The following is a 144,179-nucleotide window of genomic DNA, read 5'->3' on the forward strand; positions in this document are numbered from 1 at the left end:
GGAACCTGGCTCAAGGGGAAGGCTTTTTCTCCTCTGAGCAGGCTTTTTTCACAAGACACGTGTCGAGTGATCATTCCTACAAGTGGCAGCCAGCGTGGGGCCTCTCCGCTCCAACTCATCAACACCTGGCATAGCCCCCTGAGTGCATGCCATCATTCTCAATGACCCCTTCATTGGTGAGTATGGGAGGACAATTATCTCAAGCTGAGCAGAAACATTTAGAGGAATTGAAGTATTTGATTCAGAAGTCCGGCGGGTCCGTGTCTTCGTCTCAACTACGCAATCTCTTTAAGGTCATTAGGCAGCAATGTCCCTGGTATCCTGAACATGGCTCCCTTAAACTTCGGGATTGGGAGAAAATGGGGAAATTTCTCCATACTGAGCCACAGCTATGCGTGAGGATCCTTCACACATGGCATCAGTGTCATCACGCTATAGAACACCACAACCCTGATTATTTGGTCTGGACCCTCTTACCAGAGAATCTACCACCTAAATACAATGAGACACAATTAGTCCCGCCAAGTCCTTCATCTTCTGCACTGCCGGTGCCTTCCCTATCTCCCTCTTTTGACCCCCTCAAGTGACCACCAGACCTGGTCTGAATTGTTTTAGAGAAAGCCCTCATTGATGCTAAAGAAGATGAAATTGGAGAAATAACAGATATGTTGGCAGTCTGTCCGGTTCATGTGACAGATCAGAGAAATAACCAGGGCCAACAAATTGTGGAGTATAAACCCCTGCCGTATTCTGTCCTCAGTGAATTATGAAAGGCTATACGTGATAAACTCGTTGGCAGTAGTTATGTCCAGGGGATGTTAGAGGCTCTTGTGCGTAATTATAGGATTGGAAAACTACCATCCGCATGCTTTTAAGTCCTAACCAATATGTGGTTTGGGACAGTGAATTTAAGCACCAATGCATTCTCCAAGGAAACAGTTCGGGGGGGCTTATACCACAGAACAACTTTATGGAGTAGGCTATTTCTCTGGTACCGATCATCAGATCATTCTGCCCCCAGCCACCCTGCAAGTTTCCTCTGAGTGTGCATTTCGTGCTTTCCAACGGGTACTGTCATCTGGCAAACCCACATTAACGTTATCTAACATCCGACAAAAAGCCAATGAGCCATATGCAGACTTCATAAATAGCTTACAGGAAGCACTTAAACAACAAATTGACAATCCTGATGCTCAAGCGGAATTACTCATGAAGCTGGCTAAAGAGAATGCTACTGCTGAGTGCCGGTGAGCCATTGTCAGGCTGGGAAAAGATCCAGACCCAGCAGATATGTTGAAAGTGTGTCAGGATGTGGGTGGTCAGCTGCACCAAGCTTCTTTGCTTGCCGCTGCCTTAAAGCAGGGGGTCCAACCAAAGGGCAATAGCTTTAATTGTGGCAAATCTGGACATTTTATGGCTGAATGCCAAGTCCTGGGGGGCGGGGGACATAAGGGTTCATCTAAGTCTCAAGGAGGAGGAAATCGCAGAAAACCGCATACTAAGTGCCCTAAGTGCAACAAGGGCTTCTATTGGGCTAATGAATGCTGCTTGGGAAACTCCCGAATGGGCCCGTCTCTGGCCCCGGTCCAAACAGAGACCTTCCAAGCATAAGTTCCCCCTCAGTGGTAAATACCCCTAGTGCCACTAAAGGCAGTGCCGGAATGGATTTGATAATTCAGCAGGAGGTTGAGTTTAAGTTTCAAAATGAGGTACAGGTTGTTCCCTCTCAGATGAACGGCCCTCTCCCCACTGGCTATGAAGGGTTAATTTTGCCACGTTCTTCCAGTGGGAAGCGCAGCATCTTTGTCATTCCTGGGGTCATAGATTCTCATTATATGGGGACTCTCCAAATTCAATTATGGACCAATCTTCCTCAAACCCTCCCTAAAGGCATGGCCCCTGAGCAGCTCATTCTCGTTCCCTATCTGTTGCCCGCAGGGGAGCAGATCAGGAACGTGGAGTTGACGGCTTTGGGTCTACATCCTCCTCAGCCCCGGTGGTAAGCATTACATCACCCATCACCAGGGAATGGCCTATGCAGAGTATTGTAATTCAGGGTAAGACATTCGATGGCATTGTTGAATCTGGGGCTGATGTTACGGTGATCAGTCACTTTCAGAGGCCCTCTGACTGGAAGCATGCCCCGGCATATGGAGTGTAGGGGGTAAACAGGGAGCACACCGCAGTGTTCAGTATTTGTATGCTTCCCTTCCTGATTCCAAATATCGTATTCAATTTTGCCCTTATGTTTTAAACATTCATGTAAACCTGTGGGGGCGTGATCACCTTGCTCAGTTTGACACCACCCTGAGTATCAAGAAGCCATGTCCTTAACGACATTGCCTTTAACCTCGGTCACAGATGATCCTATATGGATCGATCAATGGCCCTTACCAACTGAAAAAATTCAGGCTTTGCAGGCATTGGTTCAGGAGCAACTTCACGCTGGTCATATTGAGCCCACTACAAGTCCTTCAAACACCCCAGTATTTGTCATCAAAAAGAAAAGTGGAAAGTAGAGAATGTTGCATGACCTTAGAGCAGTGAATGCTTGCATTCAACCTATGGGTACTTTGCCATGCGGTACTCCAAATCCAAATTTAATACTCCATGATTTTCAATTGTTCTTTGTGGATCTCAAGGATTGCTTTTTCACGATCCCCCTCAGTGAATTTGATCGTCAAAGATTTGCTTTCACTGTGCCAGTGATTAATCATCAGGTTACCACACATTGTTATCATTGGAAGGTTCTACCCCAGGGTATGCTCAATAGCCCAACCCTATGTCAGCACTTTGTGAATCGGGCATTGCGCCCTTTTCACGAAAAGCATCCAGGGGCTACAGTCTATCATTTTATGGACGATATTTTGGTGGCCGCCCCTCGAATCCCTCCTGCGTGGCTGGGAGATTTAATTCAATCCCTCCAATGTTTTGGTCTCAGGATAGCTCCCGAGAAAGTACAGCTAGTGCAACCTTATCTTTATTTGGGCCATAGGATGTTGCACTCTTTTGCTGATTCGGTAGCTCCCTGGCTAAAATTTCCTTCTCCTTTAACCTTAGTTGCTTTACAACAGCTCCTGGGGACCTTGAATTGGGTCCGTCCTTATTTTTCATTACCCACTAGTCTCTTGAGCCCATTATTTTCATTGTTAACTACTGCCCAACACCCCAGTGAGGTAATTGCAGTGCCCCCATCGGGACATCGTTTTACAGGAAATTAACTATATTTTAGGACAACAGTGTGTGAATCGACTACCCTCTAGTGTTAGAGAATCGTCTCTTTTGGTCCTTCCTATGCCTCAGACTCCTACTGGGGTCCTAGCCACTTCTGAGGGGTCTCGGGTGTTTTTATTTGAATGGTTGTACCTCTCTCATGGTTCTCATAGGAACATCCTTCCCTATCCTCAGGCTGTGGCTGAGCTATGTGCTCAAGCCCGGGAAAGATCCTTAGAACGTATTGGTGGTGATTTAAAATCCATCACTATGCCTTTTCCTAAAGCCAAATTTGACCAGCTAATGCTCATGTCCCTGCCCTTCCAAATTGCTTTGGCAGATTTTGTAGGGGAGATTTTATATCACCTTCCCAAAGACCATTGATTAACTTTGGTACAATCTGCCCCTATACTTCTGAAGCCAATGCATTCATTGACTCCTTTGCACTCCGCTATCACGGTGTTCTCTGATGGCGGCAACATTCGGGGCACCATTGTATATCAAAAAGACTCGCAATGAAGGACCGAATATACAGCTTGTCAGGCTTCTCCTCAGCATTCTGAATTAGCTGCTGCGATTTTAGCTTTCCACTCCTTCCCCAGCCAACCACTTAATATAATTTCTGATTCCCACTACGTCTGCCGGTTGGTTAGCAATTTACCTGGTGCCTACCTTGCCCCATGCATTGATCCTAATTTAATGGCCTTGTTTCTTACGCTGCGAATGCTCTTGGAGCAACACACCCATGAGTTTTTTATTGCTCACATCCACAGTCATAGCTCCCTGCCTGGAGCTTTGGCTGAGGGCAATCAGCATGCTGATGCAGCTATGCATTCTCTTTTTTCTGATCCTGTTTCTAGTCATCAATTTTTCCATCAAAATGCCAGAGGGCTTGCTAAAGCCTTCTACATTCCCCTTTCGCAAGCCCAAGCCATTGTTTCTGCTTGCCCACATTGTGCAGGGTTTTCCCACATCGCTGAGGGTGGGGTGAACCCCAGGGGTTTAGACCCTAATGAGCTATGGCAAATGGATATCACCCATGTTCCCTCCTTGGCCCCTTGGAAGTTTGTTCATGTGTCTGTGGACACCTATTCCGGTGTCCTGTGGGCTACTCCTCAGCGAGGTGAGGCTGTTGCTCATGTTATTGCACATTTGATGGCTGCCATCAAGGTCTTGGGTAAACCTCAAAAACTCAAGACTGATAATGCCCCCACCTACTGCTCTGCTGCTCTTGCAGACTTTTGTGCACAATGGGACATCACTCTCCGTTATGGCATCCCAGGCAATTGTGGACAACTATCAAGAGGACAATCCAGAGTGGAGTGACACTCACCGCTTTAACCAGTGTGTGTGTGTGTGTGTATGTGGGAGGACCAAGCGATTAGCATACCAACTTGATTCTCTATAAGTCTGATGACACAAAAGAACACAGGCTTCTCACACCAGTGTGTAACCACATCCTTATTCCCCAGATGCATATATCCCAGACGAATACTAGCTTGCATTAATTCTTGTAGACTATGCTGCCTTGTGTTGGGCAGATGTTTCCTGTTATGCTTTAAGTGTGGGTGACTTCATTATAATGAAAGCATGTATAAAATAAAGGAACCTGGTTCAGGGGGAAGGCTTTTTCTCCTCTGAGCAGGCTTTTCTCCTGAGACATGTGTTGAGTGATCATTTCTACATATATACACTCTCTCTCTCTCTCTCTCGGCTTGGCTTCGCGAACGAAGATTTAAGAAGGGTGAACATATATACATATATACACACACACGTATATATTGGCCACTGTATGACACAGAGTGTTGGACTGGATGGGCTATTGGCCTGATCCAACATGCCTTCTCTTATGTTCTAAGATTTGTTGAGACAAGTTATATTTCATTGAAACTGCATCAAAGGTTAACATGTCTTGCCTAGATTAGGAATGCTTCATCTAACCCCTGCTTGGATTGTTTCATCATTATTGTGGTCTGTTATGGAGGTTATTGTTTAATGGGCAGCTCAGATCACTTTTGAACAGCTTATCAGGTTATTTATATTACAAAAAATTATGTTCCATCTTTCTGCCACATCAGTGCCACCAAGGTGGCTAACAAAATTTAAACATACATAATAAAAACACATTAAAGCCATACAAAAACATCTAATTAAAACAATTAAAATCAAGAGAAAATACATGTATGAAAAATACCAGACAAACAAACAAAAAGTCTTTACTAGGGATGGGCACTGTCTGGGGAAAAAATGGGCCATAGAGGTTCAAGGTCCCTGGGGTTTACAGACCCCCAGACCATGTACCTCCACATTTAATGGACTGGATCAGGCCTTGGATTCAGCAGGAACTCACAGGAGCCCAGCTCCTGAATCTTTCTGAGGGTTCCCCCTCTTCCTCTCCACCTACCTACCTTCTCCACTGAATAGTAGGTGCAGCTGCATAACAATCTCTGGATGAACTCCACCACCTATTTTCCTACAAAATGACCCCTGGACTGGATAATGCTATGATGTAAGGAACTGTCTGTAGACACTGCAGATCTTAGTGTTAGAGTATGAATTGTTCCTCGTGTGCTGACTCCCTTTGTGTTGGACAGCACAGCATAGAGTTGTGTGTGTTTTGCACTTTCTTTCCCCTTCTGCCTCTTTAAAGTGACTACAAGTCCAGATTTGTGCCTCAAGTCTTATAAATAGAAAGATTATCATGGCATAAATTAACATGATACAGACACCATTCTAGGTGTGTTGCTGAATTATCAAGCTCACTGTTTCAATCTTGAAAACAATCTGGAATTTTTTATTTCATTTCTTGCTTTTCTCTTTAGCAAATAAAACCTCTAAACCTTTTTGTTGTTTCATTGTGATTAATTTTTCTGTATAAATATGATAGCTATTTTTGTATCAGTTCTGTATTATGATATGACAGTAGTGGAAAAGTGCTGTCAAGTCACAGCCGACTTGTGGCAACCCTGTAGAGTTTTCATGGCAAGAAACATTTGGAGCTGGTTTGCCATTGTCTGCCTCTACATAATGACCCTGGAATTCCTTTGTAATTTCTCATCCAAATACCAACCAGGGCCAATCCTGCTTTGCTTCCCAGATCTGATGGCATTGGGTTACTCTAGGCCATTTAGGCTAGAACATCTATATTTGATATTTAAAAAGGTAAAGAGAGTCCCCTTTGCAAGCACCAGTTGTTATATCACGGCAGACTTTTTATGGGATGGTTTGCCATTGCCTTCCCTAGTCATCTACACTTTCCCCCCAGCAAGCTTGGTACTCATTTTACCAACCTCAGAAGGATGGAAGGCTGAGTCAGCCTTAAGCCTGCTACCTGAATCCAGCTTCCACCAGGAATGAGCTCAGGTCATGAGCAGAGAGCCTGGACTGAAGTACTGCAGCTATACCACTCTGCTCCATGGGGCTCTTTACATATATGGTATATAAATGGTGTACCTTTCTTTTTGAATGCTGGGAATACATTTGAACACTCTTTCACAGGTATACCTTCACACCCTGAGGACAAAGGATCTTCAGTTGTGCTGGTATAGGTGCAGACTTGAGCAATACCTCAAGCAGAGATTTGGAAGAGCAAAGAGTGAGATAGTGCTTGAGTTTTAGTCTTTATTGAACATATAAAATTAACAGAAGGAAAAGCAGGAAAATGCATATAGAGTGAATATAAATACTAGATCTGGGGAATTACTTAGGTTTAAGTAAATAAATGACCTAAAGAATCACATGAACATTCAAGGAATAAGCAATAATAAGCAAGCCCCAGATGATTCCTACAGAAGCTGTCCCTGTTATGTTAGAAGTTTCTCTCTTGGGCTAGTCTGAAGTCAGAACCCACTGTCTGTGTTTGTTCTAAGTGCGCACTGTCTCCAGGCTTCATATTTTCCACAATGTATCCAAGAAACTTTAGATCCTTGCTTAGTGATATACATTTGTTAAAAATCATTACTTGAGTAGACTGAAAAGATTTGATTGTGAGTATGTATGCTTCAGATTTAATTGGGTTTCTGTTTATTTAAGAGCAGCAAAAAAAGAAAAAAGAAAAGAAAACAGATTAACATAACTCATTTACCTAAAAAAAAGAACTTGGCTGAATATGTCAATGCATTTGCATTCAGGCACTATTTGTTCTATGCATCATTCTGATTAACTGTTTTGTTTGTTTTTCTGAGGGCAAGGATTACATCCTACAAGCCTGTACAAATATGCAAAGAAAACAAGAAGAATTAGTTTTATTTTCAATTAGTGTAAAATAAATGTGATGTGTTTAATTATGCCATATTTGCACAACTTGAAAATATTCTTCCATGTAAATGAAAGGGTAAAGAGCAGGTCTCAAAAATTTGTGTATTCAAAGTGATATTTCTAGGCAAAATCAAATGTCCCATCTCTAATCATACTTAGAGAAATAATCCCTTGACTGAGGTAAAGTTTTACAGCATTTTTGGTAAGTTTTCAACACTTCATAAAGAAAATAAATTCAAACAGTTGGAAATGTTTGGTTTTAAAGGAGAACCAGGTTTGATTTCCCACTCCTCCACATGAAGCCAATTGAGTGACCTTGGGTCAGTTACAGTTCTCTCAGAACTCTCACAGCCCCTACCTCAGAGGGTATCTGATGTGAGGAGAAAGCAATTGTAAGCTGCTTTAAGTCTCCTTCAGTTAGAGAAAAGCAAGGTAAAAAAAAAAATCTACTCTTCTTCTTCAACCTGGCCCCATCTGTGAATATTTAAATCCAGGCTGGGACCATGACCAAATCAGACAGCTCTTTCTACAAAATCTGAGAAAAGGCCCATGTGTTCCAAAACACACACACACAATGGAAAGTACCATCAAGTCACAGCCAACCCTCTAGGGTTTTCAAGGCAAAAGATATTCAGAGGTGGTGTAGCATTGGTGCTTTTGATCCAATTTTGATCCAATTGAGTCCCTTGGTGCTTTTGATTCAAATACCAACCAGGGGTGACCTTCCTTAGCATCTGGGATCTGATTAGGAAGAAGAAGAAGCAGGGGGAGGAGGAGATGATATTGGATTTATATCCCACCCTATACTCTGAATCTCAAGGTTTCAGAGCAGTCACAATCTCCTTTACCTCCCCCCTCTCAGAAACAAACACCCTGTGAGGTAGGTGGGGCTGAGAGAAGCTCTTACAGCAGCTGCCCTTTCAAGGCTGACCCAAGGCCATACCAGCAGTTGCAAGTGGAGGAGTGGGGAATCAAACCCGGTTCTCCCAGATAAGAGTCTGTGCACTTAACCACTACACCAAACTGGCTCTAGCTTGAGCCATTCAGATCAGGGTCTGTGCATGAATGACTTCCAATTGACAAAAGTGTCAAACAACGATGTATTTTATCTTCCTATCTCTTCAATCTATATGCAAAATTATAAAGAAAACTGGATTAAATTTAAATGAAGGTGGAGTGAAAATTGATGGAAAGAATATTAATTTGTGATATGCAGATGATACACCATCACTAGCAGAAAACAGAGAAGATTTGAAACCACTCCTGATGAAAGTTAAAGCAGAATATGCCAAAGCACAATTATAGTCAAACATCAAGAAGAAAAAAGTAATGCCTAGTGAGGAATTACATAGCTATAAGGTTGACAATTAAGAAATTGAAATTTTAAAAATTTTCTATTCATTAGCTCCAATCAAAAAGGAGATAGCAACCAAGACAGCAACCAGATGGAGATTGAGACCACAGCAGTGGCCCAATCTCTTCATTCTATCCTGTGGGCGTATCCATGGAGTCCATTCTATCCTATGAGCCTATAGGATAGAATGGAGTGCATTCTTACCTATAGGCCCAAATAACAGAATGGAAGGATTGGACCACTGCTGTGGTACAATGCTAGAGAAGGGGTTTTACACTTTAAACTCCTCTGGGGTCACACAGCAGAGGTAGCCCAATCCATCCATTCTATCCTATGGGCTCATAGGATAGAATGGGGGTGGAGTCGTTAGTTCCACCTAAAGCACCAAAGGTTCTAGGGCCAGCCCTGTATGATGAGGCCCCTCCCCTCCCCAACCCCCCCTCCCAGATTCACATACAAAGTATCCAGGTCTTCTCCAACACAGACCTGACAATCCTAGTTGTATACCATATCAATCTGGGTAATTTTCTTGATCTAGTCCAGCAAGATAGAAAACACTTTGGAATGAACCACTGTGGTATGGTTTGTATGATACTTGAGACCTTAAACTCCTGGGCCTGTGATAGCTTTTGAAAGTGTTGGTCCTCAGTATCTATTATTTTCTGAAGTTTCCAATGCATATAGCCAAACTTAAGTCACATAGTATTTAAAGACTGTCAAGAGGAATTCAAATGCATCTGCATTTATTTTACAGAACAGCCAGGAAACTCAGCAATGGATTCTAATTTTATACCTTAAGGGGGGACTACACTATTTTGTCAGATCAACTCTGTGTGAGCTTGCCCTACAACTGCTTTGTAGCATTATTCCTTTTCTCTACCTTCATGTATCCTAGGCCAACTACCCAGTTGAGTTATGTTCGAGGGATAGATCTTAAATCTATAATTATCTTGAAAGAAGCTCAAGGAATACCGGAAAGATGAATATAAATATCAACTTCCTGTAGAACTGCAATTTGTATTTGCAGTGGTACCCTCCCTCTTCTGGCAAGGCACATGACAAGGTTCTGCCCAATTTGATTAAAAATAAATTTAGGAAGAAAGTATATTTTTAATCTTAAAGTGTCTGTTGAACCATTGCTGAGTTCAAAAGTTTTAAATTTAACTTTGATGGTGTTTTTTTAACCAATACAAAAGGACAACATAAAATTTACCTCAAATGTTCAAAGTTTTCCTGAACAGATAAATGAAGCATATAAGTAACTTTTCCAAAGAAAAATAAATTATGCAGTGTGAGGAAAGATTAATTGTTTTGGCAGGCTTGTGTCCAACATTTTTGCTCACTGAATATAACAGGTTAAATGTGACAAAGCAAAGAATTCTGTGGATGAGAAGTTATAAAAAGTATGTTTCTGATGATACAGTCTGATGCTATGTATTTTAATATGGTGCTTTTGTCTAGAAATGCAAAACTGTTAACAGGAGAGGGCAGTGTTTCTGCACCATTGCTTGGAAATTTTTCATTATCATTTATAATTAATCAGTAATGAATGAATAAAACTGTAGACAATAGATGTTCTCTATATGTTGCAATCTAATATATCATTCTTTTAAATTGTTAAAAATTATTGTCAGTTATCAATTATATCTCAATCTCAGTGGAATAGCATATAGCCTATTGCATAGAAAAGTAGTATATGAGCTGGGTAAAGATTATAATATACTCGCAGTAAAGCCTGTTGTAGGAAGAAATACAATGGGCCCTAGAAAAAATATTCAGGTAGGTGGCAGGAAGGAAGGAAGATAGACAAACAAAATGAAAGAGAGAGAGAGAGAGAGAGAATGCTATGGAAAAGATTGGGAGAAAAGAGTGAAAGGCCCTTTCTCCATTCAGCTTTGCTCAAGATCTACTGAGCACTGAATCCACCTACTACAAACTCGCATCATTTAATATGCTTCTACATTTAACAGCTATGCTCCTCATCTTTTGTGGAGTTTTAGTTCTATATTTGAAAAGAAGGAAGCCCCAGGCAAGAAATCCTGCACCCCACATGGCAGTGCACACATTGCTGGGACCCAGGCAGCTGAAGAAGAAGACGACTGCAGCTTTATACCCTGCCCTTCTTTCTGAATCAGAGACTCAGCATGGCTTACTATCTCCTATATCTTCTCCCCCCACAACAGACACCCTGTGAGGTGAATGGGGCTGAGAGGGCTCTTACAGCAGCTTGCCTTTAAGAACATAAGAGAAGCCATGTTGGATCAGGCCAATGGCCCATCCAGTCCAACACTCTGTGTCACACAGTGGCCAAATATATATACACACACACACACACACATATATATATACACACTGTGGTTAATAACCACTGATGGACCTGTGCTCCATATTTTTATCTAACTCCCTCTTGAAGCTGACTATGCTCGTAGCCGCCACCACCTCCTGTGGCAGTGAATTCCACATGTTAATCACCCTTTGGGTGAAGAAGTACTTCCTTTTATCCGTTTTAACCTGTCTGCTCAGCAATTTCATCGAATGCCCACGAGTTCTTGTATTGTGAGAAAGGGAGAAAAGTACTTCTTTCTCTACTTTCTCCATCCCATGCATTATCTTGTAAACCTCTATCATGTCACCCCGCAGTCGACATTTCTCCAAGCTAAAGAGTCCCAAGCGTTTCAACCTTTCTTCATAGGGAAAGTGTTCCAGCCCTTTAATCATTCTAGTTGCCCTTTTCTGGACTTTCTCCAATGCTATAATATCCTTTTTGAGATGCGGCGACCAGAACTGCACACAGTACTCCAAATGAGACCGCACCATCGATGTATACAGGGGCATTATGATACTGGCTGATTTGTTTTCAATTCCCTTCCTAATAATTCCCAGCATGGTGTTGGCCTTTTTTATCGTAAACGCACACTATCTTGACATTTTCAGTGAGTTATCTACCATGACCCCAAGATCACTCTCTTGGTCGTTCTCTGCCAGTTCACACCCCATTAACTTGTATTTGTAGCTCGGATTCTTGGCCCCAATGTGCATTACTTTGCACTTGGCCACATTGAAATGCATCTGCCACGTTGACGCCCACTCACCCAGCCTCAAGAGATCCCTTTGGAGTTCCTCACAATCCTCTCTGGTTCTCACCAGCTTGAACAATTTAGTGTCATCCACAAACTTGGCCACTTCACTGCTCACTCCCAACTCTAAATCATTAATGAACAAGTTAAAGAGCATGGGACCCAGTACTGAGCCCTGTGGCACCCCACTGCTTACCGTCCTCCACTGCGAAGACTGTCCATTTATACTCACTCTCTGCTTTCTATTACTCAGCCAGTTTTTGATCCACAAGAGGACCTGTCCTTTTACTCCATGTCTCTTGAGCTTTCTAAGGAGCCTTTGATGAGTAACTTTATCAAAAGCTTTCTGGAAGTCAAGGTAAACAACATCTATCGGGTCTCCTTTGTCCACATGTTTGTTTACCCCCTCAAAGAAATGTAACAGGTTAGTGAGGCAAGATCTTCCTCTACAGAACCCATGCTGAGTCTTCCTTAATAACCCGTGTTCATCAGTGTTCCTACTCATTCTGTCCTTGATAATGGTTTCCATCAACTTTCCCGGTATAGAAGTCAGACTGACTGGCCTGTAATTTCCCAGATCTCCTCTAGAACTTTTTTTAAAGATGGGGGTGACATTTGCTACCTTCCAGTCTTCAGTAATGGAAGCAGATTTCAATGAAAGATTACAGATTTTTGTCAGGAGATCCACAAGTTCAACTTTAAGTTCTTTCAGAACTCTTGGATGTATGCCATCCGGACTTGGTGACTTATTAGTTTTTAATTCGTCTATCAGTTGTACGACCTTCTCTTTTGTCACCTCAATCTGACTCAGGTCTTTCAACACCCCTTCCAAAATTAGTGGTTAAGGGGTGGGCAAAAAGTTCTCATCCTCCACAGTGAAGACGGAGGCAAAAAATGCATTCAGCATCTCAGCCATTTCACTATCCTCCTTCAGTAATCCTTTTACCCCATGGTTATCCAAGGGCACCACTGTCTCCCTGGCTGGTTTCCTGCTTCTAATATATTTGAAGAAATTTTTATTGTTGGTCTTTATGTTTTTTGCAATATGCTCCGCATAGTCCCTTTTTGCCTGCCTGATCACAGTCTTACATTCGATTTGCCACAGGCATTTAAAAGGTGTGTGGTCCCTTTAAATTTGATGGCTAGAACTCCCTTTGCAGTTCAATTATGTTTGTTGTCACATCTTAGCTCTTGGCCCCACTTTGATGCTTCCTGGCTCCACCTGCAAAGTCTCCTGACCCCATGCCCAAAGTCCCCAGATATTTCTTGAATTGGACCTGGAAACCCTAATTGAAAGTGCATTATTTAGTGTGTATGATCACAGCCAGAATGAAATAAAAAGACAGAAATACAAAGATACATAGAAAGGAATGAGAGAAAGAACAGAAGGGAGTAGAAAAATGAGGGGGGGGGGAGGAGTGAGAGCTGGGGCCATTTTGTAGAAGAAGTGCCAGAGCTCATTAGCACAACTCATTTCCATAACTCTTTCCATATGCCACCCACCCCTGACATCTCCGGAAGGTGTACTAAATTGTATCAGCTCAGCATCTACTTTAATGTGCTTCTTGGATTATAATTGTCATCTTACTCCCATCATACTTTAAAAATTATCTTCTCCTATGTGGACATAGTGGCAGATGATTTTCATCTGTCTACTTTATATGTTTTAGTTATTTCCCCATTTTTGTGGGGGGAAATATTAGAAAGTTTGTCAAATTTTAGAGTTCAGCAAATTTTCACGGGGTGGTTTGAACAATGGAGCCCAGAATCAAGGTTTTTTCTTGGGGGGGGGGGGCTAAAAAAAGAAAGAGCACAATAAAATTTAGAGGTTCTGCAACTCCACTCCTTCTCGTGAGCTCCTGTCCAAAATGAGGCCTATGAGAGAAGTAAAAAGGAGAAGGACGATAGACAGAATGAAAGACAAAGACACAGAAAGAATGAGATGAATGAATGAAGCAAGAATTATGTTAAAGTTTGGAAGAAAGGAATAAAATAAATGGGAAGGAAGGAAGGGAAGGAAGGAAGGAAAGGAAGGAAGGAAGGAAGGAAGGAAGGGAGGGAGGGAGACAGAGAAGTGACAGGAAGACAGGCAAGCAGGCAGGCAGCCTGCTTTTCACCCCCTCCCACTTGCAAGGGTGGGGGAGTGAAAGGGAATATTCAAATGGCTTCCTCCCTCTTAAAGCAAGCAGCCCACTGTAGCCTCATTTGAATAGAAAGAGTGAATACTATTTTCAGGTGGAAAGGAGGGCTTTATAGAGAATATAAAGAGCCTTTTTATCTGCTCTGCTAAACTGCCCTCTACCCCCGTTGTGATGGAACATTCCTTTTCTGTTGAAGAGATTTGTTTTCTGTCAGAGTTTGCTTCATGTATATAGTTATTAAATGATGTTCAATGTTACTTAAGCAAGTATGTGTGCCACATGATATCACTGGATTCAACCACAGACTGTGCTGTAAATAAAGAGGTGGAATACTGCCCCATAAGGGGGATTTTCTGGCATATTTATAAATATAAATACCTCACCTCCCAAACTGTAGGGGCAGGTGAAGCGTACTGGGCGACTGCAGCATTGGCGGGCAGCATTGTTTTGGGGCAGGGAGGTGGACTTAGGAAAGGCAATAGTAATAAGCAAGGCTCCAGGAGAACCTCTCAGCAGACAACTGTCTTCGTCAGAGGTCAGAGGCTGACTGATGGGGGCTCTGGCCTGACAGGGCCGGCAGTAGGCGGGTCACAGAGAAGCTACCCAGTGACAGGGGGAGTGGTGACAGAGAGATGTTATTTAGTTAGTATTGTCCTTATACATTTACAGTTCAATCCCAAGCAGAATTACAAGCAGAGGATTGCCTCCCGTGAAGGCTCTGTGACTATTTCTCCATGGCAGCCATTGAGAGTATCTAGAAACCCATTCTCCTGACCTGAATACACGTTGACTCAATCAATGTGTGGTTAGTTAAAGTCACCAATTATGTCAGTTATTTCATCTAGCTGCTTTCCTTGATTCTTTTATTGTTTTTAAATCTAACTATTGATTTAGTGAGTGATAAATTCCCAGAGTTAAGCTTCACTTTGGGACCACTATATCTGCCCATAGCATTTATTTATTTCAGATTTCTATCAAAATCTCTCTCTCCCTTTTTCTCTCTGCAAGCATGGTTCCTGTAAAAAAATCTGTTTCTCTTAGATTCTCAATTTTCTTGGATTGTATACTCTCTGACACAGAGCTGCTCCACCTCCAACCTTTCCCTCCCTCGCCTTCCCAATTAATTAATATCCAAGAATCACTGTATCCTATTGACTATCCTCATCCCACCAAGTTACTGAAATGCCCACAATGTCTATGTTCTCCTCTGACATTAAGCATTTCAGCTCCCCCATTTTAATTTGGAAAGTTCTAGGAATTGCACATAAACACCTATAATTTCCCAGACACATTAGGATTGCAACTTTCCTCCTGTGGCCTCTAGACCTTATCAGGTAGTCAATATTGTTTGTCACCCCCTCAGTGCCCAGAAGTGGTGTGCAAGAAAAAATCGGCAAAATTCGTATTTCTTTACTTGGGACCTGAAAATGTTTGCTATCTCTGAATATGCCCAATGTCAGTATTGGTGTTGTACTGATATTGGAGGGGGGCATTCAGGAAACCAAATATATTTGACTCCATTATACCCCATAGAGCAGGGGTGACCAATGGTAGCTCTCCAGATGTTTTTTGCCTACAACTCCCATTCGCCCCAGTTATTGGTCATGCTGGCTGGGGATGATGGGAGTTGCAGGCAAAAAACATCTGGAGAGCTACCATTGGCCACCCTTGCCATAGAGTATAATGGAGAGTTTAACTCCCCACCAATCAACTGTTCGGTTTCGGCCATTTAAACTTAACAGCTGAGCCATGGATGGGAGTGAAACTAACCAGTGGAAGTTCATGCCTCCCCTTCTCTTCCCCAGGCACACCACTGCAGTTGGGCACTTGGAAAAGGCAAGGCAGATCAAGGAGGTGTGTTGACAGCCTCCCTTTCCCTTCCTCAGGTGCTCTACCATGGCTAGGCACCCAGGGAAGGAAAGACAGAGGTTGGGGATGCATGTTAACATCTCTCCTTTTTCCTTCCCCCAGAGCTCCCTATGGCGGGGCTCCCAGGAAAGAGAAGACAGGTCAGGGAGGAAATGCTTTGCTTTCCTACCTGCCCTGTCACACCACTGCTGCCTTCTCTTCCCCAACCTTCCCATCTATTAAACCGTGGAGAGAGTGGGAGGTAGCCGTATAGAAGTCAAATAGATTTGTCTTCTATAGGGTGATATGTTTTCAAAAAAGTCATTACATGGGATTTTTTTCAACTCAGCCAATCTGAATGCACATTCCTAGTCCCCAGTCCATATCCACTTTCCTTCAGAACAGTACCAGCTACCTCTCCATCTCTTAGAGATGAGCCACCCCACAACCAGAGACATTTAATCTCCTGTTGGCTTTCCCCCATGATTTAGTTTAAAAACTACTGTGCCACCTTTTTTTAAAATGCCAGTATGACAGTCCCATGTAGCCTCCCTCAGAGGCAAGATTTTTCTCTCATTGCTTCTTTCTCTTTACTAAGTGAGTCACCCTAATACTGTATTATCTTCTTTACTGAACTCTGGCTGTTCCACCCTGTCACAGTACAATATTTCACAATGTAAACGAGACCACAGAGGAGAGACTAAGCTACAACAAAAAGAAAAAACTCTCTGTGTAAAATGCAATTTTAACTTGTTGTGAATAATAAGTATCAAAATACAAAACAAATATTATCAGTACATATCACCAAGTTAAAACCTCATAAGTTACTCCATGATCCTCTTTGAGTAACAATCTCCTGGCAGTTTGATCTTTCATATAGTCAGGACCTTTGTATATGACCACAAACTTAAAAACCTCAGGGCTATGCTTGGCTTGGGCAAAGTGATTAACCAAAAGTGCATCTGGCATGGACAAGCGAATTCTACTTTTATGTTCCAAGATGTGGGCCCTTAATGGCCTAATGGTGCTCCCCAAGTGTATCTTTTGGCACCCACAAATTAATAATATATGACCCCCCGTGTCTGACAGGTCGAAAAATGCTTCAGTTTGATCCTCACCCCATTAGTAAAAGGGAACACAGGCTGTGGCAAATCAAATGCAAGACTGTGATCAGGCAGGCAAAAAGGGACTATGAGGAGCATATTGCAAAAAACATAAAGACCAACAATAAAAATTTCTTCAAATATATTAGAAGTAGGAAACCAGCCAGGGAGGCAGTGGGGCCTTGGATGATCATGGGGTAAAAGGATTACTGAAGGAGAATAGGGAAATGGCTGAGAAGCTAAATGAATTTTTTGCCTCCGTCTTCACTTTGCCCACCCCAGAACCACTAATTTTGGAAGGGGTGTTGAAAGACCTGAGTCAGATTGAGGTGACAAAAGAGGAGGTCCTACAACTGATAGACAAATTAAAAACTAATAAGACACCGGGTCTGGATGGCATACATCCGAGAGTTCTGAAAGAACTCAAAGTTGAACTTGTGGATCTTCTAACAAAAATCTGTAATCTTTCATTAAAATCTGCCTCCGTTCCTGAGGACTGGAAGGTAGCAAATGTCACCCCCATCTTTAAAAGGCTCGGCCCTTCCCAGCCAAGCCGGCTCGCCGGCGTTCAGGCTGGGGGCCGTCTTTGCCCCCGTGGAAGAAGGGAGCAGCGACTGACAGCCCAGCACATCCGGGGCTGGGGCTGGGCGTGGCATTGGGGCTATATAAGCCCTGACCCCGCCCGGACCTCATGTCGCTGTTTTCTTGGCTCTCTGTCGGAGAGCCTTGTGCGGGAGAGGCATTGTTCCGGCCGGCAGAGCGTCGGGGGTTGGTTGTGTCGGCGTTGGTTGGTGCATCGGTGGAGCGGCGCAGGCGTGGCAGCGCGAGCGGCCGGTGATCATTCTCCAGCGGAGCGTGGTTTGGAGTCTGGTGCAAGCGGGCTTGTCACGCAAGCGGCGGCTGCTGTCAGGGAGTCTTTTCTGGGGGCTGGGACCCTGCGTCTGGTCAGCAGCGGCCGGGCTCGGCTCGCAGCGCGTGCGGCGGTCGTTTGGTGGGGCGGTTGTCCCATAAGCAGAGGGAAGCCTCGGGCTTGGCATAAGGCGCATGCGGCGGCCACTTTTACGAGGCGTAGGAAGCACCGGGCTCTTCAAAGCGCGTGCGGCGGCCATTTCGTTAGGCGGCAGTCCTTGGGCGGCAAGGGGAAGCTCTGTGCTCTTCTCCGATGCGCGCGGTGGCCATTTTATTTGAAGCCGTTTGGGAGGGAAGGAAGGCGCACGTGGCGGCCAATTTTGGGACCATTATAGCAGCAATTTTAGGCATTGCTAATAGCCTAGCAGTGGGCCTGTGACGCAGCATTTGCCTAGTGGGCTGAGGCGCCTTAGTGAACCCCCTGGCATAGCCAGCTACCTGGGCATTGCCAGCCACCTTATTCTATCGGTTTTAACAAGGGTACATCTCTGCCTGCGAGCTTGCAGGGAAGTGCTGGGGAGTAGTCCTCTTTATCTGCTCCCCTCACTAAACAATATGGCACCTAAGAAGGGTCAGGATAAAGGCAAGGGCAAACTGCCCGCACGTCCACCCCGCGTGCGTCCAGCTGAGGATCATGGTCAGAGGGAGAAGGTCCGTTTGGCCATTATTAGCCAAGTTGAGGCATTAGAGCAGCAACGGCTCGCCGCTGGGGCTCCCATTTGGCAGGGGCGTCGCCGCGCTTCGGGGCGGTCGCCGCGCCTTACGTTTGAGGCAGAGATGCTTGCGCGACTGTCTGCCTTACAGGGCGGAGTGTCGGCGCCTGATCCGCAGCCGGAGCCGGAAGACGAGGAGGACCCTGGCGAGGGACCATCAGGTGGACAGCAGAGCGACGGCGTCTATGGAGGCGGTCTTCCTCAAACTCCGGAAGGTGGTGGAACTCCTGCTGATGCTGGGGGTAAGTCGTCGGGACAGCAGAATCCAGGGTGGCCCTGGGGACCTATTCAGACTCCGGCTCTTCCTCCAAGTTTGGGGGGTGGGCATTGGGGCATAGGGCAGCCTGGCGCACCCGCTATCCAGTGGGGGGCCAGGCTGCCCTGGCCTTGGGGCCTACAGCGTTCAGTTACTCAGGGGCCTGGGTTAGGTAGTGCTGGTTTACAGGCAACGGGTCTACAGGCAGCCATGGCGACTCCTGCAGCTCCCACAGTGCCGCCTCCCCAAGGGGTTCTGCCTTGGGGTGGGCAGCAATTTGCCCAGGTGCATGGAATGTGCCCTACTGGGCTTGGAGCCGGTGGGCTTGGAGGCAGGTGGTTTTATCCACCTAACCCTTATGCGAGCATCCCATTCTACGCGTTCCCATATGGTGACACTTCGTTGCCGCTGGGAGATCCTTTAACAGGAATTACCCGTGAAAAGATCTTGCGTAGAGAGTACGTGAATGTGTTCGGCCTTCTCTATAGAGAGCTCGAGAAGAAGAGCAAAGACGAGCTCGATGAGAAGGATAAGGAGAAGCTAAAACGCCGAAAGGTAGACAGGACCTGGGCAAACTGGCTGCCTGGCTTCTTAATCTACATGGGGGTTATTGCCAGGGCGCAGCCGGCCCGTGCGGCCGCCCTTTTTCAATACATCGACATTATTTACAGGGCATATATGGACTTCGTCAGTGCAGCATGGCTGCAATACGACGAATCCTTCCGTATGAGGGCGGCTGTTAACCCGGGGTTGCCTTGGGACCAGGTCAGCCAGCAGCTTTGGCTGCAGCTGATGTCCCGGCGAAGCCTAATGCTGGCGACAGGTCCGACAGCGGACATTTAGTCCAAAAGCAACAGCAGCAGCTCACTGCAGGTGCCCGCCCGTTGGCGGGCCAGCCGGTTCAATCCCGGCTGCTATGTTGGGAGTTCGCTTCCAAGGGAGTATGCCCTAGGAAGCTCTGCAAGTTCAAACACGAGTGCCCGCTGTGCAGCGGGCCTCATGCCCTTTCCGCCTGCAGTAGATCTAAGCCAAAAGCCTGGGTCAAGCGCCCTGGGGGTGGCGGCAACAGTCAGCAGCCTCCTGGAAAAGGGGCCCAGCCCCATTCGTCTGAGGGTTCTCAATAATTTATTGAGAAGGTACCCACGCAAGGCAGATGGGCAATATTTGTGGGAAGGGTTTTCCTTGGGGTTCAGGATCCCCTACCAGGGGCCTAGGGCCCCTTTTTTGGCTCCCAACCTGAAGTCAGTGGCTGGTCTCGAGCACATAGTTCGAGCAAAGATCGCCAAGGAGTGCCAGGAAGGCAGGGTCCTTGGCCCCTTTGATTCGCCGCCGGTCCCGACATTGCGGGTATCTCCCTTGGGGGTGGTGCCTAAAAAGGCACCCGGGGAGTATCGTCTTATCCATCACCTGTCCTACCCTAAAGGGACGTCGGTCAATGACGCCATCCCTGATGAACTGTGCTCTGTGCGGTACACTTCATTTGACCAAGCGGTCAAAGTAGTGCGGGGTTGTGGCATTGGGGCTGAAATGGCTAAATGTGACATTAAGTCAGCATTTCGTCTTTTACCAGTGCACCCCCAGGATTTTGAGCTCCTTGGTTTTTGCTTCGAGGGCAAGTTCTATATGGACCGCGCCCTCCCCATGGGTTGCTCAGTATCCTGCGCCGCATTTGAGCGTTTTAGTTCCTTTATCGAGTGGGTGTTGCAGGATAGGACTGGGTGCAGCGACACGGCGCATTACCTGGATGACTACTTTCTGGTTGGTCCTCCGGGCACTGGGCAGTGTGCCAGGTTGTTGCGTTCCTTTCAGGAGTTAGCCAGCGAGCTTGGGGTTCTGTTGGCGCAGGAGAAGACTGAGGGACCCAGTTCGGTACTTACCTTTCTCGGTATCGAGCTGGACACCCACAAACAGTCTTCTCGGATGCCAGAGGCTAAGGTAGTGGACCTTAAGGCCCGGTTGGCCGCACTGAAATGTCGGCGCAAGGTTTCGTTGCTGGAGTTGCAACAGGTAGTGGGTCACCTTAACTTTGCTTGCAAAGTGGTGGCACTGGGTAGGGCTTTCTTGCAGCGTCTTTGTGACGCTATGTGGCAGTTGCGTTCCCCCTATCATCGTGTCCGGGTGACCGCAGGAATGCGGGCAGACCTGGAGGTTTGGGAGAGGTTTTTGGAGGCATTCAATGGTGTTTCTTTTTGGAGGGAGGAGCTGAAGATCGAAGCAGAACTTCAGATCTCCTCGGACGCCTCCGGAGCTTCTGGGTTTGGTGTATACTTTAGGGGGCATTGGTGTGCAGAGCAATGGCCCACAGAATGGTTGGACAGTGGGCTCAATAGGGACCTGACCTTTTTGGAATTTTTCCCTATCCTAGTTGCGGTTTGGCTCTGGGGTGAGCAACTGGCTAACCATTCAGTGCTCTTTTGGTGTGATAACATGGCAGTGGTACATGTTATCAACTCCTTGACTTCAAAGTCTCTGCTGGTCATGAACCTGGTTAGATCTTTTACGCTTCGTTGCCTCCAGTTGAACATTTTGTTCACGGCTAAGCATGTACCCGGGGTCTGCAATGGGGTGGCGGACGCTCTATCTCGCCAACAGATGGAGCGTTTTCGGCAGCTCGCCCCAGAAGCAGACTTGCGGTCGGAGCGGATGCCCTTGGATCTATGGCGGCTTGGGAAGCTGAAGCCGGTAGGGCCATTCAGTTGGCTTTAGCGCCTAGTACTAGAAGGGCTTATGATAGGGCGGCCTCTCAATTTCGGGAATTTAGGAGGGCTTCTGCACTGAAGGATTGCTGGCCGATTCCCACGGCTCATATTATGCAATTCAGCGTATATCAGAAACAGAGAGGCCTGGGGTTAAAGACTATTAGAGGCCAACTGGCGGCGTTGGCTTTTATTAGTAAAGCACACAGATTTGCTGATAGTACGGCGGATTTTAGGATCAGGAAAATGCTGGAGGGTTGGGCCAGGGAGTGTGGCCCGCGCGTGGATGACCGGCAGCCCATCTCTCCTTCTGTTTTGAAGGGGCTGTTTGGCAGCTGGCCGGCCATTTGTTCTTCCCCTTTCGAGGCCGCTTTGTTTCACGCGGCTTCGTTGGTGGCATTTTTCGGTGCCCTACGGATCAGTGAATTGGTGATGCAGTCCAAGACGGATGTGTCAATGCGGGCGCTCCAGGCCGGAGACGTCAAAATTGATCAGGGACAGGTAGTTCTGACGCTACGGCGGTCCAAGACCGACCAATGGGGGAAGGGGTCCGCCATCACTCTTGGACAGTGTGCGGTCCACGGGTTGTGCCCAGTGCGGGCTGTTAGGCAGTATATTCAGTCTAGGGGCACTTGGGATGGCCCCTTTTTCCGGCATGAGGATGGCTCCCCCCTCACCAAATACCAGTTCTGGGCGGTGATGAGTCGGGCCCTGGCCGCAATAGGCTTGAAGGGCGTCAAATTTGGAACCCATTCATTTCGCATTGGAGCTGCTTCCACTGCTGCTTCAATGGGTTACATGCCAGCTTCTATACAGCGCATTGGGCGCTGGCGGTCGGCGGCCTTTAAGACGTATGTTCGCCCGCTAGTGCCATAAAAGGTGGAGGGTCAGGTGTGGGTGGTATTGCTTTCTAAGTTCACCGGCCTGACACTTTTTTGTCTTACAGGTGCTGTGGCTCGTGGTGAGAGGCGGCGTATTCTCATCTGCGGGCACAGCATGGTGTTCTGGGCCGCCCATCAGGCTCGGCGGTCGTCAGTTGGCACCCAGCTGGGCCTCAGTGCATGGGCAGTCGTGGAATTGCTGGGTCGGCGAGGCCTGCGGTGGCCTGGTATTATGCCCTTATTGTTCAGGAAAAGGGCTGCTCCGCCTCCTCCACACATATTGGTTGTTCACCTAGGTGGGAATGACCTGGGGATGCTGCGAGGTAAGGCCCTCTCGCAGCAGGCGTTGGCCGATCTCCGTGAAACTAAACGGAGATGGCCTGGGGTGATCCTGGTGTGGTCAGTGATTCTGCCACGCAGGGTGTGGAGGTACGCCCTTTTGCCTGGAGGGATTCAGCGCGCAAGGCGCAAAGCTAATAGGGCTTTACAAAAAGCCATGGAAGATGGTTTGGGAATTTTCCTTCCTCATCCGGCCATACGGGTCGAAGATGCGGACCTGTATAGGTCGGATGGGGTTCATCTTTCAGAATTGGGCAACCGGGCTTTTTTGGATGAAATTCGGCAGGGCTTGTGGTCAGCTCTGGGCCGCCTGTTTGGGCGCTAATGCCTAAGCAGAGGCTTGGCATTGGCGGTGGCCGGGGATGTGTTGGCCACAGTGTTTGCAGGGGAGCACCCATGGCCTAGCACCATTGGTGCGTGTGGTCTGTATGAACCGCAGATGGGCTCAGTGCGGGGAATGCAGATCACGGTGAGCCTCACCTGGGCGGATCTTTTCATGGGGATCGATGCTAGCCCAGGTGGAGAAGGGCTGGGGGCCTGGCCGCTCAGTTACAACCCGAATACGGCGGGTTTGTGCTGGGGGCAGGGTTGCTCGCCCTTTGGACAAGGCGGGGTCCGTGGATGACCCCAGGGGCTTGTCTGGTTAGGTATTATCCCTGCCGAGTTTACAGGTTAACTGATTTTAATAAAGCGGCCCGGTTTAAACCCAATACCTTGTGTCTGACTCTTCTTTCGACTGGGGGGGGCAAAGTGTTCTGGAGGAGATCTGGGAAATTACAGGCCAGTCAGTCCTGGAAAGTTGATGGAAACCATTATCAAGGACAGAATGAGTAGGAACACTGATGAACATGGGTTATTAAGGAAGACTCAGCATGGGTTCTGTAAGGGAAGATCTTGCCTCACTAACCTGTTACATTTCTTTGAGGGGGTGAACAAACATGTGGACAAAGGAAACCCGATAGATGTTGTTTACCTTGACTTCCAGAAAGCTTTTGATAAAGTTCCTCATCAAAGGCTCCTTAGAAAGCTTGAGAGTCATGGAGTAAAAGGACAGGTCCTCTTGTGGATCAAAAACTGGCTGAGTAATAGGAAGCAGAGAGTGAGTATAAATGGGCAGTCTTCACAGTGGAGGATGGTAAGCAGTGGGGTGCCGCAGGGCTCGGTACTGGGTCCCATGCTCTTTAACTTGTTCATAAATGATTTAGAGTTGGGAGTGAGCAGTGAAGTGGCCACGTTTGCGGATGACACTAAATTGTTCGGGGTGGTGAGAACCAGAGAGGATTGTGAGGAACTCCAGAGGAATCTGTTGAGGCTGGGTGAGTGGGCGTCAACGTGGCAGATGCAGTTCAATGTGGCCAAGTGCAAAGTAATGCACATTGGGACCAAGAATCCCAGCTACAAATACAAGTTGATGGGGTGTGAACTGGCAGAAACTGACCAAGAGAGAGATCTTGGGGTCGTGGTAGATAACTCACTGAAAATGTCAAGACAGTGTGCGTTTGCAATAAAAAAGGCCAATGCCATGCTGGGAATTATTAGGAAGGGAATTGAAAACAAATCAGCCAGTATCATAATGCCCCTGTATAAATCGATGGTGAGGTCTCATTTGGAGTACTGTGTGCAGTTCTGGTCGCCACACCTCAAAAAGAATATTATAGCATTGGAGAAAGTCCAGATAAGGGCAACTAGAATGATTAAAGGGCTGGAGCACTTTCCCTATGAAGAAAGGTTGAAACGCTTGTGACTCTTTAGCTTGGAGAAACGTCGACTGCGGGGTGACATGATAGAGGTTTACAAGATAATTGCGGAGTGCCTCAAGGGGCGGTAATTTCTGCGATTTTATTTAACATCTATATGCCCTCTACATGGGGCTACCCTTGTGTTGGACCTGGAAACTGCAGTTAGTGCAGAATGCTGCTGCCCGGCTGCTATTAGGGCTCCCAAGATGGGAGCACATTCAGTCGGGGCTTTGGGATCTGCACTGGCTGCCAATAACATTCCGAGTCCGGTACAAGGTGTTGGTCATTACCTTTAAAGCCCTATATGGCCTAGGACCTGCCTACCTTAGGGACCGTCTCTCCCCACACGTTCCCCAGAGAGTACTACGATCGGGTTCACAAAACCTGTTAGTAATCCCCGGGCCAAAGGAGGCCCGTCTGAAATCCACCATGGATCGGGCCTTCTCAGTAACGGCGCCTTACTGGTGGAACCAGCTGCCGGAAAAGGTGAGGGCCCTGCGGGACCTAGGGCAGTTCCGCAGGGCCTGTAAGACAGCCCTCTTCCGGCAGGCCTACAACAACTAACTGACACTGAGAAATTTTAGATGGAACTAAAATGCATTTAATAGACCGCTGGTTTTTATGTTTTTTATGTCTTATTAATTTATTGTTTTAATCTTCTTATGTAGATGTTTTTAAGCTAAAATTATGTAAATTTATTATGTTGTAAGCCGCCCTGAGCCACTTCGGTGGGAAGGGCGGGATATAAGTCAAAATATAAATATATAAATAAATAAATAAATAAATAAATAAATAAATAAATACATAAATAAATAAATAAATAAATAAATAATGCATGGGATGGAGAAAGTAGAGAAAGAAGTACTTTTCTCCCTTTCTCACAATACAAGAACTCGTGGGCATTCGATGAAATTGCTGAGCAGACAGGTTAAAACAGATAAAAGGAAGTACTTCTTCACCCAAAGGGTGATTAACATGTGGAATTCACTGCCACAGGAGGTGGTGGCGGCCACAAGTATAGCCACCTTCAAGAGGGGTTTAGATAAAAATATGGAGCAGAGGTCCATCAGTGGCTATTAGCCACAGTGTGTGTGTATATATAAATTTTTTTGCCACTGTGTGACACAGAGTGTTGGACTGGATGGGCCGTTGGCCTGATCCAACATGGCTTCTCTTATGTTCTTATGTTCTTAGGACTAACAAATTCTTTAAGCTGATTGTTACTCAGAGAGGAGTCTTTTTGAACATTTCAATTGGGGCTTTGGCTCTGGCTGGACTTAATTCATCTTTGGAGTTGACCTGTTTTCTGTAGTTGGTGGAAGGGGAGAGCTACATCATGAGGTCTAAATTGATGGGTTTTATTTTTGAAGTAATAGCAATTTTGGAGACACCATGAATTAATAGCAACATTAGATCCAATGGAAATTATGTATGTATTAGCGATAAGGTTTATAAGAAATCAACAGGCAGGTGGTGAATTTCAAACATGATTTTATTAGATCATGTTTGAAATGTTAATGAATTTTCCACTTAAAATACAATGTACCAATCAATGCTTTTGTAATATTTTGAAATTCTGTTGTCATGATCTAATAAAATCATGACAACAGAATTTCAAAATATTACAAAAGCATTGATTGGTACATTGTATTTTAAGTGGAAAATTCATTAACATTTTAAGATCCTTAAAATAGATTTTTAAATAATCAGCACAATATTAAAATATAAATACTGACTTGTTTTTTAAAAAATGTTTTTGTATGCATATGATTCGCAGTTGTAAAAAGCGCAAAAATAAATGCTTTGTGATATATTTTGAACGTTGAATGATATATTTTGAACATTGGCAGGATGCAGCTGATATCAATTAAGGTGCTTAAGGTATTTAGATTGTGTGTGTTCCAAGCACTCAGTCTGAGCATCAAGGAACGCCAGCCATTGATGACTGACTCTTTGTAAACTATACGATTGTGATATCTGGGTGAATGTTTATCAAGGCGTGCTGTTCTTAAAGGAGTGATTGATATATGTAAATTGCTGTATACATTATGTTTTGTTGTGATTTGCAGTTCAACAGTCCTTGTAGTACGCATGCGCCTGATGAAGCATTTGAGAAACAGATACCTACTGGTGTACTGTTGCGCTGGTACGTCCAAAGCTGGACTCAGGTCCTCTTGTGGACTTTTTGGAAACAACGTACACTCCACTTGGACAAGTTGATGGACTTTTTTATGTCTTCATTGAGCTTTTGAAACATTGGAAGCTGAGGCTCCATATACGGTGCTCAATTGAAGGTGGTCAGTGAGTCGATACATGCGAATAAATTTCAAGTTCTGTAATAATGACATCAAGTGTCAATAAGTGTAATATTGTGGAGCTCTTTTTGTGGGTTGTTTGCCTTAGGGTTTTTTTGGGGGGATACCATTCGTGTACAACTCCCCTTTAGTGTACCCCTTGAATACACAGCATCAGTGCTCACTTCGTGATAAGTGAAAGCCTTATTTATGCTGTAAACTTAACCTCCCTCACAATTCACCCGAAACCAGTCAATTTTTTTTTAAATTCAAAATTTATTACTTTTTTGCAGAGGTTACATGCACAGGTAAATTGTTTAACAAACAACCATAATAACTATAAAATATACAGCAGTTCTAATACATAGCATCCCTAGGTAAAATATTATGTTCAATCAAATAAGTAACAACTGGGTACCATAGGTCTGATTTTCTTTTAAAACCAGTCAATTTGACATTTTTTCACTGCTTACCTTATATTAAATACCAGTTAGATTATGGTGTTACCAAAAGGTGATTCACCAAGTTAAGGTATTTTTAATTTATTTGGCATATTATGGGTTACAAATGTATCATTTATGTTTCTGTATATGTATATTGGAATTGTAATGTATTTGCTTGAATTTTTAATGGTTTTGTTAAAAGAGCCAGACACTTCAATATGTATGCACTTGCTAATGGACACAAGTCTTTATTTTTTCTTTTCTGTAAATTCTTAATCAATACACAATAAAGTTGTGAAAAAGTTAAAAAAAATATGTTCCTGCAGTAGCTGTCAGAATTAAGGTTGGTTGCCTTTTACTGACCGAATCAGCTTTGCTGGCTAGCAACAACCATTTAAGTGGGAGAGAGGAGTGGACTCAACCAATGGCACACAAATACTCTTGATTGATAGTTTGATGGGCCAAAGGCTGATACCTCACAGTCGCACTGAGCCCCAACCAATCAGGCTGGTCAGATTTGCCACCATAACAGGAAAATTATTATGAAAGGTTCTTGACTTGTTGCCAGCAATGCTTAGTTTTAGTCTCAAGTTTTGAGTGGCTTCTCTGTGTGTGTTTTTGAGGCCCAGTAGACTGAAGTTAGCCTGCTATTTCTGCATGTTTGATTTTTTATTAAAATCTCCTTGTAAGCAAACCTGCATCTTGCATATAATTTTCTTGGGATTTCTGTAAACCTTGGAGCTTCTGTCCAGAGTCCCAAACAAACGCACATTAGCAAAAATATTTACAGAAAACTATTACATAACAAGGATACCAATACCAGATGTATTTTGATAAATAAGTACTCAACCACAGTAGATACTAGTGGCTGCAGAGAATCTAACAACTCTATCTGTAGGATATGTCTGTGGTTATCAAGTTATTATTTCACTCCTAACAAATGTAGTGTGACATGGGATGCTACTGTACACAGTCAGGTGATGTAAAATCACCATTGCTGCCATGTTTTACCATCTGGAATAGGAATTTCAAAAATTTCCTGCCATTACATCAGGCTATGGTGAATTTTGAAGTAAAAATGGAGTCTTTTAAAATGCTCATTTTATTTTTTTTCCTGACTAGTTATTAAAATATTGTTTAATACTTCTGAATTCTCAGTCTTAGATAGACAAAGACATATCATATGCATACAGTGTAATGTATATAAATCAAGTTTGGTGTGTCAGTAGCTGATCCAGCATATCCATAGAATTAAGTTCATTTCTAGTTCACAGAAGTTTCCTGGCTGTCCAGAGAAGCAATATTGAAGTTCCTTACTGAACTTCAAGCACAAGTTCCATTTTTTTTAGAGAGAGAGAAAGCAAAAGCCCATTTGCAGAATAATATGACAAGAAGGAATTAATTCATGGCTTCGCTTACTTAGCTGATATTTTTGGCTATACGGATGAGGTAAATCTTTCAATTCAAGGCCTACAGTCATCATTATAGATGCTGCTGAAAGATGAATTCTTTTGACCAAACTGCCACTCTGGACAAGTAGATTGGAAAACTATGTGAACCTGCCATTGTTGGAGGAAGCACATCTGTAGATTGGAGTCAAGAGTGACAAAACCTTATTAATTTCTCTGTGGGCAGAAATCTGCAGACACCTGGAAACACTGAAGAAATCTTTTGAAGGTTATTTCTGCTTAGATGACCTTAAAACTGAAACATGGATTCATAATATTTTCCTTGCTGACACAGACAGCATCAGTGATGTAGACCTTGCCAAAGATGACCTCATTGACTTCAGGGTAAAAGAAATGATGCCACATGAATTCAGCTCAAAGGGCCTTGGAGATTTCTGATGTTTCTTTACACAAGCCTCCTCTCATCTGGCAAAGCCATGGGAGTTCTGATCCCATTTGGTACTGCATATGTTTTTGTGTTAGGGTTTTCAGCACTTGTTACCATCAAAACATAGTCTCTGACTAGTAAAATGAGTTCATGGAGGGGCTGCTTGTTATTGTTATTTTAACAATAACCAAGGCTTTTTTGTAGCAGGAACTACTTTGCATATTAGGCCACACACCTCCATGTAGCCAATCCTTCTGGAGTTTACAGTAGGCCCTGTACTAAGAGGCCTATAATCTCTTGGAGAATTGGCTACATCAGGGCTGTGTGGCCTAATATGCAAAGGAGTTCCTGCTACAAAAAAAGCCCTGGCAATAACATTAAACATATCATTGCCACAAAATCAGTGTGGGCTACACTAAAATGATACAGCATTATGGAAGAAATCCTTCTATTCATTTCCTGAAAAGGGTAATATGCTAACCAAGCATGCTATCAAAAAAGTGGGGAAAGATGAAGAAGTCATATTATAGACTTCAAAACAAACAAGGAATCATCTCAGATTTTCATACTCCATGAAACTGGAACAACAGAGAGTAGCAGTTGCAATGATAGACTGCAAACATGGCATCACTTCAGTCAGTCTTTTTAGTTAATGTGACAGATCAAACCTTGCAGGCAAAACAACCAAGGTACATATATTGTCTAATGTATCAATATCTCTTTAAAAAAAAAAAGAAGTGTATCAAGGTTTAATTAGACATGTACCAGAGTCATTTTTGTTTCTTAGGAACACTGCTGCAACTTCTACCTAATTAAATTTGCTTTCATTCAGGCTTGGTTTTGAACAGACTAATTTTGCCTCCTGGGTAATAATGACTAGCATAACAAATGTGTGACACTGCTTAATATTGTGTGCTCTTATATTAAAAATTGAATTTCTATAACATTGATAGTTTGTGGTAAATGGCTATCAGAAAAGACAGAGTCAAGAGATCAGTTAAGTTGTGGGAAACAACACAAAAAGGTAATAAATGATGTTTGTATAAATTATGCTTCTGTTATAAATGTAATTCACTGAAATCCACTGAATGTAATTCAGTGAAATCCACTGAAATTCACTGAAATCCACCATTTCTGCAAATAGGAATTATTCTTTCAGGAATTAATACGTCTGACACAACAAACCATTTAGATCAGCTAAGTAATAGAAGACAAAGAAAAAACAAAGGAAATTAAAAGATAATGTTTTCAAACTCTACAGACTTGCATTCTGAAGTTTCACTTTAGTACCTAGCCCAGAACACCTGTTGCTCTACAGCTATAGTAAAATGGCAGACATTAAGATCCGAGAGAAATGCTCAGAGGCAAAAGGAGCTGTGAAGATCTGTAGAAAGAGGGAAATCCTAGGGCAGAGTGATATTTAATGCAGGCAGCAGAGAAGAAGGAGGTGGTTTCAGTTTTCATTGGAAGTTATATCGCACACTGGTGTGATGCCACCATACATCCCATTTTTTCCTATTTTACTTCCACCAGCCTTGCAAGTGCCAGTGAGGAACTGGAGTAAGAAGCAGAGGCCTCCAGCTATAGCAAGAGACCTGGCCTGCCACGAATGGGCTCCACTCACTGCAGTTTGGATTTGGTTGAGTGTTGCAGATATAAAATATGCAAACAGCTGGCATGCACCCTTCTTCTTTGCCATTTGGCAGCAATAAAGTAAACACTTTATTTTAAGCTCAGTTTGGCCTTACCTAACTGAACAGAATGGATGAATGAGAGGAGGGAAGCAGGAGCATTGATTCTGTGCCTTCACCTAAATTTCCCAAAATAGTAAAATTAAGCCACATTTTCCGAAAAAGCTAGCTAGGATGAGCAAAAAGATGTCGGATAGATGTTGGAAATGTAAAAAACATGAAGGCTCTTTCTTCCATATGTGGTGGACTTGTGAAAAAGCGAAGGAGTATTGGAATATGATACAACAAGAAATCTCCAAAATTTTGGGCTATGACTTCAAGAAAATTGCAGAGACTTTTTTGCTTGGATTACAATTAGAAACATTTCCAAAGGAAGATAGGACTTTAATTTGGTACTTGCTCTCAGCTGCTAGGACATTGTATGCGCAGCTTTGGAAACAAGGAACAATACCAGAGAAATGGGACTGGATTGTGAAAGTTTTATCGTGGAGTGAGATGGACAAATTAACTAAAACTTTAAGAGACTATGATTTAGAGTTATTCAAAAAGGAGTGGAAGAAATTCATAAGAACATAAGAACATAAGAGAAGCCATGCTGGATCAGGCCAACGGCCCATCAAGTCCAACACTCTGTGTCACACAGTGGCAAAAAATGTTATATACACACATACACTGTGGCTAATAGCCACTGATGGACCTGTGCTCCATATTTTTATCTAAACCCCTCTTGAAGGTGGCTATACTTGTGGCCGCCACCACCTCCTGTGGCAGTGAATTCCACATGTTAATCACCCTTTGGGTGAAGAAGTACTTCCTTTTATCTGTTTTAACCTGTCTGCTCAGCAATTTCATCGAATGCCCACGAGTTCTTGTATTGTGAGAAAGGGAGAAAAGTACTTCTTTCTCTACTTTCTCCATTCCATGCATTATCTTGTAAACCTCTATCATGTCACCCCGCAGTCGACGTTTCTCCAGGCTAAAGAGTCCCAAGCGTTTCAACCTTTCTTCATAGGGAAAGTGCTCCAGCCCTTTAATCATTCTAGTTGCCCTTCTCTGCACCTTCTCTAAAGCTATAATATCCTTTTTGAGGTGCGGCGACCAGAACTGCACACAGTACTCCAAATGAGACCGCACCATCGATTTATACAGGGGCATTATGATACTGGCTGATTTGTTTTCAATTCCCTTCCTAATAATTCCCAGCATGGCATTGGCCTTTTTTATTGCAAACGCACACTGTCTTGACACTTTCAGTGAGTTATCTATCATGACCCCAAGATCTCTCTCTTGATCAGTCTCTGCCAGTTCACACCCCATCAACTTGTATTTGTAGCTGGGATTCTTAGCCCCAATGTGCATTACTTTGCACTTGGCCACATTGAACCGCATCTGCCACGTTGACGCCCACTCACCCAGCCTCAACAGATCCCTTTGGAGTTCCTCACAATCCTCTCTGGTTCTCACCACCCTGAACAATTTAGTGTCATCCGCAAACTTGGCCACTTCACTGCTCACTCCCAACTCACTCCCAATTCAAAGGATATATGGAGACAGAGTGGAACGTTAAAAGACATTGGACAATTTTTTAGCATTAATCAAAAGTATTATATTTGGATAGATTAGTGGTACCTTTAGAATTAACTGGAAATTTATAACTTCGGGGAAGTCAACATCAGAGGGAGGGGGGGTGAAATATCATATGGTTTAGTATAAGAAAGAGTTAATTAAATATTGTAACCATGTGTTATTAATAAATTGTTAAAACACAAATGTGAAGTCGCAAACTGAAAATGTAATCTGTCATGTTGGATTGTGATGGCAAAGCTGGATGGGAATGTGGCAGATCCAGGTCTTTGAAGTTTAGGTACAAGGTGTGCACTTTAGAGTGCAAAAGAAGTGAGAAGGGGGCTAAAGTGTCCTCTGTCTTGCCAGTTCTTTCAGCAGCCCCTCCCCATGGTAGCATTCTCCTAGCCAGATTTACTTCATTTCTTTAAGCCTACCTGTGGGAGTAATTACTTCAGGCAATGTACAATAAAAGAGCAGTAATTGGGATGGCCAAAGGAAATATATGCTAGAGAGCAGGGGTGGCCAACGGTAGCTCTCCAGATGTTTTTTGCCTACAATTCCCATCAGCCCCAGCCATTGGCCATGCTGGCTAGGGCTGATGGGAGTTGTAGGCAAAAAAAATCTGGAGAGCTACTGTTGGCCACCCCTGCTAGGGAGGGTTCCTAGTCACATATATTCTAAACACTCAAAAACATTACATCTGCACTGAGATTTCTGCAGTACATCATGCGGTTTGTGAAGGGTTCCATCACTTGACATCTAATGCCATTCTTGTATTTTGTTTATGAGTCTGGCAGAGAACTGAAACATGAGAAAATATTCATGGAAGAAGACTGTAATACATATTATTGAAGTGATTCGAACTATAAAGTGTAGAAAGTTAACTGCCGAAAATGTATTTAAGGTTAAGGGAGTTACCAGCCTCTCAGTTTATTGTAAGTTTCCACTTTATTGGTTTTAGTACAGAGAGCACTTTGATATATTGTGTTCGGTGAGTACTTACTCATAACAAGAAACATATGATACAAATTAAATATTGATGTTCTCTGTAGTAGAGCTGCAATATTTCACAGACTTTTTGAAAATAATGTTCCCAGTCTCTATACATCTATTCCTGATTAAGTGGTTTCATGCCCTCTCACTCAGAAAAGTTTTTAAAAAAAAAAAAAAAATCTAGACAATAGCCATCCATTCTCCCCTCAGGAGTATACAGCGAGGATCAACTGGAAGTGATTAACTGCTTTTTACAACTAGCCTCTTCTTTGCTTCTCCCCACTTTCTACTATTGAGCAATGCTTCTTTGAACTTTTTGTAAAATGCCAAGTGTTTACTGAAATTGACAGCTAGTAAGAAACATACTTTTAAAATTAATCCTATGCATTAAATTTGCATTAGTAATTACTACTATTCACAAATGATCCAACCAATGTTAAATACTCCAACTCCAAATGATGTCAATGGGACACATATAGGGACATAAGAACATAAGAGAAGCCATGTTGGATCAGGCCAACAGCCCATCAAGTCCAACACTCTGTGTCACATAGTGGCAAAAAATTTTATATACACACATACACTGTGGCTAATAGCCACTGATGGACCTGTGCTCCATATTTTTATCTAAACCCCTCTTGAAGGTGGCTATACTTGTGGCCGCCACCACCTCCTGTGGCAGTGAATTCCACATGTTAATCACCCTTTGGGTGAAGAAGTACTTCCTTTTATCCGTTTTAACCTGTCTGCTCAGCAATTTCATCGAATGCCCACGAGTTCTTGTATTGTGAGAAAGGGAGAAAAGTACTTCTTTCTCTACTTTCTCCATCCCATGCATTATCTTGTTAACCTCTATCATGTCACCCCGCAGTCGACGTTTCTCCAAGCTAAAGAGTCCCAAGCGTTTCAACCTTTCTTCATAGGGAAAGTGCTCCAGCCCTTTAATCATTCTAGTTGCCCTTCTCTGGACTTTCTCCAATGCTATAATATCCTTTTTGAGGTGCGGCAACCAGAACTGCACACAGTACTCCAAATGAGACCGCACCATCGATTTATACAGGGGCATTATGATACTGGTTGATTTGTTTTCAATTCCCTTCCTAATAATTCCCAGCATGCCGTTGGCCTTTTTTATTGCAAACGCACACTGTCTTGACATTTTCAGTGAGTTATCTACCACGACCCCAAGATCTCTCTCTTGGTCAGTCTCTGCCAGTTCACACCCCCATCAACTTGTATTTGTAGCTGGGATTCTTGGCCCCAATGTGCATTACTTTGCACTTGGCCACATTGAACCGCATCTGCCACGTTGACGCCCACTCACCCAGCCTCAACAGATCCCTTTGGAGTTCCTCACAATCCTCTCTGGTTCTCACCACCCTGAACAATTTAGTGTCATCCACAAACTTGGCCACTTCACTGCTCACTCCCAACTCTAAATCATTTATGAACAAGTTAAAGAGCATGGGACCCAGTACCGAGCCCTGCGGCACCCCACTGCTTACCGTCCTCCACTGTGAAGACTGCCCATTTATACTCACTCTCTGCTTCCTATTACTCAGCCAGTTTTTGATCCACAAGAGGACCTGTCCTTTTACTCCATGACTCTCCAGCTTTCTAAGGAGCCTTTGATGAGGAACTTTATCAAAAGCTTTCTGGAAGTCAAGGTAAACAACATCTATTGGGTCTCCTTTGTCCACATGTTTGTTCACCCCCTCAAAGAAATGTAACAGGTTAGTGAGGCAAGATCTTCCCTTGCAGAACCCATGCTGAGTCTTCCTCAATAACCCGTGTTCATCAATGTGCCTACTCCTTCTGTCCTTGATAATGGTTTCTACCAACTTTCCCGGTATTGAAGTCAGACTGACTGGCCTGTAATTTCCCGGGTCTCCTCTGGAACTTTTTAAAGATGGGGGTGACATTTGCTACCTTCCAGTCCTCAGGAACAGAGGCAGATTTCAATGAAAGATTACAGATTTTTGTTAGAAGATCCACAAGTTCAACTTTGAGTTCTTTCAGAACTCTCGGATGTATGCCATCCGGACCCGGTGACTTATTAGTTTTTAATTTGTATATCAGTTGTAGGACCTCCTCTTTTGTCATCTCAATCTGACTCAGGTCTTTCAATACCCCTTCCAAAATTAGTGGTTCTGGGGCGGGCAAAAAGTTCTCATCTTCCACAGTGAAGGCGGAGGCAAAAAATTCATTTAGCTTCTCAGCCATTTCCCTATCCTCCTTCAGGAGGATAGACAGGCGGATAAGACAGGCTTAGCTGTCTTGTTGAAACCAGTGGGACTTTAGAAGAGTTTATTTGGTGGGTTGTGGAAGTCTTGAACAGGTGCTTGGTGGGGTAGATGAGGGCCAATAAACTGAAGCTCTGTGCAGACAAGACAGTGGGGCTGCTAGTAAATTTCAAAGCTACTCAAGGACTTAGGGTTGAGCCTGTCATGGTGGAGGTTGCACTCCCCCTGAGGAGGGTTTGCAACTTGGGGGTACTGCTGGATCCTGGCTTACAGTTGGAAGTCCAGATCTCCTCTGAGGCACATAGTGCCTTTATCAGTTTTTTGCTGATGTGCCCACTTGTTGTGGAATTAGGGCATATCATTTCTGCAATGCCACTACAACCATACCTTGAAAAGCATGATCTGACCACTGTAATCCATCCCCATCCAAATTACTGTAACAGCTACTTTGAGATCCTACATTGAATGCCTGGGAAGATTGAACAGTTCTTTTATATGTTTCTCAGTCTTGTGATTCCTGATGTCCACTTATCCCTTGGTGTAAGATTTGACCTATGTAGAGAGCTGAAGGGCATTGTTGGCACTTCATGGCCTACCTAGTGTTAGAAGATGAGCAAGAGAATGAGCCTGAGATGGTGTAGTTGATGCTATTAGAGCCAGTGATTGTCTGTGTATATGTGGGAACAAGTAGAAAATGGAGATCATTGAGGCCGGAGTTGTTTATAAATAATAAATATTCTCTGTGTGTATGTTGCAGTAAAAGCTATCACTGCCTTCTAACTGAATGAGATCTGGACTCCTGCATTCTCCCTGTAGCAGACTTGAACTATCTCCTGCTGTGGTTCCCTTCAACATTATAGGATTGACCTACTACATTAAGGCTATGCCATCTGTTTTATTCCAGCTGAGAGATGTATGGGAGGAGTGGATGCAAATTGATATCACAATCTGCAGAATTTGATTTGTTTTTAAGATTATTATATTGTTTTATTGTATGAATTAATTTTAACTCTGTATATTGTTGTTCCCCCGTCCTGAGCCCATTGAGGGGCAGGTTAGAAATCGAAAATAATAAATAAATATAATAATAAATAAACACAGCCCCCTTCTGAAGTGTGAATGAATATTGGAAATTAGAATGATTTGTAAGTGCAGGTTGTGTATAAATAAATTAAATTAAACAACACATTTGCACATTAAATACAAAAACCTTTAAATCCTTAATTCTTTTTTTCTCTGATCAATAATGGTCTAAGTGCTGAGTAACACATCTTTCTGGATTTTGACAAATTATATATGTAACTATTTTGGAGAGCTGTATTGTATACACAATTATTTTAAAATCCTAAATAAGAGTTTTGGAGGAAACACATTTCTAGCATCTGGAAAGGAGACACACAGAACTTCTAAACACACACACACATGTGTGTGTGTTTATTCCACAAACACAAACACAAAATTCTTCCATGAATATTATTAGAATATTAAATTATTTTCCTCTCCTCTTTTATATCTGCACCACAACCATATGAGGTAGATTAGACTTAAAGTTTTGATTCATCCAGAATTAACCTTTGAGCTTCCATAGCAAGATGGGGATTCAAACCTGAGGGTGGTTTCACACAGGAGATTTGCCCTGACCTAGCACCGCCTCCCATTCAGATTGAAAGTGCATAATCACACAAGCACTTCTGCCCTCTGAGCTGCACCTTCTCTCACCCTGTCTCCAGATGCCTCCTATCTGCATCAAAAAACGATGTGGATTTTCCCAGTATCATCCCCCTCAATCGGATGTAGGTCGCATAATCGGCCACTGCCTGAATGCCCCAGAGCAACTCATAAGCGAAAGAGCTGTGTGATTATGCTGAGCCATTTCTGGCAAGCTTGGGGTTTTTTTCCTCTCACCCCTCTCTTAGGTGCGCTTGTCTGCTTTTCTGATGTTGCGCACACACAGGGGCCTTTCAAAAGAGACAACTCTTTCTTTAGTGGGTCCATGCTTGAGCCAGGATAGCAGTGTGAATGGGCTGCTGGGATCCTGCCGCTTCAGCAGGGACTGTCTGATAGCCCAGAAACGGTTCAAACTGCAGCAGATTTTTTTGCAATGGGATTAAATCGTGTCAGTTTCGCAGTGTGAAACCAGCCTGAGTCTCCCAGACGCTATTCTGACACTCCAATGAACTATAGCATACTGGCTTTCATGGGGTGACTGCTGTTGAAGCGTAGCAAGCAGCCAGGCCTAATTGAGTCATGCAAATTGGGTGGTATAAAGTCGCCCAGAGGTTTTTGTCCAGCCCTAGGGGTTTTTTAAAAAGATTTCAGGTTTGTTTTTGTTTTGTTTTTTTTTAAAAAAATTGTTTTCTTTCTCTTTTTCTAGATTTCAGATTTTTCTGTAAACTTTAAGTATTGTTCAAGTTTGTCAAGATATCTGTTTTGCCTGTTCACAACCCCAGTTTCCTGATTTATATATCCTCAGATTTGCTATAAACAATCAGGAACCCACAACAAATTTGGGAAGGGGACATCACCCCCATCTTTGTCTCCTTCTTTCTCCCCCTTCTCTATTAGTGTTCTGCCTTTTTCTTTCTATGCACACCCCTTATTTATCCTCACACCCTCTTTCTACCTTTAACCCCTTTAATGTCACTCATCCACCTTTCTCTCTCACCATCCCGTATTTGGCTATCATCTGTTGTCCACCCATTTCTACCCCCACATCCATTCTCAGGCAACCTTCCTTCTCTGGTCCCACCGCCCATTCTCAATTTTCCCTCTTTTCCCCACACTACACTTTCTCAGGCAATTCCCCCCTCTTCTCTTCTTTCCTCCTGCCTCAACCATGGGAACTGCAACAGTTGTCCTTTTAAACCATTCCCCTAGCTTCTAATTGGTCAGATTTCAAGGAGAAGTAATGCTGGAGGTGGGGAGAGGGTGAAGAGGAGTCTTTACTCCTCTCCCCCAGCTCCAGCTTTGCTTCTTCCTGCAGCCTGACTGATTAGAAGCCAGTGGAAAGTTTTTAAAGGACAGCTGAGCTGGAGGCTACAGTGACAGTGGTAAGAAGGAGCTCCTTTATCCACTAACATGTTTGGCTCAGCAGTTCTTTTAAAATTATCCCATTGGTTTATAATTGGCCAGACTGCAGGGAGAAGCAATACTTGGGATGTGTAAAATAACAATAATTATTTTGTTAAATGACAATAAACATTGGGTAGAAAGGTGGTATTAATTAAGTAAACAAATACATATGTGTGTGTGTGGGGGGGGAATCACAAAGAGTTATACTTATCCTTAGAGCATCCTCTTGCTGTTCTTAGATAAATCTATTCTATTTATTCCATTAAAAGGGAACTTTAATGAAATCATCTAACAAAAGTATTGTTTCAGCATTATATTTGTGTTGAGAAAACTAAAATAGCAGAAAAACAACAAGGTAGTGGGGAAACCACATGGAAAATTATTGAAAAGCAGGGGAGCAATGAAAATAATTTTAAAGATGAAAACTATGCTAAGCGAAGAATTTACAGGAGAATAAATTAGTGTTAAAACAATAGGAAACATTCCAAATTAAAATGCAAATGTTATGAACAGAGACATAAACCTAAATATATTCCAATATGAAAGCATATTATTGCTATATGTAAAGAATAACAAAATTCTCAAAGAACATGAGTGAATTATTAAATTTGTACTTTACTTTGAAATGGAATGGAAAACAGAGATTTTGGAGTTTATAAATGCCTTGCTGGCCAATTGACTGCTTTATGGAGAAAAATAATAAGATATAATATAAAAATATAATAATAAGATATATATAATAATATAATAGAACAGATCAGTGGTCTGGGACAAATGAGAAAGGCAGTAGTGCTTGTCTCCCCTGCAGCATGAAAGCTTTTAAGTGCTACTTATCTGACAGTTACAAATATGAGTTTCATTTGTACTGTGAATTAGCAAGCACTTGGATCCGATAGCCTATCAAATAGCATAATCAGATCATGAGAAATATAGATATAAAATCATAGATAGATAGATGATAGACAGACAGACAGATGATAGATGTCAGACAGACAGACAATGATAGATAGATAGATAGATAGATAGATAGATAGATAGATAGATAGATAGATAGATAGATAGATAGATAGATAGATAGATAGATAGATAGATAGATGACAGACACAGGGCTTTTTTGAGCAGGAATGCACAGAAACACAGTTCTGGCTTGGCATCCGAGGGTGTGGCCTAATATGCAAACGAGATGGATAAACAGACAGTCAGACAGATAGACGGATGGATGACTTAAACTGGAATATGCACCAAAGTACAAATCAGTATTGTTCGTATGTGTTAATTGCCATCAATTATGACATCCATGACACATCCTTATACTTAAGTTTCTTTTCTAGCTTCTTCATGGCTGCCCTTCCCACTCTCCTACTATTTTCTTAATTGCAGTTTCCCTTTTGGTTAGTGATGGAGCCAAGGAATAGAAAATGTTGAATAGTTTCAATTTCTGCATCATAAACCATATATGTGTGAACTGTGAAGTGTCACCAAGTCAATTCTGATTACTGGCAACCCTGTGAACGAATGTCCTCCAAACTCTCCCAGCCCAATAGCCAGGGTTTAAAGAATTTGGAGACCTTTAATTTTTTCAGGGCCACCGTGTGGAGATTCCAGTGTTGGTAATGAGACAGGAAATCTTGGTCTCAGATTCAGTCCAGGAGCATTAAGTCCAGAACAATGCAAAAAATAAATGGACATACGTCTGACATTAGAAACTACAACATTCAGATGCTTTGCTTACCTAAGATTAGCGAAACTATTACAAAAGAATTTCAAAGGGAGATTAGGAAAAGAGACTGCTGAATTGTAATTGATATGAGGCATAAGACAATGCATTCTCTTGGAGTTAGTTTTCCTCTGTCATTACCAATATGTACTATTACCAATTGGCATCTAAAATCATTCCACTCTCCAAGATATAAGGAGATGTTCAAATTCCTAATCAGGGTCTTTTTACAAGAAAATAAATCCATATAGGAACAGATAAATAATTATTTTTAAAGCAACAATTTTTCAGAAGAAGTCAAAATAATGTCAATATACATTGTGCTTGTCAGAAGAATCCATCCACCTTCCCTCCCTCTTTGCCTCCCTGTCTTCTTTTAACAGAAAGAACAGAGCTTCTCCAACTTCTGTTATGGATTAATAGTATTCAGTTTTACATGTTCAGTCTACTGGGATGATTCCATATCAGGAATGGAGTTCCAGACCAAAAGCAGGAGAATGGGCAGGATTAAACAGAGAACAAAAAAATTGGGGATGAAAAATTGAAGGAATGACATTCACTGGAAGAGTTATAATAGACAATATGGGTTGAAGGATAGTAAATGAATTAAATATTATCAGCTGTAGTGGAATTTTTTGAAAAAATTTAGTTATCCATTTGTTGTCTAAAGAACCTTGTGAGATCATAATGGTGTTCTATTTTGCATTTTCATACAATTTAATGCAATATTTTCCAGTGATAAATACTAACAGGTGTGCAGGAATATTCTGAATGACCAATTTCACACTCACCTTACTTCACCCTCACGTCCATCTTCTCCATGTGGCGTCCTCCCAATTTTCCACTATTTGCATCAGGGCTGCAGCAAACATCATGGGTTTTGCACAGCAAATGAAAACTGGTTTTTAGCAGTTTCTGTTTGCTGCGTGAAAACTGCGATGTTTGCTGCAGCCCTGGCACAAATATTGGGAAATCAGGAGGATAATGCGCAGAGAAGACGGACGTGAGAGTGGCGTAAGGGTAAGTGCAAAATCAGTGAATGTTTTCACATGTTTCTCATATAACAATTCAGAAACATTGAAAAAGATCTACATTAGTTATATATTGACAGCAGATAGATTAATAGATAGTAGATAATGAGTTACAATTCAGTTTATACTTTCCATCTTGGTATGCAAAACAGCATGAATCCTTCTTGGCAATCTTTATTTTCTTTAACTGGGTTATAAATATTATGCTTATTTGAAGTCTATTATGTAGAATTGAGGAAGAAATCCAACCAATTGATTTATTCCTTATTTGAACTAGAGCAGAACTCAAGTGTTGTAAAAAACAGCATAAGATCAATAATACTCCATTGTTGTTTTCTTTGTAATTTAACACTGCCACAGTATTATCTCTGTTTATAGCATGACATCTTTTCTTGAAACAAAACCTTCTATAGCATATATAAGCAGATGGTAATATAACAGATGGATTAGCAGGCCTTATGTTTGGGTGCGTGTGGATGCAAATAATTGGCTTTCATCAGTCTAATGTAAATCATTTTATGTTTGAACTTATGCACCTTTGAATTTTGCTTATGAAATGAGACTGATGAAGACTTTAAAAAAATAAACCAGGACATTTACAAGCATGATTGTTGTTTTTTATATCCTTTGAAAAGCAACGATAAACACTTCGCATTCTACATTTGATTTGGACACATTGTTTTTAGTGCCTCAAGACAGATCTCCATGCATGTGTGCTGATTTTGTCATTCACCAGTCCCTTTGTGGATAGGACACCTTTTTTTTTAAAGATCAAGTTAGTAAGGCTGATGAACCTGTAGTTAATGCGGAAATGGCTGAAGGCAAATGCACAAACTCTTGTTATTTGCAGACATCAGCTGCTGCATCCTGTTGATTATATTAAGCAGAAGTATGGCTGCTGTGATTTTGGCAAGCTTTCTTTAAGAGCATTTCACTCAGATATGAAATCACATTGTGAGCCTAAAAGGTCCACTTCAGGATACCTAAAAAGGAAGGCAAGACTGCTTCAATTCCAGAGATACATGAATCTCAGATCTCAGGCTGAGTTATCCTCCTTGCCTTAGGTGAGCTGACAGGAAGTTGGATGACAGGTTTCATGGAAGTACTTAGCAGTTCAGAACAATTTATTAGTATCCTTCCCCAAATTGCATATTTGTGGTGTCAAACCTTCCCTTTCTGGGTAAGGTCATAGAGCGGGCGGTGGCGACTCAGCTGCAGGGATTTCTGGAGGACACTTCCGCACTGGATCCATTCCAGTCCGGCTTCCGGCCAGGTCACGGGACGGAGACAGTTCTGGTCGCTCTCATGGACGATCTTATGCGACATCTGGATCAGGGCGGCTCTGCAGTGCTGTTGTTATTAGACCTGTCAGCCGCTTTTGATACGGTTGACCATCAGCTACTGACTAGCCGCCTTGCCGATGTGGGGATTCAGGGATCTGCCTTACAGTGGCTGACCTCTTTTCTCCAAGATCGGGGACAAAGGGTGGTGATAGGGGAGGAAGCATCCCAGAGGCACTCTCTTAGTTGTGGGGTGCCGCAGGGAGTGGTCCTATCCCCGATGCTATTTAATATCTATATGTGCCCCCTTGCCCAGATTGTCAGGAGGTATGGACTGGGTTGCCATCAATATGCGGATGACACCCAGCTCTACCTATTGATGGGTGGCCAGTCTGACTGTACCCTGGAAAATCTAGACCTGGCATTACAAGCCGTGGCCTCTTGGCTCAGACTGAGTAGGCTGAAGTTGAATCCGACGAAGACGGAGGTTCTCTACCTGGGTCGGGGCGGTCCGGGGAGAGAGATCCAGCTGCCGGCCCTTGACGGGGTGCCACTGATACCGGTCCCCAAGGTCAAGAGCTTAGGCGTGCTCCTTGAGTCCTCCCTTACAATGGAGGTTCAGGTGGCAGCCACTGTTAGAGCTGCCTTTTTCCATCTTCGGCAAGCGCGGCAGCTGGCCCCTTACCTGGAGCGCAATGACTTAGCGACGGTAATCCATGCTACGGTCACCTCAAGAATAGATCACTGTAATGCTCTCTACATGGGGCTACCCCTGACGCTGACCCGGAGACTACAACTAGTGCAGAACGCTGTGGCACGGCTGTTAATGGGGCTACCACAACGGGAGCACATTCAGCCAGAGCTGAGAGAGCTGCACTGGTTGCCTGTTGTGTTCCGAGTTCGCTTCAAGGTGTTGGTATTAACCTTTAAAGCCCTCTATGGTCAGGGACCTGCCTATCTACGGGACCGCCTTTCCCCATATATTCCCCAGAGAGCACTGCGATCAGGGACAAAAAATCTGCTGTCTACCCCTGGCTCAAAAGAAGCCAAGCTATGCATAACAAGATCTAGGGCTTTCTCGGTGGCAGCACCAGAACTCTGGAACACCCTCCCAGAAGCTATAAGGGCCCTGCGGGATTTGTTGGCGTTCCGCAGGGCCTGTAAGACCGAACTGTTTAAACAGGCTTTTGTGGTTGATTGAAAATGGGCTGCCACCGGACATCCCACAGAATGCTGGCGAGCATAGGCAGAAGTCAATACCGCCTAGATTAGACTGAGACAGCGCTAATAGTTTTAAATTGATAAATAAATTATGGTTTTATATGTTTTATTGAATTGATTGTTTTTATGATGTTGTGAGCCGCCCTGAGTCCGCTTGCGGAGAGGGCGGGATATAAATGTAAAGTAATAAATAAATAAATAAATATTTATGGCTGGTCTAAGAAAAGCCAGTTGGCTTCAGAATATAATCTTTATGTTGTTTAGGATTAGGCTGTTGGAGAGGTTCACACAATTTCTTATATTTACTTACAGTACACTAGTTGCTGTGATATAGTATTCAGACCTACCAGAAAAAAATACAACAGATGCTACGATCAGCAAAAGACGGAAGAGGCCTCCTCACTTCTGCAGGACTATACTGCATATCCTGCCGTTGTGGACAGGTTTACATCGGGACCACACAACATAGCATCCAGACAAGAATAAAAGAATAAGTAATGCTATGATATAGCTTAAGAACTCTTTTAAGATAGAAAGACAACATTTTATGGATAAGCAAATGTTCCCCACATAGTTTTTTTAAAGTTTTTCTGAATAGATTTAGTTCTGCACTTTTCTCTGTTCCTAAATTTGATATTATTGTATATCTATGTTGCATAGTTCAATATGCAATTTATATTTATGTATTTACACAAAGAACCTTATTTTACAACTAATATATATTACTGTATAATGCTGATTTATTGTGTCTAAATAACATTTTTAAATGCTTAGACAATCAGTGTGAATAGTGAAAATGAAGAATTTTTGCTAATCGCTAAAACAGCAAGTATGAGTAATTCAGAACCATCCCTAGATCTAATGTTTGCTGGAATGTGTCTAACTGAGCTGTTTTGTATTTCTTGACCCTCTCCCAATGGGTCTGCTGAAAAATGTTCATTTATGGCATTTGGAGCTAGAGCGGCTGTTGTCTCAGACTTGTATAGATCCTTATATATTTAAATAAAATAGTACCTGATTGGTAGAGTAGTAAATTGCCCAGCCTGTAGACAATAGCTGTGTTGAAGCCCTAAAAGGTACTTCTTACCTTACCCATGCAGGCATTTGAAACCTCAGGAAGGGGAGGGGCTACATTCACATATGCATCCCCAATCCTGGACATACTGAGACCCAAGTCTCTGTATACACAGATTTCAAACTGGTCCTCTAAAAATAAGATATGTCTTATTTTTGTGTGTGTGTGTGCATCCACTTTTGGGCTGTTATTTTTTTTAAAAAAAAAATGATGAAATGTTCTCTTTTGGGGTTGCGAGGCTGAGCCTGTTTTGCCCTAAGATCCTCCAGTAGAGGCAAGCTTCAGTTTTTCCACCTGCATGTTTTCCTAATATACATTTTGAATATGGCTTCCTGTTTCATTGTTGAATGTCATAATTTTCTTAAGTCTGTGGACTGCTTTGTTCCATGTTGGTTACTATTTCCACTCATGATCCACTGCTATTTCACAGCTAACAAGAGCAACACCAGAAATATCCAAGACCCCTGCACTTCCGGGAGGGCGAGGGGACTCTTGTGAATGGAGGGACTCAACATGTTTTTAAAGGCCTAGCAGAAAATTAGTCTGGGCAAGGTTGCCTGGCAACCAAGTTTGGGTACTATAGTGTTTTTGTGTTACAATGTTTGGGTACTAGAAGCTTCTACCCTGCATGAGATAGATTACTGAAGGACTTGCTTTCTGTTCTGTGCTGTGTGGGACAAAATGTCCCAAAGGAAGTGCACATTCACAGTAGAACTGCATAAAAAGTATTTCTGTATTAGTTAGAAGTGGTAGAAGCCAAATGCAGAATATGTAAACCCGGTAAGTTTGCCTCTATGGTGAATAAAGGAGGGCTAGACTTGCAAGCACAAGTGGATTCGGGGGGTGGGGGGGACAAGAGCAGTACAAGGAGAAGCTTCCTAAGAAAGATTAAGACTTTTTCATAAAACTGAGTGGCAAATTAGAAGTTGAAATAACTGCAGCTGAAGGTTTTTTTCAGTTTCCATACTGTTAAGCACCACAACAGTTACAAAGTACTGAGCTGCATGTCAGTCTTCTAAAGAGGATTTGCCCCCCCCCCAAGGTCGGAATGAAGAGTCAGACACAATGCATTGGAATAAAATTTGGGCCACTTTATTAATTAACAGCATAAACAGCAAGGGAACCCAACCAGCGGCCTGGCCAGGGCTAGGGGTCACCGCGACCGCTCCCCTGCCATTAACGGGCGAGAGACCCAGCCCCCAGCCGGAGCTGAGCAACTCCAGGCAGGCCCAGCAGGGAGGCCCGCACCAGAGGGCCCAAACCCAGATGCACGTCTCGGCGGAAAGGCACCCTCTAGCCAAGCCTCCTGGACAGTCTGCAATCTCCAAACCCGGGTCTCCAAACCCCAAGGTTGCTCATGCCAGACCCCAAATTCCCCAAAAGGGGGATGCTTCGCAGTCCTCCTCTAGCCGCATAGTGTCCTAAACCCCCAAAACCTGCCAACTAAAGTGACCACCTATTTAAAGGCACCTTCCCTAGGCCAATTCCACAATCCACTGCACTGCTATGCAGTGTAGGCGAAAAACACACCCCAGCAACAGCCAATCAGCCGAGGTGTAAAAAATTCCTACCCGGCTCCTCAAATGAGGCAACCAGCAAAGCCTACATAACAGACAGGGTGGGCGGGAGGGCCGATCGACGAAGGACTGCTGGGGGGAAGCAGGAGCTAGCCGTTAAAGTGGCTAGCCCCACCCCCCACATCGCGCGCCCAAATGGGCGAGCTCTGACTCCTCCCTCCCAGGGAGGCAAACAGAGCCGACGCAGCCTAGCAGCTATGCTGCAGGCTGCTGGCTCACGATTGCCCCCCAAGGTCGGAATGAAGAGTCAGACACAATGCATTGGAATAAAATTTGGGCCACTTTATTAATTAACAGCATAAACAGCAAGGGAACCCCACCAGCGGCCTGGCCAGGGCTAGGGGTCACCGCGACCTCTCCCCTGCCATTAACGGGTGAGAGACCCAGCCGGAGCTGAGCAACTCAGCTCCCTCCAGGCAGGCCCAGCGGGGAGGACCGCACCAGAGGGCCCAAACCCAGACACACGTCTCGGCGGAAAGGCACCCTCTAGCCAAGCCTCCTGGACAGTCTGCAATCTCCAAACCCGGGTCTCCAAACCCCAAGGTTGTTCATGCCAGACCCCAAATTCCCCAAAAGGGGGATGCTTTGCAGTCCTCCCCTAGCCGCATAGTGTCCTAAACCCCCAAAACCTGCCACCACTAAGGCCAAGTATCTACTTAGGGCTTAGCGCCCACCGGGGGGCCCAAAGCCACCCGCAACCCTTGCTGCAAATTTTTCAGGAAAAGCATATTACCCTTTTCCGAAAGATGGACCCCATCCCCCCTGTAGAGGTCAGGACATTTCACTGAAATGTCCGGACGGGGCAAAAAGTGGCTCAACCCCCTTTCCAGCGCCTTTTTAATCTCCTTGTTTGCCTTATACCTGGCCCTCTCTATAGCTGCAGGGTCCAAAGCACAACGCCACACCAGGCTGGGCAGCATGGCTGACCACACAATGATGGTCCCCGGCCATCGCTCCTGAATGTGCTGGAAATCATCTCGGGCTTGCCAAACTAAGGCCTTGCCCTTCAGTAACCCCAGATCATTACCACCCAGATGAACAAGTAAGATCTGAGGAGGAGGACCCGTTCTATCATTAAACAATAAAGGCAGCAGGCCCGGCCACTTAAGGCCCCGACGCCCCTGCCATTCGATAACAGCATGCTGACTGAGTCCCAGCTGAGAGCCAGCCGCAATTCTCCATGCTTGAAGAGCAGCCCAAAACACTTGGCTATGGCCACAGACAAGAACTCGGCTCCGGCTCCTCTGGCCAGGAACAGCAGCATCTAAAGAGAAAGAAACAGTTAAACACAACCAGAACAATAAACATCCACCCACAAGCCACTCACGGCCTGAAAAAAGGTCGCACATAAGTCACGGCCCAACCTCTGAATAGATGTGGAAGGATACCCCATGGCGGCCGCCGTAGAACAGCCCCAATCCTAAAGGAGTGGGTTCCAAACCGCACTCCTGACAACCCCAGCTCACCCAAAGCCCGGGATGTCACGGCCCAAAACTGATGTCTCGTTAATGGCTTACCATCCACATGCAGAAACAAAAACCCATCCTTGGGGCCCCTGACTGCTAAATAAGCAGCCAACGCAGTAACCGGGCAAAGCTCAAGCTCGGAACAACTACCAAGCTCGAGCGCAGTACCACGCTGCCACTGATCCATCTTAGAACGACGGACAGTAATGACTGCCTTACCCCCAGACAGCTGCAAGTCCCCCAACCGCAGAGCCCTGCCAGAGACATCATTCCTAGACTGAGCCACCAGCTCACTCATCCTAAGAGCCCCGAAAAAGGCCACTAAGGATGCGGCATGAAACAAGCAAGCTTCAAAAGACGAAGCACACACCACGTCCTATACCCTCCTTAAACCACGCAGAATCAAAGGAGACACAGGATTCCGCGTATCAACCCTGGGACCGGCCTCTCTAGACCACCCCTCCAACATTTTTTGCAGACGAAAGTCTGCTGTATCCTCCCTATAACCCAGCGCTTTACTGGCAAAAGCCAGAGCAGACAAGCGCCCCCTGATGGATCACACTGCCAACCCCTTACCTCTCAGCGAAACATAGTAATGGAGCAATTCCTCCACCGGAAGGGGCCAAATCCTGCGATACCCTATCTCAGCCCTAAAGTCTTCAAACTGCCGCACAGCCCGTTCATAAGACTTCCAAGTGCTAGGCGTAATGGCTAGACCTATCGCTCTGCAGGCTTCGGCTCTCCAATCAGCCATAGCTCCTGGGGCATTGGCACCGGCTCTCCGTCTGCTTCCGGTGCCAGCTGACGAAATCTCCCCATCTGTTTACGAGATAGAGCGTCAGCTACCCCGTTACTTACCCCAGGAACATGTTTGGCTAAAAACAAAATATTCAGCCGCAAACAACGCAGAGTGAAGGCTCTCACCAATCTCATAACCCTCCTTGATTTGGATGAGAGGGAATTAATGACATGGACCACCGCCATATTATCACACCAAAAATGAACTGTGTGATTGGCCATATCCTTCCCCCACAGCCAAACGGCGACTAAAATGGGAGGCTGCTGGCTCACGAATTCCCAGATTCTGACACTGCAAGGAAATTTTCAAGTGCAAGAACTAAGAGGCAGTTGATAGCCAGTAGTGGGGCTTCTCACTGGCTGGGTTCTTTGAGGCAGAGGTGCTGGGCTGTGATCCCTTTGTGTAATTTTATCCTGTTTTGAGGCTACTATTGGACCTATGTCTGTTTTTATCTAATTTGTAATAATCTATTTTGCTATATCTGATAATATTTATATTGTTTTTTTAAATTGATATTATTTGGTCCTTATATTTCTGGTAATTAACTTTTTGGTTTCTTGATTAATTTTTTAAAAATAGTATCAGTGAATGTTAACAAACTGAGCTCCTAAACATACAATAATTTTAACCAGTTTTTTTTAAATCAAATGTCCTATGTCTGCAAGAAACTCACATAAAGAAGAAACATGAACATATTCTGAATAACAAAAAATTAGTTAAAATGAATGTAGCTTCAACTGAAAACAAAATGTGTGGAATGGCAATTACAAACCACAATTAAATGTATTAGAAGAATTGAAAATTAGAGTTATCTAATTTTAAAAATGAGAATCTTGGAAGGCAAATTGTACATGATAGAAGAAGAAGAGATTGGATTTATACCCTGCCCTTCACTTGGAGTCTCAGAGTGGCTTACAATCTCCTTTCCCTTCCCTTTCCCACAACAGGCACTCTGTGAGGTAGATGGGGCTGAGAGAGCTTTTAAAGAACTGCCTTTGAGCAGAACATCTCTGAGAGAGTTAAGACTGAACCAAGGTCACTCTAGCAGCTGCATGTGGAGGAGTAGGGAATCAAACCTGGTTCTCCCAGATAAGAGTGGCACATTTGACCACTATACCAAACTAGATCTAGCAAAGATATACAAATCAAATGAGATCAAAACCATTTTTAATCCCCCCCAAATTATGCTAGAGTTCCAAGAGGAGGATATAATCCAGCCAAAGATATTTGCAGATCACAGTCCCACAAAAGTAATCTGGCAAAGGAATAGAAAAATAAGAGAAATATAGAAATTGACTGATGCTTTTTTATTGCAAGAAGATATAGTAAGGAAGTGCAAAAGGACCTAGAAGAGTTCTTCAAAATAAATAATACAGAAGGAATGTCCCCAGTCACAATTTGGAAAGCAAGTAAGCCCTTCATTAGACGAATCTTTTTAGCTGTTGCTGCTAAAAAGAAACAAGAATAAATAGAGCAAACTAAGATAATAATAGAAAAAAATCCGAGAGCTGGGGGAAAAGCACAAAAATAATGTAAATAAAGATACACTAACAGAGATTTGATAACTAAAATAATCAATTACATGTTAGAAGTGGTACAGAAGAATTAAGGTTCTTAAAAAGCAAAGTATTTTGAATTTGCAAATAAACCTGGCAGGTATTTAGTGCAGTGTCTAAGCAAGGAAAGGGAAAAAAACCCAAAATGGAGTCATAATAGGTATAAAGAATGGAGAGGAAATCATATATGCAGAAAGAGAAATACAGGAGCAATTTATCAATGCTTTTTCAGGATTATATAAGAAAAAGCTGATTACAGAACAATGATTAAGAGAGTATCTAAAAGACATTCCAATTATAAATTTCACATTATAATGTAGACAAATTTTGAATAAAACAATAACAATTCAAGAAATCTAGGCAACAAAGAATACAAAAAATATAAGTCGCCCTGAGCCTGCCTTGGCGGGGAGGGTGGGGTATAAATTTAATAATCATATAAACCTATAAGGCACCAGGCCCAGATGAGCTGACAGCAATGTATTATAAATATTTTGAAGATGTTTTAATAATATTGTTACAGAAATTTATGAATGAGATAAAAAGGAAGGACTTGGTAAGAGATGTATATAATAATACTTGAAGAAGGCAGTGATGCAACACTACCACATTCACAGAAACCTATCTCTCTGATGAATGTAGATGATAGAATTGTTGCTACAATAACAGCAGAGAGATTAAGAAAATGCAATACACGAGAATCAAATGGACTTTATCCCAAAAAAGTATATGAAAGATAACCTATGATTAATAATAGATGCAATTGAATTTGTGATTGATAAGAAAAAGAAAGCAGCTTTTCTGTTTTTGGATGCAGAGAAAGCATTCAACAATTTAACATGGCCTTTCCTACTGAATATACCTAAAAATATGAACTGTGGTTGTGAGTTTTTGAACTGGATGTAGAATATATGTACAAATTGGCAAGCAAATATTTTAGTAAATGGGAAATTAACAGAAACAATTGTAATTGAAAAAGGCCCATGCAAGGAAGGTCCTTTGTCACTCATTATTATTATTTACTAGGAATTAGGGGTATGCATTCGGTTCGGCCGAACCAAATCAACCGCTGAATCACCCCTGATTCGGCTGTATACGGAATCGCATACAGCCGAATCCAATTGGGGCCCATTATGCGGGAGCCAAGTATGGCTCCCCGTATACTTCCGTATAGTTATTCGGAAGTATATAGAAATCCATGGAAAAGGGGAAAGGGGCTTCTGCAGGGTCAGGGGAGCTGCTTGCCTCCTTTCCCACCTTTGGTAGCCTTTTCCCGCCTCTCCCATAGCCTCCCTGGGATCAGGGAGGGGGGAAGGGGGAAGAGGAGCCTCAGCAGCCAATCCAAAGCATGCATTTGCAAAATGCATGCTTTGCAGGGCTGTTGTGTAGCTGATCCCCCAGCCATCAGCAACATTGTTGTTCTTTTGATCTTTTGCTTGGGTATCCAAGTAAGCACTGTTGTCTGGCCAATCACAGAGCAGTGCTATTTTCTGAAACTGCTCTCTGTAGGGCCAGAGAACCTTTTTAAGGAGTCTGCCTGGCTGGACTCCTCCATTGCTGCTGTGTTGGTGTGTGTTGGTGTGTGAGAGAGATTGTGCTGCGCTGGCCCTTGGCCTCAGCTGCTGCTGCTCTCTCTCAGCCTTACCAGACTTGCCTGGAGTAGAGAAGACATCTAAGGTAAGACAGTCTTGGGGTTCTTGTTTTTATTTTAGTTGGTAAAAGGACTTTTTAAGCCTCAGAGTCCCTTTACTTATCCAGATTTGTGTGGGGTGGTTAGCTTATTTGGGGTTAGGGTTAGGGGGTTCTGCTGGGGGAGCTGCAAATGACTTTACTTTTTTTTCCACAAGGGGTTGCAGTGTGATAGATTTTTGTGTGGGCTCACCCAACCTTCTGTCATCTATCGATAACTTTTACATCGATCCGCGCACAGAAAGTGACCACCTGCCCCTAACTCTATCCCTACGATTGGATCTGGAGGTTAATATGGTATCACCTTCCCAATCCATGAAGGCCCCTGAGAATGTTCTAAAAAAAATCAAGTGGTCCCCGGCCCTAGAAAGGGAGTTTTCTTCCCTCTTTGGCTCTGAAGCGCTATGCAGATTAAGGGATTCAATCATAAATTCCAATTCAGATGATTCAATCCTTTCAGGATTTTCATTATTAATTGATTATTGTAGTGCCAAAGCTAAACCGGTGATCTTGTCTAGGTCTAGTTTCTCCAGCTGGTTCGATACAGATTGTTTAGCTTGGAAACAAGAACTGAGAGCTCATTTTAAAGAGGCTTGTCACTCCAAAGACCAATCAAAAATTAAGGCCTACATTGCTTACAAGACAGCCTACCTGGAGCTTACTACATCCAAAAAGAAAGCTTTCTTTCAGAATAAATGGGACCAACTTTACCACTCGATAAAATCTAACGATAATAAGGCCTTCTGGAGAATCATTTCAGGTAATCTAAAAAACAATTCTGTTACTGACCCAAATATCTCTGAGCAAACATGGGTTGATTACTTCTCTAACATTTTTGCTGCCCCATGTGTATCCCCTCCTATCTTAGCAAACCCCTCAGTTACTGATATGCCGGTCTGGCCTCCAGTAACTCTAGAGGAAATCAGTGAGTTATTGAAGGATTTAAAAGCGGGTAAAGCACCTGGCCCTGATGGCCTTCCCGCTGAGGTATTCACAAAGTTTGCCGATTGGTGGCTCTTGCCCCTTGCAAAATTGTTCTCTTTTATCGATCTGCATGGCTCCATCCCTGACTCTTGGCTTGACTCTATAATTATCCCAATATACAAAAAGGGGGGGTTGGAGTTACCAGAAAACTTCCGCCCCATTAGTTTATTATCTATAGTGGGCAAATTGTATGCAAAACATTTAGAACTCCGATTAACTGACTGGATGCGCCTAGGCAACATCATAGGTCCTGAACAGATTGGCTTCTCCAAAGGCAAATCTGCTATGGATCACTGCTGCACTCTGGCCTTCCTTGCTGAAAAATATATGCATACCGGGTCAAAAAAATTATATGCTGCCTTCATCGATTTGAAGGGTGCTTTTGATTCAATAGATAGAGCCCAACTATGGATCAAGCTAGGTTACCTGGGAATGGACCCTCGTTTGCTGTTTCTCTTGAGGAAACTTCATTCTAATACCTTTTGCCAAGTGAAATTTTCTTCTAGCGGTGACTTGACTAGTAAAATCCCAGTGTTAAAGGGGGTAAAACAAGGTTGTGTGCTGGCCCCACATCTTTTTAATTTATTTTTAACTGACCTGGCACAATTTTTGACCCCTATCAATGGTCATCCGCCTAAACTTGCAGGCCGAGCGGTCCCCTTATTACTTTATGCCGATGACACTACCATCCTCTCTTGTACAAGAGTGGGCCTGCAAAGGTATTTGAACGCCTTTTATGACTACTGTAATTGTAATTCACTTACTATCAATTATACCAAATCTAAAGTAGTTGTCTTTTCAAATTGCTGGGGCCCACAGAGATGGTTTATTGGCAATTCAACAATCGAGCAAACAAAAAATTTTAAATACTTGGGGATCACTTTTAACCACAAGTTAAGCTGGGTTTCACATCGTAACAACACCATCAACTTGGCTAAGTGTTCAGCTGCTCAAATTAAACAGTTTTTCTTTGCAAGGGGCAACCAATTAGTTCCAGCAGCTATTAAAGTATTCAAAGCCAAAACGCTTGCCCAAATCCTCTATGGTATCCCTATATGGATCTCAGCTTTTACCAGGAAAGTGGAGGGCATTCAAGCCTCATTCTTTAGACAAATTCTTGGTTTGCCAAAATGTGTGTCCTACTTTGCTCTCTGCTCTGAAGTGGGTCAGTCTTTGGTGGAGACAAAAGCCTGGATTGCAGTGTTTAAATTCTGGCTCAAAATTCATTTTAGAACAGATCCCAACAGCCTTCTTGATTGTATGAAAAGAGACCCATATATTTCGTCCTGGACAGCAGTGCTTCTGTCTAAACTCAATCAATTGGGGTTAGAGGTAGATGATTTTTCTACCTCTGAAGAGTCATATATCTTCAGATGTATTAAACTGAGACTGTGGGAATTGGAGGAAACGAAATTACGGCCAACTCTCCCTTATACTTGCTCTCCAGCTTCCTTAGGTCTTTATGCTTTTTGTGGCAAAATGCCCAATTATCTATCAGACCTAACCACTCCAAGTCATCGCAGGGCATTTATGTTGGCCAGACTAAACGCGTTTCCCTCCAAAGTTTTACAAGGGAGATATCAGCGAGTCCCTTTAGCCGACAGACTTTGCTCCTGTGGAGCGAATACCCCTGACTCAATCCAGCATATATTGCTTGATTGTTCTTTTTACCATAACCTCCGTAAAGATTTATTTGGCAAGCTTTCTTTTTCTCCAGATTTGTCTATTCTGCCACCCTGTTATTATTTATTGAGTGATACTGAGGGGGTGATTAGTGAGGCTGTGGCAAAATTTCTGGCTGACATCCTTAAATTTAATTCTGACCATGTTTGAATGTATCTGTAAGCTCGGTTTTATTTTGATTTTATCTCCAATGTTTAAATTTTTATATTCTGTGTATTTTTATCTGAATCTATTATGCCATTAAAGGTTTGGTATGAGGTATGTTAAAAGTTAAGTTTTTTACTGTTTTAAAAGGATTCTGTGTTTGATTTGTTGCTGCTGTGTTGTGCTGCTGTTGTTCCTTTTCTCTTCTGGTTTTGGTTCTTGGGGGGGGGCATGCTGTTTGGCCTAATTTTCATTGTTTAAAAGGCCACTTTTTAACAGTTAAGTTTCTTGGCCTTCTGCTGTTGTCCCTTTTCCTGGTTCTGTTTTTTTTTTTGGGGGGGGGAGAGGTTTGTTGTGCTTGGCCAGGTCTTTCCATGTTGTTTGGGGCAAGGCTGGAGAGCTGGCATCTGTAGATTGTGTGTTCTGTGGCAAGGAAGCTGGCACCTGGGTGAGAGACCCAGAGCCAGCATGCTAATTGTGCTTGGCATGCTAGTTGTGCTTATTAAATCTTGCCAGAGGGAGCTTAGATATCCTGTACGGGATATCATAAATAGATCCCTGATGGAAGGGCATTTTCCAACGCCGCTCAAAGAGGCAGTGGTCCGCCCCCTCTTGAAAAAAACAACCTTAGACCCGGCCCAATTGGCGCATTACTGGCCGGTCTCAAACTTGCCCTTGCAATTAATGTAAACAAAGAAATAAAGATGGAATCTTGGGAATATCTGTGGAAGAATTCTATGAAACTCGCAACATGTCATAGTATTAAAAAAACTGTTTTAAGATGATGTATAGATGGTATATGACTCCAAAAAAATTAGCAAAGATGAACAACAAGATGCCAGATAGGTGTTGGAAATGTAAAAAGCATGAAGGCTCTTTCTACCATATGTGGTGGACTTGTGAAAGGGCTAAAATGTTTTGGCAGATGATTCAGCAAGAGATTTCTAAGATTTTGGGATATGAATTCAACAAAGTGGCAAAGACTTTTCTGCTGGGATTACAAATGGAAAAATTTCCAAAAGAAGATAGAACTTTAATATGGTACTTGCTCTCAGCTGCTAGGACATTGTATGCGCAGCTGTGGAAGCAAGAAAAAATACCAGAGAAATGGGATTGGATTACAAAAGTTATGACATGGAGTGAAATGGACAAATTAACAAGAAAACTAAGAGACTATGATTTGGAACTTTTTAAGTTGGAGTGGAAGAAATTCAGAAGATATGTAGAAAAAGAGTGGAAAATAAAAGGACATTGGACAATCTTTGATGATGATTAAGATTTTTAAAATAAGAATATAACTTTTGGGTTTTTTTGTTTTTTCTTAATAGTTAAGGTTACCTTTAATATTTGCTTTTTTAAAGAAAATAACACTGGCGGGGGTCAAGTAACGGAGGGAGGGGTGGGGGAAAAGTAAGATATGGGGTAGAAAGATCTTTCTTTTATCTTAAGCTTTTATAAGTTGTAGATATAGATCTGTTACCATATGTTACTAATAAAATTGTTTATAACAAAAAAAAGGGTAAACAACATCTATTGGGTCTCCTTTGCCCACATGTTTGTTCACCCCCTCAAAGAAATGCAACAGGTTAGTGAGTCAAGATCTTCCCTTACAGAACCCATGCTGAGTCTTCCTCAATAACCCGTGTTCATCAATGTGCCTACTCATTTTGTCCTTGATAATCGTTTCTACCAGCTTTCCCGGTATTGAAGTCAGACTGACTGGCGTGTAATTTCCTGGATCTCCTCTGGAACCCTTTTTAAAGATGGGGGTGACATTTGCTACCTTCCAGTCCTCAGGAACGGAGGCAGATTTCAATGAAAGATTACAGATTTTTGTCAGGAGATCCACAAGTTCAACTTTAAGTTCTTTCAGAACTCTTGGATGTATGCCATCCAGACCTGGTGACTTATTAGTTTTTAATTTGTCTCTATCTTTCTTTATGTTTTTGCAATATGCTCCTCATAGTCCCCTTTTGCCTGCCTGATCACAGTCTTGCATTTGATTTGCCACAGCCTGTGTTCCCTTTTATTAATCTCACTTGGACTAGCTTTCCACTGCTTAAAGGAGTCCTTCTTACCTTTTACAGCTTCCATTACTTTGTTTGTTAACCATGCAGGCCTTTTCTTATACCTGTTTGTACCTTTCCTAACATGTGGTATATATTTTATCTGAGCTTTTACGATTGAAGTTTTAAATAGCCTCCAAGCTTCCCCAAGGGTTTTGACTGTATTTACCCTTCCTTTCAGTTTCCTCTTCACATGCCTCCTCATCTCAGAGAATTTACCCAGAGAATTTACTCAGACAATTTAAACGTGGATGTGCCGGTCTTTCGGGGCAACTCTCTATTTATACAAAAAGTGAAATCAATAACATTATGGTCTCTGCTCCCAAGCGGTGCAATCACTTTTACATCTCTCACCAAGTATTCAGCATTACTTAGGACCAAATTCAAAATCGCCCCACCCCTGGTAGGTTCTGAGACCATCTGCTCCATAGCACAGTCATTGAGAGCATCAAGAAACTCAATCTCTTTCTCTCGACCAGAACACATATTGACCCAATCAATCTGCGGGTAGTTAAAATCACCTATTACGACACAGTTTTTATGTTTAGCTGCTATCTTTAATCCTTCCATCATATTATAATCGTCCTCTATCTTTTGATTTGGTGGGCGATAACAAACTCCCATAGTTAAATTTCCTTTTGGGACCTCTACTTCAACCCAAAGCATTTCTAGAAGGGAATCTAATTCTCTTACCTCCGTCTTGCTGGACCGTATACCCTCTCTGACATACAGAGACACCCCACCTCCAACCCTTCCCTCCCTATCCTTCCGATATAACTTATATCCAGGAATTACTGTGTCCCACTGATTCTCCTCTTTCCACCAAGTTTCTGAAATTCCCAGAATGTCTATGTTTTCTCCCAACACTAAATAGGGCAGTTCCGCAGGGCCTGTAAGACAGCCCTCTTCCGGCAGGCCTATAACATCTAACTGACAATGAGAACATCTTTTGGATGGAACAAAATGCTTTTACAGACCGCTGGTTTTATTTTATCTTGTTTAGTTATACTTGTTTTATTAATTATGGTTTTAATTGTACTTGTGAATGTTTTAAATTGAATTATATGAATTATTATGTTGTAAGCCGCCCTGAGACACTTCGGTGAGAAGGGCGGGATATAAGTCTAAATATAAATAAATAAATAAATAAATAAATAAATAAATAAATAAATAAATAAATAAATAAATAAATAAATAAATAAATAAATATTCCAACTCACCAATTTTACTTCGAACACTTCTTGCATTTGCATACAGACATCTATAATTTCCCAGGCAAGCTAGGCCCGCCACCTTCCTCCTGCTGCCTTGAGACTTTGGCAGACAGTCCATACTGTTTGTCACTATCTCAGTGGACAACTCTGATCCATTAGCCGGTAGAAAAGTAACAGCTAACCCTTCATCTCTTTGAGATGAGTCCTCCTGAACCAGAGACATTTCATCTCCTGTCGGCTTTCCCCCAAGATTTAGTTTCTGAAGTCCAACCTATAAGTCTGACTAAGTATAGCTTTTTCCTTCCCTAAGACTATAAATTCCAAAATCACATGGTCACTACTGCCCAGGGTGCCCACTATTTCCAATTCTTTCTAGAACCTCTTGTATTTTCCATCACAATGGATTTGGAAATATAGAGGGGGGGGGATTATGGAATCCCGTATATTTCTGAATTCCATAGTCGGAATAGCCACATATACGGTAGATGTGCAGCTATTTCCAAATATACGGCCCCATTATACCCTATGGGCCTTTGAAATCAATGGCAAATAGGGTATATTTGAAGCCGCCTGGAGGAGAAGGGGTTTGAGGGAGAGCCCCCAAATTTGCAGGGGACCTGCAGGGGATTCTGCAGGGGATTTCCAAAAGAAGACAGAACTTTAATATGGTACTTGCTCTCAGCTGCTAGGACATTGTATGCGCAGCTGTGGAAGCAAGAAAAAATACCAGAGAAATGGGATTGGATTACAAAAGTTATGTCATGGAGTGAAATGGACAAATTAACAAGAAAATTAAGAGACTATGATTTGGAACTTTTTAAGTTGGAGTGGAAGAAATTCAGAAGATACGTAGAAAAAGAGTGGAAAATAAAAGGACATTGGATAATCTTTGAAAATTATTAAGGTTTTTAAAATAAGAATATAACTGTTGGTTGTTTTTTTCTTTAATAGTTAAGTGTACCTTTAATATTTGTTTCCTTTAAGTAAATAACACTGGCGGGGGTCAAGTAACGGGGGGAGGGGAGGGGGAAAAGTAAGATATGGGGTAGAAAGTTTTTTCTTTTACTTTAAGTTTTTATAAGTTGTAGAGATAGTTTTGCTACCATATGTTACTAATAAAATTGTTTATTACTCAAACTTGCCCTTTTTGGGCAAGCTTATCGAGAGGGCAGTGGCGATGCAGCTACAGACTTTCCTGGAGGACGCTTCCGTCCTCGACCCACTCCAGTCCGGCTTTCGCCCGGACCATGGGATGGAGACTGTGTTGGTCACCCTGGTAGATGACCTTCAACGGCATCTGGATCGGGGCGGCTTGGCGGTGCTGATGTTGTTGGACCTATCGGCTGCGTTCGATACGGTCGACCATCGGTTACTGACCTGCCGCCTTGCCGATGCAGGGATTCAGGGGTTAGCTTTACAGTGGCTTTCCTCTTTCCTCGAAGGTCGGGGACAAAGGGTTGCGATTGGAGGTGAGCTATCCTGGAGGTGCACGCTTGATTGCGGAGTGCCTCAGGGGGCGGTTCTCTCCCCGATGTTACAGCCCTCACAGAGCCCCAGATACCCGCGGATCAATTCTCCATGATTTTCCATGAGAATAAATCTCCATAGGGAATTATAGAGTTCCCAGCAGACATTTCCCTCCCCTCCCCCCGCTTTCTGACGACCCTGAAGCGGGGGGAGGGCCTCCGAACCAGCGGTCCCCTGCTCCCACCTAGGGATTGGCAACCCTAGGATCAATGCATGCTCTAAACCTCTGCTACATGGGCCTCCATTGTCAACAAAGGCACCTCTAAGCTCTTTGTGATGTCTGAATTTTTTGCTATTGTTAAGACAGAAATTTTGCTATTGTTAAGGCAGAAATTTAGAAAACATTAGGATTGCTGTTTGCAAACAGTTGCAAGAGGGGAAAACAGTTTGCCTTGCATTTTTGTCTTTGCTGAAGTGTATTAAGGTTAAGTGTACTTCAACGAGTAACTGTTAGGATAACCCAAGTGGCTATGCATTCAATGGAATTCAGCATTAAGTAAAAATCAAAAAAATTTCTGCTTTCCTATGGAGGTAAGATAATTGTAGTGTGTTGCTGGTCTCAAAGAAAGAAGAAAGGAAAGTAATAGGAACAGACTGGGAGAAGAAAAATATCATCACAATTGTGCACTTTTTAGTGTGAAAAAATGTCTTTTGTGTGGAAAGGCAACTATTTAACAATACAATGAGTGCCTGCATTAACATTATTCATTTCAGAACAATTTCCAAGTCGACAAAATTAGTCAGGTAGACTGTCTTTTTCACTGAATGCATCAGTTCTGATTTAAGGTATTATGCTGAAGTTTTTGAACTAACTGCAACAATGAAGTGGAACGTATTGACTGCGATAAATAGAAGAAAACAGACTTTATTCAGTTATGAATATAAAAGAGTGACCAAATTGCAAAAATATTTTCAGAAATCAAGAGTTATCTGATAGCAGTAAAACTAAAAATTGGTACTAATAATAGAAATGAAGTGAAACACACTATGCTTCCCAAATTACATGTCAAATAGTAAGGTCTATAGCAAACTTCTCACAGCACAAAGGAGACTACTGGCTGAGGGTTTTGACCCTACTTACCTTTCCTTTCAGTTTCCTCTTCTGATGCCTCCTCATCTCAGAGAATTTACCCCTTTTAAAGTTAAAAGTAGTTGTGTCGGTCTTTTGGGGTAATTCCCTATTTATATAAATGGTAAAATCAACGACATTATGATCATTGCTCCCAAATGGTGCAATCATCTTTGCACCTCTCACCAGGTCTTGGGCATTACTTAGGACCAAGTCCAGGCTCGCCCCACCCCTGGTAGGTTCTATGATCATTTGCATCATAGCACAGTCATTTAGAGTGTCTAGAAACTCAATTATTTCTCCTAACTGGAACACATATTGAACTTATCCATGTGCAAGTAGTTCAAATCACCTATTATGACACAGTTTTTACATCTAGCCGCTGTCTTTCATTCTTTTATCATTTTATAATCATCCTCTAGCTTTTGATCTGCTGGGCAATAACAACCTCCCAGAATTAAGCTTCCTTTTGGGCTCACTATTTTGACCCAAAGCATTTCTAGAAGGGAATCTAAATCTCTGACCTTCTCAATCATACTAGACTGTTTACCTTCTCTGACATACAGAGCCACCCCACTTCCAACTCTTCCCTTCCTATCCTTCTGATATAATTTATAACTGTGTCCCACTGATTTCCTCATCCCCAAAAGTTTCTGAAATGCCCACAATGTCTGTATTTTCCCCCAACACTAAGCATTCCAACTCCCCAATTTTAGCTTGGACACTTCTAGCATTTGTATATACAGATCTATAATTTCCCAAGCAAGTTAGGCCCTCCGTCTTCCTCCTGCTGCCTTGAGACTTTGCCAGGCAGTCCATACTGTTTGTAACCATCTCAGTGAATAACTCTAATCCATTGACCGGTAGAAAAGTAACAGCTAACCCTTCATCTCTTTGAAATGAGTCATCCCCAACCAGAGACATTTCATCTCCTGTTGGCTTTCTCCCAAGATTCAGTTTAAAAACTGCTCTGCTACCTTTTTAATTTTAAGCACCAGCAGCCTGGTTCCTTCTGTAGACAAATGGAGACTGACTTTTTTGTACAGCTCCCTCTTGTTCCAAAAAGCATCCCAGTGCCTAAAAAACTTGAGCCCTTCCTCCCTACACCATCGTCTCATCTACAAATTGTGATTCCTAATTTGTGCCTGTCTCTCTGGCCCTGCATATGGAACAAGTAGCACTTCTGAGAAGTCTACCTTGGGGGTCCTGGCCTTGAGTCTCCTGCCTAGCAACCTAAACTAGTGTGTCTGTGTGTGTGTGTGTATTTTGGCCACTGTGTGATACAAAGTGTTGGACTGGATGGGCCATTGGCCTGATTCAACATGGCTTCTCTTATGTTCTTATGTAAACTTTTCCTCCAAGTCCTCACAATTACATTTCCCCACATCGTTGGTGCCGACATGTACCATGACCACTATCTCCTCCCCAGCACTGTCTATCAGTCATAAGAACATAAGAGAAGCCATGTTAGATCAGGCCAATGGCCCATCCAGTCCAACACTCTGTGTCACACAGTGGCAAAAATTTATATATATAAACACACTCTCGTTAATAGCCACTGATGGACCTCTGCTTCATATTTTTATCTAAACCCCTCTTGAAGCTGGCTATTCTTGTGGCCGCCACCACCTCCTGTGCCAGTGAATTCCACATGTTAATCACCCTTTGGGTGAAGAAGTACTTCCTTTTATCCGTTTTAACCTGTCTGCTCAGCAATTTCATTGAATGCCCACGAGTTCTTGTATTGTGAGAAAGGGAGAAAAGTACTTCTTTCTCTACTTTCTCCATCCCATGCATTATCTTGTAAACCTCTATCATGTCATCCCGCAGTCGACATTTCTCCAAGCTAAAGAGTCCCAAGCGTTTCAACCTTTCTTCATAGGGAAAGTGTTCCAGCCCTTTAATCATTCTAGTTGCCCTTTTCTGGACTTTCTCCAATGCTATAATATCCTTTTTGAGATGCGGCGACCAGAACTGCACACAGTACTCCAAATGAGACCGCACCATCGATTTATACAGGGGCATTATGATACTGGCTGATTTGTTTTCAATTCCCTTCCTAATAATTCCCAGCATGGTGTTGGCCTTTTTTATTGTAAACGCACACTATCTTGACATTTTCAGTGAGTTATCTACCATGACCCCAAGATCACTCTCTTGGTCGTTCTCTGCCAGTTCACACCCCATCAACTTGTATTTGTAGCTCGGATTCTTGGCCCCAATGTGCATTACTTTGCACTTGGCCACATTGAACCGCATCTGCCACGTTGACGCCCATTCACCCAGCCTCAACAGATCCCTTTGGAGTTCCTCACAATCTTCTCTGGTTCTCACCACCCTGAACAATTTAGTGTCATCCGCAAACTTGGCCACTTCACTGCTCACTCCCAACTCAAATTAATCATTTATGAACAAGTTAAAGAGCATGGGACCCAGTACTGAGCCCTGCGGCACCCCACTGCTTACCGTCCTCCATTGTGAAGACTGCCCATTTATACTCACTCTCTGCTTCCTATTACTCAGCTAGTTTTTGATCCACAAGAGGACCTGTCCTTTTACTCCATGACTCTCAAGCTTTCTAAGGAGCCTTTGATGAGGAACTTTATCAAAAGATTTCTGGAAGTCAAGGTAAACAACATCTATCGGGTCTCCTTTGTCCACATGTTTGTTCACCCCCTCAAAGAAATGTAACAGGTTAGTGAGGCAAGATCTTCCCTTACAGAACCCATGCTGAGTCTTCCTCAATAACCCGTGTTCATCAATGTGCCTACTCATTCTGTCCTTGATAATGGTTTCTACCAACTTTCCCGGTATTTTTTTTAAAATATATAGTTTTATTTATATTTCCAGTCTTATAACTGATACAAACCAACTTTCCCGGTATTGAAGTCAGACTGACTGGCCTGTAATTTCCCGGATCTCCTCTGGAGCCCTTTTTGAAGACGGGGGTGACATTTGCTACCTTCCAGTCCTCAGGAACGGATACAGATTTCAATGAAAGATTGCAGATTTTTGTTAGAAGATCCACAAGTTCAACTTTGAGTTCTTTCAGAACTCTTGAATGTATGCCATCTGGACCTGGTGACTTATTAGTTTTTAATTCGTCCATCAGTTGTAGGACCTCCTCTTTTGTCACCTCAATCTGACTCAGGTCTTTCAAAACCTCTTCCAAAATTAGTGGTTCTGGGGCTGGCAAAACGTTCTCATCTTCCACAGTGAAGACGGAGGCAAAAAATTCATTCAGCTTCTCAGCCATTTCCCTATCCTCCTTCAGTAATCCTTTTACCCCATTGTCATCCAAGGGCCCCACTGCCTCCCTGGCTGGTTTCCTACTTCTAATATATTTGAAGAAATTTTTATTGTTGGTCTTTATGTTTTTTGCAATATGCTCCTCATAGTCCCTTTTTGCCTGCCTGATCACAGTCTTGCATTTGATTTGCCACAGCCTGTGTTCCCTTTTACTAATCTCACTAGTCTATCTACAACAGGTGTAGTGTCCACTACATTCTCACCAGGTAGGTGAGTCACCATACGGTCAGTATATGGATTTGCCACCCAGCAGTATACTTGCCTAAGGATCGAATCACGAGCTACCAAGACCCCCCCCCCTCCCTCCCTGCTCAGGGATGGTGCCTTGGTGTGAAAGAATACCCGCTCACCAACTGAAGAAAAGGTCCTTTCTGAGGGCACATTCCCCTTATCCTCAGAATTGTCCCCTGTTTCCTCTCGACCCTCAGGCTCCCTGGCAGCAGCGAGGCTAACACGTTCGGAGTGGGACACATCTAACAAGTCCCTGAGAGTCTCCGCCATGTGCCTAACTGATTGTTTCTGCCTCTCCCGGTCAGCCACCTCAGCCTCAAGGGTGCAAACTTGTTCCCTGAGGACCAGGAGTTCCTTGCACTGAGCACACACCCAAGACTTCTGTCCAGTGGGCAGATAGTCATACATGTGACACTCAGTGCAAAACCCTGGAAAGCCCCCACCCTCCTGCTGGCATTCTACCTTCATAATAGCTTTTTAAATATACAATCCTCCCTATAAGTTCTTTTGTGTTTATGTGGCTCTCCTTATCGAAAGTCTAGTTACCTTACTGGGAACACAAAGAGACTAGGGCTCCCATTTCCTGGTCCTTCTGGCTACTTACATAGCTCCCAGGCTAAGAGCCACAGGCCATGAGCCCTTTTTCTCTCACACCTCTGGCAAGATGTAGCCTTATTAATACAAAGAGGTTGGGGCCAACAGTCAGCCCCAGGCAACACAGACATTCCCAATCAGCAACAATCACTGTTCCTAGGTTCATATAGCAACTCAGGTATTTAAGAACTGGATGCCAGAAATTTCTCACCAAATTTCCAGATGAGGGTCTGAGAAGGGGTGTTCAAGCCCAGTGCCACTGTTCCTAGTCCAACATTTTTACCACTATACCATGCTGGATCTTAAAATGGCTGCTGACTAGAATACAGCCAAGATGAAGTTGAGTCAGAAATAAATGTCTAGAAGAAGAAGTGATTGGATTGACATCCCACCATTTGCTTAAAGTCTCAGAGTGGCTTACAATCTCTTTCTCTTCTCCCCACAACAGTCATGCTGTGATGTAGATGGAGCTAAGAGAGCTCTTTGAGAAATGCTCACGAGAGAACAACTTTAAAAGAACTGTGGCTTGCCCAAGGTCACCCAGTAGCTGCATGTGGAGGAGTGGAGAATCAAACCCAGTTCTCCCAGATTAGAGTACGTGCTCTTAACCACTATACCAAACTAGCTCTAGGAAGAGGGTCCTTGATAGCAACTCCATGTGACAACCAATGATATAAACAAACAATGACCATATAATTAAATACTGTATTTTTAGAAGTCCTTTGGTGTTTATTTAAATCCATGTTATTATTTTGCACAGGCATATTTTTGCAAAGCATTATGGGAGGTGTCGTCCACCCACATGCACATCATTTAAAGACTGACCTGACCACCCATGACCCCATTTAGAATAATTTTACTTGATGCACAGATGAGCCTGCTTGCGGGAAAGGGCAGGATTTAAATCTAAAACATAAATTAAATTAAATTAAAAATCTATGTGAGGCAATGGATTTCACCACTGCAAGAACCAAAACTTCAGCACCAAAACTGCTCATTGGCAGAAAGAGATAGTCAACAGACAGCCAGACAGATCATAGGTGATAGTGGCTATCAAACAGACTTCATTCAGCAGTTAAATTTGTTCATCATACAATTCATGATATCTGACCCACAAATAATTTATTTAGTTATCTTTACTATGAAACAAAACAATGACTGCTGAACTCCTAGATATTTAGAAGTTTCTAAAAACTGGATCAGAAATAATTCTGCAAAATAACATAGCTTTATGAAAGACATTTTTCCCCTTTCTTGAGCAGTTTCCAGGAATGTAATGAGATGACTGGAACTGCTGCCCAGATAATTTTAAATCTATTTGGAACAAATTTCCAACCACATGTTTTTTATCCTGTTGGTCCAATATGTTCCATTACCTCTGTTGTAAGCCAAACCGATTTCCACAGAGAAAATTACCAGAGAATTGAAGTACATCAGTTTCGCTTTACGCTCCCTTCAGCCTTTCAAAGTCCATCTGCACTATGTGGTATGGTGTGATGCATACCTCATCCTGTTCAGGTCTGGTAGCAACATTGTTAGTTGGCAAACATCCATGTGCTGATCTTTGTTCCTATAAGAGATGGTGTTAGTGAACCTGTCAAATCCAAAATCACTTTTGTTATTGTCTTGTGAGCAGAGCAGTACGCTTTGATTGATCTGCATAGCTGTCAATTTCTTGAAGCTTCTTAGATGTCCCTTATGCTTTAAATGACTTCATAGGTATCAATCCCACATGCATGGCAAATTTGTTGTCCAGAATATCTATCAGTATTAATATTAGGGATGGACATGAACAGACGCATGAGAAAATATTCAGGCCAAACTGAAGCCAGTTCGGTCCAGAGTTCAGTTTAGCAGTTAGGTTTAATCTTAGCTCTTCAGTTTTGCTCTTCTTCTTCAAAGCAAAACTGAAGGGTTAAATAGCTGCCACCCTTTAAATGAAAAGCTGAGTGATGTGGGGTCTGCTGCTCAGTTGTTAGGCTTAAATGGCTGCCAGTCATTTATGCCTTCAGTTTTGCTTCTTGCTACTTCCCAAGCAATTCCTGCCTTCTTTCTCCTGGCTGCACTGATGATGATGATGATGATGATATTGGATTTATATCCCGCCCTCCACTCCGAAGAGTCTCAGAGCGGCTCACAATCTCCTTTACCTTCTTCCCCCACAACAGACACCCTGTGAGGTGGGTGGGGCTGGAGAGGGCTCTCCCAGCAGCTGCCCTTTCAAGGACAACCTCTGCCAGAGCTATGGCTGACCCAAGGCCATGCTAGCAGGTGCAAATGGAGGAGTGGAGAATCAAACCCGGTTCTCCCAGATAAGAGTTCGCACACTTAACCACTACACCAAACTGGCTCTCCTGAATCAGGAGAAAGGTGAAAGGGAAGTCCCTTCCTGGGTAATCCCTGCCCCCTTTCTTCCAACCATGACAAGCCATGACTGGAAGAAAGGAGGAAAGGAAATTCTTCTCCAGGCAATTCTCCTTGTCATGGCAAGCTGTGGCTAGGAAAAAGAAGAAAAGGCATTCCAGGGTGATCGCCACCCCTGGGAGAAAGGGGGAACCAAACTTGCCAAACTAGTTTGGGTGAGGCCCATTCAAGGTTCAATTCAGTTCAAGGTTTGATTTGGGAGCCACCCCAGGCCAAACTGCCTTTTTTAGATTTGTGTGCATCCCTAATTAATATAGCAAAACCTATACTGAACTGGGCCAGCTGGGGCTTTCTTATCCTGAAAATTTATGCCTAACCATTTTTATGAAAAGGGTATGTGCCAATTAGTGGACATATGTTTTAATTCAAGAAAACCTTAGGAAAAGAAATGCAAGGGTGTTTTAGAAGGTATGGAGTCATTTGTAGGGATGAGCACCAACTGGAAAAATGGTGGCTCATGCTGGTTCATAGTTTGACTGCACAAACCATAAACTTACATTAACTTTTCCATTTTCCAAACTGGTTCATGGTTCATTGGTGGAAGAACAGTCCCCTTGCAAGTTAGAAATGCCAAACTCACAGAGAGTCTTCAGCAGGCTCTCCCCCTGTGATAGGCATAACTTATCTGAAAATGAAGCTAGGAGCCTCAAATTTGGCTAGAAGTGTCAGGATGATCATGAGGTTTGCAGTGCCAAGCATGAAGGGAATCAGAACATTCTAGCCCACAAAATCTCAAGAACCCCCACACCTCCTTCGGTTTTTGTTTGTTTATTTGCATTGTTAGTTTTGCTCAATATGGCAGGCTTAACTGATCAGAAAATATAGGTAGAGGCTTCAAAATTGGCTAGCAACTTCAGGATGATCATGGGAGTTGCAGTATCAAAAGGAAGAGAAGTGAAACATTCTGTCCTGGGTTATCTGCAGAAGTCACCTACATACACCTTTACAATGCAAACTAAGGCTGTCTGTGGCAGGCCTAACTCATCGGAAATTAAAGCTAGGCTGAGGCCTTAGCCATGTAATGATATAATGGTGGTACAAATGAACTGTTTCATTACTACCATCACTGCCATGGCATACGCTTCAAAATACGTTTTCACCTGTTTTATAGGATTTATCCTGAGTATATTCAAATACTGAAAGACTGAGTTTCATCAATTAGAAGAAAACATGTCTTAAATGTTTGGGGAGGGACGGTGGCTCAGTGGTAGAGCATCTGCTTGGGAAGCAGAAGGTCCCAGTTTCAATCCCTGGCATCTCCAAAAAAGGGTCCAGGCAAATAGGTGTGAAAAACCTCAGCTTGAGACCCTGGAGAGCCACTGCCAGTCTGAGAAGACAATATTGACTTTGATGGACCAAGGGTCTGATTCAGTATAAGGCAGCTTCATATGTTCAAATATTTTAAATAAATGAAATGAACAAGTTGTAGTAAATTTTCCCTGACTGAAACCTGGTTGTTTGGTTGAAACAACAGATAATCATATATCATAATTCCTTAATGGTGGTTGCCAAATGGAGTGTTCCCATTTGCTGATGGTAGCACTCAACAAACCATTGACCCATCATGAATCATTCACTACCTCTGGATTCCCATTGACTGACTCCCCTGATCTCTGCCTACTTCAGGCCCAGCAACACTGAACAAACTGCCACTCAGAGTCAGACCCATCTCTGACACTTCTCTGTGTTTTATCCATTACCAGCCTCAAAAAGGGCTTCCACTCCTCATCTGTCCTGGGGTGAGGCTGAGGGGAGAAGGGAGTGATAGGAAAGAGGTGGGCGCCATGACCTTTGAGGAAACACTTTGTGAGGCCGCAGTGGAGTGGCAGCCATTTCTGGGGCTGGTTGATGGAGAGGACACAGAGAAGCATTGGAGATGTTTCTATCTCTGAGGTAAGACTGTTTTGGCAGTTTGTTCAGTGTTCCTGGGCCTGCAATAGGTGGGGAGCAGGTGAGTTAACCAATGGGAACCAAGAGGTGGTGACTGACACATGATGGGCCAATGGTTTATGGAGCACAAGTGTCAACCATTGGGGAGTTCCATTTGGCCAATACCACTACAGTTTTATTATTATTTAAGAAGGATGCCATCAGGTGTTTTTCTGCCTCATTTTTTAAAAAATTAATCCAGGTAACCATGTAAATGCTCTGGAGAGAATATAGCCTATCATGGCAAAGTGAAGACCCTTCCTGATAACCTGGAGAATATTTACCTCACTTCAAGGAGATATATTTGTGGGGTAGAAACATATCCAGGGAGAGGTGGAATTTCATAGCCCAGTCCCATCAGATTTCAAAAGCTAAACAGGGTTGGTACTTGGATGGGATACCACCAGGGAAGACTCTGCAGAGGAAGGCAGTGGCAATCTACCCCTGCCACTTAGTTGCCTTGAATGCCCCTTGATGGGCTTGCCATAAGTTGGCTGTGATTTCAGATCACTTAACACAAAGAGATAAATATTCATGAAAGTTTATGTTAGTTGTCTAATACCTTATGTCCAAAACATAGTTTTGTGGTTTCAAATTACAACAACATAGTTTTGTAAAGTAACCATGCAGATGTGAGTTATTCAATATACAAAACGGGAGTGACTCTATGCAAAAGAAACTTTCTGTCTCCTCTCAAAATGTGTTTTAAAGAGCTGGAATTTTTATATTTATTTTTTAAGTATTTTTATGTGTGTATGCTAGCCTAGAAATCTAGGGTGACTTCTGGTGACCTCTAGTGGGGCTTGGGCATTCAGATAGGTGGCTTGCTATTGCTTGCCTCTACACCCCAGCCCTGGTATTCCTTGGAGAAGTTCAAGTACTCCAGGGTTGGCCATGCTTAGCTTTCAAGACCTGATGTAAAATTTGCTTGAGGTTGAAACGTACCCCTAATGCCTTCTAGGTCTTATCTATTCTTCTTAAAGGGAGCATAAGGATAACTGGCTAAGCATAAATGCATTAGAGTTGAAATGATCCTGTAGGCCTTGCAATTGGTACTGTGGAAATCTGTCCTAAAATCATTACATTCTTTTAAATACTAAACACTGAGGAAAGACTGAACAATTTACGGTAAATAAACAACTCTATGTCATGATCATGAATCACACATCTTACTTATAGTCTTATCTGCATCTACCTATAAAGAGTTAAACTGCACATTTCCATTATATGTCACTCTAAATTAATCCATTTATAAAAGGCAATTCAAATATGTCCCAGCTGTCCTAATTTACTACAATTGTACCTAAAGTTGAAACAAATTTGTGAAAAGCACTCCAATACAGTTACTTGCTGGAATCTGAATTTAAATTCTATAATTTGAATAGTAATCATGTTCTGTGTTCAGTTTTTAGGATGTATTAAATTTACAATACAGTGCAAAATGTTTAATTAGCAAGTTTATTCAGAAATGTATCAGCAGACTTAGGTTTTTCAGAAAGTGTTCTTCAGAATCAAGTTTTAAAATAAACATCTGTGGGTTTGGAGTTTTAAACTATACCAAATTCTGAATACGAAAAATGTTGTTCCATTTCAACAAATACTACTATTTTATTTTTCTCTGAAGGAAGCTTGCAGCCCCAGTACCAATGGGGAGGACAATTGGGCTCCAAGGCGAGGGGTTCCCTTGTTCCTTTACCAATAACCCCATTCACAATCCCAGGTTCAAAATAACACACATGCCCACAGTTGTTGGGGAGGTTTTTTTGAATAAAATTGGCCACAACTTTATAGGCTACAGTTGTAAGAACCATTGGCACAGAATGGGGTACAAGACCCTGTTCATCGACTGACCTGCCTGCCAATCGATAATCCCTTGTCCATCCCAGCTCACTGGCTGGGGTTCTGGGAAGCCTTGGGATGACAGGTCACTGGATCCCACAAGGGCAGTTACCCTGGAGTGTTGTCCCCTGCCACCTGAGTGTAATCCCCAGTAGTGTCTCCTGGGCTGGGTATGCTGGAAAGAAGCTGAGTGGGGTTTGGTGGGAAAATGCATATTTTCTAAGAAGCTCTCTCCCCTCCCCTATGGTTTTCTTTACCCTCATGTCAGTATCCCTTATGGGGATTAGGAAAATGGACATGCAAGCTGGCTTTCCTGAAAATGGATCTGGTCCATGACGATACCGCCTAAATTGTGACAAGGAAAAAAGTAACTGAAACAAAACCCACCTGCAACACCCCCCCAACTACTAATTACTTTCAATAAGAAGTGGGAGGGTGGGCCAAATCACCTGATGCCAAAGAGAGAGCAAGCCAGGGTGGTGCAGCACCCTAAGTAGCAGGCATTGTGCCCCTAGGCCCTGCCCCACCAGCCTTCCTCAGGTTCTGTGATAAAGCTAGCAGTGGAAGGATGGGCCTCTGCTTCCCACAATTGCCACTGCTCTCACCCCCAGCAAGATCTGTCATGGCCACCCCACCACCCTCCTCCCTCCCCACTGTGCCACAAACAGGACCCATGGTGAGTCCTGGCCTTGGCATATAATCAATACTAAACAGAATAGTGATGAATAATTTCAGTTGCAAATAGGTGGAATTATTTACCTTTTTATACTTTCCATTAGCAACATGCATACGTACACACATGTACATACATACATATATATTTCATCATTTGGGCACAAGGCACTGAAACCATATGATATCATGTATGCTGGAAAGGAGCTGAGTGTGGTTTGGTTCAAAAATTGCATGTTTTCTAAGGTAAGCTCTCTCTCCTCCACTATGTTTTGTTTTTTTGAACTGTGAAGAGGAAGTGTTATGTCTTGCATCCAAGTCTTCATGTACAACACAGGGAACGCTACAGATGCGACCAGTGGAAACCCACTGGTCCCCGGATGTAGCTCGCTAATACGCTCCACCAATCAAGATCTGTGGCGGCAAGTTTAACTGTCCAGGATTGGACCAGGCCAGACGGAGGGTTGTTCCGGGGCATGTATATAATCGGGACCCAACCCGTGTTTCTCTCTCTTGTGATGTACTCGCCAATAAAGTATGTTGCCTTCAACACATCTCATCACTCAGTACATTACAGTGGCGACGAGGATGGGTTCCTAGCCAGGTAACTCCCAAAGCGGACTTCGCTGACCTGGCCGGAGATGAGGAAGGCACGCAGTCCAGGGAGACTGAAGTGCCCACTGCCGCTACCGCCGCCATGGCAAACACAAGCGTGATGACGGGCCACCTTGCAGAGTTCGACCCGGCCAACCCCGATAGGTGGGAGACCTACATGGAGCGGGTCGACTGCTACCAAAGAGCGAACCTGATCACGGACGACAGCCACAAGAGAGATGTGCTTCTGAGTGTCTGCAGGGAGGCCACATTTGAGATCGCAAAGGGTCTCTCGGCCCCCGTGAAGAACATTTATTTATTTTATTTATCTGGGATTTATATCCCGCCCTTCCCACCGAGTGGCTCAGGGCGGCTTACAACATATGTAAAACTAACATAAAAATAAATTACACTTTAAAATTAACATTTCATATTAAATAATTAAAATCCTAAAACATGTAGAAAACGTACGAGGAGATAGTCAGACTCCTGACCGGGCACTTCTTGCCCCAGCCATCCCTCATCACCCGCCAATTTCTCTTCCACAGGAGAGATCAAGGGGCGGGAGAGATGGCTGCAATCTACCTGGCCACTCTCCGCCAAATCGTGGGGAACTGCAGCTTCGACAAGCTGGACAAAGCCCTGAGGGATCTATTTGTTTGGGGCCTCCGAGATGAAAGACTACAGCAAAAGTTTTTCATGAAAGAGGAGCTCACCCTACAGAGTGCCTTCAACAAAGCCATTGTGTTCAAGAGAGCCACCAAAAGCTACAACAACCCGCAAGCAGAAGCCGTCCACCAGGAAGAAATGGCACCGGGCAACCCAGAGGAAGAGGAGGCAAACCAGCTCTGTCACCAACTAGGAAGAAGAAGATGAAGAAGATATTGGATTTATATCCCGCCCTCCACTCCAAAGAGTCTCAGAGCGGCTCACAATCTCCTTTACCTTCCTCCCCCACAACAGATACCCTGTGAGGTGGGGGCTGGAGAGGGCTCTCCCAGCAGCTGCCCTTTCAAAGACAACCTCTGCCAGAGCTATGGCTGACCCAAGGCCATTCCAGCAGGTGCAAGTGGAGGAGTGGGGAATCAAACCCGGTTCTCCCAGATAAGAGTCCAGACACTTAACCACTACACCAAACTGGCTCTCCAGGAACAGGCCTAAGAGCACCCATGAGACCACAAGCGACAGAGAGACCAGTCAACACCAAGTACGCCAGCTGTGGGGATCCACACAAGAGACGGGACTGCCCCTATCTGAACATGGACTGCAGGAACTGTGGGAGAGTGGGCCACATAGCGCGGGCTTGCCAGGCCAAGGTTAACAGTAGGTGCCAGTCCACCAGCCACGACTTGACAGAGGTATACTTGACCGCATCAACGAGCCTGCAGGTAATGAACTTGCCTTTCACCACCCCCGACAAGGTCAGGGTGTCAGTCTCTATCGAGGGCGCTCCATGACTAATGGAGCTGTACTCGGGCAGCTCCATCTCCATAATCTCGGAGGAGTCACTTAGAAAACTTTGCCCTAGGGGCCGTCTCAGGCTGCGGCCAGCTGATTTCATACTGCGGGACTTCCAAAAAAAACCCCGTACAGGTTTTGGGTTGGGCCACGGTGAGGGTAGAGTATAAGAGCTTCAAGGGAAAGCTGGAAATACTAGTAGTCAAATGCCAGCTCACCACTTTACTGGGGCTGGCCTGGTTTCGACCGTTGGGCATTCAAATAGTAGGGGTGCACCAAATGCAAACGCAGAATTTCAAGCATGTGTGCCAGGAATTCCCAGAAGTGTTTGATGGGTCCCCTGGGTGTTACAAGGGGCCTCCCATCACCTTACCCCTCGATCCCCACGTGCGACCGATTAGGCTCAAGGCCAGGCGGGTTCTGTTCGCTCTTAAACCTAAAATAGAAGCGGAGCTGGACTGCCTCACGGCCCAGGGGGTGCTAGAACCGGTGTCCTACGCTGCATGGGAAACACCTATAGTCACCCCAGTGAAGCCGAATGGGGATGTGCGCATATGCGCCGATTACAAGTGCACCATAAACAAGGCACTGCAAGACAACCCATACCCCGTCCCAGTAGTCAGCCACGTACTGGCAGCCCTAGCCAGCGCTAAGGTTTTTTGGAAACTGGACTTGGCACAGGCATACCAGAAACTCCCAGTGGACGCCGAAATGGCAGAAGCCCAAACCATTGTGACTCACAGGGGAGCTTTTCGGGTGCAGCGGTTACAATTTGGGGTCAGTGTGGCTCCGGGGATTTTTCAGAGCATAATGGATTCTCTCCTCAAAAAAATCCCCAGAGTACAACTGTTTTTTGATGATGTTCTGATCGCCGCCCCGGACGCTGAGGAGTTCAGCAGCCTTCTGCGTGAGGTACTCCACCGTTTCCAGGCGGCAGGACTTAAAGTTAAGCAGGAAAAGTGTTCCCTTGGAATGTCAAGGGTAGAGTTCATGGGGTTTGCAGTAGACACCGCGGGAATCCACCTGACGGCCGACAAGACCAAGGCAATTGTCCATGCCCCGGCCCCCACGTGCAAGGCGGAGCTACAAAGTTTCTTAGGATTATTGAATTTTTACCATTCATTTTTGCCCCACAAAGCAGCCATTTTTGCTTGTGCAATTGAGAGAGCCTGACAAAGCAAGTTCTCTCTCCCCTCCTCCTCCCCAATGGAGGAGCCTCAGCCAATGGAGAAAATAAAGGGTTTGCTCCATAGCTCCTGTGTGACTGAACAAGCCTGGCAAAGCCTGTGATGCAGAAGGAAGCAATAGAGAGGGAGAAAGAAGCAGATGACAGCCAGTTGCTCATGGGCCTGATAGAACCCCTCTGGGGAACTGATGTGGCCCTCAGGCTGCATGTTTGACACCCCTGCTCTAAAGGGAGATTTGATGCCAATGCCTCAAGGACTTCCACTAAACTGAATAGAAACAGTGAAGCTTAGGAACTGCTATCTTGTAACCTTGAATTAGCTGATAGCCAGAAACAAAAGTTAGTAAGGATAGTTCAGAGAGGCTTTTTGTTTTGACTGTGTTCCTTTGTATTCTATACACACTCTTCCCCCGACATGTTTGTTTTTATTCTTTTTTCTTATCCTTTTTTTTGTAAATAAACAAGTACTATTATATTTTAATTGAAAGTGAGTACTGGTTCCATGAGCTTGCATGATATTATTAAAGTTAATTATGCTACCAGGTAAATTAACCCTGTCTGGCTAACTGGCATTTTGCTATCTAAGATTAGATAACATTTAAGCAGGCACACCCCTCTGACTATCATGGACAATCATGACAATGGGAAGGCAGTCTATAAATATTCAAAAATAAGTACCTTCTACTGCTTGCACTGCTTTCTGTTTCAGCTGCCTCCTGCTACTTAAAGACACTTAGAATTGGTAGACATTTAATACTACGCACTCACTTTAAATTAAAATATTGTTTAATTAGTGTCTGAACAGCTATATGGAAGTAAATAAACAATACTATCCATGTCAATGGCTGCCATAATCATTCCATAACCTATATTATTTATTGCATCCAGAATCCCAAGCCCCATGGAGTCAAGTTAGCATTGGTAAAGATCATAGAATATGTTATTATCACCAAAAAAATTACTTTCACCAAGACGTCCCTGTGCAAGGTTGTAATGTGCCATTTGGATCTTTGGTATCCCATTAAAATCTCCATGTGAGTCCCACTCTGTCTTATGTTTAGAAGCTTTCCATATAGCATATGAGAAGCATGTGGAAATCATTTCAAAATGTTGTAGCCTTCATGGGGGAGGAGTTATCCATGCTGAATCACTTTTTCAGGCACCTCTTAGCTACATATATGCAATCAGTTTGTATGGAATGACTATTTTAATACCGACTGGTTAAACAGTGTGATTAGCTTTAGCAGAGAAATTATGAGTATGCTAAGTCTTTTCTAAAGATCTTTTAATTTGTGTAATATGCAGACAATAGAAAAGGCAGATATAATCTTTTATTACGGTGAGAATTAACAAAGGAGATGCAAACTCATGAATTCAGATTTTCCAGTCTCCTATTCTAATCAGGCTAATATGTATGTAACTGTCTTTTTAAAGATAGCTAATTTTAGATATGCATTACTATTCATCAGTCAGATCAGATTTTTAATGCTGGAACAGTCCAATCAAATTATAGTTAACCTTTCAGAGTAAAAATTGAGCTATTAGGGCCCAGTTTTTATGTCTGGGAAATAAGTTTTGCATAGTACATGATACTTTACATTTAAAGATTACAATTGTCATTCTCCCAGTGCCTTGCAAGAGTCTTGTCCTGAGGAAAATAAAAAAATAGAAGCTCTTATTTCCTTCATTTCATTTTCTAGCACTACGTCAAAAACCAAGTCTAAGCCCCGAAGCCCTTTCCACTCTCTTGTGACTTCATCTTTCATGACAGGTTCATGAGCACTGAGCTGTAGCCAAGAAGGTGATGGTGCTGGACTTTCATTATCAATAATGAGCAGAAGTCTTGTGGCACTTTAAAGAATAACATATCCTCTGCTTTCATAAGCTTTCATGGATTGGTGTCTACAAACAAATCCAAGCAAGAACATTTAATAGTCCTGTATCTTCATCATGGTAGTATATAGAACAAACACTCACAGAGGGACATAGAACCGAGCACACAGTTCCTACCCTTCCACATGCATTTTTATCCCATGTGGTACATTGCATATGTGAGCATTCATGACAGCAACTGTTTTTATGACAAGGCAACTCATGCAGTCTACAGTTCTAACTAAAACAACAATGATCACCAATGAGCAGGACCTCTACCCTGTAAGACTAAACCAACATACACATATATCAAAGAGGTAACAGACAATTCTATTGTAATGAATATAATAAATATAGCACATTCTCCTTTTTAAACTTTGAGGTGCTCACAACTCAAACATTACAAAAGATAACAGAGCCAGAGGTTACTAGCACTTGACTCACCATGTGATTTGCCTTTACTGCTAACCCATCACATAGTCCTTGAACGTAGTGGTCGATTTAGCCACTTGCCCACTCTTTGTCTGTACACCTTTGGCTGAACTGTTAATGGGTTATGTATCTGTTTGCTTGTTTTCAGAAAGAAGTTATCAGAAACAAATAGTGTTTAAATGATTTTATCTTGATAGCTAACAGGTTGCTAAAAGGTTTCTCTACTGACTTCAGTAAATAAAAATGCATATGTATAAAATTGTATAATCTTTCTTGTAGCTGTGAGATCAGAAAATATTTTTCTAATTAAAGATAGCACACAAGAGTAGTTCATGAAACTCCATTTCAAATATTGAGTTATCTGATATTGCTGCAGCACAGATATTAGGCCTGTTATCTCTTCTAAAAGAGATGATAGACTGACATATTTTAAGAAAATGGTGGAATATGGGTACATAAAGTCTTCATCATCGATATATAGAATAAAAGCAGATGCCACTGCCAGAATATTCTTGTAAAACACAAGAATCAAAGGTTTTTCATAGTGAGTTTTCATTACTTAATGGATTCTAAATAGCTAACTACTAGGGATAAACAAATGTTCATTTTTTGTTTGTTTCTTTAGGTATAGATCTGTATATTTTAATCAGGAGTTTCAGTTCTCCTTTCCCTCTCTTTGTTACAGTAGATTAATTTGTTATTGTGTACATTATGCCATTTATGCATATAGTATATACATAATGTTGATATATTGCTGCACATATAATGCTGAAAAATGTATGCATTGTATGTAGAAAATCTGATATACAGAAAGAAAAATTGCAAAAATAAATAACCAGGGGCTTCACTCATGCAAGAGAGAACCAACATCAACATAGGGATTTAGGATTTAAAATTTCAGAGATTATTCAAAGTAAACTATCTACCAACTGGAAATGCATATCGTTGTATAAATAGGGGTTGTATTAAGAGCCCAAGTATATTTCTTATCACCTTTTTTAAAATAAAAATTTCCCTTCCCCATATGAATCTTTCCAGTACTTATTATGTTATGAAAAGAATTCTTGAAATGCAATGCTGTAATGTATTGTGTCTAAGACTACTACTATTTCCTAGCCTGACATCTGGCATGATAAGTTGTTCTTGTGCCTGCCTCCTGAGAAGTTATGTGTGCAGATGACATATTTCAGACATCACAGAGAAGCACAAAAACAGAACAAGAGCAAATGTACTTTCCTACATAAGTTCAAATGGCTGAAGTTTGCCTACTTTCTAACATGTACAGAGAGAAACTGTGATGAAGTTGTTCATGCCATAGCAGTCATTACCCCAGCTAGATGAACACCATAATGTATAGTACAGATTACAAGCAAATTATTCTCTCTATATGTGCTTTATGCTAAAAAACCATTAGTACTCATACAAAAGATGAGTGCATGGAGAGTAGAGTCAATCCATAATCACTCATATATTTAAGGCTATAATTTCACTTCTGGACAGCACCTGAAACTAGAACAGCATACAAAATTGCCTCTGAAGAACAAATTAGAGAAGCAAGGTAGTAACATTCCATATTCTATTAATGTATTTATTTAAATGAGTCATTAGCAGTAGGGTAGCCATATATTTAATTTATGTGAAATGGTAGTTTTTTTCTCACCTCTTCTCACCTTAATTTTGGTTGATTTATATGAACTTAAGACAGGCCAATATAATTCATCTTTTAAGTGATAAAGGCATCTTTTATTAGATTTCTGGGGGGGGGGGATAGGGTCTATGCTGTACAGTCTGAACTTGTAAATATATGTTTGCTTTAAGTGAGTTCCTTTGGTCTCATTAAAATACCTATTTCTTTTTTCCAGTTTGAATTTAAACCTTTTAAATCAGGGGTGTTGAACTCCTTTGTTATGATGGCTGGATCTGACATAAACAAGACCTTGTTGGGTCAAGCCATGTTGGGCTGAGCTGTGTGTGTACATATTAATATTAAGTAGCAGAAATATGAACTTTATAAAGGACACAGACAAACACAATTAAATATTGGGTTTTTTTTAAAAAAAAATAACTTCAGACATTATCACTCATTGGTCTTAAAGGTGCTTTCTTTGTATCTCTCCCATAGAATCCAAGGAAGTGGACAAAGGAAGCTCTGGCTCTTTCCTTCCTTCCCCAGGAGACCAGGATGGGGAGGAACCTCAGTCAATAGAAGGAAGAGAGACTTGGCTCAGTAGTTCTGCTATGAGATTGAGAGCCTGGCAAAGCAAGCTCTCCCTCCCCACTTCCTCCCCAAGGGAGGAGCCTCAGCCAATGGAGAAAATAGAGACTTTGCTCTGTAGCTCCTGTGCTATTGAGCAAGCCTTGCAAAGCAAGCTGTTATGCAGAAGGAAGCAAGAGAGAGGGAGAAGGAAGCAGATGATAGCCAGTTGCTCAGGGGCCTGATAGGAGCCCTCCAAGGGTCTGATTTGCCCCCCCGGGCCACATGTTTGACAACCCTGTTTTAAATGTAACATCTTCTGCCCTACCCCTGAAAATTGCCTAACTTCCCATTTTGGTTGTACCTGTGGGTTAAATCCCTTGTACCAGAGGAAGATTCACCCTTGGTGGAGGAGGCCAATGCTGAGCAGCCTGCTTGCTTGCAGAGGGACCCTAGCAGGACCCTAGCAGGGCCCACTTGTGTGTTCTGGGGGCCTTCTTACATGGCATGATACAGTAGCTGCTTGGCTTACAAGGAGTTCACAATCTGCCACCCTGTTACGGACTTGCAGGTTGCTTATTTATTTCTTATTATTTATATAGTACTAGGAGTAAGACCCATTGTGAAGAAAAATACAACAGGCTCTAGAAGGAAGCTCTGGGCGAGTGCCCACCACCCTTACTGTCTTATCACCCAAGTGAAGGCATTTGCTCCCCCCCCCCCAACACACTGCAAGGTGAGCTGGTCTCTGCCATCTAGAGAACAGTTGTAAATCTGAGTGATCTTCAGTGGTTCCCTAGGAGGAAATGGCATTGTAACTGTCTGAGGTCCCACACCTCCTCAGACCTCATCCTCTCCAGGCCCTACCCCTTAAATATCCAGGACTTTCCTAACCTAGAGCGGGCAACCCTGTCTCCTTCCCTTTATCTGTCCCTCTGACTTCAGCTTTCCATTGCCTTCCCTCTCCCTGCAGGCTCTACATAGGCTGTCTTTCTCCACAGTGTGTGGGAGGGGGACCAAAGCAGCTTGCATCATTCTCCTCTCACAACCCTGTGAGGTGGGTTAGGCTAGAAGTTCATGTCTGGTCCAAAATCATCCAGTCAGCTTCCACAGCAAGGACTTGGGTCCAGCAGACACCACTCTGAAGCCCCAACTCCAATGCCCTCCTCAAACTCCACCACAGAATCTCCAGGAATTTCCCACCAACCTGGAACTGGCAACCGTAGTCAGGATTGGCCCCAATGAGTTCTTCCTCAGAGGCCTTTAGTGATATCTTTCAAACCAACAGTCTGATAACATGGTTGGTCTTAAGCACCCTGCTTATCTGTCCACCTTGCAAAGCAGCCATTTTCTCCAGAGGAAATCTCTGCCATATGGAGATTAGTTGTAATTCTGAGTGATCTCCAGCTCTCACCTGGGCATTGGCAACAATGGTTCCCCAGGAAGAAATTGTTGGTTTGGAAACTATGGCATTGTACCTCTCTGAGATCCCACCCCTCTTCAAACAGGTTCTAGAAGGAAGCTCTGGGCGCGTGCCCACCACCCTTACTGTCTTACCACCCAAGTGAAGGCATTGACTCCCCGCCCCCCACTGCAAGGGGAGTTGATCTCTGGCACCTAGAGAACAGTTGTAAATCTGAGTGATCTTCAGTGGTTCCCTAGGAGGAAATGGCATTGTACCTGTCTGAGGCCCCACCCCTCCTCAAAACCCACCCTCTCCAGGCCCTACCCCTTAAATCTCCAGGAATTTCCTAATCTGGAGTTGATAACCCTATCGCCTTCACTTTATCTGCCCCTCTGACTTCAGCTTTCCATTGTCTCCCCCCTCCCTGCAGCCTCCACATATGAAAATTTCAGTCTTTCTTCACAGTGGGGAGGACCAAAGTGGCTTACATAATTCTCCTCTCCCCCCATGCGAGATGAACAACAACTTAGTGAGAGGGCCCCCTTCCCGAATGGCAGAAAAAAGGCCCTGGGGCACTCCCCCACACAGCCACATACTGCTGCAAGGCTTGTACCAGGCATAAACCCGCCTCCAAACAAGGGCCCATCTTGACCGTGGTGCTTTTCTGCTTTTGGTCTGTTTTGGATCGCCAAACCTGCAAAAACACGTGTTCATCCTTGAAAGTCACATCTCCGCACTGCAATGCAACTTTGGACTGGTCATTTTGAGACAACAGTACCAGCTCACATACCCTCAGGGTGCCAAAGAATGCCGTCAGGGCAGCGGCGTGAAACAACGCAATCTCGTAATCTGAACTGCACACCTCAGGCCAAACTCCACCCAGCCGTCTAAGTATGGAAGGGGAAATGGGCTGATGGGCATCCGCCCACACCCCCTGCTCCCTGGACCAACCTTCCAACATCTTTTTTACCCTAAAATCATCTGCAGCCGAAGGAAACCCTTGCGCCTTACTAATAAACGCTAAAGCGGCTAACTGACCCCTAATGGGTTTGGCCGCTATTCCCCTGCTCTTCTGCTGCACACAGAACTGAATCAGGTGTGAGACCGGGATGGGCCAGCATTCTCCCAGCTTCGAATATCCTAAACTGTAAAGTGGCACGTTCATAACCCCTACGAGTACTTGGGGCCAAGGCTAAGAGTATTGCCCTACTGGCTTCAGCCTGCCAAGCTGCCAAAGGTTCTGAGGCATCCGGAATGGCTGCAGATCAGCCTCTGGGACCAACTGACGAAAGCGCTCCATCTGTCGATGAGACAGAGCATCCGCCACCCCGTTATTATTTGAAGGTCCGTCTCCACCTTCATATCCTCCTGCCAAAAGGATACCCCGTTGAAAGATTCCAGAAAGTTTTCCCAAACTTCCAAATCACAGTGCATACTGGCCGTTATGCGCGCTTTGTGATGAGGCAAGCGCAGGGACCCCATGGCGTCACAAAGGTGCCGAAGAAATGCCCTACCCAGTGCAACTACCCTATAGGCGAAATTAAGATGACCAACTAGTTGCTGCAGCTCCAAAAGCGACACCTTATGCTTCCGTTTCAATGCTGCTAACCTAACCCTAAGCTGCTGCACCTTCTCAGCTGGTAGCCTAGAAGCCTGGTGGCAGGTGTCCAATTCAATACCTAAAAATGTAAGCCGAGTGGCCGGACCTTCCGTCTTCTTGTTTGCCCAGGGCACCCCAAGTTCGTCCGCTAGCTTCATAAAGAGCTCTAGTAGCCTAGCGCAACGCCCGGTCCCTCCAGCGCCCACAAATAAAAAATCATCCAAATAATTAACCACCTCGCTACAGCCAGACCTGTCCTTCAGCATCCATTCCAGGAAGGAACTGAACCGCTCAAAGGCGGCGCAAGAAACAGAACAACCCACTGGTAATGCTCTGTCCATATGGTATTTCCCTTCAAACTTAAACCCCAACAGTTCAACATCCTCAGGGTGCACTGGTAAAAGCCGAAATGCCAACTTAATGTCGCATTTCGCCATCTCCGCACCTAGGTCGCACTCACGACCACTCTGACCGCTTGGTCAAAGGAAGTGTATCTAACTGAACAAAAGTGGTCGGGAATTCCATCATTCACAGACCCCCCACTGGGATAAGAAAGGTGGTGGATCAACCTAAATTCACCTGCAGCTTTCTTGGGAACGACACCCAATGGGGAGACCCTTAAACATGCACTGGAAGGGCATTGAAAGGACCGATCACACGCCCCTCAGAGCATTCCTTCCTAATTTTTGCTCTGACAACATGCTCCATTCTCACTATGGAGTGAAGGTTCGCTGCCCCACAGGGTGCCCTAGGCCCCTGAAATGGGATCCTAAAACCCAAACTGAACCCCTCCCACAGGTAAACTCTGTCAGCGACCCTGTGATAATTGAACAAAAAATGCTTAAGAACCTTCAGTCGAATGGGACTGGGACCCTTTACCAAGAGCCTGCGAATTACCCCCACCACCTGGGCGCTTTGTCCTTCCTTTTTGTTTAGCTCTGCAGCATGCCGAAAATGCGTGGGACCCTCCACACAGCGGGCATTCATGCCGGAACTTGTATGCTTTCCTCTAGCAAACTCCTTGTGACAAGAACTCCCAACATAACAGCTGGGGTTGAACCGGCTGACCCGCTGTAGAGCGGGCTGTTGAGGAACCAGTCTGCTTGTGCACTAAATGCCCATATCGGCCAAGAACTCGTGGGCATTCGATGAAATTGCTGAGCAGACAGGTTAAAATGGATAAAAGGAAGTACTTCTTCACCCAAAGGGTGATTATCATGTGGAATTCACTGCCACAGGAGGTGGTGGAGGCCACAAGCATAGCCACCTTCAAGAGGGGTTTAGATAAAATATGGAACAGAGGTCCATCAGTGGCTATTAGCCACAGTGTGTGTGTGTGTGTGTGTGTGTGTATATATAAATTATTTTGCCACTGTGTGATATAGAGTGTTGGACTGGATGGGCCATTGGCCTGATCTAACATGGCTTCTCTTATGTTCTTATGTTCTTATCGGCCCTGTCACCCAAATTGGGCTTAGCCGGGGCCATCAATTGCAACTATAACTGCTGATTAATTTGGTCCCACTGCAATGTTGGGTTAATCACAGTTCCCATTTGGAAAGTCTCATTGTATTGTAACCAGGCCGCCCCAGCGAAATCCGTATATGCCCTATATATGATGTCACAATACTGAAACAGTGGCGCCGCCCAACTTGGCTGTGCCCTAGCAATCACCCCCGTGTATATGAGAAAACCCGGCAGTCAATTGGCCCAGGTCCTGTCCACCCAGCTACGCCTAAGCTTCTCCTTCTCTTTCTCATCCATTTTGTCCTTACTTTTCTTTTCCAATTCTCTATACAACAAACTAAAGACATCAACATATTCTCCCCTCAGATTTTTTTCCCCTTGTCGCAGGGGTCAGATGATCCCCCAAAGGCATCGCTGAGTCTCCAAAGGGGATAGCCAAAAAGGGGACTGACCCATAAGGGTTAAGTGGGTAACCCCAGGGGTTACCAGCCAAACTGGACCAACCCAATGGCTGGCACGCTGCCATCTGCCTACCCCAGGGCAAGACACCCGCCGCCACTGGCCCAAATGGTGACCCCTGTGCGCCCTCGGATCCTGCCACCGCCGAAGGTGGCAGGCATGCACCCAACAAGGTGCCCTGACTCTGCTCCCAAGCTGGACTCCCTGATGCCCATGAAGGCCCCACCTGAACCGGAAGACCCCAATGTCCCCCCTGTTCCACTGATGTAGACGCAGACCCCGCTCCGCTGGGCACTGGCCATGCGCCAGGACCTCATGCCCCCCAGGGTCATGCAGCATGTTGTTGAGCGAGTGACCACCTACCTTCAAGAGCAGGTGGTGGCACCGCCAAGGCCACAGGCTGGACTGGCTGTTGTCTGTCCTCATCCACGCCCTGTTCAACTCTGTCATCGCTCGGCTCCACCTTTTTGTTCACACTGTCCTCCTGGCTCTGGTCGGGCGGTGTCCTGGGGTCTGAAGCCTCCTGCAAAGCAGAAAGACTTGTCAGCACCTCTCTCTCGAATGTAAGTGTCCCCAACCGCCCCGTAGCGCTACGACGACCCTGCCATACAGAGGACACCCCTGATGTGCCCCGCTCCCTTTCTAACGTGCTTAGATGCTCCATTATGGCCTGCCACATTTCACCACTATCCATTTGCCCCTTTCCCGGGGCCCCAGGATGGGGTCGCTTTTTCAGCCCCTTTGCAGGTTGTTTGCCCTTAGAAGGGCCCTGCCCCTTTTTTGGACCCATTGCTTCCCAAACTCAAGGTACACACCACAACAACACACTCAAGGGGCCAAACAGACTCCCTCACTACCATGCACCCCCTTCCCCTGATGAGTCTTACACAAGCCCTCAGCTCTGTGAGCTAGCCACACTCACTCAGCTTGGCTGAAACACTAGTGGACTCCCCTCAAAGCTCCAACCCAGGCTAACCCTGCATAGCTCAGCTGCAACAACTTGCTAATAACAATGCTAAGCAGGCTGCCAATAAGTGTGGGGGGGAGGGGAAGGGAGAAATGGTCAGCTCGCTCCAGGCAAGAAAAGCCCACCCGCCAGGGACACCTCACTCCCGGAGGGCCCTACAGACATGAGGCCATAGCCCCGTGGCGTCCCACTATTCCCTGCAGGTGGTCTGACAACGACGCTGCAGCCCGCCGGCTCTACAGCACTCCGACGCTGATGCTCACACATCGCTCCACAAAGGCTGATCCCAGCGAAACGGCCACACCCGTGCTCTCAGCTGGAGGCAGCAACGTGCCTCCATCCACACCGAGAGTTTCTGGCAAACTGCGACACAAACGGACGGGCTGAGGCTATATAGAGCCCTAGCTCCGCCCCTCCCAAAACACCCGGATGCCCAGGAAAAGGACGTATCAGCCTGCATCCTTCCAGGGATGCAAAAGACGGCCCCGCGGCATGTAGCCGCTAGCGGGGCCCGGCCAGGGCGGGGCCGAATTCTTTTTGCAATAAAGTGTTTTTGGTTGATTCAGAGCTGGTTGTACTCACTTTTTTCACTGGCGATGAGGATGGGATATGCTTGGTTATGCAGCCCCAAGAACCAGCTGAATCACTGAGCTGAATTGCTTGTAGGCAAGGAATTGTTGCCTTGACCAGCTGGCAGACAGTCACCTGGAAAATAAGTTCAACACAGCCAAGTGCAAAGTAATGCACATTGGGGCCAAAAATCCTAACTATAAATACAAGTTGATGAGGTGTGAACTGGCGGAGACTGACCAAGAGGGGTCACGGTAGATAACTCACTGAAAATGTCAAGACAGTGTGCGATTGCAATAAAAAAAGGCCAACAATATGCTGGGAATTATTAGAAGGGAATTGAAAACAAAGCCTGTATCATAATGCCCCTGTATAAATAGATGGTGTGACCTCATTTGGAATACTGTGTACAACTTTGGTCACAACACCTCAAAAAAGATATTATAGCATTGGAAAGAGTACAGAAAAGGGCAACTAGAATGATTAATGGGTAGGAACATTTTCCCTATGAAGAAAGGTTAAAACCCTTGGGACTCTTTAGCTTGAAGAAACGTCAACTGAAGGGTGACATGATAGAGATTTACAAGATTATGCATGGGATAGAGAAAGTAAAGAAGTACTTTTCTCCCTTTCTCAAAATACAAGAACTCATGGACGTTCAATGAAATTGAGAGCAGTCAGATTAGAATGGATAGAAGGAAGTACTTCACCCACATGGAAGAAGGTGGTGGCAGCTACAAGCATAGACAGCTTCAAGAGGGGATTGGATAAACATATGGAGCAGAGGTACATCAGATGCTATTAGCCACAGTGTATTGTTGAAACTCTCTGTCTGGGGCAGTGATGCTCTGTATTCTTGGTGCTTGAGGGAGGCAACAGTGGGAGAGCTTCTATTGTCCTGGTCTCAGTGGTGGAGCTCCTGATGGCATCTGGGTTTTTTTGACCACTGTGTAACACAGAGTAACATGGTAAAAATTGTAAGCCAGAGTGTAACACAAGACTGGATGGGCCATTGGCCTGATCCAACATGGCTTCACTTATGTTCTTATGTTCTTAGTATCAGCAACTGAAGCACAGAAAATGATAAACTGCAACAAGTTTCATCCACATGATTAATAAAGATATAAATTAGTACTACCATTTCAAATTAAAAGCCAGTTTAATAGCATTCTCAGATTTTATTTCGTATCTAACCATTATGCTGTTAAATCAGGTGTTCAGAGTAGAAATGCCATAAATAAGGCCATGAGTTATGATAAATGAAATTGTTATCACATACTTAATGAGGATATCTGCAATTAGACTCAGGGCTGGCCCACCCATTAGGCAAACTAGGCATTTGCCTAGGGCACCAGCAGGGCAGAGGCACTGAATTTGGCCCTCCCCATGCCCTAGACCACTATTTTGCCTCTTCCACCTGCCTGCCCCTTCCCCTCCTCCACGGCATGCCTGCCCCACCTCCTCCCCATCACTTCCCTCTTTGTCCACTTCCCTCTTCGTTCACCCACCCACCCCAGCTCCTCCCTGTTGCTTCCCTTTGTCCACCCATCACTTCCCTCTTTGTTGCTTCCCTCTTTGCCTGCCTTCCTGCCCCCTCCACATCACTTCCATCTTCATTGCTTCCCTCTTTGTCTGCTTCCCTCTTCATGTGCCCACCCTGTCACTTCTCCTTTTAATCTGCCATGAGAGTGGTGGGGGCACAGCGCTACGGAGGGGGGCAGCAGGTGGTGAATCTGCCTGATTCAGGCCAGCCCTGATTAGACTGAACCCCTGAATTTGACCTAATATTGTGATCTTCTTTTAAAGGCTCTTGCCAAAGAAAAACTGAATATAGCAAACATTTCTTGCAACAAACAGCTTGTCTGCTTTCTTGAGTTCTTGGAATCTGCCCAAGAGTATTAGACTTTCAGATGACGGAAAAAGACATAGATATTCCGTTCCTCCTTTATGCTTACATGGTCTACCCTACCAAATCAAATTAGTAACTTGGATGCAATGATTTTTTCAATACTTGCACTATTACCAGATGCAGCAACCTTCAGTTCAAAGACTGTTCTTCCACCTGATTTCTTTCTAGAGATCTATTTGGAAATATTTTCATGGATGTTCCAGATGGCATTTAGTTGTTGTTATTGCCATAAGAGTACTCCCATAGCATACTTATCTTTAAAGCATCATTTGTGATGTCTCTATTTTATTTCCTTATATTCCTCATTTCCGACCTCTGTACAACAAGCAGTCTAATTTTCTGTGCCTGTTCCCTGTAATCACTTTTTGTGATCTACTACTAGTTTTCTCTTGACCTTCATTGGGCTTTGCTGATAATTCATCTCTGTATTCTGCTGTTGACATCTAATTACTCAAGATGTACAAAGCCTTTATTTCTGTGGATATTCTCACTTTCCCTCAATTGACAACCTATATTTGATAATTATTTGCAAAAGTAGATACATGATTTTTTTATTGTAGGTATGTGGTTTCCCCCCATGCAAGTATTAGTACCATTGTTGTACATAAGGTTATTATTTGTGTCCACAGTTAGTACTAGCGGTGTACATGGAAAAAATCATTAAAAATTGGTTTTGGGCTGATTAAACAACAACAAAAAATCATTATTCCCTTGGAAAGGCAAATCTCATATTAGGTAAAGGGAAAAAAAACCTGGAAAAAATCGGTATTCCCAATTTTTTTCAGCTCCATTATACTCTATGGGCCATTTTAGTCAATGGCAAAATTCCTCAGAGTACATTCCATGGGCTGGGGTGGGAGGGGGTTTGAGTGAGAAGCACCAAATTTGCTGGGTACCTGCTGGAGCCTCTCTCCAAAAGAACCCCAAGTTTCAAAAAGATTGGACCAGGGGGTCCAATCCTATGGGCACCTAAAGAGGGTGCCCCTGTCCCAATTGAAATCAATGGCTGCAAAAACTCCATTGGTTTCAATTGTGGAGAAAAAATTACTACGGTCAAATAAGAGAATCTATTACCTAAAAACTGTTTTTTCAGTCAGCAGTAGAACCAGTGCATGTGCCCAGCAGAGGCAATGCTACTATGGCATTGCCAAAAACAAAAAAAAAGGACAAAGATCAAATTGGGTAGGAGGGATTTCATGGGGAACCATTGTTGCCAATCTCCAGGAGAGGGATGGTATGCTCTCCAGGTAGCAAAGATAAACTCCCCTGGAGAGAACAGCTGCTTAAATTAGGGTTGCCAGCCTCCAGGTGGGGCCTGGATATCTCCTGCTTTTAAGATATTATCTGGCCAACTTGGGGGGGAAGTGCTAAAGCTGTATGCCAACAATGTTACTCAAAGAATTTCCTGTGTCAGATTCTAATTATTTTTAAAAGCCTACTAATAGCCCTAACTAAGTTGTAAAAACTCAGAAGCACCCACTGAACAACTTTCAGACCAACCAGTTTGCCCCTGAAAAACAACCATCTGGAAGTCGAAACTATGCCTCCCAACAAAGCAATTAAACTTTTTTTAAAAAATGCCTAGGCTAGGGCAGCCTTCCCCCAACCCAAAGTAACCCCCCCTTAACAGCCCTCTATTTAACTCGCTAGGCAAATTTAAAAAGACCTAACAGGAAAATATTTTTAAGCATTGCCAGGCAAACCAGGAGATGTCTTCTTCCTGCAGTCAGGGACAGGACAGAAGTCAGGGGTATTCCTTCAGAAATGTTCAAGGAATTCAGCAGTAGGGCAATGCTCTCTGGCCATGCACAGAAGATTTTCAAAATGTGAAAAATCCCCTGTGACTGGCATGCACTTCTTTGGCCCTAATTGGCCAGATTGTCCATCTTTCCCTCCCAACCCCCTCTTCCTGCTGGCTGCTAGACCTTACAAAAGAAAGCAATTTAAGTATACTGTGTAATTAAAGAAAACCCAAAGGCATGATAAATTAGATAAATTACATACTAGCCTTGTTTTTAGCTATTGGTTTATTTCAGGAGTTCATTCCCTTGCTAATCTATTCCTGAGTATGTGTGAAATTATAAATATTAACTATTTCAGAGCATTTATTCTTATTTGCAGTAAAATAATAAACTTGCTGCAACAAATCCCTCCCCTTCCCCCATTGCCCTGATTGAGTTCACAGTGATAAAACAGTTGTTAACTTGATGGCTGAGTGATTGAGGAACACATTGAGAATCTTCACCTCTTAATGGATTCTAATTGTAGAGACAAAAGAAGATGAAAGATTCCCCTAAAGCATGCAAAGAAGGAGTATACTTCTCTCCTTCCCCCTGCCATTCTCCTAATTCCCGAAGAAAAAAATGCCGATGTTTTTTTTTTTTTTTTGCTTTTTCTCTGGCATGCTTAATTTGGCTACCAGGTCAGATCAGAGAATCTGACTTGGCTTTATGAAAGCCTAAAATTACCGAAAAGGACATTTTTCAGGGTTTTTTTTCACATTTATCTTTGCCAAATGCACACTCCTAGTTAGTACCTCACATTTCTAATTTTGAAGCACAGAAAGCAGTATTGTTGTTTTCCACATGAGCAACTAGACAATTTGTATAACATGTTGTCCAACCAGTTGCTGCTTTTTTTCTGAACCAGTAATGTTCTCATTTTACTTTGGGTTCTGGGAAGCTATATGTAAATTGATCATACTGTAGAGAGTACTTTTTAATGACTTAATTAACTGGGGGGTTTATTTTGTTGTTCTTGTTGAGGTTATTGTACTGCACTGTGAAGGTTGATTGAACTGTTTTACTGTTTTGATTTAAGTATATATTACGAATTATAAAATTAAACAGGATATATATTTTAAATAACTTAGCAACAGAAATTATTCAGTTTTCAGACTGAGAGCAGAAAAGCTGTGCATGTTTGCGGCATTCTATAAAATGTTTGGCATGTACCAGTGTTCATTTGGCCTTGACTTACTTCCTGTTCATTACTATTTAATACATGAGTAATTGATTTGGATAATTTAACCAATTTGTATGGATTCATTCCCCCCCCCCCTTTTAAAAAAATTATATACCACATCTCCTTCTGCACAGGATCCAATGTAGTTTAAAATCAAATAAAAATCTAATTATAACCTTAAAATATCACAATGCCAGAATTAGTGGAGCAGGGCTGAAATAAAAATATATTAAATAAGGTAAATTGAAGGCCATTAATTAGGTACAAGGGCAAGAAAGCAAAAGGGCAAAGAGATTTTAAAAGTGCTTGCTAGGTGTCTCTGTGAAATAATCCTTCTAGATTGCGAAAGTAGGAAAAGGGACGTTTGTAGAAGCGTAAGTCAGCAAAAGAGGAAGTTAATCTTTGACCCACTGGCCCACCGCAACTGTCGAAAAGAGGAGTTAGAAACTGGCTGGAATAAGCATTGAGTCGTATACCTTGGAAAATCTTGGGATCAGGTCAAAGGGGCAAATGTGTTTTTATGAAGGATATTGCTGCAAGAGTGTTAGCAACATCAATGCCATGTATGGAAAGACCCTCCCTGTCTCTTCCTTGTTCCTTTAGTAATATGACGCTTGTAATGATTTATAGGATGTGGGGTTGTCCTTTCCTGTAATTGGGCGAGTGTTTTCTGGAAGTGGTTGTCTGTGACTATAAAACTGTAGACCTTCCTGCAATCAGGGCTCCCAGATGTGTTCAGACATGAGTCTAGTCTGGGGTCCGTGTACACGTTAAATAAACTGCTGTTTCTTCCTGATTTTGCCTGTGGCCTTGTTTCTGCCTGACCACCAGCGGCTAAGGTTGCTGTTACATTAGCATCCATGAAAATAGCTTGTATGCTAATAATACAAAATATCTCCCTGAAACATGCAGTCCCACATAACTACTTAAACTCAACGTTAACTTTGTTTAGGGGAAGGAGGGAAACAACTGATAAATGTAATATGACACATGAGGAGGCACTGCAAAGTCAGGACAGTCACCAGAGGTAGCATACTGCATGACTAGGGAAGAGAATGCAGATTACTTTTGCCTCTTGGCTGTTTTTCTTCAATTTCTCCTGCAATGTCTTTAAACCAGCCTGGTTTAAAGGGGCTGGGAAAGGAAATGGGGGAAACAGTTTTCCCACTTCTCAGCTGTTTTCCCTGATCTTCCTGGTCTCACAAAATATCTTGGTTTTTTTTCAGGATTTTTTTTCTTGAACAATCCTGGATACTTTTAAGATGCCAAAATATACCTGGAAATACTGATAAGGTATTTTTCTGGTATATTTTTGGCTCAGGGAGATCTGAATGCACACCCATATCTGTGACTTCTTAGCACATCCCAGGCATTATTTCTCTAAGCCTGATACAACATTGTAGCATACACACACCCTCTTTGTACCCATCCTGTCCATGTAGACTCACAAGTCATGAAAAATAGGATTAATAGACTGAATTGAGGTTCCAGGGTCATAGCTTGGTCTAGATCTTTGTGGATCTTTAGACCACTCTCCACACTTACAGTGTCCTGTTTTTCTTCTTAGTAAGTTTTGTGTGTGTGCATATGTGACTAGGTGAATCATTCCTTATAGACTAACAGGTTGCTAACACGTTTTTAAAAGGAATGGATGGTGGAGGGCAGCATATGCTAATGTGATATGTCAATGAGCTCCACCACCTATTTTTCTTCAAAACGACCCCTCCTTATAGGCAATATCAGGAAGAGGCTTTGCACTTCCATTAGTATTACTGAGAAAACTTGAGGTTAGGAGGGGACAGTGTTATTCTATAAGAACATAAAAGCTTGGCTGCTGAAATGGTAACCTGAAAAAAGCACAAAGAAAAAAAAAACCAAAGGAAAAAAGCCCAAAGAAAAAAACCCATGGACATAAATGCTCACAGGAAAGAAGTCTCCATGGAAACATGCCCACATGGAAAAATACCCACATGGCAATAAATCCACATGGAAAGAAACCTGCATGGAAAAAAGCCCACATAGACTAAAGCTCACATGGGAAAATATATAAAGCACCATAGATGTTTATAATTGTGGATAACCATTAATAATATTTTGTTATTTTAAAATTAAAATAAGTCATATTCACATGCAACAAAAAGTGACCATTTTGTTATCAATGAACTTTATTAAGAAGGAAAAACAATAATAACAGAAATTAAACAATACATAGAAATATATTTAAATAAAATTAAATACTTTAACTTTATTAATTTGCAATTTGTCAAACTTTTTAATGTTAATACATTGTGGTACACCCAGTGACCACAACAAAAGACTATCTCTCTCTCTCGGCTTGACTATGCGAACGAAGATTTAAGAAAGGTGCAGTAGTCCACGTCTGCTGCAGGCTCGCTGGTGGCTGACAAGACCAATAGATAGATAGATAGATAAATTTATTGTCATTGTTCTCAACAAAAAGAGAGCAATGAAATGAGGTGCTCTTCCACAAACATACCAACACATCAAACACACATATTCATAAACCATTTAAAATACATCTAAAACCATTTAAACCATTTAAATACATCTAAAACAGATAAACATTCATAAAACCATTAAAACCATTTAAATACATCTAAAACAGATAATCCTTCATAACCCTGCATTTAACCTAACCACAGCACTTGGATAGAAACTGTCCTTAAATCTGTTTGTCCTAGCCTTCAACACTCTATATCGTCTACCTGACGGTAAGATCTCAAATAGCAAATGGCCCAGATGTGAAGGGTCCCTTAGGATCATTTGCATCGTCCTTTTACATCCCATATTATACAGATCCACCAATGAGGGGAGAGAACATCCACAGATCTTTTGTGTTCTTCTCGTCACTCTTTGGAGCACCCTTCTCTCTGCTTCCGTGCAGCTCCCAAACCACACGCAGAGGCAATAAGATAAAATGCTCTCAATGGAACTACGATAAAAGGCAACCAGCAGACTCCCTGACAGTTGTAGTGATCTTAAGAGTCTTAAGTAGTATAGTCGTTGCTGGGCCTTTTTTCTCTAGAGCTCAAGTATTTGCCCCCCATGTTAGATCCTGTTTCACGGTAATTCCCAGAAACTTCCATTCTGTCACCTGTTCTACCATAACACCATCAATAAACAACGGCTGGATGTCCAAACTACTCTTCCTGTAATCCACTATAATTTCCTTCGTCTTATTTATATTAAAAATAAGATTATTTACTTTACACCAAAGGGACAGCTGTTGAACTTCCCTCCTATACGCAGGACAGGCAGGTCCGGCCACAGTGGCTGCAGGGAAAAGTCTGATTTGGGGTTGGTGCTGTAGCAGTACGATTCTTCCTCAATCTCCTTTTGTCCTCAAGACCAGCTATGCATGCGTTCTCAAAGGAAGAGACAGCCTGGTGGATGGTATGCCTCCATGCTTTGTGATCTGAGGCTAGGTTAGACCACTGATGATGGTTAATGCAACAGGTACCAAGGGATTTCTTCAAGGAGTCCTTGTACCTCTTCTTTGGTGCTATTTCGATGGCCGGTGGAAAGTTCGCCATACAGGGCAATCTTGGGAAGGCGGTGGTTTTCCATCCTGGAGATATGCCCTGCCCAGCGCAGCTGCGTCTTCAACAACAATGCCTCGATGCTTGTAACCTCCGCCCGCTTGAGGACTTCAGTGTTGGTCACAAAGACACTCCAGTGGATGTTGAGGATGGTGCAAAGGCAGCGCTGATGAAAGCGCTCAAGGAGTCGCAGGTGATGACGGTATAATACCCACGATACGGAGCCGTAGATGAGGGTTGTCATCACAACTGCTTTGTAAACATTGATCTTTGTGCCTTTTTTCAGATGCTTGTTGCTCCACACTCTTTTATGCAGTTGGCCAAATGCACGGTTTGCCTTTGCCAGTCTATTGTCAATCTCCTTGTCGATCTTGGCGTCTGAGGAGATGATGCACCCCAGGTAGCTGTACAGGCGGGAACAGAGAAGCTATTGAGATTTACAAACACCAGCACAACTTTAACAGAAAGGAAGAAGGCATTTCCAGCCACCAATCTTGGTATCAAGCTCTGCAAAACACCCTACAGACTATAAATTGCAGAAATTCACAGAACAGCCAGCATATTCCACAGAACAATCAGCACAGTCAACAACCATCTTTCTTATCTTCACACCCCTTCCAACCCTCCCAGCAATTAACACAGAACAATGGTCACATTCAACAGCCAGTTTCCTTATCACTACCCTTCCAGGAAGCCCCACCAAACAATGGGCACATCCACAAACCTATTGCCCTTTCACCACATCCCCTCCAGCCTAGAAATAGCAGCTCTCCAGCAGCCCTGGCCTCACTCAATGCACAGCAGCCAAGAAGGTCAGAGCGCCTGCTCCGGCTGCAATGCCACTGAGGATGTTCTCCGCAGCCGAGAACGAAACGTCTGGAAGAAAAACTTTCTCCAGTAGAACACGGCACTTGAGCCTGAAACATTCTACAAACCCTAATGTTTGTAATTATACTTATAAGGTTATAATCCACTTAAATACATGCAGCAAAAATTAAACCATAGTATAATAATGCAACAGAGAACTTTGTAATACAAATTTATTGCCGATTAAAGAAACTATTTAAATGAAACATAAAAACATAATACCAACAGATGTGCAGCATGAGGTTTTTTGGGGGGGGTGACAGACCCTTTAAGGTTTCAAATTACTATGTACCTTTTTAGAACAAATGGTAAAATGGCAATGCTAGTAAATTTCTGATGCATGTTGGCCATTACCTCTACTCTTACCTTGGAAAGAGAGGGGTGAAGGAACAGAAAGATAAAATCTGGAGTTACTAAGAAGGGAGATGGTAAAGAAACAGGAAACAGTTAAATATAAAAAATATTTGAGAATAAGGTTGGTGCAATGGTTAGAATGCTGGGCTAGGACTAGGAAGACATGGGTCCAAATCATTTTGCTGCCATTATGCTTACTGAATTACCTTAGACCAGTTACTCTCTCCCTGCATAACCTATTTCTCAAGGTTGTTGTGAGCATCAAATGAAGGAGATGAGTCCTGTAGACTGCTCTGACTTCTGTCAAGGGAAGACAGGCTTAAAATGCAATGGACAAAAGATACATAGCCAGCTATTCACATGATGTATAGCGAAACTATATTCCCACTTTGAAGGCCTTCATATACAATGACATGAAGGAGAGAGAGAAAAAGTAATTTGCAAATTCTGTTTCTAGATTTTAGGTACTTGTAACAGTAACATCTAAAATAGTGGTGTTGAACTTATTCGACCATATGTGTAATAAAATGTAATGCCAGGTAGCAGAGATATAAACTTTATAAAGGACACAGGCAAATAAAATTAAAGGTTTTTTTAAAACTTAAAATATGCTCAAAAGATTAGCACTCCTACAATATTTTGTTTATTTAACAGTTTCTGATAACTGAGACCTCTTGCTCTGAATTATTGCATCAAAATCTGGAGACAATGCCTGTGCTATAGCAATCTTGAGTATGCTGTTCAGGTGTTGTTCAGGTGTGTGTCTGTAAGTTGCAAACCTACTTTTGATTTATTGACATTCATCACAGAAATCTAATGGTCAATGCTTTGAGCCTTTTACCAGCTTTAGCTGACATACCAGCTATGGACCTTCCCTGAAAAGCATGGTTCAGCCATGATAATCCATTTTCTGATTATAACCACATTAAATTACTGTAAAGTACTTTTGTGGAGTTGCCTTTGAAAGCCGTCTGAAATTTCAGTTAGTCCAAAATGCAGCAGCAAACTATTGTTAGGGGTGGGATACAAGATCATATCACCCCAGTGCTAAAAGATCTGCACATAGGGCTTTTTTTGAGCAGGAATGCACAGAAATGCAGTTCTGGCTGGCTTGGCATCAGGGGGTGTTGCCTAATATGCAAATGAGTTCCTGCTGAGCTTTTTTGAGCAAAAAAGCCCTGTGAAAAACAATGGTAATATCAGGGGGTGTGGCCAAATACGCAAATTATTTCATGCTGGTCTTTTTATACAAAAAACTCCCGTTCACACATTTTTTTCATTCACTTCTGGAATCCATTCAAAGTGTTGCTTCTTATCTTTGAAGTCCAAAATGGTTTGAGGCCAAGGTACTTGAAGGACCATATTTGCCCTTATTATCCAGCCTGTCAGTTAAGATCTGCCTGACAAGCTCTGCTCTCACCTTTAAAGGTGGGGTAGGGATCCAGATTTTTTTTAGTAGTGCACCTTCCATGTGAAATGCTCATCTGGTACCTACATTTCTGTCTTTTAGGTGCCAGGACAAAATGACTGTTCATTCAGGTTTTTAATTAAAGTGCTGTTTTTTAACACTATATAAACACAAAAATAGTTATTTTAGGTTACTTGTGGACAGTTTTTATAAGCTATTTTTTCTATGATGGCTGGCACCTTTTTAATGCTGGATTATCCTTTAATGTTTTGTTAATGGAGAGGTGACATAGTATAGCCCCATCTTGTCAAATCTTGGAAACTAAGCAGGATTGGTAGTACTTGGATATGAGACCACCAAAGAATCCTCTGCAGAGGAAGGCCATGGCAAACCATCTCTGCTTCTCACTTGCCTCAGAAACGCCTTGCTGGGGTTGCAATAAATCCATTGCAACCTGACAGAAACTATGTATGAAATGCATTTGTTGTTGTTTTGTATTTTTAGGTCTTCTCAGGCAGGTAACTCAAGAGGTGACATTAAAATGAACATACGGTATATAAATAAACAATATTTATGTCACTGTTACTTCTGTGAACATAACAGTTTGGTGGACTGTCCACATTTTACACAACTTACTGTCTTTGCTGCTATAGGTTCCCTTCCAGTTACATATATTTCCCCCTCCCAAAGATGGTAATTTAAGTTCCAGCACCTGCTATTTTGACTTTTATGTTGTTTGAAGAGGGTCATACCTCTGCACTAAGCTAAGCTCCATCAGTTTGAGATGTGATTTTATTTCTTTTTTATACTGTCTTATGCATTGCTTAGCATCTATAGTGCTGCCAACATCTGTCTCAGTTAGAGATTGTTAAAAATATGAATAGTAGATCAATATTCAGTGTCTTTTATCTTATGTAAAATTTCATTATTGTTGTCACGTAAAATATCCAGCATCATTTCAACTTACTAAAATGTTTTTCTAGGGTTACCCTAGTTAAGTGGGAATTTTATTTCCATGAGGCATTCTTGTATGAACTAGCCATATTGGTATGAAGAGCCAGTTTGGTGTAGTGGTTAAGTGCATGGACTCTTATCTGGGAGAATCAGGTTTGATTCCCCACTCCTCCACTTGCAGCTGCTGGAATGGCCTTGGGTCAGCTATAGTTCTTGCAAGTGTTGTCTTTGAAAGGGCAGCTTTTGGGAGATCTCTCTCAGCCTCATCCACCTATAGGGTGTCTGTTGTGGGGGAATAAGATAAAGGAGATTGTAAGCCACTCTGAGACTCTGATTCAGAGAGAAGGGTGGGGTATAAATCTACAGTCTTCTTCTTCTTATAAGATGATCATGTGGTCTTTCCCAAGAAAATGGCAATGGTATTGTCCCATTTGACTGATTGATTCTGTAACTTTGATTCACATACTCAACCCTTGTTCCATGGATGGGTCACTTAAAAGCTGATACAATGTTATATTTGAGCTTTTTAGCTTGTACACTAAAAAGATACCATATGAAATATTTCTGTGTTTATTTTGACAGGGCAACAATACACTTTGTGGTGCTGTCATTGAGGGATGCCTAGGCTTCTTTTGTGATATTCTGCTGTTTCAGAATATCCACAGTTATGTTTTTATTTCATTTGGGGAATGTACTATGAAAACATTTTTATCCACTGTGGTTTTTAAAGGCAGCAATTTAGAAACTGAAGGCACAGCTCTTCATAACCTGAATTATACAGTTATTCTCCTTGGTTCAGCTATTGTCAAAGATTCTTGCTTTTTAGAAAAATAAAATGGAATTTTAAGTACCTGGCAACATGTCATAAAATTCTCATGGCCTCATTTTGATTATTAAAGGGGGAGATTTTGTGCTTTCCTCTTTACCTTGTTTCTGAACCTTTGTGCCATGCCCAACACTTTTAATTCACAATATTTACTAATAGTTTTAGTAGCATTGAATGATGTGTCATGGGAATCCAGGGTGATGGGATCAGTACCATTTTGCAGAAAGCCACTAAAATGTGAGAAGCTTGAAAATTTATATGAGCCCCAAAAAATCTGACATGCCAGCCAAGGATCTTTCTTGTTACCTAGAAATATTTGTGGATTGAAATATCCAGCTTGCTTTTCAGGGGGGGGAAAGATGCTTGTAGATAAGAAGCTGTTTCTTCCAACTTAAAAAAAAAAATCTCTGGCTACTATTTGCAAGAGGCTTTGGACAATTTCAAAACTATATTGTACTATAAAATTGAGTGAAATATATAGGAGGGTTAGTAGGTTCATGCGCCTTGCCCAAGAATATATGCATGTTGAGGAGAAAGTCTGCATGAAGCCCGTGCAAGGACAACAAAATCAATGATATGGCACCAAAGGGATCTATGTTGACCCTTATTCTAGGTCCACACTTTCTCACTGATGTTTACTGCCTGAATTCCCACTAAACTACATCTAAACCCACACTTGTCCACAAAACATATTACATATCACTAGATCTGGTAGCAGACTGGAAAGTTTAAAAGGCTCTGGAGCAAGTTATGCTAAGTGGCCACTGTGGTGCTCTGAGCTAGTATTGTATGGATCACTCAGTTCAGATTAGGTTTGCCAGTCCCCAGGTTCTGGCAGGAGAACACCCCCCCCCCCCCCGTTTTGCAGCATGGCTGACCAAATTATAGTGGTCCCTGGCCATCACTCCCTAATATACTGAAAATCGCGGGCCTGCCAAACTAAGGCCTTGCCCTTTAAAAGCCCCAGATCATTACCTCCCAGGTGAAGGATTAAAATCTGAGGAGGAGGACCCACACTATCTTGAAATAATAGAGGCAGCAGGCCTGGCCACTGAAGGCCCCGACGCCCTCGCCACTCAATACAAACATGTTGGCTGAGTCCCAGCTGAGAGCCAACCGAAGTTCTCCGCCTCTGATGAGCGACCCAAAACATGTGGCTATGGCCACAGACGAGAACTCGGCTCCTCTGGCCAGAAACAACAGCATCTAAAGAAAAAAAAACAGTTAAACAAGAACAGAACCTTTGTAGTGTGCCTTCTCAATAGCTGCAGGGTCCCACACACTGCGCCAAACATATAGAGGATGAGGGGTCTGAAGACCAAGTCCTATGAGGATAGGTTGAAGGAGCTGGGGATGTTTAGCCTGGAGAGGAGACGGCTGAGAGGTTATTTGATCACCATCTTCAAGTACTTGAAGGACTGTCATCTAGAGGATGGTGTGGAATTGTTTTCTGTGGCCCCAGAAGGTAGGACCAGAACCAATGGGTTGAAATTAAATCAAAAGAGTTTCCAGCACAACATTAGCAAGAACTTTCTGACTGTTACAGCAGTTCCTCAGCGGAACAGACTTCCTTGGGAGGTGGTGGGCTCTCCTTCCTTGGAGGTTTTTAAACAGAGGCTAGATGGCCATCTGACAGCAGTGAAGATTCTGTGAATTTAGGGGGAGGTGTTAGTGAGTATCCTGCATTGTGCAGGGGGTCGGAGTAGATGACCCTGGAGGTCCCTTCCAACTCTATGATTCTATGATTCTAGGGATGTTATTTATTTGTGTATATATGATTTCATTTTTGACAAGGCCACAACCCTATTCTATTGGAAAGGGGAAGGAAATGTATTGAAGACTATGCTGTCTGAATTCTGGTGAAAATCTATTGAGCAAAAGTAGTGCTCTGAACCTTGCAGCATGAGTAGTTCTTGCCTTTTGGATGGATCTGTTATTTTCTCCCCACATCTTCAAAAGGTTCATAGGAAAATGAAAACTGAAAGGAAAAAGAGACAAGTTAACAAACAAGTTTATGACTAACTTGTTGACACATTCTTTTCTGTTTGGATTGTGGGAGTCGAGACAGACATCAGATTAATTCTTTATTTTAATTTGTTTTTGTTATCTGCAACTGATTATAATGCAGCTGTAATTGTTAATTAAAAATAAGTGCATTCCTATTAGTCAGTTTACATATTTCTTTTCTTTACCTAAACACTATAGCTTGCAAAATGAATACATTAGGATTCATAAATACAACTGACTTCATGCATCTTAACTGCACTAATGGAAAAACATTAATAATTGTCATCTGCATTACCCAGATATCCAGTTATTCCATTTGCATAAATTCAGCCTCAGACATTTGTAAATCATTTACTGAACAATTTGAAACTAATGCAGTATTCAGTTGATTTATGAATGCAAAGTAACATTAAAACTTTAAAATAACTATTTTAATCAGTCTTCTTGGGAAAAATGCAAACAAAACATAAAATTACCCTGTTTATGTTATATACTTTTTAGTCCTAAATGGACAAATACAGACATTTAGATATTACCCAGGTAAGACCTCTGAAGTACATTTCAAAAAGAGGACTAAAGTCAATAGTTTTATGAGCAATAGTTTTATGTAATCTGATTCAATTAATCTGTTAAATTTCAGATGATCTCATACATCACTATAGGTGAGATGTTTTAGTCCAACTTTGCACATTTATGATGCAAACAAAGAATATAGATATTAATGTGTCTGTTCAATACACTGTTTTGCAACTTACAAATGGATTATGGTAAGCAAAATATAGTCAGCAGTGGAATGCATTGCCCAAGGAGGTTACAAATTGCTCTTGGAGGTTTTTAAGCATGGACATCTTCTTTGATGACTAGGGTTCAGGATATTTTTTTCAGGATATATTGCTGGGTTAGATGATCATCTGACAACATAATCTTGTGTATTTGTACTCAAAAGTAGGTGCTTCAAGAGCAGGATTGCTTTGTTTATTTCTAAAAAAAATACCAATTGGAATTGCCCCCCCAGTCGGAATGAAGAAGCAGACACAAGTGTTGGGTTTTAAACCGGGCCACTTTATTAAACTTAATTACTGAGAACCGGCAGGGGTGAAAACCTAAACCAGACAAGCCCTGGGGTCAACCCCGGACCCCGCCTTGTCCAAAGGGCGAGCCACCCTGCCCCCAGCACAAGCCCGCCGTATTCGGGTTGTAGCTGAGCGGCCAGGCCTCCAGCCATACACCACCTGGGCAGCCTCAATCCCCATGGAAAGATCCGCCCCAGGTGAGGCTCCCTGTGATCTGCATTCCCCGCACTGAGCCGTGTAGCCCATCTACGGTTCATACAGACCACCGCACCAACGGTGCTAGGCCATAGGTGCTCCCCTGAAAACCTGTGGCCAAACCACCTCCAGCCTGCGACCATAACAAATACCAATAACAAACCTAGCACTACTAGGCAGTACAAGGTAGGCGAAAAAACACCCCCACATGGGCCAATTATGTGGAAGTGGAAAAATTCCTACCTGGCCCCTAATAAGGCGACCAGCAGATGCCTGTACTGCCAGAGGGAGGGTGGGCGGGCAGAGAGCCAAAGGAGACTGCGTGAGAAGGGGCGGGGAGCTGGGGCTTATATAGCCCCGACTCCCGCCCGAACTAAACACCCGTATATCGGGTGATGCAGCTCCTCCCTCCTTCCGGGGAGGCAAAAGCAGCCCCCAGCTCGAGCGCCGGCGAGCCGGCTTGGCTGGGAGGGGCCGAACCTTGCCCCCCCAGTCGGAATGAAGAAGCAGACACAAGTGTTGGGTTTTAAACCGGGCCACTTTATTAAACTTAATTACTGAGAACCGGCAGGGGTGAAAACCTAAACCAGACAAGCCCTGGGGTCAACCCCAGACCCCGCCTTGTCCAAAGGGCGAGCCACCCTGCCCCCAGCACAAGCCCGCCGTATTCGGGTTGTAGCTGAGCGGCCAGGCCTCCAGCCATACACCACCTGGGCAGCCTCGATCCCCATGGAAAGATCCGCCCCAGGTGAGGCTCCCTGTGATCTGCATTCCCCGCACTGAGCCGTGTAGCCCATCTATGGTTCATACAGACCACCGCACCAACGGTGCTAGGCCATAGGTGCTCCCCTGAAAACCTGTGGCCAAACCACCTCCAGCCACCGCCAATGCCAAGCCTCTGCTTAGGCATTAGCGCCCCACCGGGTGGCCCAGAGCCAACCGCAACCCTGCCATATCTCGTCTAAAAAGGCCCGGTTGCCCAACTCTGAAAGATCAATACCATCCGGCCGATACAGGTCAGCCTGCTCTACCCGTATGGCTGGATGCGGGAGAAGATTCCCAGTACCTCTTCCATAACTTTCTGAATGGCCCTATCGGCCTTGCGCCTAGCGCGCTCCATCCACCCAGGTGAAAAAAAAGGGGGGGCACCTCTGGTCTTGCATGGCGATCTAGCTGCCCCGACGGGGACCAGCCAAGAAGGACAAGCCCTGGGGTCAACCCTGGACCCCGCCTTGTCCAAAGGGTGAACCACCCTGCCCTCAGCACAAGCCCACCAGATTCGGGTTGTTGCTGAGCGGCCAGGCCCCAGCCATTCACCACCTGCGCTAGCGTCAATACCCTATGGAAAGATACGCTCAGGTGAGGCTGTCCAGTGATCGGTAGTCCCCACACTGAGCCGTGTAGCCCATCTGCGGTTCATACATACCACCTGCACACATGGTGCTGGGCCATAGGTGTTCCCCTGAACGCCCAAGCGAAAGACCCAGATGAGCGGAGAAGGTGCCCTGCCTCACTCCGCACTACGGCCAAACTGGCCCCTGGCGACCCAGCCATTCCCCAACTGCCCCAACGCTGAGGCCCAGCTGGGTGCCTGTTGAAGACCGCCTGGCCCAAGGGGCCGCTGGAACGCCCTGCTGTGCGCGCAGATGAGGACACGTCGCCACTCACTACGAGCCACAGCACCTGAAAAACAGAAAAATTGTCAGAACAAATCATGACCAAGAGGCGATAAAAACCCTTGCCCACTAAAAATGCCCCCTAGGCAACCAGCGGGCGCGCCTGGTTCAACAGGTTGCTGCCCACCGCAGGCCAACCAATGTTGAATCCCGACCTGGGGCACCCGTCCCGCAGTGTCAGTCATTAGACTGAACAGCTAACGAGCTAATACATAGCACCCAAAACAAGCCATCAACAAGGCCGCATGAAGCAGCCGATCCCGAAAGGGGGACAGCGTCCTGCAGTGCTACCAATTGCCTGGAATTGGGAAGCCGAATAGTCCTCCACTCCAACTTCTCTCACTGCAACTCGCAGGATTGCATAATATGAGCCGTCTAAATCGGCCAATAATCCTGCAGCCCGCGGCCCCATGGAACTCCTGCATAGGAAAGCTGCTCTACTATAATCCCCTCTGGAACTAGGTGCCAAAGCCAGCTGAATGTCCCTACCAGCTTCAACATCCCAAATCGCCAGGGGTCCAGGGGGAATCGCGCCAGCCGCGAGTCCACTTCCGGGGCGCGCTGCCAAAAGCACTACAGCTATTGACAATATAGAGCGTCCACCGCCCCATTACAGCCTCCGGGTACGTGCCCTCCCAGGAACCAAATATTCCACCGGAGGTAACAAAGTGTGAATAACCTGACCAGGGTCATTGCCCACACCACTCAGAAGTCCCGGAGTTGGTAACATATACTACCGCCATGCTATTGCCCCCGACTAGTCCAAAACCAGTCGGAGAGTAGCTCATACCAAAGGCAAACGGCCACTAGACTTGGGAAAATCCAAAAAATGGCAGAGCCCTACTGGACCCGCTGTCCACGCAGTCGACCCCTAGCGTCCCAAATACGCCTCAAAGAGGCTGCGCCAAGTGCCACCACATTACAAGCAAAGTCAAGGTGACCAACCCTTTACTGCCCTTAAAGCGGCGACACCCTGCATTGCCCACTAAGAGCAGCCAACCGGCCCTTAAAATCAGCACCCTTTTTCACCCGCAGCCGAAATGCCTGCTGGTGGGTATAGAGTTCAATGCCCAAGGAATGTAAACGCCGTAGTGGGCCCCTCAGAGTTCACATACACCAAAGGTACCCCCAACTTGATGGCCAACTCCTGAAAGCATGCAAGAGCCAGCGCATCAACTTGTACCTGCTGGACCGACAAAGGTAGGCGCCCCGATAGTGCGCCATGTCATTGAACCCGGTCCTGTCCTATAATGCCCACTCCGACCAAGAGCCAAAGCGCTTGAATGCAGCGCGGGAGACCGATGGGGTGCCCGGTCCATGTAAGATTTGCTATCAAAACAAAAGAAAAACCCAAGAACTCAAATCCTTGTGATAAACTGAGAAGAGGCGAAATGGTGCCTTAATGGCATATTGCAATTGCTGCACCAACACCATAAACCCCACGCTGCTTTAACCGACAGAACAAAGGAAGTGTGCTTCATACCGAACACAATTCCATAATTCACCGTCGCCCCTCTGGGTAGGACGGAAAAGAGTGAGGCGATATTCCCCAGGCGCTTCATTAAGCCCCACCCCGGGGGAAATACACACAATGTGGGTCCCGGCGGCGTACCAAAGGGGGGTCCTAAGACCCCGCCTTCCTAGCACTCTTTGGCCATGTTAGCCCCAACTATGTGCTCAAGACCAGCCACTGACCAGCCATCGACAATGCCCGATCCATATAGAATTTCCCTTCAAAGGAAAGCCCTATAACTCAAAATCCTTGGGGCGGGCAGGCAAGAGGCGAAATGCTGACTTGGTGACGCATATCGCCATCTCGGCCCCCCAACCTCACACCCCGAACTACTTTGACCGCCTAGTCAAAGGAAGTATAGCACACCGAGCATAGCCCTCAGGGCTGGCGTCATTCACCGATGTTCCCTTGGGGAAGACAGGTGGTGGAAAATACGATAATCCCCTGCTGCCTTCTTGGGCACAACCCCAAAGGGGATACCCTCAACGTGGAGACCGGCGGTGAATCAAAGGGTCCAAGGACCCTGCCTTCCTGACATTCTTTGGCTATTTGCCCGGACCACCTGCTCGAGCCCAACAACTGAACAGATTAGGAGCTAAAAAAGGGGGGGCCCTAGGCCCCCGATATGGAATTCGAAAACACCAGGTAAACCCGTCCTGTGAGTATCGATCGTCTGCCTTGCACGGGTATGTACTCCCCAGCATATTGAGTGCCGTCAGGCGAATGGGGCTGGGCCCCTATTTTCAAAGGGGTGCTGACTGCCACCGCCGCCACCGGGGCGCTTACCCGCCCACTCTGGGCTTTGATCTGCCACAGGCAGAAAGTGCGTGGGCCCCGCTGCAGGGCGGGCACTCATGTCGGAACTTACAGGGGTTTCCTGGGGCACACACCCTTGGATGCGAACTCTCAACATAACAGCCAGATATGAACCGGCTGGCCCTCGGTAACGCGGGCCCCTGTGGAAAACCATTGTTGCTGCAACCTCTGCACTAGATGGCCACTGTCAGATCTGTCTCCGGCATTTGGTTTTGCTGAGGACATCAACTGCAGCCGCAGCTGCTGATTTATTTGGCCCCACGGCATACCAGGGTTGACGGCAGCCCTCATACTGAAGGCCACGTCGTATTGCAGCCATGCTGCACCGACAAAGTCCGTATACGCCTTAGGAATGCTAGCATGAGGGTTCGGGGGGGGGGTAAAACCACCCGCCACCCTGGGCCGCCGGCCATGCCCCCTGAAATTGGGCATACTGATGACCGCCCCAAGGCAAAATGGCCGGGGGGGAGAGGGCGAGAAGGCCGGGACAGCAGGCGGCGCCACAGCGCATGCCTGTTGGCCCACTGGGGAGAAAACTGGACTGGCAAGCGGGCTAGCTCCAGAAAACCCCAAGCCCACGTCTGGCCAGGACCTGACTGCCAACAACTCCAAATTGCTCAGCGCCCCGTGCCACCCCTCCTGACACCGGCGGGGGGGGGGAGTCATTTGAATAGGACCCCACGGCCACCTTTGAACCGGCAGAAGAGGGGGCTTACCACCGTCACCCGGGGAAACTCCAGCCCCTCCAGGGGCCTGCTGCACACCACTACCAGATGCGCCGCCGCCCATTGCCGCAACCGATGGGCCCTTTTCTGGATCCTCCTCCTGGTCCGAATCCAGCGGTGCTTCAGGCTCAGGTGGCCCACCCTGCAACGCAGATAGACGTGCGAGCACGTCTGCCTCAAAAGTCAGCCGCGCCGACCGGCCAGAGGCACGGCGACGCCCTTCCCAAATGGGAGCCCCCCTGGCGACCCTATCTTGTTCCCATGCATCCAGCTGACTCATAATGGCAAGCCTCACTCACTCACCTTGCCCACTCACCTTGCTGGCCCCGACCACGGGGTGGGCAGGCGGGCTGTTTGCCCTTAGACTTGCCCTGCCCCTTTTTTGGCACCATCCCAAGTATTTCTATAGGCACGAGCCACCAATAACAGTATCTGCACTTAAAGTTACCACTGCCCCTAACAGGTGGAATATTAAGAAAATGAAGGCAGAGGGCAAAGCTCACCGCCCAAAAGGCCAGAGGCACAGTCTGGCAAGCAAGCAACCACCCAATGGCTCACTAGCTCCCAACACCCACCAAAGAGAAAAGGGGAAGGGGGGAAGGACTGGAAAAAAAAAACCCAGCCCAATGCACCCAAGAACAGGTTTCAGGCAATCCAAGAAGAAGATGAAGATGATATTGGATTTATATCCCGCCCTCCACTCCAAAGAGTCTCAGAGCAGCTCACAATCTCCTTTACCTTCCTCCCCCACAACAGACACCCTGTGAGGTGGGTGGGGCTGGAGAGGGCTCTCACAGCAGCTGCCCTTTCAAGGACAACCTCTGCCAGAGCTCTGGCTGACCCAAGGCCATTCCAGCAGGTGCAAGTGGAGGAGTGGGGAACCAAACCCGGTTCTCCCAGACAAGAGTCCTCACACTTAACCACTATACCAAACTGGCTCTCCAGCCAAAAGAGGAGGGGGTGGGAGGGGGAAGTGGGAGTGGTAGGCAGATGTCAGCTCCCTGCGGGCCTGCAATAAAAACTCCTACCAAATGTGTGTGTGGCGGGGGGAGCAACTAGCTCCAATGAGCCAAAGGCCGCTACGGGCCGCACCAGCAACGCCTACTCTGAGGCAGGGAACAACCATTAACTGGCCAGCCGCTTGCGATCTGCCCCTATCAGGAGCCGCTGCGCGCTTCCCTCTCACCGAGGGGAAAAGGAAGGAATGACTACCGCATGCTGCCGCCAGAAATCACCCCCCCAATCCGGCCCCTAAGCAACCAAGGGGCTAGAGAAGACCAGGGCTGCTGCGCAAGCTCCGCGCGCTCGGACCTCCCGGCCGATTACTAAGCCGCGCGCTAATCAACAAAACAAACAACTCAGCCTCGCAAGCGCCACAAGCCTCCCGAAGCAGCAGTCTCCGTCGCACCGGTCCTCCGTCGAAGGCCTCGACCGCGCTGCGACCAGCACGCGGCTCTCACACAGAGAGCCAAAGGAGACTGCGTGAGAAGGGGCGGGGAGCTGGGGCTTATATAGCCCCGACTCCCGCCCGAACTAAACACCCGTATATCGGGTGATGCAGCTCCTCCCTCCTTCCGGGGAGGCAAAAGCGGCCCCCAGCTCGAGCGCTGGCGAGCCGGCTTGGCTGGGAGGGGCCGAACCTTCCATAGAAGCTTCATATTTGAAGCCATACCACTTGTCAGACGTGATGTGGAGCTTTCATCTCTTACCAAAGACCGAGTTTTCCCAAAATCTTTTCTTGCATCCGTTACTTACCTTTTGGAGACAAAAACGTTCTAAATTTGTTCCAGAGATCTCCAGATATTCCTTAATTATAAACCAACAATGGTATCTCCCAAGTCATCTCCCAAGTAATCAGAATCTAAGTTGGAGGCAGAAAGGTTGCTATCGGTTACTAGATTTAAGACATAATAATAAACTTATTAGAAAAGAAATTGGGACATAAGGTTAATTGGTTTCAATACTTACAAATCAAAAATATGTTTTATTCCCCTATGATAAAGGAAGTATTTTCCTGTCCTCAGATTAGTTATGAAAATTTTGTAAAAGTTCTCAAAAATAATACAAAAGGCCTTCTGTCAAAAATATATAAATCCTTAATTTTTCAAATGGAAGTTTATACTTACTAATATCAGGAACAATGGAATAAAGACTGCAAAAAAAATCTAGACGAACATCACTGGGAACTTATTTGGAACTCTTATGGGAAGAAATTAAATATTACAAATATCAAATTTCAGTTTTATAAAACATTACTACGCTGGTATTGGTCTCCATCCAAACTAAACAAAATTGATACCACCATTATTGAACCTCTCTGCAAAAAGTCTTGTGACAAAAAAGTAGATTTTATCCATTGTTGGTGGTGATGCAGATATATTTATGCATTTTGGCAACAGGTAAATAGACAAATAAGCAAAATTACCCATACAACCTTAGCACTGGAACCTGATATTTTTTTACTTCATAATTGGCAAGACCAAAGGTTAAGTTCCAGTACATCAGAATTAATTCATATTTTAATAGCCACGGCACAGCTAGTCATAGCCTCACACTGGGTAGATAAACACCCACCCACATTAGAAGCCTGATATCAAAGGCTTTGGGAAATGTTCATATTATGCAAAATCGCTTATAATTCATATGATATATCCTACAACCAATATGAAAGAAAATGACATCATTCCATAGAATCAATATTATAGAAAATTAATTTATTTTTGATAGTCCTGTTGCTTATGTATATTATGCAACCAATTGTTGAACTTCGGTTAGTTTTATGTAACACACAATGAAAGTCAGACTTTTAAGGATTGTATTAGATTAGATATAGCAATGTATCTATTTATGTTTCCATTGGTTTTCTGTTTGATTTTTAAATGTAATATTGTTGGATTAATAAAATAAATAAATAAATAAATAATGGGACTTATTTCCAGTTACTGTAAGTCTGGATCTACCCAAGCATTAATTTTCAGGTTTTATAAATAGATAAAAGACACAGGAAATTTACTTATTTGCACCACTGTTATAGTATTGTAAGGCAGTTGCCGCCAACATTTTTGGTCCCAGGGACTGGCCACAAGGCTGGCTGCCAACCATGGCCCAGGGCCAGCAGGGTGGAGGCACCATATTTGGCCTCCCCCTGCCCCCCATGGTGCCTCCTCCTCCCCACCCCCCACCGCCTGGTGCCTTCTCCTCCCTCCATTTGCACAAGTTTAAGGCTGGGGAAGGGGTGGTGAAGCACCTTCCTGGGTCTTTAAAGGCCAAGCCCCCCGCCGATCAGCTGATCAGCAGGGGGAACAGTGGCAGCAACCAACTGAAAAATCACTGCCCTTGCTTTCTCCCCACTTCACTTTTGATCTTCTGACTCTCTACTAGGGTCTTTGGGTGTTTGTGGTTTCAGCACCATGAGAGTGAAAGTGGGTGGAAAATGTGGTTGTCATAGGGGAAAGAAGGCCTCATCTTCCTGTGTGACAGAGGGCCCTGTTTACCAGAGAGTCCCCCAGCCAAGAAGACAACCCCAGCATGTCATTGGCAGTGGTCTCAGAGCCTCCATCCTCTGCTTAATCCATGGGTTCTCACAGGATATGAAAGAATTTTTGGAACTGCTCCACCAGCAGAAGTTGAGTACACTGTTTGGAAGGGAAGACTCCAACAGCAGTGATTCAGAGGTGGGTGGTGGTAGTGAAGCCATTCCACATCACAGCTCCCTGCTGCTCCTGATGCCATCAGTGGTATGGCTCCTTCTGGCACATCCCAGCTCAGTGCCAGAAAGCCATCAGGTCATGTTTCCACTCTGCCATATAGAAGAACTTCTGGCATAAGAACATAAGTGAAGCCATAAGTGAAGGAGAGGGACAGTGTCTTAGTGGTAGAGCATCTGCTTGGGAAGCAAAAGGTCCCAGGTTCAATCCCTGGCATCTCCAAAAAAGGGTCCAGGCAAATAAGTGTGAAAAACCTCAGCTTGAGACCCTGGAGAGCCGCTGCCAGTCTGAGAAGACAATACTGACTTTGATGGACCAAGGGTCTGATTCAGTATAAGGCAGCTTCATATGTTCATATATATGTTCATGGAGGTCTGGGCAGCGTACACCCCAGAGAGAGAAAGGAGAGAACCATCAGCAATTGATCCTCCAGCCATGTAAGATCTGCCTGATGGTATGCAAGTACAGGGGATCATATCCATTCTGGGGAAATAAATTCATGGCTAAGAGTCGGCTTAGTGAACTTTTGAGGATTAATCTAGCTGCAATTGATCTTATATCAATAGAGCCGCTCAGTCATCAGAGCCAAGCAAGGAAAGTTTTACTCTCCTTTTCTTCTCCTAAGGTCCCCACTTTACTCCTCAGACAAAAAACAAAACTGAGTACAAGAGGAGTCTTTCCGGTACGTGTATTCAAGGACAGTGTTGTTCGGGTCTTACATCTCATGAGGCCTTGTGACAACTCTCGATCCAACAATAGATGTGAAACGCAGAACTTAGCCATTCCCTCAAATGCAGCCCAGAGGAATTTATCCTCTGCTGGAGTACCAGCCTTCTGCAAGCAAGTTGGGAGTGAATCCCATGACATGAGGATGGAGTTTGAGGGTGTTTCATCAGGACAGACTATGGAGGACAGTACCTCTCTGGCTCGTCAGATGGGGGATGGAAATGGTTGGCTTGAGAGCACTGAGGAAAAAACTCTGCTGCAAGATTTTGCATATCTCCCAGTGGGGGATCAAACAGCTATACTATCCAGACTGGGAGGGGTTTATAAAAGATTGGAAGAAGTACACCAAGCCCGTCTGGAGAAGGAGGCACCAGAGGATAAATCGGTAGCAAGGGCTGATAGCCCAGGGGAGATTAACCAGGGAACTGGGGCCGTAGGAGCAAAACCCAACTTGCCTACAAACTTAATTCAATTTTCAGGGAGGACAAATGAAGTGGAAAAGGATTGCCATTATGGATCTTGTCCCCATTTGTCAGGTAATCCTGAGGTCATCAAGCTAAAGAAGGACTGAAGAATCATAGCCACAATGGATGTGTATTCCAGGACGTCAGTGGGGCCCTGGATGCAATAGAGACAGACTGACTGATCCCTAGCCAACAGAGAGAGAGTCTGACATTCCACTCTCTCTCAGTAATATCATGGAACATCATGGGATGGGCGGCTAGATCTAGGGAACCAGATGCCAAGAATCTTATGAGAAAATATGATGTTATACTCCTCCAGGAGACCTGGTCCTTAGATTCTTTGACTCTGGATGGATATAACATATTTGAAGCGCAGGCTGAGCCGTCGGTGAGAGGTAGAGCCAAGGGAGGACTAGGAATATTGATATCGACAGCTCTGAGAGTCCAAGTCATTCAACCACCTCTCTATATTCGAATGGCAATGGCTCTGATCCTCAAATTTAAAGAAATTGACTGTTTGATTTTGAATGTCTATATCCCCCCCCCCCCCCACTAAAACCAAAGCCCATACAGAGCTTGCCTGGAGAGATCTGGAGACCTATATGGAGGAGTTATTCAGGACATACCCAACTGCACATGTCATAGTGGGAGGTGATTTTAATGCTAGATTGGTAAAGGATGACAAGACTTTAAATAGGGGACACGTCTGTCTTCAGTATCCCGAGTTGCCCTATCTGCCCCATGAAAGATTATCTAAAGATACAAAGTGCAACTTTGCGGGCCGTCTATTATCTCGTATGGCTAAGGTCTTGGACCTAAAAATTTTAAATGGTTCCAATACTAATGACCACCCTGGGGAATACACTTACTGGTCTGGAACAAGGTTAAGCGTAATTGATTACATCCTTGTTTCAGGGAACCTAGTGCCATGTGTTGAATCATTCAAGGTGGCTACCTACTGTGGCAGCGATCACGTTCCTCTTACCCTGAATATTGTAATCCCCAGTCTTCATGCCCGCATTGAGGATCATTTCCTGAGGAATAACGAATTTGGGGGGCAACATGTTAGGATTAAATGGGACGATCAAAAGAAGAAATATATGCAGGAATTTCTTGAGCAAGAGCACATATCTAAATTAGCAAATGACATCAGGCTTTCGGAGGAGGGGGGAGAGATCATCAATTTATATGAGGATCTCATTCGGCATTTCCAATCCCCATTAGAAGGGCAAATATCTAGTTCAGTAAGGAGGGGAGGGAAGAACAACGGTTGGTTTGATAATGAATGCTTGATGGCAAAGAAGGAGCTTAGTAAAATCTATTTGAAATATAGGGCGGATCCAGAGGCAGTTAACAGAGAACAATTAAAACAACAGAAATCTAGATATAAAAAGTTAATTGTTAGGAAGAAGAAAGAGGCAAAAGAATTAGCGTGGCTACAGCTGGGACAGGCCGTCAAATTCAAAAATCCGTCATTATTCTGGAAGTTGGTAAATAGCGGTTCTGGTAGACTCTCCTCACAGGTTACTAATACCTTTCTTCCAGAAGTATGGGAGAACTATTATATGGCACTGTATGGGACATCAGATGAGGTGGTTTGTTCCCCGGAGGATTGTCAGGAACTGCCAGAGTGGCCTCTGGTTGAGCCTTCAGAAATAAAATCTTTAATTGGAGCCCTGAAGCCTAATAAAGCTCCAGGACTTGACTTAATCCCGGCCGAATTAATTAAAGAAAATGCTGACTGGTGGGCTCCAGTACTTGTCAAATTATTCACTGAAATAGACAGGACAGCGAGGGTACCTACGGGCTGGGATACTGGAATTATTGTACCTATTCATAAGAAAGGAGATAGAAATGACCCAAATAACTATAGACCCATCAGTCTCTTAAGTATCCTAAACAAATTATATGCCAGCCATTTTAAAGAAAAACTGTGGGAGTGGATTGAGTGTAATAACATCCTGAGAGAAGAACAGGCTGGGTTTAGACCGGGTTGTTCCACTCTGGATCATTGTGTAGTATTAGACCATCTTATTTCCAAATATTCCTCTAACAGCACCTCTGCCCTATATGCTGCCTTTATATACTTTAAATCTGCCTTTGATATGCTTCAGAGGGACATACTGTGGGAAAAATTGAGAGGGATGGGAATTGATCAGAGGCTACTGGCATTGATAAAAGCATTATTTAGGAATACCAAGATCAGGACAAGAATAACTCCGAAGGGACATCTCACAAAAGCCATTAAAGTAGGGAAGGGAGTTAAGCAAGGTTGCATCTTGGCGCCACTTTTGTTTAACCTCTTTATAAACGATCTGGGGGAACATTTAAGTGGTCCAGAGCTGCATGCTCCAAAGATTGCAGATAGGCATATCCTGCTCCTGCTATATGCGGATGATGCAGTGCTGGTCTCTAGGACCCCAATTGGGCTAAAGAGAGCAATGAAAATTCTTGCGCTTTACTGCCAAGCTAATCAGGTTGAAATAAATTATTCAAAATCCAAAATTTTAGCCTTTGCAAATAGACCCAAGGTACATCATTGGAAGATAAACGATAGGGCTATTGAACAGACACGCTGCTTTAAGTACCTAGGGGTAGTCTTTCAGGCCTCAGGGGCCAGGAAGGCACATGTGGAATATGTTACAACAAGTGCAGCAAAAAGTTCAGGAGCCATAGAGAAATTCTATTGGACCTCCGGGGGGCAGAACGTGGCAGCTGCAGTTAAGGTCTTTAAGGCCAAGACCCTCGCCCAAATTCTATATGGGGCACCCTTGAGTATAACACCATATCAGAATCTCTGGTATTTAGCGGAGAAAGTGCAATCAAAGTTCCTTAGGCATATACTACAAGTCCCTCCATGTGCTCCCAACTCATTTATCAGAGTAGAAACGGGTATGGTCACTGTGAAAGCAAGACTGTGGATTGCTGCTATTCTTTACTGGTATAAACTAATGACTCAGCCCACCAGTTTGGCGGGGCTGATAGCAAGAGACGCGTTTGTGCCTCCATGGATTAGAGAAATGGAGTCCAAATTGGGTTATTATGGATTATCTAAACAATATTTGCTCAACATGGAGTACAATCTGTTTAAACCCTTTCTTAAACAGAGAATCTTGGATGTCGAAAGACAGCATGATTTGAATCAGCTTAAAGGTTATTTACCAGGAATAGAGGAGCTACATAAAATAACACCGATGCCATACTTGCATAATCTTGATAAAGTTGAGTATAGGAGAGCATTTACCCTTCTCAGACTTGATATGTTACCGTCAGCTATTATTGAAGGCAGATACACAGGACAACCATACGAGGAAAGATTGTGTATTTGTGGGGACAAGAAACCGAAAGATAGGGAACATGTATTATTCCAATGTAAATTATATCAGTGTATTAGGGCTGACTATATACTCCCGATCTGTTCCAGTGTCCCTGGGAGAAATATTAGATATCAGCTAGACAAATTATTGGCGGATAGGAATAAAAGAACCACTTTATGTGTTTCCTAAGGGAAATATCCAACTGAATGCCTTGGCTATGGAACCTAACTAGTATTCTGGAGGGAAATTATATCATACTGTGTATGTTTTATTCTGATTATTGTTTTACCTGATTGTATTTTATTAAGTTATTTGTATTTAATTTGATTGGTCTATGACTGTATTAAACTTGATCTGATCTATATGTTCATGTCCATGTTAGATCAGGCCAATGGCCGATCCAGTCCAACACTCTGTGTTACACAGTGGCCAAAAACCCAGGTGCCATCAGGAGGTCCATCAGTGGGGCCAGGACACTAGAAGCCCTCACACTGTGTCCCCCAGGCACCAAGAATACAGAATATCACTGGCATGTTCTCAGTGACTCCTTTGTGGCTGAGGACCAGGTGTGCTGTGACCATGTTTGGAAGGGCAGGGACATCCAACACCTGACCTCCAACATTCTCCAAAGGCACCTGGAGAGGATGCACCCTAGTCAGCATCAGAGGAAGGAATAGTGGCCAGCAGGAGGTGGTGGCCCACTCTGTCTCAGCATGGAGAAGTAGGGGGGAATAGGAGGCTCCACAAAGAAAGTCTCTGGGGACCAATTCTAAATGAGTGGGTACCAAACCGCACCCCGGACAACCCAAACTTAGCTAAAGCCCAAGAAGTTACAGCCCAAATCTGATGTTTTGTCAGCAGACCGTCCATCCCTAGGACCATGTACTTTCAAATAGGCAGAGCATGTGCCCAGCTCATGTGCCCAAATCTGCTCAGAGCGTGTGCCCAGCTCCAAAATGGGTCCCTTGCGATGCTGGTCAGTCTTAGAGCATCGAACGATGATGACCACCTTACTCTCCACTAACCTCAGGTCCTGTAGCAACAAAGATCTACCAGAAACATCATTTCTGCCACTAGCTCACTGACTCTAATGGCCCCAAAGAAGACAACCAAGGAAGCGGCATGAAACAGTGTGGATTCAAAATAGGATGGCCTCAAAACCCCTTCAAGCCCCTAAGAATCAATGGGAAAATAGACTTCCTAAGCGTCAGGATTAGGCCTGACCTCTCTAGCCCAGCCCTCCAACATCTTTCACAGATGAAAGTCTGTGGTTTCCTCCTTATACCCCAACGCCTTACTAGCAAAAGCCAGAGCAGACAGGCATTCCCTAATGGATCGCATGGCCAATCCCTTACCTTTTAAAGCAACACAATAGTGGAGCAACTGCTCCACCGGGAGGGGCCAAACAATGTGATACCCTAACTCTGTCCTAAAGTCCTCAAACTGCCACACAGCACGTTCATAAGACTTCCTGGTGCTAGGCGCAATGGCTAGGCCTATCGCTCTGCAGGTCTCAGCTCTCCAATCAGCTATAGCTCCTGGGGCATTTGCCCCAGCTCCCAATCAGCTTCTGGGGCCAGCTGACGAAACCTCTCTATCCGTTTACGAGAGAGAGCGTCAACCACCCCATTATTCATCCCAGGAACCTGCTTGGATAAAAACACTACACGTTTTCGCACACAGCTTACCACGGGGTCACATTCCTGTTCTCTCCGCAGCGTCCATCAGATTTCCCAATATCTGTGCCAAAATTACAGGAAGTGCAGCGGTTTCTGCTTAGCAAACGTAAACCGCTAAAACCCAGTTTACGTTTGCTGTGCAAGAGCCACGGCACTTCCTGTAACTTCGGGTGCAGATAATGGGAAATCCGACAGACGCTGCGGAGAGAACAGGAATGTGACTGCGTGGTAAGCTGTGTGCGAAAACGTGTAGTGTTTTTATCCAAGCAGGTTCCTTGGTATCCAAGCAGACAACGCAGAGTGAAGGCCCTCACCAACCTCATAACCCATTGAGATTTGGATAAAAGGGAATTAATGACATGTACCACTGCCATGTTATCACATCAAAAATGAATTGTGTTATATAATTCCCCCACAGCCAAACTGCAACAAGAATGGGAAAGAACTCAAGAAACATAAGATCTCGGTTCACACCCGCCTGAACCCATGGGTCTGGTCATATGTCTGTGCACTTTGCAAAGTTGAGATGCCCGATCAGCTGTTGAAGCTCGAGCAAAGCAACTTTTCCCTAAAGAAGGAAAGAATCAATCCTTTCCTTCAAATCTGCCACTTAAAGGAATCATAAAATCAAACAGAAAACCTTTTAACAGATAAGACTTATCAACCCATTGCGGATATCTGGCCAGTCGCCGTTCAAGAGGTCCCACCGTTATTGGACTGGGTCCCTTTTCCAGCTTGGTACTTACTGCCCGCTCGCCCTGTTTCTTATGCCCCTTATGTGTTCGGGCTCTGGGGCAGTTACTAAAGGAGAGAGCCACTGCACATGGGGCATTCGTGCTTGTACTGGCAAGCCTTCCCACTGCATACACCTTGGGAGCCTAACTCCCAGCAGAGCAAGTGGGGTTAAACCACCTGCGCTGCAGTACTATGGGAAGAGGATGATGAAGTCGCAGATGTCCTGGCCACCAAATGACCGCTATCAGAGCAGTCGCCCAAATCTGGATGCGCAGGGGACATGACCTGGAGCCAAAGTTGCTGGTGGATGCGATCCCACTGAAGAGAAGGGTAGAAAGCAGCCAACCTCCTGAATTCTTCATCATATTGAATCCAGGCGGGCCCATTAAACATTGTATACTCCTTATAAATAATATCCATATACTGGAAAAGTGAAGCTGCTCTCCAAGGCTGGGCACATGCTATCCCAACAGCATATATAAAAAACCCAGGCAGCCAATTGGTCCAAGTCCAGTCCACTTTGCACTTCTTCAATTTTTATTTTTCTTGTCATCCAAATCCTCCTTATCTTTCTTCTCCAACTCTCAGAACAGGAGGGAGAAGATAACTATGTACTCACCCTTTAAAATCCTTTCTTTTGTTGCAAGCAACAAATGATCACCTAAAGGTAATGCCACATCCCCAAAAGGCAAGGCAGTAAAGGCAACTGTTATGTATGTGGACTCAAGGGAAGACTTTGGTGTTTCCACCTGGCTCATTGGAGCCATATGGACTGAGCTTGGGGACTTGGGAACAAAGGGCTATAGGATTCAAACCCCTGCAGCTTTGGACCAATCATAAGCCCCCGCCAGTTTGAATGACCAATGCTTGAACAGGAACCAGAGATGTATATAAGTTTGGCCTGTGGGCACCAATGCCAGACTTGTATTGTAAACTTTTACTATGTGATTCTTATTAAAGAGCTTGTTATCACTCACTCCAAGTCTCTGTCATGCATAGAACCCACTATATTATAGGGACTGACCCATAAGAAGCACAGAATCATAGAGTTGGAAGGGACCACCAAGGTCATCCAGTTCAACACCCCCCCCCGCACAATGTAGGAAATTCACAGAATCATAGCGTTGGAAGGGACCTCGAGGGTCATCTAGTCCAACCCCCTGCACAATGCAGGAAACTCACAAAATACCTCCCCCTAAAATGGCCACAGCAGCGCCTAAAATGGCCACCATCCTATAAGGAGGAAAGCCCTCAGGGAAGCTGACAATAGGTGCAGCCAAAATGGCCCCTGTTCTAAAGCACCTAAAATGTCCACCTACCTACTCAAGAAGAAAGAAGAAGCAAATATGACTGACCCAGCCCAACTAAGCCCACCAGGCTGAAATGGCTCACAAGAAAAATCCCCCTAATGCCCTACAAAACATAAGATAAGGGGCTTTCACATCACCAACGATGTGCTCTTCTACCAGCAGATAATAAGCGAGCACTAAGAACAAAAAAATCTGCAGGCAAAGGGGGGGGGGGGTGCAGGCCATAAAAAGCAGCTCAATAAGGCTGCCAAACACTGCCCACCACACTGCTCAAATCAGTGCTTTCCTTCCATCCTGGAAGGGGGGGGGAGAAGAAGGGGTTGCAAACAGGCCATTTATAAAGTCAGCTGTCCCAGCCCCGATCTCTCCATGCACACTGCAAAAACCACCTTATCAGCCACCCGATCAGAAACCCTGATCTCAAGGCCAATGCCGCCGTCGTCTCCACAGAGCTGCAGCCTTCCTGCCTTATCAGCGATCGGATTGCTGTTAGCTTTCAGATCGTTGATAAGGTAACTGACAGGGCCAGAGGAGGGCCCTCGGATCGCTAACAGCAACAAAAACGGCCGGGAGCAATAAAAGAACGCTCCTGATGATTCCCTCAGTCCCAGGCACTGAAACTGACAAGGAAAAGCAGGAGCCAGCACGCAGCGCTCCTGCTCTCCTGAACTTCAGCCATGGACTGAGATAGGGGGTGGATGGTCCTGCTGTTACTACAGCAAAGCCCCATCCCCTCTAAAGCACACCCAAATGGGCCGCAAAAGTCCTCCCTTCCCTTCCAGGGAGGCAAATATGTACCTGCAGCCTAGCAGCGTTGCTGCTGGCTGCTAGAAATGGAATCTTCACCCCCCACAACAGATACCCTGTGAAATGGGTGGGGCTGAGAGGGTTCTCACAGCAGCTGCCCTTTCAAGGACAACCTCTGCCAGAGCTATGGCTGACCCAAGGCCATTCCAGCAGGTGCAAATGGTGGAGTGGGGAGTCAAACCTGGTTCTCCCAGATAAGAGTCCATGCACTTAACCACTACACCAATCTGGCTCTCTAGAAATTAAAATGTATCAGGGTATGTGAAATCTTCCTCTCAGAAAAGGGAAGTGGCTCTCCCCCTTCTCCCCCCCCTTCCGCTTAGTCCCAGCTATACAGTTAGGAATAAAAAAGGGAAGTTAATCTTATACTTTCATGCTGGCACATAGCTTCAGCAGAAAGAGGAACTAGCATTTGCTAATGCTTGCTGGACCAGAATATTAAGTTCATGCATCCCGGAACCTCCCAGAGAGGCCCAAAGATGCAATGAAAAACATGTTTACCAAGACAGAAATTACATTAGAAGCTTGCAAATAATAATATCTGGAATATGCTAGAGTGGCCAGCCATGCCCATACCCTATTCCTGTAGTAAAATGATGCTCATGATGATGTATTGGAAGTAGGACTGTCGGGGACTTCCGGTTTCGGCAGCGTGCTATTGAAAGTGGCATGGACCATCGCATCCTGAGCCACTTTTAAATTGGCGCGTTGAGGGGTCGCCCCCAAAGGATGACATGACTCTGGGGCCCAGGAAGGGTCCCAGAAGGCAGGGGAATCCAAATGGTAGATCGGGGGTGTCAACGGAGGAGGCTGCTCCCTGATCCCGTTTTTCTCTAGCCTCGTTGCTCCGATTGCCATCCTTAAATGTTAAGGATGATAAAAAGATAAAAATTCTTCTCTATTAGGTATTATGGATGTCCTCCAATATTTTGCATATAAAATTCTTGCAATCGTAACTATATGGAGCAATAATTTTTTCACTGTTTTGGAGATATTCTCTCTACAAATACTTAAAAGATACAACTCTGGCGTATGATGGAAATTTATTTTTAAAATTTTTTGGGTCCAAATATTAATCTGGGACCAATATTTTTTGGCGTATCTACATTGCCATCATATGTGATACAGCGTTCCCTTATTTTTCTTGCATTTCCAACACTTGTTCGAATAGTTTGGATATATATTGGCTGGTCTTTCTGGAGTGAGATACCAGCGGTACATCATTTTGTATAGATTCTCCTTGAAGACCACTGATTTTGTTAATTTTAGATTTTGCTTCCAAATTTTTTTCCACTCCACCAAATCTATATTAAAACCAAAATCTCTTAACCATTTTATCCAGCATTCTTTCACTACTTCTTGCATTTTATTTTGAAGTAACCATTCATAAATTTTTGAAATAAGCTTCTGGTTAGTTTGAATTATTAAGTCAATATCATTTAGTTTTTTGGGAAAACCTTTTTCTTTATCAATTTGATAACACGATTTTACCTGACATTTTAACCACCAATCCAATTTTACCGTATCATCTAATTTCAAATTATTCTGCTTATCTAATAAAAGTCCATAACTATATTGATTTTCCCAATCATACAAATTTGGATGCATAAAGGTCTCTACTGGTGACAACCAAAATGGTGTATACGAATAAAAAATTTTAGTTTCCATCCAGACTCTATATATCGACCTTCTTATTTCATGTCTTAGAAAAATATTATTTTTCAAAGGACTATGGTACCAGATATAGTCATGCCAGCCTTTCGCTAATCCTGCTCCATCAAACACCAATAATCTTTTGTTCTCCAGTGTTAGCCAGTCTTTTAACCATACCATACAACACGCCTTGTAATATAAATTCCATTCGGGTAATGCAAGCCCTCCTCTTAGTTTACTGTCTTGTAGAACTTTTAATTTTATCCTCGGCTTTTTGCCCTGCCATATGAATATCATAATCATTTTAATAAGCTGTCGATAAAATGATTTTGGGATAATGATTGGAGCCATCTGGAATAAAAACAGGATTCTAGGTAACATATTCATCTTAATTGTGGCCACTCTTCCCAGAAGTGAAATTTGGAGACCTTCCCATTTGAGTAAGTCAATTCGGATTTCTTTTAATATTTTTTCATAATTATCCCGATATAGAGTCTTCAAATCGTTTGTCAAATAAATTCCTAGATATTTTATCTTCTTCTCGTGTTTAAACCCAGATTTAATTTCTAATTGAGCAATTTGTTTATTATCCATATTTTTGGTCAAGAATTTCGTTTTCTGTACATTAACTTTGAATCCAGATATTTCCCCATATAGTTTTAATCTTTCCTTCAAGATGTGTTCAATAGATGTGTTAGGATCTTCCAGTATGAATAACAGATCATCTGCAAAGGCCTGCATTTTAAACTCTTCATTCTTAATTTGAGTACCTTTGATTTTGGCATCGTCTTTTATTTTTTTTTGTCAGAAATTCTAAAGTTAAAACAAAAAGCAATGGAGATAAGGGACATCCTTGTCTAGGGCCCTGCTCTATCTCAATCGAATCCGTAGTACTTCTATTGAAATTTATTCTCGCATTTTGTTTTGTATAAATAACCTCCACCAATTTTTTGAAATTTTCTCCACAGCCAATCGCTACTAAGGATCTAAAAATAAAATTCCAATTAACATTATCAAATGCCCTTTTTGCATCCACCATTATACCCACAAATTGTTTCTCTGGGTGTTCTCTATAGTATTCCGTGATGTTTAAAAAGAATCTTATATTCTGCGTCATCAGTCTCCCTGGCACAAATCCCGTTTGATCTTCATGTACTATGGTGGGAATTACTTTTTTGAGTCTGTTCGCTAAGATTGCCACAAAAATTTTATAGTCACTATTTAGAAGAGAGATTGGCCTATAATTTTTGATATCAGATGGATCTGTCCCCTCCTTGTGGATTAATGAGATCAATGCCTCTTTCCAAGATGTAGGCATCTCCATGGTATTTTGTATATCTTCTATCACGTTTTTATATGGAATCAGCAAGGTATCCTCAAATGTTTTGAAAAATTCAATTGGAAGTCCATCTGGTCCTGGTGCTTTATTCTGTTTTTGTTTTTTTATTGCTTCAATAATTTAATGTACCGTAATCGGTTTCTCCAACATTTCTTGTTGGTCTTTTGTTATCTGTTTAATCTTGACATTCTCAATATACTCTTCTTGAGATTGCTTTGTGATCTCCTGTTTTTTATATAAGTTCTGATAAAAGTCTTGGATAATTACTTTCATTTGAGTATTTTGTGTAACTTCCTCTTTGTCTTCATTTTTCAGAGATCTTATAATTTTTTTCCCTTTTCTTTCTTTAACTTGTATGCTAACCATCTACTAATCTTGTTAGCATTTTCAAAATAATTTTAGTAACTCTTTATGGGTAGTGATCTGCGTAAATAAATACAAGTATGTGAATCCAAGACATAAAAGTACCATAGTATTAGAATTTTGCACTGATTTGTCTTTAAAATGAATATTTTGTTTTTGAAGGCTCAAACTCAAGATATCGTTCCCACAATAGGATTCAGCATTGAGAAATTCAAGACCTCTAGGTAAGCCAATTTATTTGTGTAGTTTAGTTACACATCAGCAGCATATTATCTTTTTCATAGGATATATCAGATGTAATGGTTGATTATCATAAGATGTCATATCCCTTACTGTTCTGTTTGATTTCCCCCACATTGCTGTCCAGACTGGTATCATATATAAACCTAGGCAGGGATCTAAAGCCATGTGGTGCAGAGTGGTAAGCTGCAGTACTGCAGTCCAAGCTCTGCTCATGACCTGAATTTGATCCTGGCAGAAGCTGGGTTCAGGTAGCTAGCTCAAGTTTGACTTAGCCTTCCATCCTTCTGAAGTTGGTAAAATGAGTACCCAGTTTGCTGTGGGTAAAGTGTAAATGACTGGGGAAGGCAGTGGCAAACCACCCATTAAAAGTCTGCCATGAAAACATCGTGAAAGCGACAACACCCCAGAGCTGGAAACGACTGCTGCTTGCACAGGGGACTACCTTTACCTTTTACTCAAACATATTACTCTACATTATTGATTAAGCAGAGGAGTTCTCATAATCAAAATAGCATGTGCTTTAATGTTTTAGCAACTTCAATAAAAATCATATTCATTGAAGTATAATGGATTTCAAAATATATTTTCCAGTTGGTATTATCTTAGATATACTGAATGCAATATGTTGCTTACATAAGTTCTTCTAACAAGAAAAGTAAGTGCAACTTGTATACTGACATCTTGACATTCACTAAATCAAACCCTGATTTTTAAATCTCATGCAGCACCTATGATTTACTTCATTGTCTGTTATCCTAATTTTTAAAATATTCCAGTTTCATTTGCCTTAATGATTAAACATGTAAATCTACTGGACTTTAATTAGCATTAAAACAGCCCCAAAGGAGAACAGAAGTCCTGCTTCACTACAATTTTATGCACACTTTTGTGGAAGGAAGATTCATCGGGAAAAAGTAGGATGTTTTTCAGAATAAATATGTATAGGTTCGTACTGCCAGTAATGTATTTTTAAAAAATATATAATAAATTCTTAAATTCAAGGAACTTTATCCCAATTTGTTAACTGCATTCAAATCACCTCTCCTATGTGGTTTTGTTTTCACATATGCAATGTTTTCTTACTTTGAAGAAATATGAAAGTTAATCAATGTATATTGGTTTCTCACAGTGGCTTAATCAAGTGGAAAGAATGCTCTGATATTGCCAGAGTTTGACAAGGCAGAAGCTGCCCCCCCCTTTTTTGCACATTATATTTTAAATTCATGATGCTGTGAAAATTATTCAAAATGAGAGCTATTTAGAAATGTATCCATTTTAATACATCATTTCATTCTAATTGCTTCTTGATTGCATTGCTACATTTGCTTCAGCAAGCTTGCCCATTAGGCCATTTCAAATATATATATATATAACTGTTTTTAAAAATAAATCTTAAATATTATTTCCTTTTGGGGTTCTTTTCACTTTTTCATTTCTACTTCTCTTGCAGTAATGATTTTCTCACTCAGCCTAAATTATTTATTTATTTTTAAGGATTGTTTAAGTTTTCTCATTTCCAGCATCATCAACCTACAATTTACATGTTCATGTATTTGAAATATTATATTTGACAAGTCAGGATTGCTCTTGCCACTGGATAATCCAAGGCAGCAGCCTAAAATAAAATGATAAAAGATACACTATTGGGTTTAGTAATGCATATACGTTTGTAAATGTTTTGAACTTTTGAGTCAGTACAATATGCTTATAAGGTCATCAGGAGCCATACGGAATGTTAAATATGAAAAAAACCAAGAATGCTATTTTCATTTTTCAGAAATTCTGTTTACAATAATAATAGTTAGCTTTTTATTGCTACAGAAATGTACATTGCCTAGTGGATCCCTTCTACTAAGTGAGGTATTTTTCACTGGAACAAATATACTTTCATTGAGAAATAATTTATTACATGGGAATAAGATTTTTTTTTTCCATAGTAGGAAATGCTCAGAACCACTCCTGCATAAATATTCAGGTTTGAGGTGGGGTTGAAGAGAAGGGACTAGCCTTTTGCCAAACAAGAGGATGGAGAAAATAGACAATCAACAGAGACACGCATTCTTTGAAAGCATACCTATCAACTCTACAATAGTTCAGGAACTCATATCGCAAACAGGAGCCTTGGTATTCAATCCTACTGGGTATTTGAGAGGGTGAGACTAAGAAAGTAGATCTACTTCCTGTATGACAACAGGCCAAATAATAACAAATGGAAGAGGATGAACTGAAACCTAAACCTTAGACACTTGACTGCAGTCCCTTAACCACGCAGTTAGGTATACAGGAATAAAATACAGCACATGGCACCATTAAGAATTCCATAGCAGTGTTGGCACTGACTAGGCATGTACATGAAATAAAAACCTGGTATTTCCCAATATGCCCAAATCCCAATATTAATATAGTATTGGAATTTGGGAAATAATCAGGATTCTTGATTTTTTTGGCTCCTTGAACACGTTTCTCCAGGTGGCAGTTTGTATGCCAACTGACCCCAACAATATAGGCCAGGGAATCAAACACAGCAGAAAAAGGAGTAGTGCAGTAGTAATATAGTTTCCAAGACTTCCTTATTAAAAGTTCAAGGGGATAATTAAACGTTTTTAACATAAGACATAATGGACATTAGATATGTATAATTTTCCTGAAATTATAACAGGAGGGAAAAGTCCTCCCCCTTTTCAAAGTGGGGAAAACAGAAATTTCAGGGTAATTGAAATGTATGGAATAATAATATCCCTGTCAAAAATGGTGATTTTTAATTTTAAATTTGTTTTCAAAAAATTAATTTTAAAAATGGTGATTTTTAATGCACCATTCTAAAATAATTTAGCGTCTATAATTACACTGGGATATTTATCAGAAGTATAAATGCTTTATCATCTAATTCTGTGGATTAAATTTAAAAAGTAATGTCACACATTTTGCAGGACTAAAACCTCAGACTGAATCTAATAATCTATCATCAGAAGACACTGACAGTCATGGATTTTTCCCACAAACCTCTCCACTCCAATGGGACACAAATAAGTGTCATGATGTAGATCACAGGATCCAAGGTGCAAATGTAGATCACAGGATCCAAGTTTTTATCTTAAACATTCAAATCATTCCAAAAGTGAACATATTTCATAGGAGTTTTTTTCCACAGTGCTCCCCAGAAGTTTCCAATTTTTCTATTTAAAAACTGACAAAGAATCTTTAAAACAACCACAACATTAGAAAATAATTTGAATTTTTCTGTTTCTTTCCCAGGCTCTTACAACTCTTACTTGGGATAAATTATTCAGGCTTGGTAGCTCCCCACACACCCCAGTAATTTTTACTGGTAAGCATGTTATATCTATATGCTACAGATAGATTTATTGCCGCAATTCATACCAGCACCCATTCTTCTCAATCGCTCTAGCTATGTGGCTTATAAACTGTTAAGACTGATATGGGGGAGTATATGCTCACAACCTGAGTTCAATCCCAGCGAAAGCTGGTTCAGGTAGCCGGCTCCAAGTTGACTCAGCCTTCCATCCTTCTGAGGTTGGTAAAATGACTACCCAGCTTGCTGGGGGAAAAGTGTAGATGACTGGGGAAGGCAATGGCAAACCACCCCATAAAAAGTCTGCGAAAACGTTGTGAAAACAACGTCACCCCAGAGTCGAAAACGACTGGTGCTTGCACAGGCGACTACCTTTACCTTTTTATGCTTCTGCAAAGGTGGAGGAGCAAACCCTTCACCTTTGCAGAAGCATACTTATGCAAGCATTTAGCAACTCCCAGTCCCTTCCCATGTTTCTCTGTGCCAGGCTGCTTGCCAAGCTTTTTCCTCTTCCTGCAGCAGAGATAACACTTTGTTATAGCTTTCTGGTTCTGTCACAAATACATGATTTACACAGTTGTTATATCCATAGCAAACAGGAGGAACACCCTTCGTACTCTGGGTAGACACTCTTGGCACCTGGTCAGCACTCTGTTCGTGCTCTGCCACCTCCCGTTTTATACTAACAGGCAACTGTTCAGATTCAGATTTAATTTCCACCTCAGAACTGTTCTCAGTCAATGGTAACCACACCTGGGTTTTCATTTTAGTGCCATGTATCCTTGGCCAACTGACATTCTCATTAAAGTTTGCTGACCTACCCAGCGTGATTTTCATGTCTGGATCACTAAACCTGTAAGACTTCATATGAGTTTGATATCCTAGAAATACTAGCTTCTTGGATCTTGCACCTCCTTTGTGTCTTAACTGCAAAGGAATATTTACCCATGCTTTAGATCCAAACACCTTCAGAAACTCCAAACTTGATTCCTTATGGTACAATGCTACATAAGGAATGTTGTTTGTGGCTTTGGTCCAGAGCCTATTATGCAAAAATGTTGCCACCATAATCGCCTCTGCCCAGTATGCTATTGGTAGATTAGCATCAGCTAACATTGCATACATCATTTGCTGTAATATGGCATTCGCCCGTTCTGCCACACCATTCTCTGAGGGGGTTGCTGGGTTTGCTATTCTATGAAAAATACCCTGCTTTTCCATCCAAGCCTCAAACTGGTTAGACGTGAATTCTCCACCTTTATCAGATTGAACAGCCTTTAACTGCACTCCAAGTTGTTTCTGCACCTTAATAGCCCACAACTTAAAACAGTTAAATACATCAGATTTATGTTTGAGTACATATGACCAGCAAAAATGAGTACAGTCATCAATAATGACTAATAGATATATATTGGAAGAGTGGCTCTTTGGAAATGGTCCCACTAAGTCAGTATGGACCAACTCTAGTGGCCCTTTTGACACTCTTAAGCTCTCTTTAGCCACAGGGAACGCTTTACTCTTCACCTGCTTGCATATCTGGCAATCCAAATATGCTTTGCAGCTTTTCACTGATGCATTAGGTAACAGGGATAAGGTTTTATTTATAGTGTGAAAGCTAGAATGCCCCAGTCTGCGATGTAGCAAATGAACACATGAGTCATGTGGGCATTGATTAGATACTTGTTCTGCTTTTTCAGACGTGCTTTCCATCACATAAACACCATCAATTAGTCTCCCCCGGGAATAAACCTTCCCGTTCTTAGACACCTTGCAATCAGTACCAGTAAAACTTACATCAAACCCTGCTTTTGCTAAAGCACTTACACTCAATAGATTAGATTTCAGCTCCAGAACTAGGAGCACCTCCTCCAGCTCACATCCCAGAGCTGGGAAACTTACCCTGCCTTTACACATAACCTCTGATTCAGACCCATCGGCAAGGTTCACATGTGTTAATACAGGCTTTTGGACATTTATAATTAGAGTTTTGTCAGTACAAATATGACTGGTTGCACCAGAGTCCACCAGCCAAACAGACTTTCCTCTAGACGTTCCTGCAGTCACCAGCTTGGCTTGCTCACAGCTCCCAGATGATGACGACATCAAGCAGTCAAGTTTTGTGCCAAGACCACTCATTAGTTGCTGCTAGAGTTCAAATCTGTCAAGAGTCTCAGGCTTTCCCACGGCTGCCTGGGCATGCACAAGAACTTTCCTTGAACCTTAAATTCAGTACATAACAGTATGTAAATAAAAACTAATGTTGCAAGCTGCAGCCAGCTCGGAGTCCTCCCTTTCCAGCCCCTCAACAACAGGAAAACACTGGATTAACAGCGGCAGAAGACGTTACCGCAGGGGGAGAAAAACCTCAAACAACAAAAAAAACCTGCAGTTGATCTTCTGTTGTTGCCACCAGCCCCAAACAGGGACAAAGTTTCCCCTTTTGAAACACAGCCAGTCCTGCCAAATTGCAGGTGCTGCAGAACACCCCCAACCCCAAGCAAAACACAAAAACAGAGTGTTTTGTGTAGCCTGCAGCAAACCAAAACAGACCCACAAAGGCATACAAAGCCTATGCTGAAGATCATGGTATCAAGGGATTGCTCTCACTCAGAAAATATCCCTTTTAAAAATGGAGGGAGGGGGAGAAGTTTTTCTATTTAATATTGTTTGTGTAGGGGAGGGGATGAGCCCTGCTACTCTGGATCACAGCAAACCCCGCCCCCCCCCAAAGGGCCAAATGGCATGCTTCTCAAATGGCAGGGCTATATTGGGCACTGGCGAGGACTGCTTTGGGCTGGGGGTGGAGAGTAGGGTGTGCTTGCACCTGTGGGCTGGGAGGGGTAGGGCAGTCTAGTGACCCCAGTAGCAGCATCATAGGCTCACCCTGTGGCAGGAAGGCGCCCCCCCCCGGAAAGTGGAGCCACGGCCTCCAGCATGATTTAAAGAGCCCATCGATCAGCTGATTGGTGGGCCTTTTAAATGACACCTGGAGGTGGTAGCTGTTCCTGATTTTAATTGCAGGGGAGAGAGGATGCTGGGACAGTGGCTGGGAGTGAAGACAGCAAGTTGAGGGCCCTGAGTCAGGGCCCCCACCTTGAAGTTAGGGGCAGGCCCCCCACAGGCCCCCATGTAGCTACGGGCCTAGTTCAGTGGCTGCAAAGGAAAGGAACACCACTTAAGAATCTAATAGGCTGGATATACATATATTTGTGCATAAATAACTAAGTATAAATAACTTCCCTTGCTCACCTTTTGAAAACAGTTATTGCTTTGCAGTGGAGATGTAATGGCCTCTTTCTCAGATCCAAGTTCATTGCCAGTCAGCTCATTCCACCCCAAATGGTTAATTCCAGAGACCTCACCTGCAGAAAAATATCAGTAGAAGTCCAAATATCACAATTTTTATTTTCTAATCTTCTTGTGATTGCCTGTGTATCATAAAATATATATCATATTTTTAAGAAGTCTTGTTTGGTATGTACACTATTTGGATTTTTTCCTGTTTCAGTTTGATCTTGATACACAGTGTCCTGATCCTCTGTACTGGAGAACTATACTTCTTTTGTTGCCTCAAGTGAACAAATAACTCATCATGACATTTGTTACCTTCAGACAAGTGCTGGATCTTAGAGTGTGAGTGACCCTTATATAAAAATTAGCGCTGCAGGGCTAAGAAATGCTGCTCAGTTATTCCACATTCAGCTGCATATATATTTAACAACAAAGGAACCAAACATCAGTGGATATTTCCCCTACTATCTAAATCTACTCTCTGTAATTGATGGGCAAATGTCTTGCCCTCTTCTGTTAGTCACCAGTCTCCTGCATGCATATATGAGCAGAACAGCTAACATCCATTTGGGGACCAAATAATCCAGATAGCTAAGGAAGCCATATGGGAAGAGGGAGTGTAAGAAAGAAAAATTGTTAACACCATCCATTTTGTTCAAATAGGGTCTGAAACATCAGAGACAGGTACTGAAGGAATTCACAGAGTCTGTCTCATGTGTAAGCAGGCTAAAATGGTGAATGTTAGGAGATAGGTTTGGGCTTACAGAGAGGTAGAGTGAAAATACTTTCCCAGGAGACTTTTTATGTCTGACTTTTGTAATATAGCAAGCAAGGACATAAGAAAAGATAAGAGAAGCCATATTGGATCAGGCCAATGGTCCATTCAGTCCAACACTATCATATAGTGGTTGAAAACCAGGTGCCATCAGGAGGTCCATCACCAGGACCAGAATTCCATAATCCGTCCCACTGTTGCCCCCCAGCACCAAGAATACAGAGCATCACTGCCCCAGATGTAGTGTTCCATCTATAACTTGTGGCTAATAGCCACTCATGGACCTCTGTTCCATTTGTTTATCTGATCCTCCTCTTGAAGGTGTCTATACTTGTAGCTGCCACCACTTCCTGCAGCAATGAATTCCATGTGTTAATTACTCTTTGGGTGAATAAGTACTTCCTTTTATCTCTTATTAATTTCATTGAGTACCCATGAGTTCTATTGAGAGAAAGTACTTCTTTCTCTACCTTCTCTATACCATGCATAATTTTGTAGACCTCTATCATGTCACTTCTTAATCATCATTTATCCAAACTAAAGAGCCCTACCCTCTTTAACCTTTCTTAATAGGGAAGGTGTTCCATCTCTTTAATCATTTTAGCTGCCCTTTTCTGTACCTTTTTCAGTACTGGAGGGATAAATAACTGGGAAGGCATGCATGTCTAAGACTTCAGAAATTGGAGGGGGCTCACTGGGCTGTATTTGTATAACCTGTGATGAACTGGTATGAGAGTTCCTGGACTGTATGAAGCAGCCCTTGGTCTGAGGCTGCATATATTGTGACAATAATTGTATTTATGTGTCTCTTAAAAACTAACAGATTATGTACCATTAAATTTCTACAGTGTGAAAGGTGGAGGATGAAGTGTGAAATGAGCTCTATGGTATTTGCACCCCCAGTCAAAATAAAGAGGCTGACACATAAATATTTGCGAAAACGGGCCACTTTATTAACTACACAATTTTAACACGGCAAGGTAAAACAGCTATTGGACAAGCCCTGGAGTCTACCACCGACCCCGCCAAGTCCAACAAAGGGCAAGCCGCCCTGCCCCCAGCACGAGCCATACAAATGTGGCTAGTGCTGGGCCGGCCAGGCCAACAAATGCCCTCCCCTTCCATTTCAACTCCGATCACCAGAAGGAGGCAAATAAGGGGAGGCTTGAATACGATCCGCCTTCTACGACATTGAGCCATAAAGCCCATCTGCTGTTCCAGCGGATCGACTGCACTAACAGGTGCAGGGGCCTGGGTGCTCACCAGCAAGGTATAAACCCCTTGCTCCTTCTGCCACCACCAATGCCAAGCCTCTGCTTAGGCATTTGCGCCCCCTGGGCGGCCCAGAGCCACCCAAAGACCTTGCTGCAAATGGCTCAAAAAGGCCCAATTTCCGACGTCTGACAGATGGACTCCATCTGGCCGATACAGCTCTGCTCTGTCCTCCCAAATTCCAGAGTGGGGAAGGAAGGTACCCAGACCCCCTTCTAAGGCCTTCCTCAGGGCCCGATTTGCCTTTTTTCCTGGCCCGCTCAATCCTCGCAGGGTTCAAAGCGGCCCGCCAGATTCTTCGTGGCAGGATGGCAGACCAAATCAGATGAACTCCAGGCCACCTCCGCACGATGGCCCGAAGAACTGCCATCGCCTGCAAGGACAGGGCCTTCCCCTTCATCAAACCCAAATCATTCCCACCAAGGTGAATGACGAGTATGTGCGGTGGGGAACTGACCCTTCCCGCAAAAAGCAATGGCAGGAGCCCCGGGCATCTTAATCACCGATGCCCCTGCCATTCAACAATAGCTCACTCGCTCAGCCCCAACTGTGAGTCAACTGGCGATCTCTTCGCAAAGTGGGCAGCCCAAAATATCATACTGTGCTCGCATATGAGGATCCGCAGCCTCCCCAGACGAGCCACAGCACCTGGAATGAAAAAACAGTCAGCAACTAAACATCAACTTAACATGACCACACCCAAACTCCCAATCATTCAGGGCAACAGTAATGGATGCACATAGGCATGGTAAGCAGCCGAGCGCCAACAGTCCACCCTTTGGATGACCGGTCCAGGATAACCCATTGCTGCCGCAGTCGATGCAGCCCCAATTCGAAATGAATGGGTCCCAAACTTAAATTTTCCAAGACCTAACTTATCCAGAGCCCGTGTTGTCACAGCCCAAAATTGATACTTAGTGAGAGGATGACAGAAAAACGGCCCTTGGGCATTCCCCCAGACAACCATGTATCACTTTAATGCTTGCACTGGACATAAAGCAGCCTCCTCACAGGGACCAAGTTTAACCATGGTACCACTCTGCTTTTGGTCCATTTTTGGAATGCCGGACCCGCAACAAAGCGTGTCCGTCAGCAAATGTTACATCGCTGCGCCGCAATGCCCCATCCGACTGGTCACTCCTTGACAGCTGAACCAGTTCACCTACCCCTAAGGCCCCCCAAAATGCCGTAAGAGCCGCTGCGTGAAACAGCTCCACTTCATACTCGGAACTGCAGACCTCTGGCCAAATGCCTCCCAGCCCTCTAAGTATAGATGGGGAGATGGGCTGTCAAGCATCGGATTGACCCCTGCGTTCCCTAGACCAGCCTTCTAGCATCTTCTTTACTCTAAAAAAGTCTACGGCCACCGGGAACCCTTGTGCCCTACTAATAAAAGCTAAAGCAGCCAACTGACCCCGAATGGATTTAACCTCTAAACCCCTGCTTTTTTGGTGCACACAAAACTGCATCAAATGCGAGACTGGGATGGGCCAGCAATCTCCCAGTCCCACTGAATTCCTAAATACCTTAAACTGCAAGGTGGCATGCTCATAAGCTTTCTGTGTACTCGGGGCCAAAGCTAGAAGGATTGCCCTACCAGCTTCTGCCTGCCAAGCTGCCACAGGTCCCAAGGCATCCAAACTGGCAGAGGATCGGCCTCCGGGGCCACCTGACGAAAGCGCACCATCTGTCGGTGAGACAGAGCGTCTGCCACCCCGTTATTAACTCCAGCTATTAGCTAAAAACAAAATATTTAAACAAAGGCATCGAAGCGTAAACACCCTGACCAGGTTCATCACCGGTACGGACTTGGAGATCAACGGCCAAGTTGTCACACCAAAAGTGCACCACTTGGTTGGCCAACTGTTCCCCCCAAATACATACTGCCACCACCAGCCATTCCAAAAAGGAACTAAACCGCTCGAAGGAGGTGCAGGATACAGAGCACCCCATCAGCAAAGCTCTGTCCATACAAAACTTTCCTTCAAACTTAAACCCTAAAAGCTCAAAGTCCTCTGGGTGCACTGGTAGGAGACGAAATGCTGACTTAATGTTGCTTTTTGCCATTTCCGCACCCGGCTCACACCCACGCATAACCTTGACCGCTTGGTCAAAGGAAGTGTATCTAACTGAACAAAGGTGGTCAGGAATTCCATCATTCATCGACCCACCAGTGGGATATGACAGGTGATGAATCAACCTATATTCACCCGCTGCCTTCTTGGGAACCACCCCCAACGGGGAGACCCTCAAACATGGAACTGGGGGGGGGCTCAAAAGGACCAATAACACACCCTTCTGCACATTCCTTTGCTATCTTTGCCCTAACAACATGCTCCAGCCCAACAACCGATCGAAGGTTGGATGCCCTACAAGGCGCCCTATGCCCCTGAAATGGAATCCTGAACCCCAGACGAAAACCTTCCAACAAATAATCTCTGTCAGCACCCCTGGGATAACCTTCCAGGAAACATCTAAGAACTCTCAATCGAATGGGACTGGGACTCTTTACCAGGAGCCTGTGGATTGCCACCTCCTCCAGGGCGCTTTGGCCCTCCTTTTTGTTTGGCTTTACTACATGCTGAAAATGCGTGGGGACCACCACATAACAGGCACTCATGCCTGAATTTACATGCCTTCTGCGAGCACACTCCTTGAGACGTGAACTCCCAACACAATAGCCGGGGTTGAACCAACTTACCCGCCGGGGAGCGGGCTGTTGAGGTGCCAGGCTGTTTATGCACTAAATGTCCACTGTCAGCCCTATCACCCAAATTGGGCTTAGCCGGGGCCATCAACTGCAACCACAACTGCTGGTTAATCTGGTCCCATGGCAACATCGGATTAATTGCTGCCCTCATCTTAAAAGTTTCACCGTATTGTAACCAGGCCACTCCCGCAAAATCTGTATATGCCCTATAAATGATGTCACAATACTGAAACAACAGAGCAGCCCTCCCGTGTATATAAGAAAGCCTGGCAGCCAATTGGCCCAGGTCCTATCCACCTTCCTACGCCTGAGCTTCTCTTTCTCCTTCTCATCCACCTCTTCCTTACTTTTCTTTTCTAGCTCTCTATACAAAAGACTGAATACATCGACGTATTTGCCTCTCAGTATTTTTTTCCTGTGTCGCGGGAGTCAAATGGTCTCCCAATGGCATTGCTGAGTCTCCACACGGGAGAGCCAAAAATGGGACTGACCCATAAGGATTAGGGGGATAACCCCATGGATTGCAAGGAACACCGGCCCATCCTGAAGGTTGGGCCAACAACATTTGACCCCCCCAGGGTAACACCCGTCGCCACTGTTGATGCAGACGACCCCTGTGTGGCCTCGTTCCCAGAAGAAACCGGAAGTGGCTGGCACCAACTGACCGGTGTGCTCTGTATCCGCCCTAGAGCCAGACTGCCTAACGCCCATGCTGACCCATGCTGAGCTGGGAAAACCCACTGTCCACCTTGCCCGATTGACATAGACACCTGCCCAGCCCCCGCGGGCCCTGGCAATCCACCAGGACCCCACGGACCCCAAGGCCATGTGGTGTGCTGTTGTGGCATTGCTGTCTTATCTTCCACACCGGTCGGTGTCACTGCCACTGCCACTGGCTGAGCCGGCTGCTGTCCTTCCTCCACACCTTCCTGTTCCACCAGTTCGTCCCTCTGCACCACATCCCTGCTCGTGCTTGCTTCCTGGTCTCATTCGAGTGTCATCCTAGAGTCCCTGCTTTCCTGCAAGGCAGAAAGTCTTGCCAGTACCTCTCTCTCAAAAGTAAGGTTACCTGAACGCCCCGTGGCACTGTGACGCCCCTGCCAGACTGTAAGCGACCCAGACGCGCCCCGCTCCCTTTCTAAAGTGCTCAGCCGCTCCATTATAGCCTGCCTCATCTCAACGCTGTCCATCTGGTCCTCCCCCAGGGCCCCCGGCCAGGCCCGCTTTTTAGGGCCTTTAGCCGGCTGCTTGCCCTTGGAAGGGCCCTGTCCCTTCTTTGGCCTCATTGCAAGATATAAAAAAGGGGGAGCACAACAAGAGACACACTTCTATTTAATTATTAGCTTAAAAAGGAGGTGGATGGGCTGAGGGTAGAATGAATGAGCAACCCTCCCTCCCAATAACCCCCACCCAACAAGGGGGGGCTATAAAGGATCCTAAATAAGGAGGGGGGAGGTGAGCCAACCGCGCTCAGCAAATGAGGCCAGTACCCCTGCTCCTTAACCTTCAATCCTCAACCACACTCTGAGCCCAGCCCCACCCGACTCTAAACCGCAGCACACAAGGCTGATGCCCCCAGGCATCCCCGCCTTTCCTACTGCTTCTTCAGCCCCTTCTGGAGCCTGACGGTGCTGTGTCGATCGCGGAGCACCACCGACGCACCAGCCAAAGCGCTGCCCACGCCTGCCCGTCCCTCTGCTGGCAGGCCCACGGCTCATGTCCTCGCACTCTCCGCTGTCGGCTGAAGGCTTCAGACGTGCCTTACACTAGCCGAGAGCCTAAAGATGCTGCATAGGACGGGCGGGAAGGGGCTATATATAGCCCTCCTGCCCCACCCTCCTGAAGCACCTGGATGCCCGGGAAGCTTCTTGCAGCCTCTCACCCTTCCGAGGATGCAAAAGCCGGTCCTGCGGCGTGTAGCCACTTTCGCGGCCCGGCCAGGGCAGAGCCAAATTGTATACACCACTTATAGATATCTCCAGGCTCATCCAAAAGCAAAAAAAAAAAAAAAGAAGAAGCAGCAGCAGCTAAGGACAGATCTTTTTTTTTTTTACTTATACTGCCATCCAATGAACACTTTTTTGAGAGTAAGTCCCAATGAACAGACTTAAGTAGATCTGGTGGGACTGTATTGTTATAAACCAAATGAAAGCCTAGGAGAGTTCAGACACATGTAGGCATGGTGGTTCTAGTTTGAAGTCAGAGCACCTACATCTTCAAAGACTTTCCTAACAATACAAAGTTAATATCTTGATGCTAGAGGAACACTGATTTGTGTGTCTGCCTGCCAGTGGAGAATATACCTTGTGCATCTGATAAAGCAGGTACTAGCCAATGAAACCTTTAAAAAAAGTAAAGGTAGTGCCCTGTGCAAGCTTTAGTCGTTTGAGACTCTGGGGTGACGTTGCTTTCACGTTTTCACAGCAGACTTTTTACGGGGTGGGTTGCCATTGCCTTCCCCAGTCATCTTATGCCACAATAAATGTGTTAGTTATTACTCCTTTTTTCTGATAAGTATTTGAAGAGATGATCCTCTATTTCTTTTAGTGAGTGTGAATGCTCTCTGTGTTTAGATGTCCATAAATCAAACTTAATGTGGTTGCAAACCCTTTTTCTCTTGAATTAAGCACCTTACTGTGTATTGGTGAATTTGTTTACAACTTAAAACAAGCAAACTAAATAGTTTTCTGCCTACATGGTGACATTCAGCATAGTGGCTGATCAAGAAGTCACCATTGATTTATGCTTGGCTTAGAATTAATATTTATAGGATCATCACAGTCCCTGAATCTTTTAAAAAACATTCCTGTTTAAAGTATGTTTTACATTCAGGAAAAGTTATCAGTCAATTATATTTATGATGTAGGCACATGCTTGAAACTTTTTAAACTGATTTACAGTTCCAGCCCTAGGCAGTAGTATGAGAATACTTAAAGGTGTATGAGATCAGTCAGAAAACACAGTTGGTTTTGACAGACAGGTACACAAAATGGGCAGGGTTTGTAGAAAGATGAACTATGCAGTTTCCCACCATGACTACCAAAAGCACAATTGTGGCTATGAGCCATGCATTGGAACTTGCTTCTGAATACACTTGCATAAGATTGCACTGTGACAAAGCCATATCTTTTATAAATTAATTCTCCTCTCTTGGATAGGTTGGTTGATTGGTAAAGAGTTGGGAAAGGACAGCTGTGCTAAGAAATATTTTTTTTAACATTTGTAATACAATTTAAATTAGTTTGGCTTATGAATAAAAGTAATTTATTTGCATGTTTAAAGGTGCTGATAGAAACATGACTATTCTCTGTCACCAATTAAAGTGTGCATGGAATTCTGGATTGCATCCATAAATTCTTTCTTAATTCCCATGATCATAATTTGATAAGCTTAACATGAATATCCCTTCTTGTAGATGAATATTTTCATGAAATGAACTCATACTCAAACACCCCATGACAGTTTTACAGAATAATGGAAGCTTGGAATTACTTCATAGCTGAGACCAGCTTATATAGCAATATCTGCTTATCTCTGCATACTAAGTCTAACATTGAAAGTTGCCTCATATTGATCAGAAAAGCCTGGGAAGCATGTTTGCAAAATCATAGCATTCAGTTCTAATGCAGGGCAGTTTCCAAACTGAATGTATAGAAGTGAAACTATTTCATTGATTTTCATTACCCTAGCTAAAAGACAAGTCAAAGATAAGCAAAGAACTGTGACTGACAGATTATTTTTTGTTTCCCTTCTTTCTTCACTCTTAAGAAACAAAGATTGTAAGATATCACAAGTTTCTTTTAAAAGCAAGAAAGAAAAATCAAATCATTCAGAATCCCAGAATGAAACAAACCCCTAACATTTAAAAAATAATAAGCATTAAAAAAACCTTATTCAAATAAAGTCAGAACAGACATAATAAAATCTGACATGCTTCTGTTGCTAGATTCAGAGGTACAACAGAAGGGAAAATGTACTGAAGTTGAATGCTGTCATGTCAGTAACTAAATGTTGATTTGACAATTGTAAGTAATCTCTGACAAGTACACTCTCATTTTATTGCCATGGCACTAAATACTATAATAAATGCGTCACCTGACATCAGGTTATTACTGATGACGGTCTTTGTGTATTTAGTGGAACTTTTCTTCTTTTACCCATTATGGGTTTTTTTCTGAAGCAAACAATTTTCAATGGTTCATTGGTTGGTTCGCAGAAAACAAACATTTTTCCAGCTTTTAATAAGTAATAAATAAAAGCCCAAACAGTGATGGAATATCTGTGAATTTTCATTGGTTGAATGTGGCCTGTATGGGCCAATGGCCTGATCCAACATGGCTTCTCTTATGTTCTTAAGAATGATGTAAGCGGCTTAGTTCCCCCACACTCCCACTGTGAAGAAAGACTGTCCTTTTCCTATGTAGAGGCTGCAGGGAGGGAGAAGGCAATGGAAACCTGAAGTCAGAGTGGCAGATAAACAGAAGGAGATAGGGCGGCCAACTCCAGGTTAGGAAATTCCTGGAGATTTAAGGGATGAAGAGGATGGGATTTGAGGAGGCATAGGACCTCAGACAGGTACAATGCCATTTTCAACTCTTCACTTGAGTGGGTGGGAACACAGCAAGGGTGGCAGGCACTTGCCCAGAGCCTCCTTCTAGAGCTTGTTGTATTTTTCTTCACAACAAGCCTTACTCCTAGTTTTTCAGAAATGGGGTAGAAAACTGGAAACTCTACTGAAGACAATAATAGTTATAAAGCTAATTCACAAAGCACTTGTATTAGTAAAAATAAGAGTTCATTTCTATGAGTGCACATAGTAGTTTCTCTGAATACAGGTAGTCATAGAGTTACATTGAATTGAGGCAGAACAAAATCATATGTATTAATAATAGGAAAATCAAAGTAAATCAGTTTACAAATATCATTTCTTTGCTTTGTCCAAAATGGACTCAAAGTTTGCCTCTGTTTGACAGGGTGCTGGTAATTCTCTTTTCAGCTGAAGTCTTATTCATGAACTTACATATACTGAAGTCAGAGTATATTGTTAGTATACTAACAATTAATTATTTGTAGATTTTATTAATTTATTATATTTATCTTTTATTGGGAAAAGAGCAAGGCCCAACATGAGATTGACTCAATAAACGAAATCACAGCCCTCAGTTTGCCAGATATGAGCAGTTTTGTTAACAATAGGACATAGATCCAGGTAGATAGCTGTGTTAGAACGAAGTTAGAGTCTAATGGTAGCTTTAAGATCAACAAAGTTTTATTCAAGGCATGAGCTTTCATGTGCATGCACACTTCCTCAGATACAATGAAAAACCCAATAGAACATTTTAGAGGAGTTGCTGTTAAGTCAGGAACAAGTTGATGGCACAACACACATATTCTAATAATTCATTTCCAAAGTAATCAAGACAGTTTTTGTGCTAAAAATAGTACAGCAGCCAAACTGAAATGGATGCATGAAATAAGATTTATATCTAATTATACAGTTCTTCCTTGGAGGAAGAGGAGGAGATTAGATTTATATGCAGCCCTTCACTAAGAGTAGTTTACAATATCCTTTTACTTCTCCTCCCCACAGCAGTCACCCTGTAAGGTAGGTGGGAGTGAGAGAGCTCTTTTGATAACTACTCGAGAGAACAACTCTAAGAGAACTTGTGACTGACCAAAAGTCACACCAGTAGCTGTATGTGGAGAAGTGGGGGATAAAACCTGGTTCTCTCAGATCATAGTTTGCACTCTTAACCACTACACCAAGCTGGCCCTCTAAAAGAAAGGTCTACTACAAAAGATAGGGTCATAGTAGGTTTGAAAGACTGCATGGAGAGTGTCCTATGCTCAGTTTCTAGCATGTCCAGTTAAAAGAATTCAGGCCTTATTGACATGGGATGCTGATAAGGCAAATGATTTTCCTGTGTGACTTTGAACAAGCTCAGTGTAACTCTGCTGCAAGTCATGCTATTCAGCCATGCATAGTTTGCATGCCAGACAGCTGTAGCCCTTATAGAGAATGTGCTGACATGTTAACCATGCATGAGTTCCAATGCCATTTAAATCAAACTGATGCAAAATCACATTGGGAACTTTTTCCTTTACTGAATATCACAAATGAAGATAAAAATAAAGGTTAAGTTTACTTTTCAAATTTAAAAAAAGTTTTATTAGTTTTAGAAAGAGTAAGGCTAGGGGATAGGGGGAATAGAGAGCACAATACATTTTAACCTTCTTCTGCATAAAGATACTTTCAAAAAATACAAGCTTACATCTACAATACTTATAAATTGTCCCATATTATTATCTCCATACTAAACATCATCAACATTTTAAAATTTTATACTATAAATCTTTTGGTTAAGTTATCAATTAGTTTTGGCAATTCCAGTAAAGGCAATTTTGTAATATAAAATACAGGAAAAAAGGGAGAAATAAGTTCACTCCAGAGAATCTTAAGAGTCTTGAGTGTCTAAGCAGGCATAAAATTTCATCCAGTATTTTCTTGCTTCTTCCTAAATCTCCCAGCCAACAGCTGGGATAGAAAGTCCAGCTCTGCTGTTTCCAGAATTTTTCCCACCAAGTCCATTTTCGTGGGAATTTCCTGAGATTTCCATCTCTGCGCCAAGAGAATCCTGGCTGCTGTGTTGAAATGTGCCAACAAATATCTCATTTCTTTGGAATAGTCCTCAGGAAATATATTCAATAAAAATAGTTCTGGTTTGAATTGGATCTGTGTCTTCATAATCTTCTGTAGTATTTTGTGTACCATTTTCCAGTAACCCTTCACTGTCTCACATGTCCACCACATATGGTAAAAAGAACCAACCTGTTTAGTGCATTTTCAACATTTGTTAGACATTAGTATAAATCTTACACAATTTCTATGGGGTCAAGTACCATCTATAAAACATCTTGAACAAATTTTCTTTAAAAATTGCTGACCTAGTTAATTTAACATTGAGCTTCCACAGTCTCAATGTCCCCTTCTTCTAATATAATATTATGACCAACATTTTTTGCCCATTGAACCATACAGTCTTTTACAACTTTGTCTTACGTCTTCATCTGAAGTAGATATGCATATAATTTGGAAATTATCTTTTCCTGTGGACCCAAAAATATTTTGTCAAATGAGGATAGTTCTGTATTGAAACCTATCATTTTGTCTTTGGCATACCAAGATTCAGTTTGCATTCCCAAACATCAGTTCATTTTGATGTCCATATTTTCCAACTCTTCTCTGATTTTCAGTTGATTATCTTTTCCCAGCAGGTCATTGTACCTATAATTCTGATTTGGTTTTAGAAGATTTGGATGAGTAAATGCTTCTACTGGAGAGACCCATCTTGGATTTTTTTGATAAATTCTGGTCTTTAGTCATGACCATGTGTGGTACAAGGATTTTCGAAACCAGTGATTCTTAAAATAGGGATGGCCTTCAAGTCTTTGATACCATAGATACGCAAGCCACCTCATAGTGAGATCATGTCCCTCTAACAACAATTCTCTTTTATCGTTCAGTAGTATCCAGTCTCTTACCCACAAAAGCACAGAAGCTTTGTAATACAATCGCCAATCTGGAAGGCCCATACCTGCTCTTAATTTAGAGTCTTGCAATGTCTTTAGTTTGATTTTAGGTTTTTTGCCATGTCAAACATATTTAGAGACCATCTTGTTTAGTTCTTGAAAAAATCCACTGTTTAAAAATACTGGAATAGTTTGAAACAAGAATAGTAGCCTTGGAAGGATATTCATCTCTATTAAAGCTATTCTTCCCATTAAGGATAGATTCAAGTCATGCCATTTTTCCATATCTTTTTAAATTTCTTTAAGTAGTTTGTCATAATTGTCTGTTTTTAAATTGTTACACTTATTTGAAATAAAAACACCTAGATATTTGATTCTTTTCTCATACAAAAACCCTGATTTTTGCTGGAAAGATTGAATTTGTTCAATTATCATATTCTTTGTCAAAAATTTTGTTTTGTGGTAATTAATCTTCAATCCTGCCCAGTAGCCATCTTGTTTATGAGACAGTCTATTGAGTCTATTGGTTGCTCTAGTATAATGCTCTAGGCTGTTAATGAGGCTGCCGCGATAGGAGCACATTCAGCCAGTGCTGAAAGAGCTGCACTGGCTACCTGTTGTGTTCCGAGTTCGCTTCAAGGTGTTGGTATTGACCTTTAAAGCCCTTTATGGTTAGGGACCTGCCTATCTACGGGACCGCCTTTCTCCATATATCCCCCAGAGAGCACTGCGTTCAGGGCAAAAAACTTACTGTCTGACCCCGGACCAAAAGAAGCCAGGTTATGTGTGACAAGATCTAGGGCTTTTTCGGTGGCAGCACCAGAACTTTGGAACACCCTTCCGGAGGCCATAAGGGCCCTGTGGGATGTGTCTGCGTTCCGCAGGGCCTGTAAGACCGAATTGTTTAAGCAGGCCTTTGATGCTTAACTGAAAGAGGGCTGCCAGCGGACAACATATAGAATGTTGGTGATCACTGTTTGAAAATTCAATGCCGCCTATATTGTACTGATGCAGCACCACAGAATTGGTTTTAAAAATCAAAAATGTAAATTGTGGTTTTATATGTTTTATTGCTTTAATTGTATTGACATGATGTTGTGAGCTGCCCTGAGTCCGCTTGCGGAGAGGACGGGATATAAGTCGAACGTAATAAAATAATAAATAAATAATAATATAAAGACTAGGTGATCTGAGTTTATATTGTTCATCTTTTATCACAACTCCCTTTATACTTGTATCTTCCCTTATTTGGTTATTCAGTACCTCTAGAGATAAGATAACAAGTAGAGGTGACAATGGACAGCCTTGTCTTGTACCTTTTTGAATATTAATTGCATCTGTTAGTTCGCTGTTCAGTGTCACCTTTGCACTTTGAGAAGAGTATATTGCTTCTACTGCTCTCAAGAAGTTTTCACCACATTCCATGCCTTTCAGTTGCTGTAGCATAAATTGCCAACAAACATTATTGAAGGCCTTCTCAGCATCTAAACAAATTAGAGCAAGTTGTTTCTCTGGATGAGTTTCATAATATTCCAAGATATTACAAACATTATCTTTCAAATATCTTCTAGGAAGGAACCCTGCTTGGTCATAATGTATTTATAGACTGTTAAACTTTCTTCAAACGTTGTGCCAATATCACAGTGAAAATTTTATAATCCACATTTAAAAAGGGAGATTGGATGATAGTTTTTAATACCTTTCAAATCATTATCTTCTTTTGGAATCAAAGATATTATAGCTTCTTGCCATGAAACTGGTATTTGGCCTTCCTGTTGAACCTTTTCAATAAGACACTTAAATAGTAATAGTAAAGACTCTTCATAAGCTTTGTAGAATTCTGCAGGTAATCCATCTGGACCCGGAGTTTTGCCATTTTTTTGAGATACCACTGCGTCTCCAAGTTCCCTTATTGTTATTTAAATTTTTTGTTGTTCTTCTGTAAATTTATTGAGATTATTTTGTTTTATATATTCTTCTAAATCTATTTTATGAGCTTGCTTATCTTCATATAATTTTTAATAGAACTGTTCCACGATTTGACATATTTCTTGCTTTTGAGTTTTCTCTTTATTATTCTCATCTTTCAGTGTCGTAATTATTCTTTTGGCCTTTTCTTTTCTCATCCTATAAG

Source organism: Heteronotia binoei, chromosome 3 (genome assembly GCF_032191835.1).
Source record: "Heteronotia binoei isolate CCM8104 ecotype False Entrance Well chromosome 3, APGP_CSIRO_Hbin_v1, whole genome shotgun sequence".
Taxonomy (NCBI): Eukaryota; Metazoa; Chordata; class Lepidosauria; order Squamata; family Gekkonidae; genus Heteronotia; species Heteronotia binoei.